The sequence below is a fragment of the Mustela erminea genome, chromosome 1, assembly GCF_009829155.1.
Source record: "Mustela erminea isolate mMusErm1 chromosome 1, mMusErm1.Pri, whole genome shotgun sequence".
Lineage (NCBI taxonomy): Eukaryota > Metazoa > Chordata > Mammalia > Carnivora > Mustelidae > Mustela > Mustela erminea.
This window is the reverse complement of record NC_045614.1, coordinates 218,123,138-218,249,158: the sequence shown is the minus strand read 5'-3', so window position 1 is coordinate 218,249,158 and position 126,021 is coordinate 218,123,138. Positions and strand designations below refer to the sequence as shown.

The 126,021-nt window shown below is 59.7% G+C and overlaps 2 protein-coding genes across 4 annotated transcripts; one reads left to right on the top strand and one right to left on the bottom strand.

Annotated features, from left to right (window-relative positions):
• Positions 1 to 22,538: 22,538 nt before the first annotated feature.
• On the bottom strand, positions 22,539 to 102,689 carry AGPAT3 (1-acylglycerol-3-phosphate O-acyltransferase 3). 3 transcript variants are annotated; one of them, XM_032356486.1, is made up of 9 exons: positions 102,527 to 102,687; positions 39,081 to 39,307; positions 32,879 to 33,048; positions 32,119 to 32,280; positions 31,094 to 31,247; positions 30,416 to 30,518; positions 27,788 to 27,863; positions 23,520 to 23,718; positions 22,539 to 22,994 (listed from the first exon to the last, which is right to left on the bottom strand). In XM_032356486.1, the coding sequence occupies exons 2-9, from the start codon at positions 39,256 to 39,258 to the stop codon at positions 22,906 to 22,908; spliced, it is 1,131 nt and encodes a 376-aa protein (XP_032212377.1). In that variant the 5' UTR covers positions 39,259 to 39,307; positions 102,527 to 102,687; the 3' UTR covers positions 22,539 to 22,905. The 3 variants fall into 3 exon arrangements, with proteins under 3 accessions (XP_032212377.1, XP_032212387.1, XP_032212395.1); XM_032356496.1 differs by lacking the exon at positions 102,527 to 102,687 and adding an exon at positions 45,054 to 45,276; XM_032356504.1 differs by lacking the exons at positions 22,539 to 22,994; positions 23,520 to 23,718 and adding an exon at positions 27,448 to 27,658 and having other exon boundaries at positions 102,527 to 102,689.
• Positions 63,318 to 68,130, top strand: LOC116598151. The gene is given in 4 exon segments (XM_032356474.1): positions 63,318 to 65,985; positions 65,987 to 66,085; positions 66,317 to 66,475; positions 66,477 to 68,130. Coding segments are annotated over 4 exon segments (2,061 nt in total). The 5' UTR covers positions 63,318 to 64,323; the 3' UTR covers positions 66,618 to 68,130.
• Positions 102,690 to 126,021: the final 23,332 nt, after the last annotated feature.

Below are 126,021 nucleotides of genomic sequence, written 5' to 3'. Positions count from 1 at the left end.
CAGGGCATGGCCCTGATGTGGCCAGGAGCCATACATAGGTTGCCAACCCCTGCCCTAAAATAGGGTCGATGCTACACCAATCTTAAAACAGTGCAAGGCAAAGCCTTGACAAGATGTGCAAGACAGACAGCACTCAGATTTGAATCTTGACAAGCTGGTGGACACTTTGGACATTCCTCAGATCCAACCTAACAAAAAGCCTAAAACTAAGCCTACACAAAGTGAAGGTGATAAAGATAGTAGTTGAACTGCCAGCAAGAACAGAAGTCCAGACTCTTCTGTAGAAGATGATCCATGGTCTCTACGACTCGTGATTCACCAATGCCCAACGTATGCTAAAAAATTACTACGCCTCAAAACCAGAAAGTGTAAACCGTAATTGAGAAACAACGCCGTCAGTAGAAACCAGCCTCTGGATGGCCCAGATACTGTCTTCACAGAGTAAGACTATAAAGCTCCCGCAGTAAACTCAAAGCATTAAGGAGAAGTACGCACCTAATGAATAAAGACGGGGACACACAGCAGAGTAAGAGACGTATCAGAATAATTGAATGGAACATCTGGAACTCAAAAGCTGAAATGAGAATTTCACCCCATCGGCTTAGCAACAGGTTGGAGAGGAGACGCCACATCAGTAGACACCAGGGAAAAACCAAATAAGGTGACTGTGACCTATCACTTCATGTCTACTCAAGTAGCCAAAATAAACAAACACTTTTTAAATGTTCAGTTTTGTTTTTTTGTTTTTTGTGTTTTTTGAAAGAACACATATGAGTGTCAGAGGGCAGGGCAGCGAGAGGGAGAGAGAGAAATCTCAAGCCGACTCCTTACTGAGCTCGGATCCCAACTCGGGGCTCGATCCAATGACCTGAGATCGTGACCTGAGCCCAAGTCAGGAGTCGGACACTTCACTGCCAGAGCCACCCAGGCACCTCCGAAATAAAAATGTTTTAAAACCTGCCAATACCAAGTGTAGACTCGCAGGGCAGACCTCCACACGGCTGCCTGTCCTCCTGGAGACATAACTCAGAGACTCGGGGAACCCAGACACTAAGGAGTCTCCCTGATGACCACACACACCATGTCCTGGCCACATGCCTGGCTCTGGCTTGGAAGAAGCCTTTTTTTTTCTCTTGTTCTACAGTTCTAGGAAGTACTTTTTTTTTTTTAAGGAAGTACTTTTTTTGAAGTACAGTTGACACACAATGTTACATTAGTTTCCAATGTACAAAGTAACAATTCTGTCCTTGGGGCTGGGCTCCCGGCAGTGCAGCTACCACCAGTCACCACTCAGCCACAGTGTCATTGACATATTCCCCATGCTGTGCCTTTATTCCCCAGAATTACTCCATAACCGGAGCACCTCCCACTCCCCTCCCCCCATTCTGCCCATCCCCCCCACACCTCCTCCCTGTGGAGAACAGTAGGGAGGTTCCTTGAAAAGTAAACATAGAATGACCATAGGATCTGATAATCCCACTAGGTATTTGCCCAAAGAAAGTGAAAACACGAGTTTGAAAAGATAGGTGCACCCCAACGTTTATTTTAGCAATATTGACAATATGCGAGATATGGAAGTTTCCTTTCTGGAGGGGAGGGAGGGAAGGGCGAAGCTCTCCTGCTCCCCTGCAGCCCGCCTCCGGCCGGGGAGCCGTCTGGGCCCCTCCTGGGCTCTTTTCCTTCCAGCAGACCTATCAGAACTTTTTTATCACATGGGAATTTAGAAAATGCTGGAATTCAGCACAAATACTGGTTTAGCAATTCCTTTTAATAATGGCAAGCATGATGCTATTTCTATTAATCAATGTCTGTTCTTTCTCTAGATCTTTGTCTCCTGAGACAGCATTTGCTTTTTTTAAAGGTTGCGGGAACTTGGGCCCAAATGGTCTTTCCTGGTAGCCCATTGCACCGTCTCTAAGCTCCAAAGAGCCTGTTACATAATGTACGGGGGGATATTGCAGGCGTAGTGGCTACGGGGAAGGTCCACAGCATTTGCTCTGTCCTACCGCTCAGTCCCCTCCACAGAGATGGGCCAAAGGAACAGCCAGCCAGCAGTGTTCGTAGCAGGCTGATATGTAATAGCCACAGACGGGAAATGACCCAGATGTCCCCTGATGGGTGACCAGTTAAACACACAGCCACCCCATAGGACACTACACAGCAATCAGAAGGAACACGCTGCTGGCAGGTGCATGTGGGTGGGCTCGAGAGAACGGGGCTGGATGAAGAAATCCCGCCGCCAAACGTCACATGCTCTGTGACTCTGTTACAGAATACTCTTGAAATGACAAAATCACAAAGCTGGAAAACAACGGGTTCAGAAGAGGGTGTGGGGTAAGCAGGGAAAGGGGCTGGGGACGGATCGTGCTGCATCATCTGGGCTACGTGAATGTCACCGTCCCCATCGAGGCGGGCACTGGAGCTCTGCCACCTGTCACCTCTGGGGAGAAAACCTACAATTTTTACAATTACAATTGCAACTTACAATTGCACTCAAAATAAAAGTTTAATTAAAAACCTAACTGATGGGCGCCTGGGTGGCTCAGTGGATTAAGCCGCTGCCTTCGGCTCAGGTCATGATCTCAGGGTCCTGGGATCGAGTCCCGCATTGGGCTCTCTGCTCGGCAGGGAGCCTGCTTCTCTCTCTCTCTCTCTCTCTCTCTGCCTGCCTCTCTGCCTACTTGTGATCTCTCTCTGTCAAATAAATAAATAAAATCTTAAAAAAAAAAATGTAACTGATGGGGCGCCTGGGTGGCTCAATGGGTTAAAGCCTCTGCCTTCGGCTCAGGTCATGATCTCAGGGTCCCGGGATTGGGATCGAGCCCTGCATTGGGCTCTCCGCTCAGCAGGGAGCCTGCTTCCCCCACCCCCACCCCGCTCTTTCTCTCTCTCTCTCAAAGTAAAATAAATAAACATCTTTAAAAAACAAAACTCAATTGACTTTAAAATACTAATACGCGAGTCTCCACAAATAACCCACAGGGGAGCCGTGTGATGCTGTAAACGGTTCGCCGCACGCCCACTCCTCTGTGGTGGGGCTTCGCGCACTGACGGGGTGAGGAGCTTCTCCTGGGGCCGGGCTGCGCTGGGCAGGCAGTCTGGTCCCCGCCGCTGGGTCGCAGGTTTCTCTGCACACACCGAGCTGTCTAGGAATTAGATCCCTGGTTGGGCAAATAGTCCACCATCCACCAAAGAAAAGAAGATGTAGGAACAATTCAGCAGACGAAAAATCCACCTCGTGAGCAAACGAAGAAATGTCATGCAGACGTTTTTTCCTCCTAAACTAACAAACCCCTGGTGTGGGGTGGGGGCGGAGGCTGTTGGTGAGGGTAAAACCAACAGCCTGGCGTGCTTCGGGGGAGGCTCATAGACTCCCCAAGGCCACCTCACTATAAAGCCGTGATCAGGGCCCACCCTTTGACCTTGCAGCTGCCCTTCTGGCTCTCTTTAAGGAAAAAGTCTCTCCCCAGCCCGGGGGGATAGAACACCTGCTATTACCATCCAGTTAACACGGGGCGCTGGGGGGACGGTGGGTAAAAGGGCAGAGCTGGGGTGCACCAGGGCCCCCGCCCCTCCAGGCCACAGCCGCTGTCCTTGTGCATCGCTGGCACAAAGAACGCCCTCCCCACGTCCGTGTGCGCGGACCTCTTCCCTGGTTTGCCTCTGCATCATGTGACTCAAATAATTAGGGATAATGAAGCCAGACCTGGCACTGAGGATGACATTTCCGGACGTTCTGCTCAGTGCTCCTATGTTTAGCTCGGTTGCCTTCTCTCCTGGCTTCCTGGCAGCCTGGCTTCCCGCTTTCTCCTTTCAAGCTGCGGTTATCCCCTGAGAGGCTTGTCTGGCACCTGTGTCCTGCTCAGTGGGGACGGGAGGCAGGGGTGAGAGGGGCCACCTTGCTGGAGACTCTCGTCATTCTGGCTATTCTCACGCCCGGGGGCTATCCCCTGTGCTGGGGGCAGAAGCCAGCTGTAGCCTGGCTTAGCCAAGGCTGGCACCTCCCGTGACAGCCCCCGGCATGTTTAATGTCGGGCTGCGGGGGCAGGAGGGGCAGTGGGAGGCAAGTGCGGGTTCAGGGCTCGCCTCCAGAGGCACCAGAACCCAGCTGGAATCGCTGGGCCCGGCGGCGTCAGCTAGCCCAGATTTCTGTGTGTCTTTTCTCACCGGGCCGCACAGCGTAACACTGCCCAGTCACAGGGGGGCACCCAGACCCTAGCAGACAGGTTGAGGGGCCCCAGACCATATGTCCACAGTTCAGTCTCATCCGTGGCAGCTGGATGGCCTGGTTGCTGGTAGGGTCACCCCTCCAGGACCGGCTGGGGGCCCCGCATTCCTGCCCCAGGCCCGGGACCTTCTCCGAGGCCCAGAGCGGGAAGTGCCAGGAAGTCGCCACCACCATCAGGGCCTCCCTCGAGTGGGCGGACAACGGCACAAACCTCCCTTTCTCAAAGCACCCTCTGCACGGTTCCTGAGGGGCCCAGAGAGACGGCAGGACCAGTGACAGCCACTGCCTCTCCACGTCCTGCCCTTCCTCACCCTCCCCGCCCCATCCCCCCTCTCTCTGGGGCCACCAGCAAGTAAGTCACCAGCCCCCGGCTCCTGAGTGCCCCCGGATGCAGCCGGTCGGTAGGACAAGGTCCGGCTCTACACACACCTGCCCTGCAACCACCCCGTGAGGGGCACCCACGGCCACCCCCAGGTCTCAAACAGGGGCTTCCATGGCCTGATTACCAAGAATCAATGATTCGTTTGCTTTTTGAAAAAGTGAGATTCAATTTAATTCAATAAGATTCAATTTAATTAACATAGAGTGTACGGTGAGTTTCAGAGGTGGAGCTCTGTGGTCCATCAGGCGCGTGCAGCACCCAGGGCCATTCCCTCTGTGCCCTCGCCCACACACTAACTGCCCCAGATACTCTGCCCCAGAACTTGCCCGACTCGGAGAGTCACACGTACCAGACGCTTCATTGCGGACATTGAGGGCTTCATTGTTAGTAACAGAAAACCCAGCTTTTCCCCCCTCAGCTTTTAAATGAATTTGGAGGACTGCATCCCTGAATGGCTGTTGTGTGCCCAGCCCAGCTCTGGTCGGCCCCAAGGCCTCCCTCCAGGGGATCGGCCGGCTGTTCCTGGCAGACCTGGCCAGAGCTCCAGATGGCTTTAGAGCCGGCTGACAGGGTGTCCTGTTGGTGGGTGGCTCACCCTGCCCGGTTGTTCTCCCTGTGCCTCTTGCTCTCAGGCCCAAGGGCTTCTTCCCGGAGGCTCGGCAGTCCCCACAGACCCCGGAGCCCTCCCCGTGCCCTCCTGCTTCTTCCTTTGCCGAGATCTCTCAGACCCACACGACCAGGGGAGAGGGCGAGGGCAAGGAGGCAGGACGATGTCCTGGCGATCCCAGCCCGAGCTCTTGTGCCTTTCTGGCTTCGGGGTGCAGTAAGGAGCTCCTTGGTTATTTAAGGGGCATTCCCATGTCCCATGGCGAGGGACACAGGGAGAAAGGCTGCCCTTGCTAACAGGAGGAACAGTCTAGTCCAAGGCAGAACCAGGACAAAAAGCAACGGTATTCAAGGCTGAACACTGATGAGTAAAGTACTCGTGGGGGAGACCTTTCCAACCCAGCCACAGGGCACCTCTTCCCGGCAAGGGGACGCGAAGCAGCGCTGACTGTCCACTGAGCCCCCACGAGAGCCTCAGAGACTTTCCAAACTGAAAGAATAATCCAGCCACATCTTCCAATCGTAACGCAACAATACCAGAAATTGATACCAAAATAAGGACACCCAACAGCCTTTCTACTTGGAATCTACAAATTTTCTCAACAGCTCTTGGGTCAAAGGGCAACTACCGGCCAGAAGGTACAATTCGCCGGCACCAAGACAGCGAGAGCACAGTGCTGCGGGCCCCTGGCTCACACCTTGTGGCAAACACGCGGCCTCAGATGCAAACATGCCAACGTATTTCCAAGGGAGAGCAAAAAGCGAATGCGGCACTGGCGTGGAAGGTTGGAAAACGAAACGCAAATCAATGGCAGGAGAGCAGACATCACCGGTGGGGAGCCAGAGCCCGGGACGCGTCGCCGGCACAGCGGGACTGGAGGACATGGGGAGAAGGTGCGAATGCGCTGAGCGCAACCACAGAAACGAGGACGAGTGGCTGCAAGTGACTGACTCATCTGTACTGATTTAATTTAAACAACTATTTGTTTAAAATAAATCTTAAAGTGAAATTTAATTTTCTAGGGAAAAAATGGAGTCCGGAAAATAAAGTCTAAACAGGTAATTTCCAAATCTTAGAGAAAGTTGTTAAAGCTCTTCCTTCCCCCAAAACAGCCCCTAACTCCGACGACTTCCCAGGGAAAGTCCACCCTCTCTAACCTACTCCCGAGCGGAGAAAAAGAGAAAGGGGGCTCTGGGGGGCTCCATCGGTGAAATGCCTGCCTTCGGCTCAGGTCATGATCTCAGGGTCCTGGGATCGAGTCCCGCGTCGGGCTCTCTGCTCCGCGGGGAGCCTGCTTCTCCCTCCCTCTGCCTGCCTCTCTGCCTGCTTGTGCGCGCGCTCTCTCTCTGTCTCAAATAAATAAAATCTTTTTTAAAAAAAAAAAAAAGAAAGAAAAAGGGGGAAAACTTACAACTCTTTTACATTAAGGACGTCTAGTATTAAAGCAAAACCTGATAGAGACTGCACAGAGAAAGAAATCCAGCAACCAAAATAACTTACAAGTATCAGTACGAGAGTCTTGAACTATGAGCGAGTAGAACCCGTCGGCGTGTGAAGACTAGCGTGTTAGCAGACAGACTCTGCTGCCAAAGCAAACCGGCAAGTTCATGTTAGACAGTCTGCTCACGCGGCGCATCAGGGGGAGAGATGGAAGAGAAAATGCTATGATCGTCTCTGGGAATTCAGAAAAGGCATTTGCCAAACTCAACAATCATTCTTGATTTTTAAAAAATGCTTAATGAAATGACAACGATGGGTTCTTCCTCCGTACGTCAACATATGTAACGTTATAGTCGTATCATATCAGCCCAGGGGCAGTTCCATGCTTAACACCGAGGCTCTGGAGTTACTCCCTTAAAGGCAGAAACAAGACAGAGATCTTCGCATCACCAAGGCTGGGGAGGTGGGTGGACAGAGGGAGAAGCAGGCTCCCCGCTGACCAAGGAACCTGATGCGGGACTCGATCCTGGGACCCTGGGATCATGAACTGAGCCAAAGGCAGAGGCTGAACCAACTGAGCCATCCAGGTGCCCAAAGCATCCATTTTAAATAAGCACAAGTAATAAGAGAATTTAACAGGTTACCTATAATATTAATATTACTCCACATTAATTAATTAGTACCCTTCGTCTACGTCTACAGTGATTGATAATGCGTGTGTGTGTGTGTGTGTGTGTGTGTGTGAGTGCGGGTGCGCATGTGCATAAATACAAAAGATATGGGGGAGAGAACCCCATAAAGACAACAACAAAAAGAGAAAATGCTGGGGAATACATGTAGCAAGTAATGTGTAAAGCACGTATGGGGAGAACCTTCAAAGTCCCCAAAGTCAGTTTGCCCAGGTGAAAGCATGAGCCATGCTCTGGGCTGGGTGTGGACGGTCAACCCTCCCCACGCTGGATTTTAAGTTTAATGCAATCCTTACAATCATTACTATCAACAGGCTAAGTTTTCCTCTGCCTAGAATGGCTCATTTCAGGAATGATATCAGAAATAAAGAAAGTGTAGCCAGGAAAATTCTGGGAAGGAGGAGTCATGCTGACACTCTACGAGGCAGCTCTCGCCGAGAGCTGAACAACTAACTTGGGGTCGTGCGGACAGTGTCCTGCCCGCAGGGCAGCAGAACGACATCACAGGTGAGAAACAGACCTGAGTACATGTGGGAATTTAGCGTGTGATCAGGTTCGAACTTCAAGTCGAAGGTGAACGGGGACCTAAATGAAAGTCTTTGGGAAGTATTAGGAGAGCCCAGGACTGAGACGTTGAATAAAGAAGTAGAAGTTTTTTCCTGTTCTTTCTCAGCTGTTTTTGGGAGTAGGGCTGCATTAGTTCAACGAGACTAGACCTTTCTGCCCATTTATCCCCACCAACGCCCCGGCTCCCCGCATAGCAGGACGCTTCTGTTTCAGCACAGCGACGTACCCACCGGATCAAGTAGTGTTTCCCTGTGCTTGGGGGTTTACACGTGTGTAGCTCATTGAATCCCAGCTTATCCCCCACTTTACTGCTGTGGATCTCCTTATCAAACGGAATCTCATCTCATAGGGCGTTGGTGAGGCTTAGCAGATATTTGAAAACAAGTCAACACGAAGACAGGCATTGAATACATTCTGTTGGGACAACTCAGTATCTAACTGGAAGAAGATCCCGTTAAATCCACGCTCCTAACTCTGCCCCAGGATACGGCCCAGGGAGATCAAACATTTGCATGTAGAAAGCAAAGCCATGAAATTACTAGAAGAAAATACGGTGAACTCCTCTACCCCTGGAGTGGAGAAGGCCTTCCTATGATATGTCAAAATCCAGAGACCAAAGCATAAAGGAAGGACAAGTCTGACCATAAAAATAGAAACATATGCCAGGAGAAAAACATCATAAACAAAGTCAAAAAATAAACAGGTAAAAAAGGGGGGGGGAGTATACATTACAAAGAATGAAATCTTTGTAATAAACAATATATAAAGAGTTACTGCAAATCAAGAAGAAAAAAACCAACCCAATAAGAATAGGTAAAGACATGAGCCCCCCACCTCCGACTTCAGGTCAGATGCCAATAACAATCAGCAGGTCCCAGGGTTTCCTCCACTTCCAACCACCCGCTACAAATCAGGGCTCCCACGACCCCTTCTCTGGTCGGACTAATCTGCTAGAGCGACTCACAGATCTCAAGGAAACACATTTGTGGGCTCATCATATACTAAAGGATGTGATAAAGGGTGCAGGTGAACATCCAGATGGAGAGGTATATGGGGCGGGGCGGGGAGGGTCCAGAACACAGGAGCTTCTGTCCCGTGGAATTGGGGTTCATCACCCTCTCTGTGGGGACCTGTGCAAGTTGCAGTGTGCCGCCGCTGAGCGCATGCGTATCCCTGGGGGAGGGGGGAGGAGACACCTGCAGACAGGCCGGATGTTGGGGCTTCTCCCTGTGTCCGGGGCTATCGGGTGAGTGTGTTAAGTACTCAGAGAAATGAAATGGGCTGTTGAACCCCTCCTGTCATTTGAGAACGCTCCTGGGAAAGAGGTGACTGTTCTCATCGGAACTTTATGCGGAGATATCCGAACTAAACAGAACCAGCCGAGTCTGAGGGTCTTTACAATTCAGAGGTGCCTTCAGGACTTTCTTAAAACCAGGAAGGCCCTTTCCCTGGAGGTTGGGCCCCTGTGTCCCTGGGGGACGAGGCCTGAGGCTTGGTGACCATGGGAAGGGCTGCAAGCTGAGTCTTCTCAGGCCACAGTCCCTTGCACTTGGGGGTCCTGGGCCGTGGAAGCCCCTTGACTCCCTTGCGAGCCTGTTTGCTCTGGCCTCGGTTCTGCCCCCGGAGGTCCAGCCCTGCGGGGCGGGGCGGGGAGGGGGGGTGCTGTAGCACCTTCCGGAGTCAGCCGGCAGACTCCCCCACGCTGGCCTGGCCAGGGCCTCCCGGGGGGCGCAGGAAAGCGCACACATTCCCATCCCCCGAGAGCCCGCGCTGTTTGCAGGACCACGTGCAGGCCGCTGAGAGGCAGGTGGCCGGCTCCGGGGCCAGACGGTGGACGTGACCTTGTCAGCCCGCTGAGCCAGGTTGGAGTGGACTCCTGTCGCAGGAGAACACGACCCCTACTCATCTAGGCCTCCGTTCCCAGAGTCTGCTGCGCGCTGCCCCAGCTGGACACGCAGACCCCCGAGGGTGGGCGTGGCTGGGAGCGGGTGGAGGCCCCGCCCACCCGGGGGTCGAGGCCCTGCGCCAGGCACTGGGGTGCCCACAGCTTTCCTTCTGCGCGGGTCGCAGCGACGTCCTGCGTCCTGCGGGAGAGCCGACCCCGCGCAGCTGGGGCAGCCGCGGAGCCGGAGAGCTCTCCTCCTGGGAGCTGTGGCCCCAAGTCCGCTCAGCGTCCCGCACTCCGGGGCCCTTCGGGGTTGCAGGAGCCCCGTCCCGCAGTCCGAGCTGAGGCCGGCGCTCGCGGGGAGCCCGCTGGAGAACTGGGGGCGAGACGCGCCCCGCGTGGGTTACTGATGAGCAGAAAATGGGCAAACAGCGACCTGGGCCTTCCCAGCCGCAGCATTCGTGGTGATGCCAAAGGCCCAGTGCAGACCCAGCCTGCGACAAAGCGCCCCGCGCGGGGGAGGGGCAGACTGAAGGAGAAGCTGACTCGAGGCCTCCCTGAGCCTTCCAGAGAGATCTTGGGGATCGATCCTCCCAATGCAGAGCCGTGGTCATGCATTTTTAAGTGGCCATTAGTTGGGGCCATCTTCTAAGTGGGTTAGGTGGCCTTGGAGTCTCTGGCTGCGGGGCAGGAAGGCCCTGGGGTGGCGGGAGGTGGTTAGACCTCCACCGAGGATGGCCTCCAGGCGGATCCCCAGGTCCCCGCCAAGAACAGGACACTCTGCTTGCCTCACTCTGATACACGTCCCCAAATGACTTCTCAGGCCGGGCTGGGGAGACTAGCCTGAGCGTCTCCATGAGCGGCGCTCACAGCCTGGCGCCCTTGGGCCCCTAAACAGGATTTGACCTGGGGCCCCAAATGAACTGATCTCACTCCCTACACACTTGTGAATCTTAATTCTGCAATATTAAAGTAAATTTTTAAAGTAAATTCTGCAAATTTAAAGTAAAGTAAATTTTAAAGATGCTACCGGTTGCTTCGTCTTGGGGTCCTCAAATTCCCCTTATTTTAATAGAATTTTAATTACAAGATGTTTCTCAGATGCGAACGAAAATGGCTTCAGCTGGTGAAGAGTTCCAGGCCCAACACTGACAGGTGTGCCCTCGGCCGTCTCGGAGCCTGTCGCTGGGGCCTGTGTCACCCGGCAGCCGCTGTGCTGGAAGTCACACCCAGGACCTGGCTGTAAGCGTGAGGGTCTCCCGGTTTGCCCACGAGTAAGGGGTTTCGGGATGTGGGGACTCCAGGGCTAACACAGAGACGGTTTCGGGAAAACTGGATGATTGTTCACCTTAATCGAAAGGGAAACAGGGGCACCCGAGTGGCTCAGTGGGTTAAGCCTCTGCCTTCAGCTTGGGTCATGATCTCAGGGTCCTGGGATCGAGCCCTGCATCGGGAAGCGATGGGAGCCTGCTTCCTCCTCTCCCTCTGCCCGCCAGTCCTCCTGCTCGTGCTCTCTCTCTTTCTCTCTTTCTCTGAAAAATAAATAAATAAAACCTTAGGGGAAAAAATCGAAAGGGAAGGAGAGCTGCAATGGGCAGGCGACCTGTGCTAAGGACAAGCCCTAATTAGAATCAAACGGGACCTGAGACTCAGGGCGGTGGTGAAGTTTACTAGCCAAGCCTGAGGGTCTTGAACTCCTCAGCCCCCCGACCTGGGGGCCAACAGGCGCAGCCTCCCTCCCCCCATAAGGGAAAGCACCCCTCTTCCCTGGAGAGCCACAGAGACCTTCAGCTGGTCAGACGTCCCACGAGGCCCCCCATCCCACTGGCCTCCACGCTCACAGAACTGCATCCTCCACCGAGGGTCCTGGGATTTTGGAGTGACGCTTCAGAGAGCTTAAAGGCATGTGAAAGCAGCCCCTGTGTGCTTCTGGCTCCCGGTAGCTGCCGCGGGCCTTGCCATGGAGCAGCATGCGTGATCGGAACCGGCGCTCCCGGGCGAGGTACGACAAAGCCACTGGGCGGCACAGTTGGGCAGGAGTGTGTCACACGAGGGCAGCGGGGCAGCTGCGATCAAGCAGGGACAGGCTGGAGACCCACAGACGGAGGTCCACACCTTCCATCACCTGTGCCGCCCTCATGCCCGCCCCCCAGCACACACCTTGGCCTCATGGCGTGCCCGGCACACCTGTCCGCGGAAAGAGCCTCACTGGTCTGATTCACAAGAGGCTCCACTTCATAGGGTGGTGCCAGCCACGGTTCCCCGGCGTTGTACCCCAGCCTGATCCATGTGTCTCCCCAGAGGCCCCTGGGGTGAGGAGGTCCTCCCGTGGGCAGGGCTGGAGGGGACAGATATGGGGGAGAGCCGCGTGCATGGTTGGGCTTACTGGTCACGTGTCTGGAAGCAGCAACACCGGAAGACTTTGGAGGAAAGGAGTGGCAGGACGTCTTTGGGGACGTGAATTGCTCTAGGGGGTGGGGAAATGCAAATCAGAACCACAGTGAGACCCCACCTCACTCCACTCAGAACGGCTGAAAGTAACCAGTCAGGAAACGACAGGTGCTGGCGAGGATGCGGAGAAAGGGGAGCCTCCTGCACGGCTGGCGGGAACGCAAGCTGGTGCCGCCGCTCTGGAAAACAGCACGGAGGGTCCCCAGAAAGTTGAGAATAGAGCTGCCCTACGACCCAGCCATCGCACTACTGGGTATTTACAAACATAGTGATCCAAAGGGGCACGTGCACCCGAATGTTTATAGCAGCGATGTCCACAATAGCCAAACTATGGAAAGAACCTAGATGTCCATCAGCAGATGAATGGATCAAGAAGATGTGGTATATATACACAATGGAATACTATGCAGCCATCAAAAGAAATGAAATCTTGCCATTTGCGACAACATGGATGGAACTAGAGCGTATCATGCTTAGCGAAATAAGTCAGTCAGAGAAAGACAATATCATATGATCTCCGTGATATGAGGAAGTGGAGATGCAACATGGGGGGTTTGGCAGGGTAGGGAGCGAAAAAACGAAACAAGATGGGATCAGGAGGGAAACAAACCATCAGAGACTCTTAATCTCACAAAACAAACTGAGGGTTGCCAAGGGGAGGGGGGTAGGAAGGATGGGGTGTCTGGGGACTGGACATTGGAGAGGGCGTGTGCTAGGGTGAGTGCTGTGAAGTGTGTAAGCCTGACAATTCACACACCTGTACCCCTGGGGCAAATAATACATTATATGTTAATTTTTGAAAAAGAAGAAAGAAAAAAAAATTCCTTAAGAGAATTCTTATGAAGCGATAAGAAAAAGGCCACAGTGGGAAGCAGAGGGAATCAACAGAGCATCTCCCAGAGGGGACACCAACACTCACATGCACCTGTCACCCTCCTGTTCCCTAGAGCAGACAGGGAGGCGAGGGCTGAAGCCACGTCCGCGCTCAGTTTGGACATGGGAACGGAGCACCCATTTGGGGAAACAGAGGTAGGATCTGCGAGGGCCCAAACCCCCGCCCTAAGCTCCCACACAGAGCAGTTCGGATACAAGGTTCCCAGCTGCATGGCCCAGGGCGGCCGACGGCCGGTAGGACCAGGGAGGGACTCCGCCACCATCACACCGAGAAACTATACGGCCGCAGGATGACATGCAGCTCCCTGTGTGAGTCCCACCGCGACTCCGGATCAGCCTGGGCGGCGGGACGACCGGTCCATGTGCCTCCGTGTGCTTCCGTGTATCCCGGGACACGATCCAGGAGGATGGCCTGAGGCTGCTGGGTGCCGGGCTGACTGGGGAAACCTAGGCTCAGGCTGTCCTCCTGGGTTGTGAAGACACTGAGCTAATGCCCAGAAGTGCCCAGAACGGCACGGGGCAAGCGAGTCTCCGCTGTCACTGCCCTTCAGGATAAACTCACCCGTGGAGGAAGGAGGGAGAGACGCGGGCGCGTCGCGTGGCAGGGCAGGGCGTGTGAGGCTGCAGTGGCCTTGGGGACGGGCCCTACGGGTTTCTCTTACTATTTTTGTTTGAGACTTTATTCATTTGGGAGAGATGCACAGATAGAGACAGAGAGCAGGGGGAGAGGCAGAGGGAGAGGGAGAAGCAGGCTGCCCACCGAGCCGGGAGCCCGACGTGGGGCTCGATCCCAGGACCCGGAGACCATGACCCGAGCGGAAGGCAGATGCCATTCGAGCCCCAGCCGCCCCCTCACTAGCTGGACATCGCTGTGACGGCTCCAGGTGCCGGAGTCCGTGGTCGCTCACGTGGTGCTGCTTTTCACTTTTTCCTTCTGATGTTCCTCTCGGAGCTCCTTTCCAGCACCATCCCTGCCGCCCCACCCTGGCCTGGCCCTCTGGTCTTTAGGGGGACAGAACCCTCCCCTGTGGGGGGACGGCCCAGGTCGAGTGTGCTGTCTGGGGACTTGGGTTTCGCCACGACATTCCCCGCCCTCCCCTGTGCCGTGAACTTCCTAAGCCTGTTCTGGCAGCTTCCGTGCGGGTCACCTTCCCTCCGTCCTCCGGTCCCCAGCTCGGAGTCCTGTGCACGGACCACACCACGGGGCACTCAGCGGGACAGCGGGGGCAGAGCGCCCTGGGCCTTGTCCCCCCTGCCCCTCGGTGCCGGCCTGGGAGACCTTACAGAAGGCTCCCGGGCATCGGGGACCCGTCCAGACGCCGCGCTGAGACGCTGCCAGACACAAGCTCAAGGCCGCGTGTCCGGGATGACCCAGCTCCTGCGGAAATGCTCAGGGCTGCACGGAGACTTACTGTGGTGCCGCCGAAACCTGGGGTAGGCAGAGGGGGCCCCGGAGCCCCTCTCGGACCAGTTCCCGAGAACACTCTGTGTGTGTGTGTGTGTGTGTGTGTGAGAGAGAGAGAGAGAGAGAGAGAGAGAGGGATAGGGAGGGAGGGACATGGAGTGTGTGAACAGGAGAACAACTGTCCTTCCGGGAGGCTGCGGCATTGTACGGATGATAACCTGCTCGGGCAGAGTCTGGACAGTCAGGTAAGGACTGGAGTTTACACTGCCTGCAGGTCCTGCTCGGGCTTTCCCAGGCATGTTTTAAAACGACCCCTCAGGGGCCTCTGGGGGACTCCGCTGGATGAGCATCCGAATCTTGGTTGCAGCGCAGGTCGTGTCTCAGGGTCGGAGGATCGAGTCCCGTGCGGGGGCTCCGCGCTCAGGGGGGCCTGCTGGAGATTCCCTCTCCCTCTGCCCCTCCCCCGCCCCAGCCACTGGTTTCCTGGTGGGTAAGAGGTGCTGGTCCTCTGCTGTCTGCCTCCTGCCCATGCGTGACCTGTGACGGAGGAGAGCCCTCCCCTGGCTCATCTAGCATCTTCAGCAGGGCTCTGTTTAAGGAATAAACCTGTGGCTCCACTTCCTTCGTGAGGCTGGACTGAAAGCGCCCGTCCAGACGGTGGCCCGTGGGTCTCAGGTCCCCAAAGGCTGTTGAGGTCAGGGTCTGTGCTGCTCCTTCCACAGATCATAATTCAACAGACCAACTGCAGCCTCGTAACACACTTGCGATTCTAAACGCTTCTCTGCTCTTCGAGACGCCCTCCGTCCACCGCCCGGAACCGGCCCCTCGAGGACCCAGGAGCGGCTGTGCCTCCCACCCTCGGGGCTCCCGCTCTCTCTTCCGGTCCCCCTGGGAGCGCAGGCCGGACCCCGCGGGCGCCTTGCTCCCAGAGCGCCAAGGCCTCTGCCCTAGGGGCCCAGAGCTTGCTTTTCCTCTGGGGGGTGGCAGGTAGCCAAGCCAGGTAGCCTGGTGGCACGGACCCCCCACCCCGGCCCACACGCCGCCATCTGTGCCTCTCCTCTGCACGCCTGCCCCGGAGAGTCTCTGCCTCTGTTCCAGGGAGGCGGGGCTCAGGTCACCCTGGGGCTCCCCACTCCCATGGCAGTGCTCCAGGACCAGCCTTCACAGCCTCAGCTGCCGGCCAGCTCTGCGGCTCTCCAGCAGGGGCCCCAGCCGGCTGCTCCTCCATCTGCCGCACCCCCTCCACCGGCCTGCCCTGTCCTGCGGGGAGCCCCCTGGTTGACTCTCTCCTGCTGGGAAGGGGCTGGAACCGCAGCAGCCAGGGGGCCTCCTGCATGGCCGACTCCCTGCTTCTCTCCAAGCTGGGGGATGTGGGACAGTGACCGGCTAGGCCGGGCGGCCTCAGCAGGTGCGCAGCACACAGGACCCAGGACCTGCTTGACGGCTGTCACCCGAGGTCCCTCTCCCATCCCTGGCTTCCCACAGCCCAAGATGGACATCCCGGCTCGGCTGTGCTCTGAGGAATAGGCGGCCTCTGCCCTTGGACTCTTTGCGCATGGGGTGGGAATGGGGAGCGGCAGGGGTGCGGCGCATTCGGCTCACCTGTATTCCCTCTGTGACAGGAGCCCCTTTGGGATTCTCCCAGGCTGAGACCAAGCCATGATCTGTTTCCGTGGTTGTAAACAGAGGAAGAAACGCCTGCGCCAAGCCCCTGGAAAGGGGGATCCCAAAAGTTGAAGCAGGGGATGCCTGGTGGCTCAGGCCATGCCCTCGGGTCCGGGGGTCGAGAACGCTTGCCAGGCCTCAGCCAGGGGTCTGCTTGTCTGTCCCTCATGGCTGAAGTCCCTCACCAGGACACCTTGTGTTGGAGGGCGGTGCGTGCGGCTAGGGTCCCCAGAGGCTCTCTGGTCCCGCACAGTGGTTGAGAGCCCGGTCAGGCGAGGTGCGCTCCGGCCCTGCAGCTCCCAGGAGTCCTTACAGGTCTCTGGGCCCGGTGTATGCGCTCCCCGCCCCCCCTCCCGTGATAGAAGGAGAATCCCTCCCCCGTGATGCCCCCGAGGGGCCCTTGGATCTTCAGTGGTTTCGCAAACAGCCGGGAGCAGTCTCCTCACCCCCAACTCCAGTCTCGGTGTAAGGTCACTTAGCACGTGCTTGTCTGTAAGGACCCTCCCCCGACCCCCCCCCCCCCCCCCGCACACAGCAGCCAGCTCCGAGTGCTCTGGGACCTCAGGGAGCCCCTCCCGTGCCCGGCTAGGGCCTCCCCTGCCACACTCATCCCTCGGGAAGGCCGTGTGCAGGCCTTACTGGACCCCACAGGTATGATCTGAGGGGGTCAGGCCCCCTCCAGACTGTGGAGGGGATCCCTTCAACCACCTGCCAGATTCTCCCGGGGGCAGAGCTGAAAATGCCCCCACCCCCGGTCGTCCCACCTTCCAGACGCCCCGTGCATTCCTTCTGCCCGCTCTCCCCAAAACTCGCTCCTCCTGGGGTGTTCCCACTGCTGCGGGGCTCTGCCCTGGAGTAGGCGGGGCTGGAGCCGGACCTGATGACGTCTCCCACTTCCTCGGAGACGCCCAGGACCACTGGGGCTCTTCCCTGGGTTTTTAGCCTCTAGGAAGCACTTTTGTCAAGAGGAGCTTCTCTTTCCGGAAGCTCCCTGCTGTGCGGGTTACCTGGACTGCTCGGCGGTCCCCGGCGCTCCGTGAAACATGAGGAGACGTGAGAAGATTTCCAGAGCATAAAGTTGTGATTTCCTACCATTTCCTCGTGGGATTGCCCTTACAGAAGCAGCCCTGCTTCCTCTTACAGCCTGGGGTGTGTGCTGGTGTGTGGACATGTGTGCACCCTAGTGTGTCCATGCACACAGAGGTGCATGAGCAAACACACGCGTGTACCTGTGTCTGCGTGTGCTGGTGTGCTGCACATGTGTGTGTGTGTGTGTACATACACCCCCCCCCCAGCTTCTTACATCAGGGGGCCAGGAGCTGGTGCCAATGAATGGGGTCTCCCCCGCAGAGCCAAAGCAGAGGTGGGGTGTGTCCCCAGAGCAGGTGCGCCTCCTGATGAAGCATGGCCCACCCCCGGGTGGCCCAGATGTGTGTAAAACTCTGTGGAGTCTGAGGGTGCCTTCCACAACTGCCCGTCTCTGCCTGTGGACAGTCGTGCTGCACCAGGACCCAGCACATGAGCCCAGCTGCGTGTGTAGGGGATGAGGGTCTGGCCCAAGCCTGCCATTCCCAAGCACCAAGAGTATGGGGCCCTCGGGTTTTGTCTCCTGGGAAAAGAGCACTCCCTCTCCCCAGATCCCACCGCGCGCACGCGCGTGTGTGTGTGTGTGAGAATGTGTGTGTTGGCACACATGTGCTCTGAGGACCAATGTTTTTACTTTTTAGAGGTTTATTGATTATTTGAGAGAGAGCAAGCATGCGAGGCGGGGGCAGAGAGAGAATCTCCAGCACGCTCCCCGCTGAGCGTGGTGCCCAACGCGGGGCTCCATCTCACGGCCTTGAGCTCATGACCTGAGCCGACACCTAGAGTGGGAGGCTCAACCGACCGAGCCCCCCAAGCGCCCCTCTGAGGACAACATTTTTAAAAACGAGTCTAGACGTGGGACTTGAGGGAGAGCCCCTCTGAGCTGGTCTCAGGTGCCCTGAGCAGAACGTGGACGTGGCCCTGTCCCTGCCGCCACGGCCACATGGGAGCAGAGCAGGAGGCACATCATGGGCAGCTGCTCCCTGAGCACAGGTGACACCAGGGTTCTTTCAGCTCGATTTATTTTCACAAGACAGAAGTGAGAGCCTGGGCAGCTCTCGGTTCTAACAAGAGTTCTTTTCTTTATAAAGAAGAAAAATTGTTCCTTGATTTTCTCCACAGAATGAATTTGTTGTTACAAAAAAATAATTTTTAATATATACATGCCTACTTTGGAAAACCTTTTTGTTCTTGATGGCTTTTAAGACCCATGTTTAGGCCGAGGGCCGCTGGGCACGTCCCCCGCTGATTCTCCCCTTGCCCTTGCCGGATGGCCTCTCTCCTTTCCGATTTCCCCTTCCTAAAGCATCTTACATGAAATGGAGAAGCCTGGGAAGCGTGACCTGCAGGAGGCCCCCCGAGGGGGCAGTCCCTGTGGGCGGGTGGCTTGGCGTCCCCCGCTTCCTGGGGGGAACGTGGGCACGCTGGAGACAACGTTTACCCTGTGGATGTTTCCTCCCTCTCGGCGACAGCAGCAATGTTAAGAGACACACATGGCACCTGCAGCATTTTATCTAGAAAGTTCCACCGTCAGGGCAGGTGCAGACACGCCCATGTACAAAGCAATCGCCACAGAGTGTGGCGGACACAGCCGGTTGTTCAGAACGCAGACTGGTAAAGTTTCAGGTAGCTTGCCCATCCCCACCCCACCCCCACAGGCTCCCATAGGCCAAAAATACCTCTATCCTGGACTACATAAAGCTTGTGAGTAGCAAAACTTGTAAAAATGAAGTGTACAAAAGGAAACACCCATATAATACATTTGCACCCTGTAGAGAATTCATCACTCTTTGAAACTGGCCAACAGGCAGGCAGGACCCATCCGTCAGTTCGGGAAAAGAGCCCCGACGTCCATCACACGCACCGAGCTGGGGGTCCGCGTGGTTTTCCAAAGAGAGAGGCTCATTCACAGTTACAGTACTTGGCGACCGTCTCTGTGGCTCAGAAGCCAGTGGCATTTCCCGGCATCTAGGTGAGTCGCATTTGATTGTCACAACGTACGAATCTCACGGGTCTGAGACAATACATACAGGCGGACCAGAGGCATTTCTTCGTGGCCTCAGGTAGCTCAGTTTAACTTAACACGGCTTAGTGCATTTCAGGGCCTTATCGTTCGACGTCGGTCCCGTCACTTTTGAAACAGGAAGTTAAGAAACCGAAAAGTTGATGAGAAAAGAAAACTCCAGGAGGACGTGTCATTACAGAGCTTAAAAATGTTAAGCAATGCCATGGTCTTTGAAAAGAATATTTGGCTGCTGACCGGGCTGGCTGGTGTCCACTTCTCTGGCCATCTCCTAGCCCTAAAAGTCTCTTGTCCTTAACGTCCCTGTGCAGCTCATGGGGATGCCACCAATTTCACGGAATTGGACGGCAGCAAATGCTCATGTTAAGACTGAGTTCATGTGTGTCCACCCCTTGGCCAAGCAGAACACAGCGTGTCATCTTCTACCCGCTCCCCTTCCCTGCACTGGGGTGTCCCGGCCCTGACAGATGAGGGTGTAGAACCCACCCCGGGGCCCCGGGCGCTCACAGAGGCTCTCTTTCCAGCAGGAGCTCACTCGCTGGAGAAAGGAGCGGGCACCTGGGCCACGGACACGCCATGTCCAGAGAGGAAGCGGGCAGGCACGCCAGGCTCACTGCTGTCCCGCCAAGCCTGGTTAGACTGGGGGAGTGTTAGAAGCCACGGGATGCCACGGGACACCGAGCGCTGCATGCAGGGGTCGCTGAGAACCTGGAAGCGTGAGCTGACGCGCACGGTTGGACAGCTCGGCTGAGGATGAGCAGGCCGGAAAAATTCTGCGTGGCTTGTCCTGTCAGTGCCCCAGCGGAGGAAGCGACATGGAGTGTGACGGCCCCGAGATCGCCCCGAACGCGCGCCCCACTCTTGGCTCAGCTCAATGGTGATGCTAACTAAACGCGGGGAAGGAAAGGTTCCCGTGCCTTGGAGGGGGTGTAGGAGGGGCGGACGAGGGGAGACTCTGGGGGGATCGGGGACGGCACGTGCGTTGTTTACAACTAAGTGTAGTTTACATTGTTGGTTTATGTTGCTGTTTGTGGTTTGTACATTCGGAACGCCTCTCTTCTGCTAGACTCTGTGCTTCTCAAGGACAGGGACTGTGGGGACACCTCAAGGAGGGCTGTGCTGCCACCAAGCACAGGATGGCCAGGGTCACTTCTTGCTTTGGATGAACTGCAAACGAGGACATGCTTTCTGACCGGCTCAGCCCTTCCCCAGCACCTCCTGGCCCGCCGGCAGTGGGGACGGTCACTTACACGGCCCTGTCGGAGTCCCCCAGTGCTGGTAGCAGCCACAGGCAGCTTTGAAGTCCCTGGAACTCCCCAGAGGGAGATACACAGGCTGGGGCCTCCCCCGCAGGGAGCCAAGAGATGAGCCACCAGCAGCCCCCAGGCTCTGAGCTCAGCCTATGGGGTGCCGGCAGGGGATGCCAGGGCCTGGTGCCTGAGTGCACCCCAACCACGGCCAGCCCGCACGGTCCAAACACTCGGCCTTAATTTGGACATTGACTTCAGCAACAGAGAAGGCTCCATTGTGGGGCGTGAGGAGGAAAGAAAAGCACTGTTCTGATTGATTTAAAAAAATTAAAGGAGTTCCCCTCTCCCTTTCCCTTCTGCGGTGGATGAAAAGCAACCTACCCCCCTCCGAGAACAAACAAAATCCCCAAGCATTCATGGTGTAGACTTTATTGCTCTCGAGGTCTTGGCACTGAGTGCGCAAGCTCATCTGTTAGATGGGGAGGGACTCGCTGAGATTTCACGCCCACTGGCCCTGGTCTCCGTGCTGGCGGGACTCTGCGCGGCGCGCTCAGCGACCCCGGCGGGCTCACCGGGCGCGCTGCAACCCCGAGGGCAGAGAACTCATCGAGAGCTGGGGGTTAACGGGTGGGAGATCTAAATCTGCGTCTTGCAGGTGACGCGTCTGGGCTCGGGGACATCCCAGGGGCTGGGGAGTTACTGACACACACAGATGGCCGTGCTGCGGAAGGGCAAGCAGCCCAAGGCAGGCCCTCCCTGCAGTGCGGGGTCTCAGCTGGGAAGGAGGGGAGCTGTGCTTGAACACAGGGGGGCTGTCCTGCCTCTGCCTCGGGGGGGCTGAGCCCCACCACGCCCTTCACCCCGGCGACCACCCAGAATCCAACAGCGTCCCCCTAGAGAGCAGGTGCTGTCTCCAGAAACCCTCCGGAAACACACTTAAGTACTCGCCCAGCTTCGTTTCTGTCGTTCCCATGCCTCTTTCCTCCACCCCCTCTCCTAGAAAATTCCACCTGCCTCTCTCGGGAATGCTGGTTCCAGGCCACCCGAGCCGACACCGCCAGTGCTCCTTCCCTTGCTAAACCGGGCGAGGGAGTGTTGACTTGGAAACCACACACCTGAGGCTTAGGAAGGAAGTCCGGCGCAGGCCGGGCGGGCAGCAGCGGGATGCTTGAGCTGAGCCCGGGGAGCCGGCTGCTGGGGGCCCCCCACGCTCCTCCTTCTAGCAGCCCAGCGGCCCTAGCCCCACGGCTCCATCTGCGGAACACGCATCTCCCCGGGGCCACGGACCCACGACAGGTCACGGGGAGACACCCCATGGCGGGGGCGGGGCAGCTGAGGGTGAGCAGTACCCCCAAGCCCCCGGGGTGACGCCGGCCACACGGGAGCAGGCCACCCCTGGGACCGGGGCCTGCTTGGGGAAGGGAGGCAGGCAGAGTGCGGGCGAGGCTCCCCACGGCTGCTTCTCATCGGGGAGCCGAGCCGCCGATGGGCCAACTGTAAAAATAAAACCTCCCGAAGACGACGAGCTCCACGTGAGCAGTCTGCAGCCAGAAGAGGTTCGCTGGTGGCCGCCCTTTACACCAGCATCCAAGGGCCCCGTGGGGTGCAGGGGTGCAGCCCCTGGAGGCCGCATGGGGAAAGAGGGATGGGGGCTCCAGCCACTGGGGGAAGGGGCCCCTAAACTATAAAACAGACGCAAGGTACCCGCGCACGGGGTTAGGGAGGAGACGGGAAAGCAGGGGTCTGACCGTGAAATGGGGCTACCCGTCCATCCGACACGCGGTGTGCTCGGCCCCCGGAGCGCTCTGCACACCCAGCTCACGGGCGAGCGCGGAGCAGAGGCGCTGGGCGCTCCGGGGGCCTGGGACCTCCATGTCCCCCCTTCCGGGAGGACAGGGAAAGTTCGCTGAGGGGAGGGGAGGCGGCGAAGGGCCCGGGTGAGTTCCCGAAATAACCGATCAAAACGAAATGGGATCTAAGTTTAAGCAGAGAAAGCGTCCAAAGGCCCCCTCTGGCAGCAGAATCTCTCGAGATGACATCGGGGTGGGACCCGTGACCCAGGCGTGGCTGCCCCCCACCCCCACACACACGCGGCCCCTGCGCCAGGCTCGTGGTGGACTCGGCCCCACGCAGGGTGCAGCCAGAGTCTTCCTCTGCAGGGGCCTCCGACGGCTTCGCTCTTGCCTCAAGGTTTCCTGGTCAATATTAGTCACCAGTTATTAAGAAAAATCGTTTCTAAGGGTCTTTTGTTCCGATCTGTGTGTGTTGTTCTGTGTCTAATCGAGTTAATGGACACCACCATCAGGTTACGTGTGCACCATCACTGCCGGTAATTACTCCTTTTTCTTAAATTCCTGGTTTCCGTAGCTAGAGCCTTTTTCTATTTCAGTTACTCCTATTAGTCGGCGGACTCCAAAGGACGCTTTAAGACAGGAGAAAGGCAAGGTTAGACCGGCCGCTTGGCCGTCCAGTCGGAAAACCTGACGGTGGGGTAGGGCAGTCCCGACCTTTCGCCTCTGACCTTCCGTGGGGTCGGCAAGCCAGCCCTCTCCCTGCTCCCTCCCCACTCCCACACGGGGCCAGCCTGGTCTGGGGGGCACAGGGGGTGGGCCTGGTGGGGGAGAGCCCGAGTGCCCGACCATCGACTAAGGCTCCAGGGACATCCTGAAGTCCCAGAACTGTGTGCAGGGCTGTAAAGTAATGGCCTTGTCCTCAGAGACCCCCAGACCATCTCGCAGACCCAGGAGCCTGACCCCAGCAGCAGCACACGATGCCACGAGAGCAGGTAGGTAGGCAGATGGCCCTGGGACGCACGACCCTGTGGCGTAGCAGACAGGCTGGAAAGACTCCGGGGGGACCCCGCTCCCGATGGGCCGGCCACCTCGACGGCTCCCAGGCTCCAGCACAGAAGACCCCCAGCCCGAGCCGCGTCCTGCACATCCGTTACCTGCCCCGACAAACCCCAGGAACGTCAGGATCAGGAGGGGCGAGCCACTCGCAAAGACGCCCAAGACACAACTGAAGAGAGGAGACAGGAGGACGGTGGCCCAGGACAGGAAGTTCAGGAGTGTCCAGGGCCGGCGCGGGGGCTTGAACTGCTGTCCTGGGAACGTGCCCTTCTGGTTGTACATCTCTTGCAAGGCGTCCTGGAAGAGTCGGGAGATGGAGCTGCCACCGGCTCAGCCCCACGTCTACACCTGGGAGTGGCGGAAGGATCCTGCCCGCGGGTGCTGGGAGGGTCCGGGAGGGGAGCTCAGCTCGCCCCCTGCCCTGAAGACGGACTCGCCACAGTGCCCACGTGGGCCGTGGCTTCTTCCAGGCAGCAGCTCCGTCCCCTTCAGAGCTGGGACGCAGGCCAGGAAGCGTAGCTGGTACGCATGCTGCGTCCACCCAGGGCACACGGGCTCGTGCATGCTCGGTCTGGCTCACTGAGAGGACACACAGGGCCCGGCCGGCTGAGCGGCTCTCGCGGCTCTCCGAGCTCACGTCCTCCGCTTCTCCCGACTCCCCACGGACCCCCCTCCCCCCTCCCCTTGCAGGGCTCTGCTGGAACAGACAGGATCTCAGCCACCAGCCTCCAGACCCCCCAGCCGCATCCAGCCTGTGCCCCCTCCCTGAAGCCTGCCAGGCACTCGGCCACCGTAGCCCAGACTCACGTGGCCAGGGAAGAGCAGCCCTGGAGTGAGGACCCCATCCCGCTGCCCTCCCCGCCCGACTGCCCGCCACTCCCTGACTGTGCAGCAGGACAGAGGGCAAGAGGCGGGGAGGCCCGGGAACCCCCCCCCGGCCCCCCCCCCGGTCCGCTCCCACATCTGCGGAACAGGGAACCGCGCGGCGCGACCTCTGTGGTCCGGTTCCAGGTCACGCCTGTGCCCACGGGAGCTGTCGATGCCTCTGGGAAGCTGTCACATCCGCTCAAAGCACTGGGTCTGGCCACAGCTGGGTCTGCACCTTTCCTGGGCCTGAGCACGAGCCCCATGTTGGGGGTAGACTTTACTTAGATTAAAAAATTAAATTAAGGGGCACCTGGGTGGCTCAGTGGGTTAAATCCTCTGCCTTCGGCACAGGTCATGATCCCAGATTCATGGGATCGAGCGTCGGGCTCTCTGCTCCGCCGGGAGCCTGCTTCCCCCTCTCTCTCTGCCTGCCTCTCTGCCTGCTTGTGATCTCTGTCTGTCAAATAAATAAATAAAATTTTTTAAAAAACTAAATTAAGTTTAAAAATGTCTGGGAGGCTCAGTCGGTTAAGCGTCCAGCTCCTGGTTTCAGCTCAGGTCATGATCTCGGGGTGGTGGGATCAAGCCCCGCGTCGGGCTCCTTGCTGTGTGTGGAGGCGGCTTAGTATTCTCTCTCCCGCTGCCCCTCCCTCCCGCCCTCTAAAAATAAATACATAAATAAATAAAAATTTTAAAAAAGGTCTTTTTAAAAAAACCTGAAAGGAGTGAATTAAACCTATTTATGTCAGTGTTGACAGATATAAACACAATAGTGACTGACAAAAGAAAAAATAGAACACCTTAATGTCCTTAATGTAAATTAAACCATTAGGTGACACAAAAAACGACTAAAAGTGTTACCATGTATTTCAGTAGTATAGAAAAACATGGCAAATAATAGAAAAATATCTATGTTTTCAAAAGTCATCTATGTCAAAGCTTGTCCCTTGCTACATCTGGGTTAGATGATTCTAGAAGGTGAACCTTAGGGACAGAGATGAGGCCCCTACTCCGGCACCTCCAGAGGCTGCTGGGTCCCGGCTGGGCCCTCTGTCCTCCACCCCCGACACGCTGCAGGTGCACCCAACAGGCGTGTGCGTGGGAACACAGTCCCCACGTGGCCCGCACGCGCACCGCCGCCCGCCGTGTCGGCACACTGCGTCCACACGATCTGGTTCTGCGGATGAAACGCAGTCGGTTCACCACGACTGCACCATCGCAGATGAACACACACACGGTCCTGTTTCCCAATAACACAGTTACGTTACTTCTCCTCTTCTGTTGAGCAACACTGTTGCACACAATTGTCTATCGTAAGAGTTAAAACCCTCACAAGCTGCCTGGCTTCGGAGACGGACTGTCTTCTGCAGCCTCCTCTGCTCAAGATCTCTCTGCCTTTCTGTCTACCTACACGCGAATGCTGCATTTCTCTCCCACTAGGCTTTATTTCTCTTCTGGAGAGACTCACCTTCTTGGAAATCGTACATTCATTTTATCTGAGATTTCCAGTGCGGGGACATGGAGCTGGTGATCCTCCTCCCGTTTCCCGTGCTCCTCGGCGGGTTTACCTTTTCATTTCTGTGGATGCCGTCCCTCTTCTAACGGGACAGGCTTGTCCACCGTTTTCTACCTTGTTAGTATTTTTATTTTTATGTTCTTATTTTTATTTATTTTACTTTTATTTTGTTAGTATTTTTAAAGGAAAAGCATTTGGTACAGTTGATAACACGCTTTTGTAGCTTTGCTTTCTGTTCAAATGATGAATGCTATGTTTATATTATGTTCTTTGTTCTAGTCTCTCTGGGTTTACTCTATTTTTAACACGTGTATGCATACGTGCATGTCAGTGTGTGTGTGTGTGACTATTAGGATAAAACGTGTGTAAGGCGTTTATAAGAGGCCCCGGCGCATAGTAAGGTGTGTTTAATGTCAACTTCACAGTCACTCCCTCGTGGGAACGACTTCCCTTCTCTCCGGTTATTCTAAGATCTCACGGTCTTTCGTGTTCCGCAACTTCTGATAAGTAGGGGGATGGACTTCTCTTTATTTCCCTTGTTCCAGACCTGTGTTTCTGGAACCCAACGGATGCCAGGAGCTCACCGTTGTCATCTCTGACACCTGCCCTCCACCACTCTTGTCCCTTTCTGAACCTGCCATAGTCACAGAGCGGACCTCTCGGCCTGTGCTCGGCGTCTGCTAAACCTCCTTTCCTGTCCGTGCTTCTGCTGTGCTGCCTTCTGAGTCATCTCCTCCAAGTCTTCCAGGTCACTCTCCCTTCTGCTGTCATTTAACCTACTAACTCACACTTCACCGTCAGTGACTCGGTTTTTGCTGCCTGTAAATTCTACCTGGTTCTTCTCAAATCTTTTTCTCCGTGGGCGTTACTCTTTTCGGGTCCTTCTTCGTGCTCAGTCACTTCAAACAAACTGATTTTAGTCTCTGCGGATCCGCTGGCGAACGTCCTCCGTTCTGTGTCCGTGCGGCGCTGCACACGTGCTCTGGTTCTGTGCTCGTCTCCCATGGGATTTCACCCACGGAAACCTGTGTTTACCTGCATTTCTCCAGCTCTCTGTGTGCTTTTCTCGGGAACTCTGGAGTGGTTTGTCTAGAACCACTTGTTGACATTTTGGCTCTGCTCTCCCTGAACTATGTCGCTGGGATAAATTCAAATCCCAAACCCCTCTGAGCACCGACCTGTGATCACGAGTTATCAGGGAGACCTCGTTGAGACCAAGAGGAGAAAGGGGAACGTCGAAGTCTTTCCCCTGTGCGGGCAGGTAGGTTTCTTTTAATTCACTGTGCGAGGGCGAAACTCTCAAAAGTTTCTGCCTGGAACGAGCTCAACCTTACCTTCTGTTTCCGGGCGGGCATTCAAACCCAAGACTCCAGGGTAAGGGTGAGGGGACCAGCAAACGCCATCGCAGGGGTGGGGCGTCCCCAAGTTCACAGGCTTACACCGGGCTTTCAGCTCTCCCTTCTTTTTGGACCCTTAGAGATGTCCCTTATTTTCTTAAAAGCTCACCTGTGCCTTTAAAAGGGAACCTGTTATATGTGGAAAGGATCTTGTCTCTCTCTAAGCGCCCCCAATGCTGAAGATGAAGATACCGTGTCCTGTGTGTTCGTGTGTGTAAAACAAGCTGGTGTGAAGTTTCAGGAGAAGGATCTGTGCTTGGCACACGGACCTCCTCACGTCACCTACACTGTGCCTCTTGCATAAATCACACACACACTATGTGCAGGCTGTAGATCTATCCACTTTTACGAGAAAACGCGAAACCAGTGTGATAGTGTGGCAGCCACAGTTGTACGGCATCCTTCCTACTTTTCTCTAGTGTGCTGAGTTCTCACAAGTCAAGAAACATGCAAGATGCTGGAAAGAAGGTGGGAAGTGGTTGAGAGCCGCATGTTCTCCCTCTCCAGACGCCCCGCCTGCCCCGTGAGCCGCCCGCTGAAACCTCTTCCCGAGACCCCCGGGAAGAGGAGAGCCGCATGCCTTTACCTTCTCCTGGTACAGTTTATGAAGCCACTGGGCCGCTTCCTTCTCATCCAGTGGGATTTCTTCCAGAGGAAACCTCCTGTTTGGGGAAGAAGATTGAAAGCCAAGTGGCTTCCCCGTGGGAGGGCATCAAACAGGAGAGGGGGGTCGTCGCTGGCCCCACCTTTCCTGGTCGTGCCTCACTCTCAAGTTCCAAGGCCACAAAGACAGCAAAGACATCCACCCCGGGCACAGAGGAACGGACCCCTGCAGGACCACGGGGGCCACAGAGGGGGGTGCTTGTGAGCACTGTCAGGGAGCAGATCACGCCCCCATCTCCACGGAGAAGGGTGCACATTTGTGAGCTGCAACAGCAGTTTTGGTCTTTCTTAATAGTTCATTCTTAGGAAATAATCTGACAGTGTCTTCCATCAGGCCAAGAGGATTGTGTATTTCACCAATGAGATCTACTTGCTCCGAATATGAAAAGCAAGAGAGATTCAGAACTTTAATCTGAACTCACAAACAGCTGACTCCAGAGAAGACACAATTTATTTATAACCCTAATCACCAGGGGATTACCGGCCCAGGAGCGCAGGTGTCTTCCTGGGGGACAAGCAGGGCAAGGGCGGGAAGGGCTGTCCACCGCAGCCGCAGTCCCTGAGGCCGCCGGCAGGGGGCGCGGGGGGACATGCGTGAGAAGGAATGACCTTGGCGGTGTGCTTCCCGCAGGGCCGCCCACCCCTGGGATGCAGGCGGGTGCCACTCTCACGCAGCCTCTGGAGAGTGCTGGACGCCCACGGGGAGTGAGGGAAAGGCGGAACCCTCTACACAAAAGTGCTCCAACTCCCGGACCCACGGGTGAGGAGACCGAGTCTGGAAGGGTGGGCTGCTGAGGGACGCCGCCCACGGGCTTCCCACCCACCCACCTGGCCACACCGCTCTGGTTCTGGTCTGTGTCCCGTCCTGGCCACACCCAGGCTCTAGTGTCAGTCAGCGACGCGCAGTACAAAGTGTATAAATTAAGAATTTAAAAGCACGATACAAAACTAAACTATGAGGGTGCCTGGGTGGCTCAGTGGGTTAAAGCCTCTGCCTTCAGCTCAGGTCATGATCCCAGGGTCCTGGGATTGAGTCCCGCATCGGGCTCTCTGCTCTGCAGGGAGCCTGCTTCCCCCACTCTCTCTCTCTGCCTGTCTCTCTGCCTACTTGTGATCTCTCTGTCAAATAAATGAATAAAATCTTAAAAAAAAAAAAAAAAAAAAAAAAGTCAGCTCCCGGAGCGGACTCGAGTCCCTTGAAGGATGCTGACCCCAGTCGAACTCGGGGAGGCTCAGGCCAACACCCCCGGATGCCCCTGGCCTTGTCCCCAGCACAACTTCACCAGCAGGGGAATAGGAAAAGGACTCCAAAGAGGAAACTTCCAGAGCCCAAGAAAACTTTGGCTTGTTTGAGGACAAGCATGTTCCAGACTCACTGGATATTGCTTTCCTGCAAATTTCCCAAATGGTAAGTATCACAGAACAGCACATGGACGCTTTTAGACATTCTAAGAACATGTCTGTTAAAATAAGGTTAGGTAAAGTGTAGTTTCAGGCTTTCTGCGACAAAGGGGGAAATGAACAGAAGGCTCAGGTCTTCTCCTGCCGGAGGTGACGGTCCCTTAGAGGGGCAGTGCTACCGGTGGGGTGGCCGTGAGCATGGGCCTGGAGCCGGATCAGGAGGGCTCCCCCAACCCTGCCACCTGCTGGCTAGGACCTGGGCCACCCTGCCCCCCAAACACCCCAGGACCAGGAAGGGTGAGCACAGAGGCCACCACAGCTGTCACTGTCCTGGACCACAGCAGGTGCTCTCATCCAAACCACAGCGAGAGCTGGAGGCTGCCAGGACCAGTAAGTCCCAGGAAAGCTGCCTGGTCCCTGCTGGTTCCAGAGACCTAAGGGCAAGGACGCCGGCTCTGTACCTCCTCTGAGCCAATCCACTGCAAGCCGCAGGAGAAAAAGCCCCCTGGCTTATCCTTAACATTCACAAAATTACTCCTGCATTGGGGGTGTGAAACTGCTTTAGATGGGGTCACATGAGGGGGGCCTCTGAGAGCTCTGGGGGCCAGGCTGAGTGGGGCGGAGACCCAGTCAGAGCTGGTGGGTGACAGACCAGGGGAGCTGACCCCGCACGTGGTTTAGGCACACGCCGGCGGGTCCTGCCTTCCTGCACACGGTGAAGGAACCTGGAGAGGCGGGGCTGGCAAGTTCAACTGAGCTGATCCAGACCAGAGGGGGACCTGGAGGGCCCGCCCACCATTATGCTTTGAGCTGAGGCCAAAGTCAAAACCCCCACTATTAAGAACCCCAGGCGCAGGGCTGGGACAGCTTCCCCAGCTCCCACTTCTGCCTGTGGGAATCTGAGTCGTGGTCCAAGCTGGAGCCAAGCCCCTTTTAAAGGGCCTCTGTGCTCCCTGCGGCAAGAGAGGCTGCCCCACCCTCGGGGCTTCCAGAACATTCTGCCTTCACCCCGCACCCACCCCTTCACCTTGTAGGAGAGCTAGTGTTTGTGTCTGTCCCCACATGTGCAGTCCTGGGGCGCAGGCTGTCTCCAGGCTGCACGGGGAGGGCCCGGTGCCAAGGGCTGGGGACGCGGGGAGGGGCGGCTCACCTCACACACATGTCGGCCTCGTACTTCTTCCCGTAGAGGATTCCTAGCAAAGACGGGTTCTTATTTCCACGGAAGTTCAGCGTGACGTCGTAGACTGCGGCAACTGCAGGGATGGGGGCGTGAGACCGAGGCCTGCGCCCGCACCTGCACCCATGCCCACACCCATGCCCGCACCCATGCCCGCACCTGCACCCTGCTCAGCCCTGCACCCGGCTCGGCCCCGCACCTGCACACGACTCAGCCCCGCACCCCGCTGGGCCCCACAGGCTCCTCTCTGCATACGTGGGGGCGCTCAGTACTGCATTTACTGACATCTGTTTTCAGATTTAGGGTCTGACTGCTGTTTGTTCCCCATGTTCTATGTCCTATCTTTGATCTTGCCCCCTTTGGCACTCATTAGATAGATAGTATTTTCCCCTTTAGAATAAGGTTTTCACTCACATCACTTTTTCACTCCGTTTACCTGTCACCTGTACCATCAACCAGCCTTCCATCGCCTCAGAGACGCCAGGGCCAGCCGACATACGGTCACTGTGCTCACTGGCTCCCCGCCCCAGCCCCTGCTGCCCTCTCTCTACACGGCCCGGCTGTCCCTTGCGTAGCTTTGGACACATGACTTCCCGGTCTCGCTGCCCGCAGAGCCCAGAGCACGCACGGCCGCCTCCGGCTGGTCCTCACCTGTCCCTCGCAGGCACTGGACCGCCGTGGTGAAGCCCTTGGTGCGAGGCAGCAGGTGGTACTTGAGCACGGGGAGCCCCTTGGACAGGGCCACCTCCATGCTGACGCGGTGCTTCTTCTCCGTGAAGCGTGTGCCCTCGCAGTACAGGAGGAACTGCCACATGAGAGCGGACAAGGTCACCCCAGGCGACGGGCTCACAGAGCACGTGCTGCTCAATTCGCAGCGAGGACGGAGCACTCCAGGGACCGGTGGGGCATCATGTACAACGTGACTTTATTTAGGGTGTGACCCACGCTCCGGCCACGCACCGCCCCTCGCAGAACAGCTGAGCCGTGACCCTGATTCTCGAGGACCGAGAAAGACCACTTTCTGGAAGGAACGCAAACAGGAAGATGCCCGGGCAGCAGCCTCCTCACCAGGGGGCGGAAAATCGGAAGTCTCTTATCCCTCTGCCTCCCCGGGGGGATTAGAAATGCCACTAAGTAGCCAGTTTTCAAAGGCCTCCTGCCAGAGACCAGTAGCTCAGAAAGGGAAACAATGTTCAAACCGACAGACTGCCATTGTTTCTGATGGGGGGGGGCGGTCTCAGACTCCTGGAAAGGGCTGGAAACACAGGCGGAAGCCCCCGCCCCAGGGGCCTGAGGGGTGCTTGTTCTGAAGGGCAGGCTAAGTCTTCTTTGAAGTACAAGTTGATCCCCAGAACCAGAGGGTCCCTGGGGTCTGCTCTGCAGCCTGGCTCCCCAGAAGCCCCCCCTCCACCCAGCCAGGAGCCAGGCAGGTGTCCCAGGGCAGCGGATGCAGGAAGGGAGGCTCGCTCCCTCTCCAGGTGCCTTCAGTGGGGCTCTGGGTCTGCACTGGGGCAGAGAGAAGCGGGTGAGCTGGGAGGGGCCCCCCAGCCTGCAAGCTCAGAGGGGGAGGGGCCTGGCCCCCTGTGACCTTGCTCCTGGGGTCAGGTCAGGTTCTCATGGGCTGCAGCGCATGCGCATCGCAGAGGTTGTGCGGGTCGGGAGGCCAGAGCACTCACCCACATGTACTCGGGGTAGTCGGACAAGCGCTTCAGCCCCTCGATGACGGTGTCCCGGTCCTCCTCCCATTTCCGCTTGCAGAACACGATCTCCAGGAAGTACCACGTCCAGCCGATGAGCGGCACGTAAAGCAGCTCCCTCTTTGCGAGGACTTTGGAACTCTGGAGGGAGGGGGCAGGTGGTGAGAGTCCAGACCCTCGTAGGCTCCCCTGGGACCGGCTTGGTGTTTGGTGACTTTGCCGTCAATGAGGCGGCCCTGCTCTGAACGTGCCCGCTGATTTCCACATGACCCCAAGGGGCAGGCATGCCGTCCGACAGACAAGGAAACTGAGGCACAGGCCTGGCGGAGGGAGGGGTTGCCCGCTCTGGCCGCGAGGACTGGGGCTCCCCGAGGGTGACCTTGGATGACCCATATGGCTGCTTTGTCTGCAGCGCCTGCTCGGCCGGCCTCAGGCGGCCCTGCTGTTTCCCTGCAACTGCTCGGCTGGCCAAGGGAGCTCTGGGCTCTCGATACGCAAGGTTCGTGGGAAGCAGAGCAATAAGCCTGAGCTCAGGACAAGCCCTGGAGAGCTGAGGGCTGACCTGACCTGACCTCAGACTCTGGGCTCAGAGGACTCAGGGGCTACACTGGAAGGGAAGAAAACCCCAGACCCCATGTCACTCACCCCCAAAATCCCCCGGGATTTTGGACCCCTCGCACCTCCCCAGGTCCCCCGTGTGGCTCACCCCCAGCACCTCCCAGGACCCCGCACTGCTCACCCCCAGCACGCCAAAGCGCTCACACATGGTCCACCCGCAGAGGAAGTCAATTTCGAAGTTGTGGTTGAGGATGATGACCACGTGCTCCTTGCCGAAACGGTCGACCGTGGCCTGGTCCGTGAACAGCGTGCATTCCGTACAGGACCACCACTCCAGCAGCATGACCAGCTCTGCGGACACAGGGGAGCGGGGTCAGCAGGTGCGGGGGGCTGGGCTCGGCTCCACGCCCCCCGCTGCAGGAGGGGCCGGCCAAGCCCGTGCTCAGGGCGCTTTACAGGACGTTCATCCAGGGTGGGGCTTCCGGCTACCAGTGAGTTTTGATGGCTCATATTTCATAAATTGAATTTTCCAAAGTTATGATGATCTCTTCTAAGCCCAAGTCCTGGAGAACACAAACGGAAAGCAGAAGTGGAGGAAAACCGTCGTCTTAGATGGACGCCTTCCCGTCCCATTATGATTCCCACAGTCACATTCTATCCACAGAATGGGAGGTCAGGGGTGGGTGCACACACACAGCCAGCCCCAGCGGTGTAGCAGCGTGGCAGTGCCCACCGTGGCCAGGCGTGCCCAGAAAGGTGACCCCACAGACCGGGAAGCCTGACCTTCGGGCTCAGGATCACCGCAGGGAAGCCCCGTTGTTTTTGTGCTGGACCAGTCTACCCATCTTCTGATGGGACTGGCCCTCAGGGATGGAGGCCGGGACCTGGAGAGCGGGCTCCATGCCTGACTACCTGGGCCTCAGTTTCCCCATTTACGGAAAGGAGGAAATAGTGCTTCCTTACAGGGCCTCTGGACTGCCCAGGCCACAGCTTGTGACGTTAACATCCCAGAACTAGAGGACTGGGGCGGGTCTCTCTTTCCCGACGGGCACCCCCACCAGCCCAGGCCGAGGACCCACCCAGGCCCACGTGAGGGCCGCCTGGGCTCTGTCCCCGACATGCTGCGGATCAGGGCTCCCACCTTTCTTGTCTGCGAGATGGCAGGGGGACAGAAGGTCTGCCCCTCGATGATCCCTTGACACTCACCAGCCCCTTCCACCCGGGGGAAGGCAGGTCAGCAGAAAAGACCACCTGTCTGAGGCAAACTTGGCACCGATGACTCTGCGAGCCTTGAATGATTCTATCCCACGTTCTTGAGCCTGGAGAAAGGCTCGGGCGTGGGAGACAATCGCTCCTAATGGACACGTGTCCCCCAGGCCCCGAGAAGATGCTCGGTACCAGCAGTCATCAGGATGGGACCAAACCACGGCGGGACACCCCTCCCTGCTCCTTGGGAGGGCCGTCCCTGGACTCAGATGGGGGAGACGGCACACCGCCCGTCTCACCACTGGGCACCACTGGGCCCCTCACCGCCCGGCACCACTGGGCACGCACGGCGGGATGGCTGCTGGGCACTTTCTCGGTACTGGGAGTCCACATGGAGCTTCTGGACGACCCAGCGATTCTACCCCAGATCCCAGTGGGGACCCATGTGGCCCAGAGCCGTGTGTCAGCCAAACGGAAGAAACCACCCCAGTGCCCACAGAGTGATGCACGGCTGGGTGACACCGTCGGCCACACTGCACCATGTGACCCAGCCACGACCTGGGCGGGCCCGGAAAACAGTGTGCTCGGGGAGAGGCCGTCCTGAAGGACTGACCTGTGGGGACCGTGTACTGTGAAGGGGTGAACTTACTCTCAGGAAAGCTGTTGAAACGAAGAGGAAGAAAAGCAGAGGCCGCAAGGCCGCTTGTGCGTGTGGAAGCGCCGACGGGGTCCCCGGCCACCTGCCCCAGCGAGACACGGAGACACGGAGACACGGAGACACGGAGACACGGAGACACGGAGACACGGCCGGCAAGCAGCCCCGCTCCCGCTCCCCCCGCCCCCACTCTGGCTCTGGTTTAATCCGAAGGCAGCAGCCGGGGCAGGGCCTGGGCAAAGTCACAGGGTCACAGGGGACCGTCGGGGAGGCTGTTGCTCTGAAAGCGATTTGTGGGGAATGGGCCAAGGTGTTTCCCATGACTCTAGTACGAACACTTGTGACGCACCCTCTTAACACGCCCTCAGCGCACAATCCTGTGCCATTCCGCTGGGCACAGGGCTGGACGGCATCACAAACCCTGTGGCCCTCCAGGTGTGGCCCATTTCAGGTCCCTCTCAGACGCAGAACAGGGCGGGACATGTCCTGGGACCGGCTCCCCCACACGACGTCCTGAGGTCGGCGTGGTCCCATGAGGCAGCAGGCCCCGTGTAAAGGCAGGATACTGCCTGCTGCAGGCTCGGACCGCGCAGTCTCTACGGGTTCATCCGCTGCCGGACAGGTGTCCCCACCGCGGGCCCTTGGGAACAATGCTGCCACGGACAAGGGGAAGTTCTGCTTCCTTACCCCTTGTCTGAGAGGCCCCAGTAGGGCCTTGGCCTCCTGACCCAGGGCCGCCAGGGGCAGGGGTACAGGCTGGCTCAGCAGCCCCTCGCCCACTGTGCAGCCCCACCTGGAAGCCGGACGTCTCGGCTCCCACCCCACAGGCGCTCCAGGGCCCGTCGGCTCGCGGGCAATGCTGCGTGGACGCGGGCTGTCCCAGCTGTCCTGTGTCCCACCGAGGTGCCTGGAGACCACACATGGAGGGAGGGACAGACAGACACCCTAGATCCTACAGACATTGTCACGAGGATGAGCCCGAGGGTCACCTGTGGGGAAGCTTGGTCTGCGCTCGTAGAGGGGAGGACGGGCCGGGGTGGCCCTGCCCATCTCACCAGAACACCGGCAGCCTCTCTGTCGGTGGAGTGCGGTGACAGGCGGCCACCGACCTGTCTTCCGTGCCTGGGGTCTCGGCCCGGCGGGGGGACATTCTGAACTGGGGCTTTGGCGGGCTCCCGGGCCCAGCACTCATTTTCCCGTGGGGCTTCCTTCGCTCCGAACGAGCCAGTGCTCGCTCGCAGCCTCTCACCCGCCGCCCGCCGCCGCCCGCAGACGCCCCTCGTTGACTCGGTCTGGACAGTGCGGCTGCGAGGGAGGCGACGCTCTTTCCCCGCCCGGAGGTTCGGCGCGGCCGGGTCAGTGGGAGCCCGAGGCCGGACGGGGGTCACACTGGGGACGTACTCAGGGCGCCAGCAGGGGCGGAGGGGGCAGGCCAGACCTCACAGCGTGAGAGCAGAAGCACGTGTCCCTCTAGACACAGGACGCAGGCTCAGGGTCACTGAGACGATGCTGTGATTGCCGCCTCACGGCCATCTGGGGGACGTCCTGGCCGGAGGGGACGCCTGTGCAGCACCCCCGCTCCAGCGGGCCCCCGGGGGCTCCCGCAGCCTCGTGCTCAGCAAGGCCGGCGCTGCTCGGGCTCGGGGCTGCTCCCCGCACGGGGGCCGTGCTCCGGGCTGCTCGCCGACCGCACGTGCTTTTCCATGCTTTCGCCCAGTTCGTTGTCTTTTTTACAAAAATGGATTTGTCTTTGCTTTTTTAACCCCTCTTCCTCCAAGAGCTCCCCCGTCGGGCTGGTGCGTGTTTCCCACCAGCTGTCGTCGGTGGCGTCTGACGGTCGCTGCCCCGGCCACCCGGAAGGAGAAGCGGGACCAGAGGGGCTGGAACGCTCGCTCGCCCCCCCACCCCCGCACCAGGCCTCCCCGGCTTCTGCCTCACAGGCCGGCTCGGTCGTCACTCGACGGGCTCACGTGGACGGAGCTGCTCCCGCTTCCCCGACGGCTGTCCTCCAGGCACCTCAGACCCTGCCTTGATGACGCAGCTTCTGTTCTGCCTGAAGAACGTTCTCGGGGCAGGAACGTCGGGACCGCGTCCGTGGGCCGTGAGCGCCGCCACTCTGGGCCGGCGTCGGACTGCTCCCATGTCACCCTCGCTTGAAGGACCGCGGTCGGTCCATCTGTCCGTCCCACCAGCACTCGGGCTGTCCTGTCTGGGCACGTCTCACCTGCTCTTTGTCTCCGCAGTCTGTGGCCTCGTCGGGCGGGTCTGAGCGTGCGTGTCGCCTGCTTTCCCTGCTGGGGACCCGCTGTCCTCTGGGCGTCACGGCACCACCACCTCGTCCCCCAGGGGGACTCTCCCCGTGCCACCTACCACATCCCCTCCGCAGACCTGGCCGTTCCCCCTTCCTCCTTCCAGCCCCGCGTCACCCCCCTCCGGGGTCTCGGCCGCACACTCGCGTCCGCTGTGCCCGGCCTGTGCCACGTCATGTTCATCCACGTTCAGCAGCTACAGTTCTGCCTTAGCGAAGTGTTACTTGATTCTCCTTGTTGGTGTCCGGCAGTCTTTCGTCTATGTCTCCCTCGTGTCCCCGTCCTCCGGCTACGCCTCTCGCCTGTCCCCGTCCTCCGACTATGTCTTCGCTTTGTCTTCATCCATGAGAGTCTCTGAGCCGAACGTGGGAGGCGTCGCCCCCAGATCTGCAGACCCCAGACCCCGCTGCTAACCTGCTCCCCCCAGCCACGGCTCCGGGTCTGGGTTTCGATCCGGTCCCCCGCCCCGCAACTGGTCCAGCCGGGCCCTGGAAGTCAAGCTCAAGGTTCTGTGCCAGTGCCCGGCTCTTTGCTGGGGGAAGGGGCAGGGCTGGGAGGCCCCCGTTACGAGCTGTGCCCCCAGCCAGGCGCTAACCAGTCGGCCTCACCCAGGACCGAGCCGGCTGGAGTGCTTTCCCCTTACGACCCTGCTGCACGTGGAGGCCACGGTTTAGTTTTTGTTAATGAGTGTTGGCGCTTTTGGTGAGGTTCCATCTGACTCGGCTGTACTCATGAGTGGAACCGGGTTCCCACACGACAGGAGATTCATTCTCCTGCCCCCACCCCCACAGAATCCTCTTTTACCTGAAACAGAAACCAGACCCTGGGAACTGAAGCTACTGAGCCTGAGAGACAAGCTAAAGCCCCGGGCCAGCTCGCCGCTCTCGGCCGAGGTGGCGGGAGTCACGGTGTCCGGCCTCCACGGCCAGCCTCCTGTCTGCACCCCCGAAGCTGGGAGGTAAGAGAGCCCCGTTTCCCGTAGGCCCTGGAATGGGTGTGGTTTTCTCTTTATGGTAAGGGAAGCATGGTCTTGTGCTAAGAAATGTAAACAGCACCAAGTCAGACACAATCATAAGTAACCGTAAATAATGAAAAGAATAAGAACCAAACAGGGAGTAAATCAGTGAAAGTAAAACGTAAAAAAGTGAGAAGTAGAAGTTCTTGTTTCTCCACTCCCCGGGACTTTCAGTTTCCTGGCGACCCCTGGGGACCTCCGGGCACGACCGGCCACAGACGGGTGCACGCGTTGTCCGCAGAGAAAACAGGAGTGTGCCGCGCACTCTGTTGTGCACCTTGTCTTTCCCTTAGGAACATATTTGTGGACGGTTCTGGGTCGGGACGGAGAGGCCCTGGCTCGTCCCGGCTGCGGGGCCGCTGTCCCCTCACTGGACTTGGTCTCCGCTAAGGGGCACCACGGCGGCTGCTGGCTTTGTGCTAACGTGGAAGTGACAGAATGAGAATGTCCGTGCAGATAGGTACGTCCGCGGGTGACCGTCCAGGGACACTCTCGCTCCGTAGAATGACGGTTGACAGGGACAGAGGGCTCTGGTGCGGGGAGCCGCTGGCAGGGGCTCCTCCTACAATGGCCCCGGTGCCCTGCGGACACACCATAGCACGACACTTGAGCTCTGGTGACAGCGGGCTTTGCTGCCAGCGTCCCTGTCCACCCGGCAGGTGGAGACCAATGTCATGTGCACACACACACCCGGGGCGCATCGGCCACAGACACGCACGTCTACACACGTATGCAAAGGTGGGCGAGTCCTTGTCATTCACAGACAGACGCTCATGTGCGCACAGAGCGGATGGGCGCCTGCCGCTGCCTTGTGGTGCTCTGGCCCCGGCTGGCCTGTGGGCTGCTTTATGTCTGTCCTCAAACTCCCGAAATACCGAAAATATATACCCTCAAAATCCCGAAACATGCCAAACCACATGAAACCGCGTCCTCCGGGCTCCAGGCGGCCGACGGTCGGAACATCACCAGGCTCAACCCAGCGGACAGCCTGGGGTTAGGCACCTAGCGGCACGTGTGCCGGCCACTCCCGACGAGCCCCTCTGGTCCGGGGTGCGGGGAGGGGGCGGGGGATCCCCTGCTGGACCCTGCCTGCCGGTCACGCCCATCCCCCGGGGCCGGCAGGGGCTGGTTCCTGGGACACAAAGGCCATCCTCCCCCACCGGCGACCCTCCCCCGCCCCGTGCGCAGCGACACTCACGGCTCCACAGCGAGTAGGCGAGGCGGCAGTTGAGCCGGCGGTAGAGCTGCTTGTTGACGGGCCAGAGGACCAGCGTGCACAGCTGGACGAAGTTGATGACCAGCCCGCTGACCACGAACACGAACCCGATGAGCAGGTGCACCGCGAACTGGGTCTTCAGGTAGGCGAGCAGGCCCATGGCCGCTGCTCAGGAGCGGGCGCAGGGTCCTTCACTGAGAACAGCCGTCCTGGGGGGACAGGGGCAGCGGTCAGCACGGGGCGGGGCGGGCGCCCGGGGCCCCGGCGGCCGCACGCGGACGGTCCTCCGCGGGGCTCGCGGCACAGCCCGCCCGCAGCTCACCCGCGTCACACTCCGCAGTCCTCCTGGGAGTGACACGCAGGTCACGCCTGCGTCACACACGCTCAGACCACACGCAAACACACAGCCCCGGGCACACAAGGAAGGAAGAAAAGTCTAAAATTAATGCCCCCAAATATTACTGGTGACCGATCACCTCTAGGAAAAAATATACAGATCGTTATTATTTTAGCCTTTTTGAGCATCATTTAAAAGACAAAACTGCCCATGAACTCCACGGAAGCAGACGCACAATCTGCTATTCCACTCCCAAGCCGTGGCGGCCCTGGAAGCCGACAGCCTCTGACTGGGCTCTAACACCGCGCGGTGACTCAGCCAGGGCCCCTAACCGGTTTCTCTCTCCTTCTCACGTGCCTGCGTGTCTTACCTCCTCGGGTGATGCCCGAGGCTCAGCTCACATTTCTCAGTTGCGCCTGTCCCCTGAGCTGCCCCGTCACACCCCTGGTGGCAGAGAGCCAAGCAGGGAGCTGAGATCCCAGCTCAGGGCCGCCGGAGGCCGGCGCACCTGCAGACCTGGTCCCGGGAGGGGCGCCCACACTCGCTGCGGCATGGGGCGTGGAGCTGGCTGAGACGGGCTCCCTGACTCTCTGGGGCGGGGCTTGCTTCACTTCACAAGCTGAGCACCCTGGGGGCACCCCTGCCCCCTCCGGGGACCACACCGACTGTGCTAGAAACACAAAGCTATGACTTCCGAGACTGAGCTGCAAAACAGTTTTTGCCCAGTCCCTGGGCTTCGCAGGGTCACTCTGGGGGGAGCCAGCTGCTAGGGCTGGAGGACGGTTGAGCCGCAGGTCCTGGACATGAAAGCTGGGTGTCCAGGCCTGGTCAGGCGTTTGGGGGCCCACAGCCCCGCGAGCAGGCCTGACCCACCAGCCCGTAGCGGCTTTAGTACCAATCCCGAGACCCGGAGTAAGGACGGGCAGTGTTTGTCTCACGCCAGCGCTGGGACGGTTTGTTATTAACTCAGCAGCCCACGGTCACGATAACTGGCCCTCTGGACGTAAAGGACAGAAAACACACATGGGACAGCAAAGATACTTCCTCCTGCGTTGTCGGGGACACCGTAAACACCGCCCTCCGAGCAAACAGAAGCACGACAGCTGACTTGACGCGGTCCCACTGCGAGTAGCAGGAGGACCAGATTCCACCGCGGGCGGGGACGCGGCGTCCACACTCCCTCCGGGCAGGGACGCTTCTAGAAAGCAGAGTCCCGAACGCACCTGACGACACCCTCCCTCCGCGAACGACAGGAAACGGCGCCACCCGGCCCAGCGTCGCTGCCCGTCCCCGCAGCTCACAGGCACGCGGCACACACTCTGCTCGCACCGCCTGCCACACGGGCCAGAACCACCAGGGTCCCCAGAAGCCAGTGCGAAAGTTGCTGTATCAGCCATGATCCTCTTAAAAGCAGATCCCCCAGGTCCCGGCCGGCCACTGATTCCATCCGTAGGGCACGAGGTCCAGGTCCCACAAGGTACAGCTCACCCCCGCTCAGACGCACTCACTGGCACGCAGCGGGAAAGCCACGGCCATGGTCAAGGCCATGGTCATGTCAGGATGCTTCCCATCACCCCTGCCCAGGCAGCGCCCAGCCCCTGGCAAGGCCACCGGGCTCTGGCACCGCAGATCCGGCTTCCTCTCCTCTAGGCTCACATGAGCAGAAGCACACGGGACCTGACGTGCGGCTCGGCACGTGTGTCCACCACCGTTCAGCCTGAACGCGGAGCGACCTTCCACGGGGCACGTCCCGTCTGCCAACCCACCTGCCGACGGCTTCCGGCCCTGTGCAGGCTTTGCCGACCGTGCAGGTCCGAGCACTGGTCTCTGTGTGAACATAGGCTCTCACCCGGGGATCTGTTTCAGCCCCGAGGTGAGAGTAGCCGGTCCTGGGCGCCTGAGCCTGATCTACGGGTCGGTCGCCAGGACGCTGCCGAGCTGCACCCGCCCAGACACACGTCGCTCACACCCTTGCCACCAACAGCGCGTCCTCCTGTCGGGAGTGAGATGCCTGCGGCCCGGCTGGCTTCCCAGCCCCAGGCCCCGGGACTCATCTTCCCTGACGATGGCTGATGGACGTGGCCTGGCGCTGGTCTTGGACCGGGGTGTCGTTCCGATGGCTGGCCTCCTTTACGACTCACATTCATGACCTGTCCTGTCCTCCCGCGGTCACTGTGGGGGTGGGGGTCCCGCCTGCTGTCTGCCAGGCTCCGGGACCTGAGGGTGAGCCCGACCCTGGGCTCTCCTGAGACCGGCATCGTCTGACCTGCCTGCTCTGCCCTGCTGCTGGTCACCTGCCTGGGCTGTCAGTCTTTGGCCCAGACGAACCAGAAGTGGGGTCCAAGCACGACTTCATCACTCCGTGTGGGCCAGACTCCGCCCTAAGGAACATCAGCCACGGCAGTTCAGGGCTCCTCCCTGACGCCCACCTCACAAGAGCACCCCGTGTCGACCCTCTGCTTGGATGCTGCCAGGCTCGGCCCGCATGCTCCCGGCCTTGGTGGGCACAGCAGGAGTGTGGCAGGGGGGCGGGTCTCGGGGTGCGGGGCATGCTTGCAAACGTCTTGCCTCTCACCAGACCAGTTCGGGTCGGGCTCTGTGTGTCTGTGCGCACACCGGCGCACCGTCAAGTTTTACTTTTCATACAGAGCCCGTTCTGCTGCACGCAGCCCATGGGGCTGAAGCCTGCAGTGCCCGCCGGCTGCCGCCACCGCCCCCATCTGTGTCAGAGACACGCAGGTCAGCTGTAAAGTCAGGGAAGACGCTTCGTTCTACCCCCTGCGGTCCCCTGCGGGACCTCATCCTGACGTCGTCAACGAGGCTCTGGCCTCCGACTTGCTAACAGGAATCCCTGTGAACACCCAAGCTCGCATGTCCGCCCAGCTCCGTCCTTGGTGACGCTCCAACCCCATCAATCACGCCGTCTGCATGTCATCTCTCGTCTCTGCCCCTTACGACCACACGCAGGGGCTCCTGGGGCTGCTGCGCAATGTCAGAAGCTCAGGGATGCCCCGGGATCAGGACCCACTGCACTGGGGCGTGTACATCCGGACTTCTCCGGATGGTGCTGCCCTGTGCCCATGTGGATGTCCCTTGTGGCTGTTTCCTGACGGCACACGACACTTCCGTGGGACAGTGCCCGTGCAGGCCAATCCCAGGGGTCACGGTATCACACAGCAGTCTCCACTTGCATCTTCGGGATGGCCGGGAGGTTATAGTAAACCCTAGAAGGTGGGTTCCTGGCGTCTAAACCTGCCTCCACATTACAGGGGAGGAAACTGAGGCCCAGAGCCTTCAAGACCGGCTGCTCAGGACAGGGAAGCCAGAGCCGAGCCCCTGGCCGAGCCCCCGGCCACACGTGTGCGTCTGACACACGGACAGGAGAAAAGCCCACAGCGCAGTCCATTGTGCTGCCCAGGCAGCACCCGGAAGAGCCCCCTGCACCCCGGCCTTGGAAGACACCAGCTGCTCACAAGGGCCTGTCCCCATCATGTAGCACTTTCTCATCAATGCTCAGAGGCCGTTGCTGAACAGTGAGGAAGGCTGGGCCTGTCTCCATGCATCAGGGAACAGTCAGATTGCTCGAGAAGCCGGCATCTGCTCAACTAGATCCGGATGGTGAGGTGGCTGCCTCCTTGGTGTGTGGCCCTGGACAAGCTTCTCGAGGCAGGGATGTGCTGTGTGCTCAGCCTCTCAAAGTGGGGGTATGGGGTGTGCCACCCCTCAGGGCTAGAAGGCACAGGACTGACGGCTGGCCAGTCAGAGAGGGGCAGTGAGTGCTCGCTGGGCCGGGCTGAGCTAAAGCTGTTCACAGAGCAGCAACACAGCCCCATGTGTTTCCCCGGCCATGGCAGGGATACAGGCCCGGGTCTCTGCAGAAGCCAGCCAGCCTTCTGGTGGGGCCAGACCCTGCTCCCTGCCCTAGCGCCCCGCCCCCCAAGAAGTGGAACCCTGTCCCTCCTGGGGCTCTCAATGCTGATCGCGAGCCTGTGGTCCCTGCCGCTGAGCTGTCTGTGGCTCAGGGCATGAGAGAGGCCTGGCCCCTCAGACCCCATGGGGCACCTCTCATTGTGGCTGAACTGGGTCCCCCAAAAGGTATGTTGGGGTCCTAACCGCCAGCTCCTGAGACAGCGGCCGTACCTGGAGGTGTCTGAAGAGCTGATGGTGTTACATGAGGCCATCGGGTCCTGACGCCGTCTGCCCGGAGTCCTCAGGAGAGAGACTGGGACACAGCCTCCCACGAGGGAGCCCACGAAGCACAGGCCGAGACGTGGTCGGCGAACAGGTCCCTCCTCCGCGGCCCCTCAGGGAACCGAGCCCGGCCCACCCTTGATCTCGGACGCCAGTCCCGGCCGGGGAACGGCTGCTGCGGAAGCCGCCGGGCGTGAGGCGCTCTGGCCAGATGGTCCCGCGCCGCGCCAGCCGCTGCCCCCGCAGAAGCTCTTACAAAGACTCGGGCCTTGTTCCGGTCCCGGAATTCGGGAAGAGTGCGGACCAGCTCCCGTCCTGCTGTCTGCTTGGCACTGCCGCCCAGGGCCCCCCGAGCTCCAGGGCAGACCCGTCCCCAGATGCCCACAGACCCTCTCTCCTGGCACTCATGCCTCTGTCCCTCTGCTTCAAGAACTAGCCAGTCTGGGGGTCTGACCTGCAGACAGCCTCCCAGGCCCCCTCCCCGTCTTGGTGGAAACCCCCATATTTCCAACAAAGCATTTGCACGGGAACAGAAACTGAGGTCACCCATCTGCCACCCTCTACACCGTCAGGGTGACGGCCAGTAACCGTGCACGGAGGGGCTGCCTTTGGTGCCTCTGCCCCTCTCTCCCGCAGCGTCCACGTCACGGTGGGAAAGCAGCAGGGGACCCTTCGATGGCGTCCGGTGGCCCCAAGGCCACGTCTCCTGCACGGCTCCGCGCTGGTCTCTGCAGGTGACCTGTGGCCCCCCCTGAGAGCCCAGGACCAGCTACCGTCACGAGTCGGCCACTCCAACCGCTGCCTACTCTGAGCCGAGCTCCCAGCCCGTGGCCTCACATGGCCTGTCCGAGGACTCTCTGAGCGTGAGTGTAACCACGGCCAGACGGGGGCTGGTGACGGCAAAAGACGCTCAATACACCAGAAACGCATTGTTCTTGACGCTCCGGGCGCGTGCTCCCCGCCACAGGCTGCGGACCGCTGCGCTCCATGCAGATGTCGGCTGTCCACACCCGAAGCCTGTTGTGTGGCCGAGCCAAGAGGTGGCCGCTAGCTTCCTGCCATCCCTCCCCGTCCGCCTTGCTGACCCGTGTGGCATACAGAATGGCCCTGGCCTGCTCGGAGGCAGAAGAGGAAGGCCTGCTGGTTGCACTAGGGCTTTACCGGGCCTGAGCCCCGGTGCTGAGTGTGCGTGCGGAGCCCCGAGGCCACACCGTGTGAACCAGACAGACTGCCGGAAACCAGGAAGGAGGCGGAGGGCATTTTCCCGAATATTCCTAAACTACCTCCGCAGGTAGTTTACTTCCTAAACTACCACCAACGCAGGTGGGAACACGAACCGTCTGAAACACAGCCCAGAACCAGGACCAGGCCTCCTGCCTCCGGAGCCACCAGCCCGGGCGGCCCAGAAGCAAACACGCCTCACTCACACTAGGACGCCCGGCTCCCCCGGGCTCCCGCTGTAGACGCGGCCTGGACGAGGGTGTCTGGGTGGTTCCCCGGCCCGCGGCCAATCTGATGTGAGCGGGGGGCCCCAGGGGCGCTGGCGGCAGACATCCTGCTGACGGCGGCACGGCAGGACGGAGCCAGCCTGCGGCCTGGGGGGAAGCACCTCCGAGGGCGCCCGCTGCGGGGAGTGGTGGGCACACCCCGCGGCCCCGTGATGACATCACGGATGAGAACACAATGCGGCCACTGCTGTCTACCTGGAGGTCACCACAGTGACAAGGGAAAGGAGTGTCTCCCGTCCACTTGTTACTTGTTACTGAACTAGGCCGAGAAGCAGCAAAGGTATTTTGACGCGTCCTGCTACAATTTCAGACTAGACAGACACGATCGTATCGTTGAGGCTTTAAGGGGCTACTTTTAGTGCCTGAGCAAGTCCACGTACAGAGACCGGTCACCTTTTCCTCCTGTCGGCCGAAAAACAGGATGTATTTCTTGGCTAATAATCCTCTGTGGCCAGTTCTACCTCATCCACATGGGGAACCACCGAGGGAGGGAATTCTTCTAAGAGGAGGCGCAGAATCACGGCTCTCTGCGCATGACAGATATGGATCCTGTAGACCCTGGAGAAGCTGCCGGAACCAAAGCAGGACCGTGACCAGGAACGGGTCGGTGGAGAGAGGAAATGCTGCGGACAGAGATCTGCATTCTCGGAACGTCTGGTAGCGAGTTCTAACAGATGTCACCCAAGGCACCAAGATGACAGAAAGGCATGGTTGTTTCTGACTTGGTGGTTCCAGGACCCTGGCCCCTGGGGGTCATCTGAGACCCTGAGGCAACCTAGGAAGCCAGGCGCTAACAACAGGGGCTCCCAGCCGCTGGCAGCTCCGCAGTTTTATTTCTTGGTGTCCCAGGTCGCTCCACGGTCTCACCAGCCGGCAGAACCAGAAAAGTCGAAGTCCAGGCAGGACTCCGGACGACCCTAAAGCCGGTGGGGAGCCCGCTCATCGTCTAACACTCCATGATGGCCCCGGGCCGTGTCCAGGCAGCCCAGTGGGCACACGTCCATGGGAACGCACACACGCAGACGGCCCGGCAGAAGACAAGCCCCGAGGATGCTGGCAGTGGAAGTGACAAGACGCCCAGGGACGGCGGAGAAAGAGACAGAGCCCGACAAGGAAAGCTCCGTGTAGCCGGAAAGGTGGGAAGTGGAGCTAAACACACGGAATACTCGGTGTGACAGATGCCGGCCGTCGGCCTCCCGTGCGCGCCCCCTCACAAGGCCACCCACGGAGGTGGGGTCTGCTCCCTGGCTCTGGCGCCCAGGCTAGCCTTGGGGCTCCCCCCACAGCCGAGGCCTCACAGCCTCCCCACTGAGTGAGGGCGGATGGTGGAAGGCGGGCCCCACGGCTGCGGATCCCCAGCACTGGGCGGGGCCAGCCGACCGCACCCCCACCAATGACCCCAGCGGAGACGGGCAGTGGGACTGCCCCCGGGCCCAGGGTGCGGAGCCACGGAATCACGGGCCAATAAGCTGGCGGCCACTCCGAGGGCTACATCCAGGCGGTTTCTTAGCGATGCATGGATGCCACGCGAACCATTCTTTCTAAGCTCATTTATAAACACTGAAGCCGAATCAAAATACCAACAGGTCCCCCCACCCCTGCCGGGAGCCAGACAGCAGATCCCGCAGCTCGGGGGGGAAAGCAAACAGGAAGGAGAAGCCGAGGAACCCGCGAGAGCGAGCAGGGAGGAGCCTGCAGGGGACCCAGCGAGCACACAGCCTCCACGCGCAGGGCCCGAAGGCGGGCAGACCCGGAGGCCCACGCACCCCACAGCCAGCGGCTGGCCTCGCGTGTGGACAGCCCGGCTCACGCAGGCACCGATGTCCTGCTGTGCTTGTACTCGGGCCCGTCTGTCTTTTCATTGCATGCGACGCTGTTACAATGGACAGAACACAAAAGTGACTTAAAGCCATTACCGGGCTCATGAGAATCTTAGCATCATGTAACTTCTCAACCAGTGGGTAAAAATGACCCAATTAAACGACATATGAAAACCCCCCTTGGGGCCCACGTGTACCACGCAGCCTCTGTGGGCTCCCCCCACTGCACGACGCCAGGTGGGAATCGAACCCCCAGAGGGCACCCTAGCCCCAGATCTAAGCCCTAAAGGAACCCATCTTTGACAGGCTGGTCTGGGGATGGTGGAGGGGCCCTGTTCAGGCGGGGCATGTGGGAGGAGTCCACGGGAACTTTCAGGAAGGTGCCTGGCTTTGTAAGCTCAGGGGTCCCTCCGGCAATGCCCTCTGCCCTCTGGCCTCTTTGAGCGAGGAAGAGTGTCCTGGGGCAGCAGCCTCCTCGGGAGCCAGAAGACTCACAGTGTGGGCAGCAGGAGGAAGCCCCCGGTCCTCCGAGGCCCGAGCCTGTATGGGCAGCTCCGTGCCGCGAGAGGCAGAGAGGACAGACTGGCAGGGTTTAAGTCCCGCCAGTGATTTAAGGATTTAAGTGACCGCCACGTCCGTCACTGCGACTCGTGCCGGTCTGCAGGGGCTGTGTCGCTGCTCCGTCCCGGCTCGCTACGGACGGTGCATGCTGCCTGTGCGCATCTGTGACCAGCACGGCTTCTTCATCTCGAGCCTCTCACACCCCATCATGCAGTGTCCGTGCAAAGGTTCCTGGAAGGACAATGCGACCAGAACCTCTGGATGTGTGTCCACCCAATGGTCACCACCGAGAGCCTCAAACCCTGGCCTGACCCGGACGGGCTGCAGGTCTCTGGGGAGCAGGTTCACAAAGCTCGCAGGAGAAGCGGCTTGGGGCTCAGATGAAAGGGAGCCACCAATGTCCCTGCAGGCACGGAGATCCTCCGGGCAGGAGGTTTCCAGAAGAGCCACATGGATCAAAGGGACCCAGGCCCCCAGGCCACCCCCCAGTGTGGTGAGAGGTGTCCCAGCGGCCGTCTGAGAAGGCGATAGGAGCCCCAGACCAAGGACAAGGACAGTAGGGCTGTCACTACCCCAGTGGTGGCGGCCGGGCCTGTTCCCGTGGCGTCCGTGGGAGCCTGGCACGTAGGGGAGCCTGGAGCCGAGCGTGCACCGCGGGTGCAGAGAGGGCGGCTACCGAAGGACCTGGGGCGCCCCACCCCGCCCGCCCGCCCACTGCAGCTCTGCAAGCTCCAGCCACCCCCGTCCCTCTGTGGTGGTTTGGCTTGTTCTGCCGGCTAGAGCAGTGATGCCGGCTGCGAGCCGGGAGGGGCGGAGAAGCTCCCACAGCCAAGCCTGGTGACGGCACAAGAGACTGTGACAGGTCCCCGGCCTGCGGGACGCCACAGTGCTCCTCACACCAAGGTGGTCGGCGGCGCCGGCGCAGAATTTTCTCCAGGGGGACAGGTTGTCAGCTGAGTTCCCGAACACGCATGCACGCGCACACACAGGGCTCCTGGAGACACGCGTGTACATGTGCACACGCGCTTTCATGCATGCACAACCACAGTGCTGTCGCGCACACGTTCTTGTACACGCATGTGTGCATGTGTACGACACTCCTTGTGCAGGAACACGTGTGCACAGCCTCTCACAACACACAACACACACACATGCAAGTCCATGCTCTCGCACACACATGTTCACGCACACGTGCACACCCACGTGTTTGCACGCGCTCACACGTACAGAAACAGTCATAGCAACGCTGACTTGTAATCTCGTGACCACGAACCGCCCGTTATAACAATGGCATTTCACTCAGAGAAAGACAAGGGTTTGCCTGGAATTACTCAGGAGCTCGGTTGTTAATGCACTTTCCTACGAGTACAGCACATCTCACAAGGCAAACACTTATACGGGGGCTCTGGTTTTCCCTGGGTTGCAAAGAGCTCATCACTCCTGCCCTTACGACAAGACGAAAGCCAGACGAACGGCACATTCACGGCTTTCTTGGCCCCACCAGGGACTGGAGGTCACAGGACAGCCAACTGACAGGAAACCTAAGGCAAGTACGGACATGATCTCTCGGTTCCCTGAGGGTTCCCTGGGGCAGACGTGGGTTTCGGAAGAGGAACTCAGCTGGAAAAGCAGACCTGGCGAGGCCCGGGACAGCATGAGGTCCCAGAGCTGCGGGGGGTGGGAGGGTGGGAGGGGCCTGCCTTTCTCTGTGACCTCGTCGCGTTCCTGGCAGATGGCACAGGGATGCCTGGGCAGAGTCCTGGGAAAGCTCTTCCAGTACGAACTCCAGAACACATGGGCATTCATGAGCATTTACTACCTAAGAACGCAAACCTTAAAGGATGAACAAACCATTGACAAAGATGAAAAAAGATGTCACATTAGCCAGGAAAGAGTCACCGTGTTTAAAAACTAGATTTAAGAGAGGCAGGGATTCTGAATGAGATCAGCGAAGTGGGTTTCAAATGATCACCCTCCGCTCCCCTCACAGCTGTGGGAGAGCCCGCGGGTCCCTTCCATCCCGGGGCACAGGCGCGGTTTGGAGAAGGGTCCCTGTCGCTCAGCAGCGGCCCCCACTTGAGCTTCCTGTCTGCATGTAAACCCAGAATGTCTCCGATCCGCATGTCCTGCAGCGGTCTCCAAAACCATCTCTGACACCTACAAAACCCGCGAAGTAGAAGGTGGCATGAAGATGTCCTCTGCCAAGTCCAGCATCCTGCCTTGCGGGGCGGCAGTGGCCACGGAGAGCAGGAGGCGCACAGAGCGACATGCCCAGAGCTCGCGTGGCCGGCACCAGGAGCCGCACCCTGCCCTCTCCTACTCCCCTGCCCTCACCGTCCCCCAGACAGCAAAGCGGGAAGGGTCCATGCCTGGGGGGCTCGCACACCACCTGCTCCAGCCCCTGGCTGCCCTGCCCCCACTGAGTCTCGGGGACTGTGCTCGCAAGGACGCGAGCCAAGCTTGTGCTTGACGTGGGCAATGAGGTTCCACGCCCCCCACGAGTGCTGGGAGCGGGCCTGGGCTCAGCTTCCCCGACAGCCAGGGAACCCCGAGAGACGCAGATGCCGTTCCCCTTTGTGCCACGCCCCCAGGAGAACGTCCCCGTGCAAGATCGGGTTTCCAGGACAAACTGGGAGCTGCATGGGGTCCGGGGACATCTTATGGGCAGTCACACCCTGTGGCCCTACTGGCCCTCCCACCACTCCTAAGTAGGCATGGAAACTGAATTCTAGAGTTTTCTCCCTTGCTCTCTCTGAACACAGCCTCTTTCCCACGCGTTCTTTTCTTCTGCTTTCCCGGGACCCCAACCGTTGACAGCCAACCTGACTCGTCCCCCAACTTCTCCGTAGAGGCAGCCAAGGCCCACAGCAGCACCCGTTCTTGCGTGCATCCCAAATGACCGGTGCCTCCTGGGGCCAGTCCCCTCCCCATGACCCTGCAGAGGGAGGCTGGAGGCTGCAGGCATGGGAGCCAGAGAGGTTTCAACCCCAGGACGGGACAGCTACAGGGCCGGGAGGAAGGTCTCTAACTGTCCCCCTGCCCTGGGGGGCCAGCCCCTCACCAGGCTCCTTCCAATCCTCCTGAACCGCTGCAAGAGCCGTTTTCCTACATGCACAGAGGGGCCCCGATCCTACTTCTTCACAGAGAGAGCGCAGAGGGCACTCCGGGTCTGGGACCCATCACCGAGCAATGGCTCTCAGCGGCAGCAACCCCCACTGGGGAACCACAGCTCCCCGCTCTCCCCAGCTCCTTCCCACTATACTAGTCACTCTACATCGTAACACCTGCAGCCACGAGCCTGCTGACGGGACCAGGAGACACTGGGCATGCCCGCCAGAAATCCCGTGTCAGCACTGCAGACAGCACCACCGCACACCCCCCCCCCCACGTCACGGGGGACATTCTGGGAAGAACCCGTGGGTCACGAGCCGTAGAGCGCCACAGACTTTCCCCAGAACCTGATGCTTCTGCACAGTCCAAAATGTGGCCACTTTACAAATTTCGCAGTATTTTGATCCTGGAACCAAGAAAAGTCAACTTGGATTCCGTGATCCTTCTGCTTCTCCCGGACCCTCCCCGTCCCCACACAGCTCTGCTGAAGCGAGCGACAGTGTTGCTGAGACTCGGGCCACTCACAGTTTTCACCTTCTCGCGGCTGTCCCAACCTCCGCCAGCACCTCTCTAAGTGGATCCTTTATCTACTCCTCCTCCCTCCGAACCCCGTTTCTTCCCTCCCAGAACCAGAGAGACACAAAGAATGAAGACAGAAACTACAGTGGCCTTGAAGCAGGCAGTTCTCGGAAAATGTGACTCCTGTTCATCCTCTGTGAAAAGATCACCTGAGGGTACAGTCCAGCAAGAAAAGGAATCTAACAGAGAAAGAACTCACCCGGTTATACAGTGACGGGAAACGTCAGGATAACCACCCTGTGGGTGTGGCCCAGAAGGAGACTCTGCTCCAAACCAGATGAGTTCCCACTCTTCTGAGAAGAATTTGTTCAACAAAGAATATGCTTAAGGGGGCACCTGGGTGGCTCAGTCAGTGAAGCCTCTGCCTTTGGCTCAGGTCATGATCTCACGGTCCCAGGATCGAGCCCCGCGTGGGGCTCCCTGCTCAGTGGGGAGCCTGCTTCTCCCTCTCCCTCTGCCCCTCCCCGACCCGGCTTGCTCTTTCTCACGCACGTGCTCTCTCAGTCTCAACTAAAATCTTTGAAAATACATGATTAAGGGAAGATTTTTGGTATTGAACGAGGAATATGTTTCCTTTCTCAAATATAAAAAGCAAAACAATTGATATTTTCAAGCAACAGAAAATGCTGTTCTGCAAAACTGATCCGAACGTAGATCACGCTAACGTGGGGCATGAGTTTCTACTGCTGGTTTCACAGGGGACTTGGTTTTCCTCTTCCAAGCTGCAAAGACTCATTGACGGTAACGGAAAGTCTAGAGCAGGGCCTGCACAGGGCTGCCTCTCTGTGAACACCGGCCGGAGACCTGAGCAGCAGTGCACACAGGGGAGAGGTGAGAGCTCACGTTCCTGGAAACCAGGGTATATTACTATTCTAGAGAAATAAAAATATAAAAACATTCCAACACCTGGGCTAATGTTGATTATGAAATATCAACTTTAAAGATGAACACAGATGTCATAAAAGTGACTTTTGTCACTTAGTCAACACTGACCTGGAGAAAGCTCGGCTAACGTGCCAGCTGCCAGGAAGGTCCCCCTTACCTGCCACATCTTCCCACTGGCAGGAGGAGCTGGAAGCAAGCACATTGGGCCTGGGGCTCAGGAAACCGTCCTTGTCCCCGGTCTGTGGCCTCCACATGTGACGTGATCATTCTGAATCTCAATTTCTTCTTCAAAACTGAGGCTGACATAACCTTTCTTACCAGGACCACAGGGTGGCTCTGTTCGACACATCTTGAAAAATCTCCAAGTTATAGGGTCCCTCCCTATTTTGCGAACACACCGATGTCTAAAAGGTCTTTGCTAAGACAACTTTCAGTGGGTGTTCGGGTTCCCAAGCCAGCAAACCTGGGTGCCATTTTCTGCATAACTGATACTCGAATAATTCTGAGCATCTGTAAAACAATTCAGACAGTAATGCCGAGAAATGCCTCGCTACAAGAGGGTCTCCCGGTCCGTTAGTTTGGGAAATCCCGCATCCCACAGGCCCCATTCCATGCTGGGACACTGATCCACGCCCAGAAGCCCCACAGGGAAGACACGGCCCGACCCGTCGCCTTCCCGAACTGTGTTCAGTGACACTGGTATCTCTGACTTGTAAGTTCACAAATTCAGACCCACTTTCCCTCGGGGAGGCAACGTCAGTGAGATTTTAACTCTCCGCACGCACACACATCTAGTTAGAAGCCACTACCTTTAAAATCAGCCACCATGACCATTTCAAAGGGAGGCTTTGGCACTGGTTTTTCTTCCCGGAAAGAACCCAGGGCGGTAACCAGACTTCAGCCACGGGAACGGGGAACTTTTCAACAAAGCAGCTTGGGGAGCTGCTTGTGGTGGGGGACCCGCGGGTGCCAGCAGTGCCCTGGGAGGGCGAGCGCCCCAGGCCTTTGCCAAACGTCATCTTCCTCTGCAGACAAGCTGCCAAAATGTGATTCTCCGACGAGGGTTGTGCTTAGTGGAGGAATTTTTACTCTAAAAATGAGGAGAATGCCTCAGCCACCGTGTCCAATGGCATTTAGGCCAATGCCCTCGTGAGATCGTTGAGACCCGAGGGGAGAGCCGCACAGCTCTCTCCGATTCCTCCCCGGAGGCCGCGGGGCTCCCGGACCACCCGCCGGCGCTCAACCTCCCGCACGCGACGCCCCTCCTCGGGAGAGCGAAGGCGCCAAGTGGGTTTTACCAGGTTGTGCCTCGTGACATGCATCCGCAGGAGCTCTGATACCATTCCACAGCTTAATGGAGCCCCAACAAGTCCACGTGCATTTCGTAGCGAGGCTTGGGAAGCTGCGGTGTCTGAAGGCAGGTGTGCAGCGACAAGGCCTGAACAGAACGGCCGCCAGGAAGGGACGGCAGGTGCGTGTCGGGAGCGGGAGCCCACATGCCCCCAGCCCTCACCGTGGGTCCTGGAGGTCCTGCATCCAAATGTGACAGACCCGCATACCCCACCCGCCGGCCCGGGGCTCTGCGCCAAGTCTTCTGGGGCCCCACCGCTCCCCACCCTTCCGCACTCCAGCTCGGGGCGGCGACAGCCACTCCCCTGGCCACACTCTGGCCCCTACCGGCCCTCTGGCTCCTGATGGGCTCAGCCCTGGGCCCACGGAGAAGCCTGGTCTGGACCAAGTCCTCCCCTGCAAAAGGGAAGCCCATGAGAAGGCCTCGTCCTGGACCCGGGGATGGTGAGGGGAGGGGCCGCGCAGCAGAGCCAAGCGGAGAACGCGGGTTTCCAATGGCGTCTTGGGGCGAGAGTTACAGTGTCTGCAGCGCAGACTCCCCACCGGAAGCCACGAGCCATCTCCTGGAGGTGCTTCCCTGTGCACGGGCCAGAGGCCTCCCGGACAGAAGGGCGGCCCCTCTCCTGGACCTCCCCTGGGCCGTGGGGGCGGCCACGCTGGGGAAGCTGCCTGCCACATGGCCAAGCGCTGGCCAGTCTGCAGCGGCACCCCCAGTTCCAAATGTGGGGGACAAGGACAGGACAAGGGCGACCAGTCTCCTCCAGACAGGTCACAATGAGCCGCAGAAGTGTCCTTCGGTCTGGACTTCTATCCACACGCGTGGGCACCTAGCGGGGCGGGTGGTTGGTGTGCCGGTAGGTCAAGCCTGACGCCCCACGTGGCCCGCGGGCGGCCAGAGTCACACAGCTGCCTCCCCACTCCTGACCTGCACTCCCCATCCACTACGGGGGTGCGGGGGGTAGGGGGACTTCTGCTCCTGCACACCGGGCTGGCCGTCCCCCTGCTCTCCAAAGCGTCCTGAAGTTTGTGCCAAGGGTTGGTGATGGCTCCTCCCGGGGAGCTCCACGGGGCCCGGAGAAACACCTCACCCTCCCTGAGGCCCAGAACTCCTCTCATAAGGGATGAAAGTCCTTCTGTCCTCCCTGAGCTCATTCTTCCCCTAAATCACGCATGTGTTTGTCTCTCTGTAAGTTCTGTGATGTTCACTTAAGAGCTAAATTGCAAACTCCCGTGGGCAGAAATTCATCCCAGAACAGTGCAGAGTCTGGGAGGAAGGAGCTCGCAGCTCCCGGGGGCAGGAGAGGGCCGCCAGGCCTGAGGACACGTCATGCCCCGTCTGTGGCCCAGCTCCCTCCTCCTCCTGCGACACGGGAGAGGTGTTAATCGGATCCCGAGGAGAGGAAGCCTCCGGAGAGAAGGCCCGCGCGGACGGCCTGCGCACTGAAGGAAACAGAACTAACGGGGACAGAACCTTCACGAGAGCCTCTGTCCCCTCACCGCAAATCAGCCCCCTCTCAGCTCTGAGCTGTGAAGCTGGCCCCGGGCCCGGGCTTCTGAGTTTTCCCAGAGCCACCAGGTGGGAGAAACGCCGGTTCGTGAGGCTCAGGCCATCACCTGGTGCGGCTGGTGTAGACGGTCTCGTGCAGACCGGGGGGACACGGTACCCACTTTACAGATGGGAACGGGTGGCCTGGAGCCTGCGCCCCCTCCGCTGTCACACCCCCACGTGGGTCGGGCTGGAGAAGCCCAGGCTCGTGTGCTCCACACCAGCAAGAAACTGTGTGCACGCGGGTCCTGACGGCCAGAAAGGGTCGCTGCTGATTCACCGTAAACCAGCTGGACACGTACAGGCACAACAGGGTCCCTCCGCTGGGAACGAGCGCCTTCTGCTTCCTTCACAGACGCCTGTACATCCCCGACACCTCCGCGCAGGGGCGGGGTGGTAAGAGGTGAGGGGGCGGTGAGGGCGGGCAGGGGCAAACTCTGCTCCACGTCAGGCGCCGCTCCTCCCCCGAAGCCTCCCCCCAGCACCTGCTGGTGACAGGTGTGTCCCCTGGAGCCGCCTTCTCCAGGAACCTCCCAAACAGAGGAGCATTCCCTGGAGGGCGGACACCCCGCCTGGCGAGGTGGGGATCACGCGGGCCGAGCTCAGCACACAACGTCCCTGCCGACCGCAAGGCCCCCGTCCCCAGCAGGGACGTCTGTGTCACATGGGGCACAGGAAAGAGGAGGGCACAAGCGCGGCAGCCCCGGCGCTGGGATGGCCCAGTGCCCACCAGCGGACTCACCAGTAGAAGTAGTAGGTCAGGGCCACGGCCAGCAGGGCGGCACAGAGCCCCGAGAAAAGGCAGGTGGAGTGGCCGGACAGCATCTTCGGGCCGGGACGTGCGCGAGAAGACCGGCGGCCTGAGCGGCTGTCAGCCTCCGGCCAGCAGGCAAGCAGGACAGGTGACGTCCAGAGCAGCGCTGCCTGAGTCCGACAAGACCGTCTGCTCGGCGGAAAGGGGCACACGCTTCCGGGGTGCCGCCTTCCGATGCAGCAGAGACCAGCTCGGACGGAAACAGGCTTCCCTGAGGCAGCCCCAACAGGTCAGTGTCCCTCCTCCCGCCGCGGGCCGGCCGGGCGCCCACTAATCCAATAAGCTGCTTTGCTGGGAGCTGTAAACAGGCCACATCACGGGGCGGGCACCTGACCCGGGGACCGCAGACCCCCCAGTGCACACCCCGTCTCTCCCCGACCTCTCAGAAGCCAGCAATAGCACGGCGACCCCAACACCGCGTGGCCGCGGCAGGGCCAGGGGGTCGGCTAGTGGGGTGGGGCCCAGGCTTGGCCGTGGCGCATCCAAGTGGTGGCCGGACAGCCTGTCCTTCGGGCCAAGACGCAGGCCCATGGGTCCCAGCTGTGACACACAAGGGCTCCAGTACCGCACGTACAACACCCGGGTCCCAGCTCCAGCCCTTGCTCTCCGGTAAAGGACCGTGGGGGAGAGTTGCACGTTGTCGTCTTGGGGAACACAGTGCTGGAGAAACTGAGGCCGTGAGCCACGGTGGGGGTGTATCCGTCGCCCCAGTCTCCCTGCCCGAGCCCGCTGAGGTGCGATCAGGTGACCCAGGACAGAAGGGCCATCAGCACCGGAGGGAGATGTGAGCAGGAGAGCACCCTGAGGGCCCCTCTGGCCGGCACACCTCCCGTCGGGGCTGTCTCGGGACAGAGTGAAGTTGCTGCTTGGGGATCCTGCACGACACCCGACCCAGGAGACGGCCCCGAGCTCCTGTTCCACCTGGCACGCCGGCAAGGCCTGACCCAGCCCCAGGGCCCCGCAAGAAGTCTGCAGCGTGGGCGCGTCCCAGGGGACCCCGAGGAGGTGGTCCTGGTGGCCTCTGGACAGGCGATCACAAGGCTCCTTCTAGATGCTTCCGTCATCTGGCTTCTGGCCCGAGAAGCATCAGGAGAGAATGCAGTCACCCGCCCTCCGCTCTGTCCGCGGGCAGGGGCTCCGGGGGGTCGCCGTGAGCGCCGTGCTGCTGGCCTCGGCTTTCCGAAGTCCTACTCCCCACAGTGGCCGGAGGAGCTGCTGGCCAAGGAGGACCAGCTCCACAGTGTCTGTCTCTGTCTTCCCCGGAGACGGCGGTACTGCTGGAGGGGCCGAGAGCCCGGGCAGCAATCCTGCCCCAGCCAGGCGTCCGGACGGCTGCCTTTCTAACGAACCACGAAGAGAAGACCGTCCTCTTGCAGAGGGCCACCCTGCGGGGCGCCTGTGTTGGTGACGTGTGCAGACCCCAGCCCAGGAGCTTGTGAAGCCCCATGGTCAAGCCGGGGTCCCCTGGCATGTCCTGCGAGGTGGCACTTGGAACTGATCTTTGCCCAGGGTCTTCCCACATGCAGACGCCTGTGCAGACTGTCTGAGGCCAGGCTAGCTGTGTCCTCCCGGGAGCGCCTTTCTGGGGGCCGCTGGCTCCCGTCCGTACTCCAGCCCCCTCCTCCGTTGCCAGAAGGACATGTCGACACCGGTCCCCACCCACCCCAGCTGCCTCTGCCAGCCCCCCAGCACCCCTGCCCAATCCCAGGCCCTTGTCCTGTCCTGTCCCCAGGCTCCTGTGATGTTCACAGTGTAGGTCGTGGGTTCCCGGACACCCCGCACAGCTGCAGGGGCCCTGGCGAGAGGGCGAGCAGCACAGCCTGGACTCTGATCACAGCCGAGCCTCAGTTTCCCCTACCGTGAGGCATGAGCGACAGTTGCTCTGAGGGGGGACGGACATTACGAGACGAGCACAAGGAAGCACTGGGTCCTCCCTGGCCCCCTTCCTGGGGACAGCAAAGGCCACAGAGACAAAGAGAATCACCCAAGATTTCTCTCCGGGCTCCGAGCCAAACCAGAGCAAAGCCTCAAACCTGTGCCCGGTTATGCCCACGGCAGGGGACGCTGGACGAGAACCGATCTTACCACGCTCTTTACATTATTTGTGTGAAGTCGAGAACGTTTCGATCTTGGCTGCATTTGTTTTGAAGTAACGATGTCCCTGCGGCTGTGTTTCTACCGGAGGGAGCCCCCACCGGGCAGGCTCCTGACCCCTGAGCCCGGCCGCAGCGGCCCAGGCCGAGGGCCGCCCCCTGCTCCCGCCAGACGCGCGGCTCCCACTCCGCACGCCGCGTCGTCAAAGGCACAGGGAACCAGAGCAGACGGGGACATATTGCACAGGAAAACGTCACAGGAACATGGCCTCTGGGTTATTTCCCGGGGCCTGAAAATGAGTGACTTCTACCTAAATAGTAGAAGACCAGAGACGGTGCTGATAGAAATTCTTTGCAGGGTCCTCGGAGCAGCAACATAAAAGGCATCTTTCAAAGCGATTTGATGCTGTTTCTTCCGACTGAAGAGCGTCTCCCCAGGGGACTTCCCGCTCCCACCTCTGACTGGGGGGTCTCACGGTGACACCGGTGCGTCTTGCTTACCAAGCGGACGTTATCACCACCAGAGACACGGGCCAACGTGCGGCGACGAATGTGTCGTGGCAACTACTGTAGAGCTCCAAAGACAAGTTCTCCGTTTTCCCTGCGGACCCCCACGTCCTGTGGGGAGCCCCGTGATGACGACGGGTCCCCTAACGAGGGGCAGACACTCAACTGTCCCGGGAAGCGAGGTGCTGACAAACGCCCAGATATAAAGGAAGAGTCACCCGCCAGAAAGTTCATGGCGTGCCACCACGGCGTGACAGGGGCAGGGGCGCGTGAGGGCAGGGGGTGCAGAGAAAGTCCCCGTGGGCCACGGGCTTCGTTGGCCGCCAGTACCCCCAGGGTCTACAGAGTGAACAGCGTCTCTCCAGCCTCCAGGGGAGGGACCCCGGGCTCCCTGCTCCCTCGGCCCGTCGCTCGGCCTTAGGAGACCCCGTCCCCAGCCTCTTCCCCTGCTCACCTGCACAGAGCTCCGACCGCCCCAGCTAGCCTGGCCCCGCAGACACGCCTGCCCTGACACCCGCTTCTCCTGCAGTCCTGGCCCTCGGGGTGGACCCCCCCACACCATCCCCGAGTCAGGGGCCGATGACCAGAGTCGAGGGGGAGGGCTCGTTAACACCGCCCTGCAAGAGAGGGGAAGCAGACACACCACGTGGGCCACGCCCGGACATGCGGGTGGGAGGCTCCGGGGGCCTTGTCCACGCGCAGGCAGCCACGTGGAGACACACCGGAGACAGGACACGGTGAGCGGTCATGTGGGTGACGCCAAGGCCACGCGAAGTGCCGGAGGCAACATCCAAATTACACATTTAACGTCACAACGGCTCTGCTCTCAGGGAGCACCGCCAGCTCCAAGTCCCCAGATAACAGGCAGCCCCAGCCTCTGAAGCTAGACGTGGCCGACGTGGCCTCCGAACGGGTTGCTGACCCAGGGGGCCAGTTCCAGCCCAGGCCCCCAGGGGCAAACCCAGCCCCTCCCCAGGGGCGTGTCCCAGAACTCCTCCGACGTCTCCGGGCCTCGGACGCTTGCGACATCCCAGCCCATCCCTGTTCCGCACGGTTCCCCAGAGACACTGGGACTCCGACCGAGGGGCTGGGGAACTCGCCGCTACCCCGCTACTGCGGGGCGGGGCAGCTGGCAGGGACGGAGCCTCGGGAGAGGAGACGCGCTGGGAGCTGTTGCTCGGCGGCGAGCCTCTGGCTGCTGGACTCAGAGACGCACGTGTCCTAGCAGCGAGACGCTCGCCCCACAGTCTCCCTGCACCTACGAGGTTAACGAGACGCGGCCCGCCCACTGGGGACGCCCGTGTCGCAGCCTGTTTATCCAGATTCAGCTCAGCCTCAGGACTGGGGAGAGTCTCCAGGGGCCACACGCAGCAGGACGAGCAGCACGGAGGGAAGGGTCTGAAGCCTCCCTAACCCTCCCGGGAAGCCTCCCTGGGCCCCTTGGGTGGGCAGGGGCAGGACCCACACCTTGTCCTAGGCCCGGGGCCTCCCCTACTGACCACTTGGATGCGGAGCTCCTGGCGCTTGTCAGGGCCCTTCTCTGCATAGGTGAGGAGCTTCCCGAACGCCTCCGTGGGTCCCAGGAAGGAGCAGGGAGGGACAGGGAGAGGCCAGAGCCCAGGGGAGGTGACCTCCCGTCTGGCACGTCTAGGCTGCTCCGAGGACACGCTGAGGGTGTGCCCCGCGCTACAGGGACCTGGCCACCAAGCAGGACGCACCTGTGGGAGGCAGGCGGGTCGGACTGACCCCCCCGGCAGCGGCGCCGGCTCGCCCAGTCAGGGAGGAACAGAAACCAAGCCGCTCCGGGAAGGCTCGCTGCTCGGACTCACTCTGGGTAAACGAGACGGTGCTGGAGGCTGCAGGGCTGAGGCCGGCGCTCTCAAGGACGGCTGACACGATGCCCTTCCAAGCCACACCGGGACGCGCGGAGAACACGGGTTACCATGCAAACCAAACACGGATAAACAGCCTGAGGTATGAGCTCAGGAAAACCAGCGGCCAAATCTCAAGTGCCTTGAAGCATCTTCGGAAACTCTCAGCGCCAGACGTTGTGTGGCTCGTCATGACCACACGGCACAGCGCAGGCTGGTCCCGACCACTGCACACCGTGGGGGGGACGTCACAGCAGCAGGTGTCTGGGGACAATGCTGCCACCCCGGGGCAGGGCCTCACATGCTCAGGGGGCTGGAGATGACCGGCCACTCTCAGACACGAGGCCCACCTGCCACGCCTCCCACGGACAGGTGACCCGGCTCTCCGGCCTGCGGCCACCTCGGGAACCATGCAGCAGGGTAACGGGACACACTCTCATTCTTCAAGACTCCACACCTGGGACTGGCTGGCACCCGTGTGTCGCACCTGCAGCTGCTGCCCGGGGGTGGACAGGAGGAGGACGTGCGCCATCCAAGTCGGGCGGCCCGGCGGCGTGTCCGGAGCTGACCCTCCAGCACACATACCCTGCCCCCCTGCCCCAGGAAGCCTGACGCTGTGGCCAGGTCCCAGTGCCACCCGAGTGATGCTTGTCCCCAAACACACTCCCACCTGGAAAGCGCTCAGTAAATTCTGTAAGTGTAACACAATGTCCAACCTGAGCTCTGGACAGCAAATTCACTTCAATCAGCTGGTTCCTCATCATTTCAACGAAAAACCATGATTCAAAGTTCTACCGAGGCTTCCAGCCAAGCGTCTGGCGTGTGGACAGCAGGAGTTCCTGCTCCCAGGCAGGGGTGTATCTGACCCCCCAGAGGCCCCCACCCTGCTCTTCCCATGTCTCCACGAGAGCCATGGCACAGCCAGTGCTCGGCCAGAAGGCAGCCCCAGAGCACAGAACCGGAAAACGTGCCTGCAACAGAGATTGCCTGGGCGGGGGGCTCCGTCTGGCCCCTGACCGGCTGGTTGGTCTGACGCGCAGACAGCACGTGGCACCCGGGAGCAGGTAGACAGAGCCCTGCTGTACTCGGTGACAGTGGCAGTGAGAACATGGTTGCGGTGAGGACCCCTGCTGTTCCTCACAGCAGCATGCCTCGTGGGGGGTGTCTCCGGGGTGGGGACAGGAGGAAAAGCTGGGCTGCACCCCCCCAAACACAGCATGGCCAGGAGTTGGACAGGTGCAGAGCGAGCCGTGCCCCCCCCCCGGCTTGCTCTGGGCCGCCGGCTGCAGGTCCAGGAGGGGCTGCTGCCCAGGGGAGTGCGGGAGGCTGCCGTGCCACGTGCCCAGTGGCGGACCCCTAGTCTCCTGCGTGAGCTCCTGCGTGTCCTGCCCCTGCGCACGCGTACCCTCAGACAGGTGCGTGTCCTGCCCCTCGCGCACGCATACTCTCAGGTGCGTGTCCTGCCCTTGCGCACGTGCACTCTCAGACAGGTGCGCTTTGCTGCAGTCCTGTGTCCCTCCCAGGAGTGTGGAGCCGCCAGCAGAACGCTGCAGAGGCCCTGGGGGGTCACCAGCCGCAGGGTCTGAATCCGAGCCATCCCCTCTCCTGCGAAGGGCCTTCCTCTCTCCTTCAGGAAGCGCCCACGAGCTGGACGGCTGCCCGCCCGTCCCCGACAGGAGCCTGAGTTCCAGAGCCACAGTCAAGAGCTCTAACAGCTGGAGTTGGTGGCCCCACGCGGGCGACCACTGTCTCACCCGCTGCGACACGCACACGGTCCCCGGCCATCCTGGCCGCCCCATGTGCATGGCTGATGCAAAGTCCCACAGCAGGAAAGAGCAGCGCCAGGACTCTCACCCAGGCCGTCTACCTGCCAAACCACCGCTCCCCTGAGCAGGAGATGGATCCTGAGCAAGCAGGACGCCCAGCTGGGCGGAAACGCCCACTCTCTTGTCCCATGGGAAGGCAGGTTCCCCTGATGGCTGACCCAGGGCCTCCAGCTCACCAAGGGAACAGTGGAGGTGCGCCCGCAGGGACACTGCTCCAAGGCCCGTTCTCCAGCCAGCTTCCCAAATCAGGTCTGCACACGGGAAAAACACGGAAGACCCGCCCTTCAGTCTGGGACGCGGGGATCTCACAGCCACCCCCAGGTGCCCAGTTCTCCTGCTCAAAGAAGACGTTCAAAGTAAAAACACCCCGGCTTTTGAGCCCTAATGAGATTTTGTAAATTCATTGGGAGTACACATTCTTGCTCTAAAAACGTGAAACGGTGCCGAAGCAGGGCAGGGAACGAAAGGTCAGCCACCGCCCTCAGGATGCCCAGGCTGACCGCTGCTCCGTCTGCGGCTGCTGACACTGGCACACGCCGGACACTGAGTGGTTTTCCCACTCCGAGCCACCTGCCAGGGACTGAAGGTCTGTGCCCGCCAAGTTCACGTGCTGGAACCTGATCCCCGAGGGACAGCATTAGGAGGCGGGGCCTCTGGAGGTGGCTAGAGGTCACGAGAGGGGACCCCCCACGCTGGGACCAGCGCCCTTAGGGAAGAGACCCCGAGAGCGCCCTTACCCTTCCCCCACATGAGGACCCAGCGAGAAGCCACCAGCTGTGAAGCAGGAGGGGGTCTCCCTGATCCCGAATCTGCCGGCACCTCCATCCTGGTCTCCTGGCCTCGCAAAGCAGGAGACCTACAGGTGCGCTGTCACCCAGCCTGCGGGATCCTGAAGGGGGGGCTCTGGCGCCACTGGCACCGTCTGCTGTGTGCCCAGAGTCTGCCAGCATGGCGGGTCACGGCACAGATCACGGTGTAACAGCTGGCAGAGGACAGGGACTTGCCGCTGCCCAGGTCCGCAGCGGCTGGTGCGCTACCCCTAGGCCCCTGCTGGGCACCCTGAGGCCCACAGCCGCGGCAAGTGCGACTCCGGCCCCTCTGCTTCAGCAGCCCTGCTCGGGACGCTGAGATGCAGCAGGGAACTGGGGAAAGAAAGCTAACACCTTTATTATTTAAAACAAGTAGGTTAATTGTTAATTTTATAATCTGTACAAGGGTTATCACAGCCCGGCCTGGTCTGCCAAGTCCAGCAGCGCCCACCACCTAGTCCGTCCATAGGCCCCACGCCTGGATTGACACAAAATGTGCCCACAGATGCCGTCTGACTCGAACACACCAGCTGTGGACATGCAGACTGGGGCACAGCGCAAGGACCCTGGTGGTCCCTGCCAACCCCACCACCACCACACGCCATCACAACCACCTCCGCCCGCACGGAGCTCAGGGTCTTTCTGGGGAGCGTCCTGATGGGGTCAGCTCCCCTCACCCACCTTGCCAGGACACAAGACGATCAGGAACCTTCTCCGGGGCAGCAGGCACGTTCCTGCTGACCTGTGCTTAGAAAACGTCCTCCCGCACCCGTGCACCAGACACAGCCCACGTACAGCTCCGTGATCCCATCGCTGGGGCTGACGGGCCCTCCAGCTCCCTCCTGACCGGCGGCCCTCAGCCCACGCCGGCGTTTGCGGGTCTGCTGCCCCAGGCTGTGAAGATGTCCGGGAGATGGCACCTGGCCCTCCTGTCCCCTCCCAGTGCTGCCGGTCGCCACCATCCCTGCAGCCCTCAGTGGTCCTGCGCCCACCCCTCCTTCCTGGGACTGGCCTGTGGGGCGCCCGTGCTCTGACCCTCCTGCCAAGGGCCGGGGGGGCTGCGGTTGCCCACGCCAGCGGGCACGCCTGTCTGGCGCCGGGGTTTTGGATCGAGAAGCTGCATGCTACCGCCGGCCGGCGGCAATCTTACTCTGTCCCTCCATCTCTGGACACTGGACTCGCCTCTGCAACCCCCAACCCTGTCCCCAGAGAGGGTAAGGAGGGGCCACCATGAGCCCCTCACCCCTGGCCAGGGTCGTGTCATGGCGGCAGCTGCGCCTGGCTTGGACGCCCCAAACAGCCTCCCTGACGGGTTGTTCCAAACGGATCCGGAGACCAGCGTCCTCTGGAGAGATGTGCGGCTCTGGCTGCCACGTGCCCGGCCAGGTGTCAGACCTCCCTTGGGACCCTGACCTCCATGGGGCATCCATGCTGCTCTGCAGAGTCCCCAGGCAGCTGCCCCGCTGGCTGCCGGAGGGTTGGGTCTCCACAGGCCCAGGACGCCCCTCGGGGCTCCAGCTGTGTTGCAATGTTGGGGATGCGGGCTCAGAAGGACGGCCCGCCAAGGCCCAGTGGTTCTCGACGGCCAGAGGCTGTATCCTTCTCGCCCACTTGGCTCCCCTCAGCAGCAGGACACCTGCATGAGCCCCCGGTTTCTGGCAGGGGCTGGCCGTCCGGTCCGGTCTACCCCTCCCCACCCGCGGGACCCCCGGCCTCAGCCCTCCCGGGGGACACGGTCCGTTCCGGGGCCCTGGGGCTCTCTGTGGCAGTCTGGCCTCCCTCTGTTGCTTTGGTTTCTTTGGGAGGCGTCCGACGGCCGCCAATGGAGTGTCTGGGCGCCCGCATCCTCTCTAACGCGCCCCCTCCTGGGACCCCCTCCTGCTGGCACTCCAGCAGCAGCGCATTTGGGAGGAGACGGGTGTTAGCGCTCAGGCTCACTTGGGGCCACTGCTGGTGCCGCTGTACAGACAAGCCGTGGAGGTGTCCCTGCAAAACAGGGAGCTCGAAGGGCTTGTTCCTGACGGCTTCAGGCGGACTCCTCTGGACACGCTGGCAAGTACAAGTCGCCGGCGGTCGGATTGCGGAGGGGAAGGGACAGCGTGGGGAGGGAAGGAACAGAAGGTGTCGAGGCTCTGCTCCTAGTGCCTGGGCACCGGGAGCGCTCACTCCACAGACAGGCCGGAGCTGGGAGCTGGGGCGCTGCCGGGCGGAGCGTGGGGCGGTGACACGGACAACAGCTCCTCCATCGAGGGGACCCCAGGGCAGGTGCACGCTGACTGCCACAGCCGGCCCCAGCACCCCTGGGTCCCTGCTCTGCTGCCTCCGCCCCCGCCTTCCCAAGGACCCGCCCATGGCTCTGTGGCCCCGCCCATGCAGGGAGCAGGTGGCAACGGTCCTTGAACGTCGGGTTGCGAAATGGACAGATCGATGGAAGGGACCAGGCAACTTAATTCAGGAGCAAATGTTTCTGCCTCCCGCCTCCTGTGCCCGGCTGGGTCCTGGGCCAGAGCCTCTGCACCCCGGGCTGGGCTGTCCATCCGCCTGCCCCCGCCTCGCGTGCGACTGCTGTCCGAGCTCCGGGCCAGCTCCCGACACACCCACCTGGTCCCAGTCCATTTCCCCTCGCAGAGACTCGCCCCAGGAAGACCACAGACACTGCTTCCCTCCTGACCGTCCGGGTACTTCTCTTGCAGCAAAGCCCTCCCCCCCACCACCTAAGAACTCACTGGCCCCGTTTGTCTCTGTGCACACATGGTCCCTGCGCCGGTGCCCGTCCCCTGACAGACGGCAGCAGAGCCCCGTCTCAGGCATCCCCAAAAGGGTCATGCCCCTGGCCATCCCCCAGAGCCACCTGTGCCCCCCAGAGCCACGGGTTCCTGTCCTGCATGTGGGAACCTGTTGGTTAAAGAAACAGCTTGCCCAGCCGAGGAAAGCAGGACTCATAGCTGATCAGCCCTCTCTCCATCGGGAGCACGTAAGAACTCCCCAGATCTCACAACCGGTGGAGAGGGGAGTAAAGACACAGGGGGTCACAGGGTAGCCCTCCGCGGGCCGGCCGAGGCGGGGATGTGAGCCGCGCACGCGGGGACTTTACACATTCTCGCAGCTGCATTGAGTTACTGATGTATTTAACCCAACGGCACCAAAATCGCATCCTTTCACTGTACGGCATTAACGAGGTGAGCTGGGCGCCTGGGGTCTCCGTCAGTGAAGCGTCTGCTGTGGGTGGGGTGATGGTCCCGGGGTCCTGGGATCGAGTCCCACATCGGAGTCCCTGCTCAGCAGAGAGCCTGCTTCTCCCTCTCCCCCTGCCGCTCCCCTGCTAGTGCTCTCTCTCTCTCAAATAAATAAATAAAATCTTAAAGAAAAAAACAGGCGCAGAGGACCCACTCATGCTGCTTTTCCCGCAGGTCCATGGACACCGGGCACTAACTCCCACTGCCCGACGCAGCCACTCCCTTCCAGGGCCTCAACAGCCGTGTGTGGCCGTGGCCTCGGACATTGGACCCCCTGGACCGTCGGGCTCTGCCGGAGGTTACTCAAGTGACTCAGGCACACAACAGCCTCGGGCCCCCGAGCAGGGAGACCGTACAGACCCAGAACGCACAGATTCCAGTGAGGAGTTCCGAGCCCCGTAGACGGCCCTGGGACAGGTCCAAACACCATCTTATTGACCCAGAGGTTTCGCCTTCGCTTTGGGGCACAGGGTGAGGATGCACGAGCCATGAGGGCTCTCCTGCAGGCGGAGCAAACGTGGGGGCTCCCTGGAAAGTGACCCAGCCCCGGCCTGCTCTCCTGGGAACGCAGACGGTGCAGGCCGGCAGACGGTGGGGCCCCACATGCCCAGCCCGGCCGGCAGCTGCACGGGGCCTCCCGCTCACCCGGGAAGGTGGAAGGTTCTGCTGGAGAGACAGCGGCACGCCCTGCCCTTACCTGGGGTTCCCTGGGCCAGGCGAGCTGGGCAGTCCCTTGAAAGCAACCGAGGGCACAGGACCTGCTGGCTTTTATCCTGCCCTCAGCTCCTCCCCGTAGGAGCGGCGAGGAGGCGGGCTCTCCGGAGGTGTCCTTTTCACCCTTGACCTAAACCCTCTGCAACCAGGAGGCAGAAACAACCAGCAGTGTGGCCCGGGGCCACCGCCACCCACGTCCAGCTGCACCGGTCCTGGTCAGGGCTGGTGAGCGACGGGGAAACAGCCCTGGCAGAGACGGAGGTGGTGGCCCTTCTCCTCTTTATTTCCACAGAGGCCGAAAGCCAGGACCCGACATGCCCCCTGCCCTGAGAAACAGAAATGCAAGTCACCACTGGTAGAGCCACCCCTGTGTGGGGGGCAGAGGGTGGCGGGAGACCCAAGGAGACGGGACAGGACGCGCCTTCTAACAATCGGGTCAGAGGTTCTGGAATACAGGCCCATCTGCAACACGATGGGAAGCGGGGGACTGCCCACCCAGAGGCCACCGTCCCTCGCTCAGTACCAACAGGGCAGACATCCTGTCAGGCAGGCCACTGCCTCCCAAGCAGGGAAGGTCCCAGTCCCCTGTGACCGGAGCAGCAGTGTCCAGCCTGGGAGACGAAAGCCACTAGGAAGTGGCCCAGACATGCCCTTCTCCTTCCTGCCTGGAATGCAGATGAAAGGGCCGGGGGGAAGCAGCCTTCCTGAGACCAGCAAGCCGTAGTCGGGGGCAGAAGCTGCAGGCAGAGGAGGAGGTCAGAGGGAGCCTGGCCCCTGCGGTCCACGGAGCTGCTGCCCGGCCTAACCCCAGGCTTGCTGGTAACGGGAGAGAACCGGCTCCTCATAGACACGGAACCCTGCGGCACGTGTGTCCTGTGTCAGTGAAAACTGTCCTGAGCTGTGTAGCTCCCGCCCCAGTCCACAACATAGATGCACCCAGTCCCAAGTCCCGTCCTTGGCAGCAAGAGGATGAGGTTCACCCTGGAACAGGTCCCAGAGGGGAGCTTCTCTCCACAGAGAGCCCAGGGCGCCGTGCCCCATCCCGCCTCAAAGCTCTGTGCTCTCCTGGCCCCCGTCTCCTTGCGCCAGTGGAAGGCCACCAGGCTCCCTGCCGGCTTTCTCGGGAATGCACCCCTGCATGCTGGGAGGCCGAGCGGGGGTCCCTCCCCGAACAGGGCCCGGCTCAGAGGACCCTGAGTCCCAAGCCATGGGCCACGGTGACAAGGGACAGGCTCCTCCATGTACAGCCCCCGAGGGCTGCACTCACCCTCCCGCACCCCGCAGCCCCTTCCCCCACACAGAGGGCTCTGCTCCCGGGACAGAGCACTTAGTGACGCCTTGTGACGCCTTATAACGCCCTGCGGCACGGCTGCGTATTCTTACTTTGAAACCAACACACCCCACACCGTGCACCTACCGCAGAGCTGAAACACGTGCTAATCTGATCTTTGTGTCTGAAGAAAGCTCTGTGTGTGTGTCCATAGGTGTGCACGTGTGTGGTGGGAGTATGTGAGTGTGGACACACGTGTGTGTGCATGTGGGTGCACACGTGTGAGTATGTACCCATATATGTGCGTCTCCATGTGCACGTGTGTGGGTGTGTGCTGTGTGTACTCATTTGTCCACACACCTGTGTGCGCATCTCCATGTGCACGCACATGGGTTCACTGTGTGTACTGTGCACATGTGCACGTGTGGTGTGCACAGGAGTGTGTCACGTGTGATTACGGGTGTGTGTAGGTGTGGCGCGTGTACCGTGGGCACATCCAGGAGGCACAGGAAGTGGGCGCGGCAGCTCCCCTTCCTCCTGGATCTTCCCCAGAGCTCAGGACATCCCAGCTCCTGCTGACACCTCTGAAGCCGGGGCCACCCCCATGTCCGTCTGTCCCCAGGAAAGGGGGCTCTGGCACAGCCTCCTGCCTTTGGCCTCAGGTCACACAGTGTCCAACTGGCCCCAGCCTGCAGCGACACGTGCCACCTGCCCGTGCCCATCACCCCGAGCCTTGTGCCAGACTGCAGCTGTCCACACCACGTCGTGGGGAGGTCAAGCCTAAACACCCCACTGGCCACAGTGGCGCCCTGTGGACAAGTGAATCAGGGCCGGCCGCATGGCCGCTCACTGCCATAGAAGTGCCGCTGTGTGCCCACTGGGCTCACACGGACCCACCTGCCGGGCTCCCCCACCTCGGCCTCCCACTCCTCCTCCTCCTCCCTGTCTTCCCAGCACCAGAGGCGCACGCGACCCAGCCTCGGCCGTCCCTCAGCCGGCCGCTAGGACCTGTCGACTATGCCGTGCTGGGCAGTCGGGCGCGGGCACGCCCACTGTGGCCCCCACGGACTGGCCCCTCCGCCCTCCCTGCAGCCAGGGGCACCCCCAGGAGTCCAGGGATGACAGTCCTGATTCCTTCCACATGCGCACGCGCGCGCCACACACACCACACACGTGCCTCCCGCACACGCCGGTCACACGTGCCAGCACGCACCTGCACTCAGACCCCGGCCGTCCCCTGCAATCCGCCAGGTTCTCCCCGCACCGGGAAGATCGCGGAAATTTTGTTCACTCCCATCACCTCCCCGACCACCTACTATAACACAGCCCTCACGTGTGTCGGGGTCACAGCCCCCACAGCCTGTGTCCTCCCAGACCCTCTGCTCTGAGCGTCACCTCTGCCCAGAGGGGCACCTGGCACATGACAGACCCTCCGCCCAAGTAAGCAGATTATTACATGAGACCCAGCTACCTGATGGCGGGACAGGGTGGCCTGTCCTCTTCCCAGCCATCTGGAGGCCTGACCTCCTGGGGTCGCTTCCCGGAGGGTCCTTGGCAAGTCCACGGCCGTGGTGATCCAGGTCCCCTCACCAACAGACCACACCGGACACCTTGGCTCCAAACCCCGAGATCAACAGAAACTTTCCAGCAAAGTCTCTTCACTTCAAAGCTCTCTGGGTCTTCAGTCTTAAGAGGCACAGTTCTTTACAAGCAGTTTGAGCTCCGCAAAAGCCAGCACACGCCACAGGCTGTGTGTCCTTACCACGTGCGGCACTGAGTCACCCAGCAGAGAGAGCTCCCCAGCGCTTCCTGGACGTCTTACTGGAACCAACAGTCAAAGCCTCCCGCCACCCGAGGGTCCCTCTCCTGCCACTGACGTCACCGCATTAAGGGGTTTAATCTACAAAAGGGGAAATCACCATCGACAGAATTTAGCCCAAATAAAGAAGCCTACGTTCTCTCATAAACCTTTACAAAACAGCGGTGCAACCCAGGGAGATCTGGGTGTCCTGCGCCCGCGCGTGCTGCAGGTTGGCCATGAGCTCCACGTCCCCGCGGCGTGTCCTCCAGCACGCTCGTCCCATGTGCGGGCCCGGCCCACCCCGACACTGGTGACGCAGTGATGAACACGGCCCCGGAACACTTAGCTCCGAGAAGCAGGGGGAGTAATCACCGATCACCAACGGGCCCGCCATCATCCCCCGGTGTCTCGTGACCACTGAAAACAGCGGGTCGAGGGCAGGAATAAGGCTTCTGAACTGGCTCGTTGCTGAGACGAAGCCCAACGCATCCTCAAGTTCTTGGCATCCCTGTGCTGAGGCGAGCCTGCCGCAGAGCCCGGGTCCCGCACTCATGCAGGGGAGCTCGTGCACGCGAGCGCCGAGGCATCCACGGTGCAGCTGCCTGCCAGGGGAAGGCTCCCCGCGCTCGGGGGTGCTGGTGGGGGGCGTGGTGAGAAGGCGATCGGCGTGGACTCAGCACACCCGCCGGGCCATCTGCGGTCACAGCCACGTAACGGGATGCACACGTGTGGCCGTGCATCCTGGGAGAGGCGGGCTCGCCAGGGATGAGTGCCCGGGAAATGAGGGTCAGAAAACACTGTGCACCAAAGTCCTCGCTCTCAGGTCTGTACACAATTGAGGAAGAAAGTAGGGACACCGATGAGCCTGAGCGAGGCCAGCCGCACGTCCTGACGCAGCAAGCACGTCACGGCAACAGTGGGGAGACCGAGCCGACCGACGTCAGCTCAGCGCAACGCAGTAGAGCGAGGGCGAGGGTGAGGGTGGCGGTGACGGCGGCGCGGGATGTCCGTGCGTCTCCGCGGTCACGACAAGGACGAACGGCAGGGGAGCCCAGCATCCGCGAGATGTGGAGACAGACGCGCCCAGACACGGAGTCACAGAAAAGACAGGAACTCAAGGCCGCGGAAAGGACGCCCAGACAAGCACCCGCACGGGAAGGCCGCCGTCACGAAGCAAGAGAGTCAGGCGGGCCCGAGGCGGGAGGTCCCGGAGAGACGGGCAGGGGTCGTGCCCGAGCCACCAGGAAGGATGAGCGCACACAGGACGGGCAGCCAGGAGGTGGAAGCGCACCTTCCCGGCACTCAGGTCAGCACCAGCAAAACCAGAAACAAAACCAGACAGAAAACCCAGGAAAGCGAAAAACAGGGACCACAGACAAAAAGATGTGTGTTTTATGCGCGTGCCCACATTTTATCTGTACTCTCGAGATACAACCCAAATAACAACAGGACTGACCCAAACACGTGGGGACAGGACGAGGCCAAATGCTGGAGGGGACGGTCCTCACGGTGGCTCACGAAATGAGAGCCGCCTCCGCTGCACGGAGAGAGACACCTCAGCCCAAGCCATCCAGCGGGGCTGGGAATAACGAATCTGAATGCAAAACATTAAACTCGGATTCAGAATCGTAGCGCTGGACCGCAGACGGTCAGACCGGGGAGATGAAGCGGGACGGAGCAGGGGGATTTACGGGGCGCCGAACTCCGACTCCTCACGAAGCTCCTGCGGTCTCGTCCCCGTGCACCCAGCAGCCCACAGCACTTTCCATAAAGCAGAAGTCCCAGGGGTGTGGGAGAACGAGTCCCAGCACGCTGATGCCGGGACGCGCGCACCCGGCTCTTCCAGTCGGGGGAAGGACAGCGGTCGAGGGACCCGTGAGGCAGCAGGCGGCGGGTCTGAGGCTGCGGCGCCGATCCTGCCCCGGGTGAGATCCTGCCCCTGGTGACGAGCGCCACGCCTCCGTTCACCTGCCCGCGGGACACGCCCATATCGAGCAACAAAGAAATAATCGACAAATGCAAAATCGTATTTGAAGTACAGACCATATTTGCTAGAAACTACTAACAAGATCAGGAAACATGGCCTTTCCCCAGACAGGGACCACCCGCCTCTCAGACGATCCTCTCCTGGGGACGTAGAAACCAAAACCACACGATTTCTAAAAAGCACGATGAAAGTGGCACCGTACTTAGAAGAAAAGTGATCACTTTAGATATTTGTCTTTAGGAACAAAGGCATGAAAACAAGAGAACCAAGCTTCTAACTGGAAAAGCTAAAAAGAGAATTAGGAAGTCAGGAAGGAATTAATAAAAGTAAAAGCAAACGGAGTTTAAAAATTGTAATGTATAACTAAACTTGAAAGAAAATCAATAAAACAGTTAAGTCACCCAGAGCAATAAAAACCGAGAAAAAGCAGAATAAAAAAAAAACATAAAATAAGAAAACAGGGAACAACCATCAAAAGAAAACATTTTTTTTTTATTCATGGAAATAGTTGCACATGTCTGTGCAAAGAAATCTGAAAGCCTAGATGAAATGGATATTTTCTAGAAGGAAAAATTTACCCAAAAAGTGACCACGAAAAAGAAACTTTAAGCAGACCTATTTTTTTCTAAAGATTTATTTATTTATTTGAGAGAGGGAGGGAGGGAGGGTGCAAGCAGGAGGGTAGAGAGAGGGAGAATCCCCAGCAGACCCCCCACTAAGCTCAGAACCTGAGATGCACTTGGTCTCACGGACCTAAGACCGTGACCTGAGCTGAAACCAGGACTCAGACACTTAACCCACGGAGCCACCCAAGTACCCCAGAGCAGATCTATTTTTATAGAATGAAAAGAAAATGTCGGCTCCTTCCCACAAAGGATGGCATACTCACATGATTTTGGAAGGGGATTCTAGTGCTCGCTTCGGCAGCACATATACTAAAATTGGAAGGGGATTCTACCAACCCTCGCAGAGCAGATTATCTTCATAAAACTTAACCTTTCCCAGAACGTAGAGGAAGATGGAAAAAGTCCAAGTGCCTCTTATGAAGACGGCACGGCACTGACCGCACATGGGAGCAGGAACGCAGCAGAAGGAAGCCCGTCCATGTCGATGGCTCCCATGTGTGTTGAGAGGAGCCTGCGGTCCCCGAGCCTCCAGCAGGGGACACGGAAGGCCCCTGTCTTTCCAGGATGTCTCGAGGAAGCACAATGGTCTTTATATTTCAACCCAACGACAGAGACTGAACTCCGAAGCAGGGACTCCGGCTGTCTCCTCCGCTGCCAGACATAAAAGAGACTCGTAAACATACAAACCTGTGTCACTCTCCGCACTCCCTGGGGTCGGTTGTGGACGACGTAGCTTTTCCTCATACAAAAGATGATTTATGTTAGTATGTAATCGGCGTATTGTTTCTACTTAAATGGCCTATTAAATAAATACTTTTAAATATTCTCGGGGTTAGTTTCTAAAGCAGCCTACATGGACAGTAGGATTTCTTGACCATGGCACTGCTGAGATTCCAGAAGCCAGCCCGGGCACGGCAGGCTCTCTGCCAGCATCCCTGCCTGCCCACTGCTTGTCAGGAACGGTGCCCTGCACCGCAGCTGTGCTAACCAAAAACATCTCCTGATGTGCCCGAGTGTCCCCCTGCTGGTGATGGGCCAATCACCCCCAGCTGAGACCCACAATAGATAGGACTCACGTAGATGCCCAAAAATCTCTCTGCGGCCCTCGGTAAGTCAAAGGTGTAAAGAGAACAAATGTTTGAGAACCACTGCTCTTTGCTTACAAATATGAGTACAAAAATGGGTTAAAAAATTATTAGCAAACCAAATCTAATAGCGTGTTAAAAAGACACTACATCAGGACCAAGTGGGGTTTGGTCTGTGAATGCAAGGATGGTTTGATATCAGGAACTCTATCCATAAAATTCTTTCTCTTCAACAAGAATGGTAACAAAATCCAACCTCACTTCCAGACAAAAACACTCAATAAAGTAAGAGTCAATTTGAAATATCCTATGTACACATCACGTGTTTCCCGGCATGCTGATACTCTCTCCACTCCAAAGCCAGCACCTGACGCAGTGGAGAAACACGTAGCAGCATCCAGCCAACGCCAGGAACGCAACGCGTGGGCCAGGTGCGTGGATGTGGACAGGATGCTCACTACGGATGCACAGCAGCAAACCAGTTCTCACCACAACAGCACGAAAGCACAGAAACCATCGTGACCAAATCTGGTTTAGATCAGGACTCAGGAATGGCTTGCTCTAGAAAACCAGGGACCCTAACTATTTACAATAAGAAGGAAAGGAAGAAACAAAGTGAGTATTCCATGAGCTGGACATGCTCCTGGGCCCTGGCACCCTTGCTTCCACATCTGGGGCTGCAGAGGGAAGCCTGGCCACCCAGTCTTGGTGCCCGAGCATCTGTGGGCACGCCTCCTGAGTTCAGTTCACGTGGAGGTGAGCAAGAGAGGCGCTCAGGCAATGCCAGGAGCCACACCTGAGAAGGTGGCTTGTGTGACCCCTGGGCCACAAGTGATACTTCTCCTGGGCACCCTGCCCTCTCTCCTTCTGTCTCAACTAGAAACCGTAAGGTAAAGCTGAACCACTGGCCAGACCTGCCGGTGTTCCCAGACTGCAGTTCTATTCAGCAAGGGGCAGGAGCGGCCTGGCAGAGAGTGCCCCCCCACACGGCGGCCCGGCAGTCAGCGGAGTCACCCAGAAGCCCCAGCCCCATTCGGTCTGTGTGCACTGCCCTTCCCACGCAGGAAGGAATACAGCTCCACTAATGAACACCGTGAGCCCATGTATACGTGCACGTGAGTGTGCACACCCTTCCTTATGTGTGTTCCAGCAGGAGGAATACAGCATGGAATGTTCCAGAAAACAGACACCTGCTCCGTGGAAAGGAAATCGCCCAGGTCACTGTCCATCTACAGCCTCCCGTCATCTTTGCAACTTACCAACAGCACCAGCCACAACGGATGCGGAGCGCCTGAGCCAAAGCTGTGGGCGGTGGGGTCTACGGTCAAGGGGCTGGGGGGGGGGCGTGGACACTGCAGAGCTCTGAGGCCCATCGTCCCCCTCCACGGACCCCCAACCAGCCCCTCAACGCGGGAACGAGCGCCACGAGGCTTCTGGCACCTCCAGTCCGGAAAGCTCTGGCTCTAATACACAGATAATGGGGTGACTGTGCTCGGAAACGGTAACACAGCCATTCCCTGCAGCATGTGGGCACGTGTGCAGGTCCGTGTACACACGTGCTCCTGAACCTGCACGAACAAGGAAGTCTTCAAAATGAAGCCAAGTCGTGTGGCATAAAAACCTCCGGACCAAGTTACAATCATCGGCGCCGACGCAGGTTATGACCTAGAAATGTGTTTTTGAAAACTCTGCGCGCAGGTATGTCTTTATGTGTATTTTGACCAGTTCTGGAAGGATCAACCACCACCAGGAAAAAGAGAGGGAATCTCGATTATTTCTTAGGTTCGGTTCTGTGTTCCATTTTCACAAGCATGCATTATTTTATAATTAAAATTAAAATGTTAAGGGAAAAAATTATCTTGCTTGCTTGTTAAATTCTAACCTTTTGCCCCATGCAGTGGTAACAATGGTGGACCCAATTACCCTGAGCACTGATAAGATTTGTTTTTTCAGGAGAAAAGCTTCCCTTACAGGATAGCTGCCTTCCCGAGACACAACCCGGCCGGGCAAAGTCTGGGCCCTTTGCTTGGCCCCTCATACCGCCTGCAGGGTCCAGAGAACTCCTCGCGCAGCAGGAACCACACCCTGAGCCCCAGATGCCCGGAGCCGCAGGGGCCCTGTCCTTCCACGCCGCTGGCTTTCTTGGACAGCCGTCTGCGGGCTCAGCTAGGAAGGCGCCTCCCCGCCTTACTGCCTTGGGTGAGGTTCACAGGACACACAGGCCACAGCGGGTTGGAGGGACTGGTGAGGCCCTTCGCCCTCTCTGGGGCACCCGTCGCGCTCCGCGGTGGACCAGCGCCCCGCGGCGGCCTGGCGTCTACAGCCCTGGCTCTGGACAGATGGCACATCGGTGGCCTTTACTCCTCAGTTCTCTGATGACGGAGCAAGTGGCATGTCTGCTTCCCTGTGGTTACTGGGTATTGGGACATCGTTAGAGGGGCCAGCCAGGTCACAGATGAATGCGATGCTTTATTTTGACCCTGAGGGTTATCAGTGTGGATGGGGACATGGCGGTCGCCGTTACACTCCGCCTGTTCTGTCTGTTTGGTTTTACTCGGCCCTTCCCGTCTGTGGAACTTAGGAAACCAACAGAAGAACGGAGGGAAAATAAAGTCAGAAGAAAGTGAGAGGGAGACAAACCATGAGAAACTCTTAATCTCGGGAGATAAACAGGGTTGCTGGGGGGGCGGGGGGCGGGTGGGTGGCCGGGGGACGGGCATTCAGGAGGGCGCGTGATGGGACGAGAAGCGGGTGTTGTACGCAGCTGGTGACTCCCTGACCTCCACCCCTGAGACTTAAAAAAAGACCAAAAGAAGTGGCACCGTCGTGCGTATACACGGAGCCAAACGACTCGGAGGTAGGAACCTTAATTGAATCCTCCGGGACGCTCGGTCGTAAATCCGATCCGGGAAGGGCCCCGCAGCTGCGACCAGTCGGGCAAAGCCCCGCGCTGCCAGCCCACACTCCTCCTCCGCGCCCTCCTGCCGGCCCTCAAGAGCGACTTTGCAGTCCCCGTCCCCAGAAATGAGGGAGATGAAACCGATTCCCAACTTCGACCCCCCCACATCCCATGTTGCCAGGACAGGTCTGGCTGATGGCCGGTGAGCCTTGGCCGCTGTCCCCCAGCAACAAGCCATCATCAGGGACACACGCCTGCCGTGCACGAGGCACCGCGCTTCCCGGACCGAAACGCTGCACGCGGGGGTCCCGCACCACTGGCCGGAGCCCCGAGGAGGGAGAGAAGCTCCCGGCCTGAGGGAAGGACCCCGTGGCCAGACCGTAACCCGAGGGAAGGCACCGGGAGCGGCTCAGGAGGTCGCGGTGTGGTTTGGTTTCCTTCTGTGGACACCAGGAGCTCGCGACACATTCGCAGTCAGCCCGCAGCTCTGTCAGCAAATCGGTGGTGGGGAGTCACGAAAGGCAGATGACCTGTTGTCGATGCGGAGCGCAGGGGACGAGCTGCTCAGAGCAGCGGTTAGCGGAGCGCCCCGTCTAGTGCGGCGCTGGGCCGAGAGGGGGCCGTCGGGGATACACGCTCTACGGAGACCGTCGACAGAGTGACTTGTGTTCAACACCTGAGGTGAGGCCCGGTCAGCGTGCGCTGCAGCATCTGTATTTTGTACGAGCCGCGACTCCCAGCGTGGAAAGTATGAGGCCGGCCCGGGCTCCATCAACCCCGCTCAAACCCTAAAGGCTGCTTTTACCAAACGGCGGCTGCCAGCACTGTTTGCTGTCATTACCACTGAGGCGGTCAACTCCCCGCCCGCAATGTCCGGGCCCCGTCTCTGCGGAAAGTTCTCGCAAAGGCAGCGGAGGCCCTGTGCTCACGGCTCGACTGACAGGAAGGGAACTGGTCACTCGTCACCCAGTGGTCGCGGAGCCCAGGAAGGAGCCAGGGCACAGGAGGGAGCCCAAGAGGAAGGTCCCCCGAGCTGGGAGTTGGGACGTGAAGGATGGGACAGAGGCTCGGGTCGCGGGGGCCGCCCTGACGCTGTCCTCAGACCCAGACGAGCCAGCGCCACCAGACCGGGCGCTCTCCACCAGCGCCGCTGCTTATCACTGGGGCTGCTTATCCCGGGGGGAGGCCCACAGGAGCAGACCGGCCCAGGCCAACACGGGCTCCCCTCCCGGCCAACATGCCCCCTGGCCTCCAGGTCGCCCGCCCACCCCTGGACGCCGAAGACACACGACCACCCCCGTCTCTGGACAAACAGCCTCCTGGCCTCTCGGGTCTGCTACCGAAGTCCGGGTCTGGCTCTGCGAGGGACAGCGGCTCCTACACCCCGATGCAAGGTCCTGGGCCGGGCCCTGCTCTCAGCGTGGCCCCATTTCTCACTCCGTGCAGCCCTCCCAGGAAGGAACAGAGGGGGAAAGCCGTTACCAGGTCCCCAACATCACTGGATTTGGGACCAACAGAGACTTGTCACAGGAAACCTGAGGGTATATGCCTCCTCAAGAAAATCAGCCGACGATGCAGTGAGGCCTGCCTGGGCCCCCCACGGTTCCCCTCGTGCCGCCAAGGCCGGACCGGCAGGTGTGTGCTCGCAGGTGGGCGCCCACGTCTGCCAGCCAGAGCCCGCTCCAGAGCCCGGGTGGACCCACTCCAGCGCTACTGTGGGGAACGGGGTCACGGCACCCTCGCACACACACGTGCACACACGTACCCACGTGCACACACGTACACACACACATGCACACACACACCCGCACCTCCGTCTCCTGACTCACCGAGGCCCGGGGCAGCAGAGCCAGCGGGACAATCATCCTCACGGTCTCCGGGGTGAAGGTCTACAAGTGAGAGGTACAAACACGACTCCTTACGCAGGACGGGAAACCCCCCGCCGGCCAGAGCACCTGCCGTCGGCGCCACATGGAACGGAGCAAACCCAGAGCAGCCGAGGGCCGCGCGAGCACACGGCACGGACTCAGGCCCAACCGGGAATGCAGCCTATTCGGGGCCTCTAGAGGGCCGGACCTCCCTCCCCGCTGCCTGGGATGGAGACCCAACAGTCAGCTCGGGAATGAGCAAACCCACAGAGACCCGGAGGTCACAAGCCAGGAAAGACCAAAGCAATTTCCCTGTCCCTTGCAGGTACGGGGACAGCCGAAGGTGGCCGCCGCCGTGGAGTGGAGCAGAAGAGCCTCCAGCCTCCGGCTCCCCCAAATGCGGAGTCCCACTCGCGGCACCGCTGCCGACCCCACGGGCGCAGCCCCTCTCTGGCCCCACGCTGGCCCGGGACACACAAAGCGAAAAGCACAGGCTTACGGGCTCATCATGGCTCTTGTTTCCATTGGTTTTAAACCGTGGCAAAACCTACACAAATTTCACATCTTCCCCATGTCTAAGTGTCCAGGTCAGTGGTGCTCGGTACGTCCACACCGCTGCGCCACGGTCCCCACCGTCCACGTGCAGGGCTCCTTCCACCTCCCCGGACAGGAGCTCTGTCCTCAGGAAACGCGGACGCCCCCTCCCCAGCCGCCCCACCGTGTCCCTGGGGCTCTCAGCGCTCCGGGGACGGCGTGTCCATGCACGGACGCAGGCTTCGTCCTCCGTGTCCGGTTCCCGTCACCGAGCATGACATCGTCAAGGCTCGCCCGCACCGTAGCGTGGTCAGAATGGCATTCCCAAGGCTGAACAACATTCCATGCTGCGCGGAGACCGTACTTCTCCTGCAGACCTTACAGCTTCACACTCAGGCCTGTGATCCACTCTGAGTTCATTTGTCCAAATGGGATGAAAGAGGGCGCAGACTTGTTTCTACATTTGGGGGGTCCCAGAGTCCTGGCTCTGCCCCCATTGGGTCACGTTGGCACTTTCATTGGAAATCAGCAGACTAGGAAGCTGTGGGTTTGCTTCTGGAATCTTCTCTGTCCCGCTGATCTTCAGGTGTACGGCTCGGTCAGTTCCACGATGTCCGTAACGCTCAAGCAGGGGAGAAAGTCTCAAAATGGGTCGTCTTTTGTCTCTTCAAAATCATTCTGGCCCTTCTAGGTCACTGGATTTGTGTCTGACTTTTAGAATAGGCTTGGAGGGACGCCCGGGTGGCTCAGTGGGTTAAGCCTCTGCCTTTGGCTCAAGTCATGGTTTCGGGGTCCTGGGATCGAGCCCCGCATCGGGCTCTCTGCTCAGCAGGGAGCCTGCTTCCCTCTCTCTCTCTCTCTGCCTGTCTCTCTGCCTACTTGTGATCTCTGTCTGTCAAATAAATAAATAAAAATCTTTTAAAAATATAGAATAGGGCTTGAAAATTTCTACAAAAACCCTCACCAGGATTTTGATTGTGATTGCACTGAATCTACAGGTCAATTTTGGTAGAATTAACATTTCAATAACGTTGGCCTCCTGGCCAGTAACAGATGATGGGTCTTCTTGTTTAGTCTTTAATTTCTCAGCAAATTTTTTGCTTATATCTATCCCTAAGAATTTCATATTTTTGAAGCTCTTATAAATGGTGTTTTATTACAGTTTGAGTTGTTCGATGCTAGTATACAGAAATAATATTAATTTTGAGAGACTGAACTTGTACCCTGTAAATTCACTAAATGCACCTATTCTAGTAGCTTTTTTAATAGATTTTTAAAGGATTTTCCACATAAGCCATCATGCCGCCTGTGAATAAAGACAACTTTACTTCTTTTCGATTTTGTACATCCTTTATCTGTTTTTCTTGCCATACTTTTCTAGCATAATGTTGAGCAGAAGTGGTGAGAGAGACACCCCTGCCTTTCTCCCAATATGAGAAGGAAAACCCTCGTCTCCCACCATTATGCGCAGTATGAGCTGCAGGTTTGCGCAGATACCCTCCCTCAGACTTCGATGCCTACTTGTTAGCCTGCTGAGAGCTTGTGGGGTTTCTTAGCATAAATGAGTATTAAAGTTTGTCAAAGGCTTTTTTTTTTCCTTATTAGGATAGTTACATGGTTTTCTTTTTATTAGTCTGTTAATACAGCGAATTACAGGAATTCATTTTAAATGTTAAACCAACCTTGCATTCCTGGGGAAACTCACCCTTGGTCACGATGCAGTGCCCGTCTCACATGTTGTTGGATTTGACTTGTTAAGATGTTCCAACTCATTCTGTTCCTGAGGGATACTGGTCCGCAGTGTTTGCATTACATACCAGGGCAATGCCGGCCTCATGGAGTGGGCTGAGAAGTACTCACCCTCTTCCAGTGACCGGGAGACCTTGTGCAGCATTAATATTATTTCTTCCTTCAGTGTCTAATAGAATTCAATGAGGACCAAGTGTTTTCTCTGTTGACGGACTTTTATATATAAATTCAATTTTTCAATAGATACAAGGTTATGTGGGTCATCTACTTGACCTGAGTGCCTTTTAGTGATTTGCATCTTTCCAGGGATTTGCCCATTTCATCCATGTTCCAAAATTTCCCCACACAAAGCTTTTCAGAATATTCCCTGGCCATCATTATAGCACCTATGAGATACGTAGTGATTTCTCATCTCTCATTTCCGATTTTGGTAATTTTCTTCTCTCTCTTTTCTGATCAGTCTAATTGGAGTTTATCAAATTTAATGATCGCTTCAAAGAACCAACTTTGGGGGTTTCTCTCCTATTGTTTTCTATTTCATGGATTTCAGCTCTTTGCTATCTCTTTCCTGTATTTGCTTTTTCTTAAGGTTGAAGCTTAAATCATTGACTTGAGGACTGTTTTATGTTCTAATATATTTAATGCTATAAATCTCCCTCTGAGCACAGTTTTACCTGCACCCCACAAATTCTGATACAGGATGTGTCAACTTTCACTAAGTTCAAAACAGTGCCTAGTTTCCTTCGTGATCTCTTTGAACTGGGAATAACTATGCTTATTTTGTTCCCAAATATTTCGGGATTTTTCCAGATATCGCTGAGACTTGTTCTATCGTCCAGAACATGGTCTGTCTCAGTGGACATTCTGCACGTGAGTTCCAATGGTGCCGCAAGCTGGGGTGCTGGTCTACAGACACAAGCAACACAAGCAGGGGAGCAGCACGGTTCAAGTCTTCTACATCTTCACTGATGTTACGTCTACTTGTCCTATCAGTTATTGGGACCGGATTGCTGAAGTCTCCAACAGTAACAGATCTGTATGTCTCCTTTCAGTAGATCATTTTGTGCCACTTGTATTTTGAGGCTCTGTTATTAAGTGCATACCTATTCAATAGGATATGCTTTCTTGATGAGCCTCCTGCCTTTACCAGGATAACGTGTCATTCTTATTCCTGGAAATACTTCTGATCCTGAAATCTAACTTATGCGACTCAACCATCTTTAGACCAGTATTTGTGCAATACATGCCTTTCCAACGCTTTCCTTTAAACCACGTCTTTAGGGACGCCTGGGTGGCTCAGTCGGTTAAGCACCCAACTCTTGGTTTTGGCTCAGGTGGTGATCTCAGAGTACTGTGTTGGGCTCCCTGCTCAGCGGGCCATCTGCTTCTCCCTCTCCCTCTGCCCTTCCCACCCCCACTTGTGCCTACGCTTGCGCAATCTCTCAAATAAATAAATAAATAACGTTTTTAAAAATAAACTGTGTTTTATATTTAATGCAAATAGATTTTTCATTGAATCTTTTTGATCTGACAACCTCTGGCAAAATGTCCCTTTTTTGGAGTTTTCAGGCCATTCGCATTTGATGAGACTGGCAGCATGGTTGGGTTTAAATCCATCATCTTTCTATTTGTCCAAATTTCTTGGCTTCATTTTTTTTTTTTTTTTTTTTTTTTTACTGTCTTCTTCTGGACTCGTGGTTTTTTAAACAACTCAATTTGATCTTTACTACAGCTTGTTACCAGCCTTCCCCGCTGTTTTGTAGGGGCTGTCCCAGGGTTTAGAGCAAACGCTCACTACATCACTGCCAGCCTTCCAATAGTATTTTAACACTTCACATTCATTTGAAGAACTTTATAACAGTTTCCATTTTGCTCCTCCTGGACTTTGTGCTACATTGTTGCAGACCCTTTTTGCTTCCACTGACATTGGGAACTCTACAAATGTCATTATTATCTTCAAACGGTAAATCATCTGTTTGTTTTTTAACACGAGGGGACACATGGCTTTTCTACTTGTGTGCACTTCTCCGCCCCGGTCCTTCAGATCCAGATTTCCGGCTCCTCCCTGAAGAAGGCCCGTCACAGTCCCAGGGAGAGTCCTCTGGAGAGACATTCTTGCAGCTTTTAGACTCCAAAAGGTCTTTCTTTTGTCTCCACTTCAGATCGATATTCTGTTGTCTGTAGGACTATAGCTCGAAGACTTCCTCCGCTCAGGATTTGGAGGAGGCTCCCTCTTTGGGATCGCGCGGCTTCTGATGGGAAGTGAGTTCTCGTTTTGTCTTCATTCCTCCGTGCATTGTAGGGTTTTGCCTCTGGCTTTTCTAGGATTTTTCTACTGTTAAAATTTCCAGAAAGTTGATTACGATGTGCCCTTGTGTGGTTTTCTTCCTGTTTCTTCTGCCTGGAGTTTGCTAATCTTCCTGGAAATGAGCTTTCGTCAGATGCAGAGAATTCTAACTACTATTTTCTTCAAATATCTCCCACCACACACACCTCTTCTCTAAATTCAACTTCACATGCGCTTCCACCCCATATGGTCCCCCTCCCGACTCTGTTCCTTTTTTCCATCCCTGCTGTTTTCCGGGTTTCACTGGAGGAAGCTTCTAGGGTTCTCTCTTCACAAATACCGATCTTGTCTCTATCAAGCCTGACCTAGTCTGAAGCCCGTCCAGCGCGTTTTCTGGAAGACTCGGTGGGTCTTTCCCAAACCTTCTGCTTTCTCCTTGTTCACGGTTTTCCTGCGTCACCGACACATGGCGTGCTTCTGTAACTGACATTTCCACACCCTCGCTGCTGACCCCACCGTCTGGACGCGTGCGGCCCCCCGGGTCTCTGTCTCATTGTTGACTTCTCTCCTCTCCAGGGTTACTTGCAGGGCAAGTGATTTTTGATCGGCGCCAGACGTCTCAGACTTGCTGTTGTCAGAGCCCGTTTTTGCCGCGAACGTCCTGGTGAGGCTCTTCTCGGGGACGCAGTTCAATCACTCAGAATCAGTTGGGCGCTTCAAGGCTCACCATCAGCTTTCTCAGCTGGGTCCTGAGCCGGCTGCATCCGGGCGAAGGCAATGAGTTTGGAGGACTCTACCCCACACCCTTTGGACTGTGAGGCCTTCCCACGTGTCTGGTGAGAACACAGACTTCATTCCCTGGGTCAACCACAAGAACCTACTTACTCCGGCGCCTTCTGCCCTCATCTTGGTGGTACCTGCACACACACGCATGGACCAACACTCACCCAATGATCAGGAAGACCCCCTGGAGGTCCTCTCTAGAGCTCTGTCCCCACATAATCCCCTCAACTCCACTGTTTCCCCCACAAACTCTAGCCTCGGTGGAAACCCTTTGACGCCAAATTGTCTCCAGCTGGTCCTGGGCTCCCGCCCCTGGGCTCAGCTGGACACTGTGGGCAAGAGTTCGGGAGGCCAGGGGCCCCCTCCCGGGGACAACTGCCCCGTGCCCAGCTGTACAGCCTCTGACACCTACAGCCTGGCACAACCTGTTGGCTTTCCTGCTGTTTCAGGCAGGATCTGAAACCCAGTCCCTGTCTCCCCGTCTTGGCTACAAGTCGGGGATGAAACCTTGTAATCTTTTTTTTTGAAACCTTGTATTTTTAATTCAATTTCCCACTGATCCCAAGTGCATGACTCTGGTGGACTTGAACAGTGTATCCCATCGGAGCCGCATGGAGCTGTCAGCCTAAAGCAGGGCTTCCGTCACCAGGACGGCCCGACCACCACGCAGCTCACTACAGCCAGCCCTCGGAAGGAACAAAAGCATTTACCTCTCTCTCCGGCCTCAGCTCTCGCCCTCTCAGTGGAAGCATCTCATCAGAAGCCCGTCCGCTATTTCAGGAGGAACACTGGGGTTGCGCGCTGCTCGCGGGAACCGGGAACCGCGAGCCTGCGGCCAATCAGCCTAAAGAGAAGCCTGGGCCGGAAGACAGGCCGAGCGCTGAAAACAGCTGGACCCACTCAAGGCCCTTCGCCTCGGTCCACGATCGCTTCCCGATTTATTCAGTGAGGTCAGGGCATCCCGGACGTCCCGCCCCGAGTAGCTCACCACCCAAGGTCACCTTCCTCCGGACACCGCGCTGGGGCTGAGGCAGACGCTCGGGGGCCAGGAGGTGTCTGAGAAGTCTCCAGACCAGCGGCTGAAGCTCCGGGACGTGGGGCAGCTGGGGCGCTGCTCCGCGTGGGGGGCGCAGGAGCCGCAGCGCAGGGGAAGGCGTGTCCTGGGGCACTGGCGGGGCCTCGCTGCAGGGGCAGAGGGACCCCCCTCCTCCTCACCCCTTCCCAGCATTCACAAAGCCAAGAGCCCAGTCCCGGACTCGTCAGAGGCGGGCATGTGATTTGAAAATATTTTCTCCTCGTCCGTGGGTCGTCTCTTTGCTTTCTTGATGGCGTCCTGTGAAGCACAAAGGTTTTTCATTTTGATCTTAAAAGCAGCCCCAGAAAAGACAGATTACCTTCAAGAAGAGGGAGCCTGGCAATGGCTTCTTAGCGTACAGAGGATGGCAAAGGCTGGTGCTCAGACCCCCACGGTGCAAGAAGGCCCCCCACGACCCGAGAAGCCCCCGGAGGAGCAGGGAAGCCTTTCAGGGACACAGAAGCAGGAAGCATCGGACGGAAGGCGTCGCTAACACACACCTGCTTCGAGCAGGAGAAGTGTTCTTATGTGGAAAACCGGAGGCGCAGAACGGAATAAAAAGCCAAGAAAGTGGCAAATACGTCTACAAACCTGAACCAAGAAGTAACACAGCAGAGTGTCTGGTGAGGTTAAAAAATCACTAAACACACAACACGTGGGTCGGGAAGGGGCACGCGCCGAGTCCCTGGACCAGCCCCCAGAATAAAGAACGGCATAACGTTGGATAACGGACAGCTACGGATGTTCTAATTTCCGGGAAAACCATCAAAAGCAGAGTCTGTAACTTCCAAACTGCTAGAGGGCATAAAAATTAAAAGATCAGTAATTACCTTTAAAAAAAAAAAAAAAAAGCAGGAGGGAGAAGGAAGGATGGGGGAGACACAGCACAGATGAGACAGTGAGCACGACGCAAGGGCGCAGGGCGCCGGGGGCTCCGTGGGTTAGAGCCGCTGCCCTCGGCTCGGGTCATGCTCTCAGGGTCCCGGGATCGAGCCCCGCATCGGGCTCTCTGCTCCGCCGGGAGCCTGCTTCCCTCTCTCTCTGCCTGCCTCTCTGCCTACTTGTGATCTCTCTCTGTCAAATAAAATAAAATCTTTTTTAAAAAATGCGAGGTGACAGACTGACACTCTGTGCATCAGTAATCACATTTAAAGGAGCCTAGATAAAGGTGCCAGTTAAAAAAAATGTTTTTTGATTCATCATCAGACTCTGAAAAAACAAATGCCAAACTTCAATTTAAAAGAACTTTAATCATATGCTACTTCCGAGGCACATCTATGACACGAAGAGACAGAAAGGTTAAAAGCAGGAGGAGCGCGGAGGCACGTGCTAAGCTGCGGTCGCTGGTTCCGTGTGTGATTTCAGAGCAGCGTAAAGCCCAGAGCATCACAGCGGGAAAGGCCACGTCTTCGTCATCGTGGCAGACACTCCAGCCACGAGGAAGATACAGTAATTCAGAAACCGTCTCGCTAATAACACAGCCCCCGAGCACACAAAGCGAGCGGGTGTCAGCGCAAGGATAAGGTGAATCCGCGGAGGCGACGGGAACTGTTCCCCAACAGAGCGGGGACATCTAAGCAAGAAACCAACAAGGGCGAGACTCATACGCGTGTTCTGGGAAGGGCCAGACCAGAAACACCAACAGCCTCTACCACAACCGCTCAACTCTGTCCTCCTGCAAAGCAGCCACGAATGACACGGAAACCAATGAGTGACCCTGGGATCCCATAAAACTGTATTTATAGAAACAGGGGCCAGGTGCCTGGGTGGCTCAGTTGGTTAAATGCCCGCCTTCGGCTCAGGTCATGATCCCAAGGTCCTGGGATTGAGCCCTGCGTCAGGCTCCCTGCTCAGCACAAACCCTGCTTCTCCTTCTCCTTCTGCCCCTCCCGCTGTTCCTGCTCTCTCTCTCTCTTCAATAAATAAAATCCTAAAGAAGGAGGAGGAGGAAAGAAGCAGGTGTCAAGCCAGATTTGGCCACTGGGCTTTGGTTTGCCAACCTGACATAGGTTTGAATGCCGGGATGCATAAACTCTATGCATCTATACAGTATACAGAACATGCCTCCACCAACGGCAGAACATCATCTTTTCAAGGACACAGAGGACATTTCCAAAACTGAACCAGATGCTGGGCCATAAAGCAAGTCTCAAAAAATTTCCAAAGACAAGCACCAGTCAGAGCATAATCTTTGACCACAGTTCCCTGAAGCTAAAAATAATAATAATTTCATTTATTTTTTAAAGATTTTACTTATTTGACAGATAGAGATCACAAGTAGGCAGAGAGGCAGGCAGAGGGGAGGGAGGAAGCAGGCTCCCCGCTGAGCAGAGAGCCGGATATGGGGCTCGATCCCAGGACCCTGAGATCATGACCTGAGCCGAAGGCAGAGGCTTAACCCACTGAGCCCCCAGGAGCCCCAAAATAATAATAATTTTAAAAAGGCGGCAAAAAGATGTTTGGAAAATCTCCATATATTTAGAAATGCAAAACAGTTATCAATGGTGAAAAAAATTACGTATCTAAAAACCCACGGAGTGGAACAGTAACAAAGGGTTTCCTGTTACAACTTATAAAGGCTTAAACGGTCCAGATCATCAATCATCAGGGAAGGGTGACACCTAAGTGCGACAGGAAATTCTAAGAGGTTGAAAACAAATGAGACATATTACGACTCACAAAGTTAGAGAAACAAAAAGCACAGGAAAAAGGAAATAATTTAAAAAGCAGAAATGAATGAACTAAAAACTGTACGGAAAGCCGGGAAGTTGGCTCTTGGAAAGGATCGATGAAATTGACAGAGTTTTGACAAGAGGGACAAGTCCGAGACAGAGACGCACGAATAATGCTGGGGAAAGAGCCCAGTGCTGCGGGGTTTCTGAGACCCGGGGGGCTTGAGGAGCAGCCATAGGGGAACAGACTTTCAACGAAGCCGGAAGGACAAAGTCCTGGGAAGAGTAATTGGCAAGAAGCTTAAGGAGACGCAGAAAACCCAAACAGCCACAGGCAGGACGGTCACCTCTGCACGCGGCGGCCGGGCGGCGGCTGCGGAAGGGGACGACATGTCTCCATCCAAACCAGTGGCACCAGACAGCAGCCCGTGAGCCTGGGAGAGACACGGGGCAGGATGTTCGTGACTCTGCAGGTGCCCGGCAGTTGGAGGCCTCTGCTCCTGCCCGGAGGCCACCCACCGGGGACGTTGGCACCCCCGTACCAGACTCTGGTGTCCTGGGTGGTGAAGGGGACAGGGGAGGGGACGGCAGATGTGGGAACGAAAGAGACGGTGACACGGTCAGCGCAGCGGGGTGTCCACGGTCCAGGTGGGACCTCAGCCGGGGGCAGTGACCACACAGGTCACGTGGCCACACAGGCTCGCTTAGACCGGGAAGCGCAGGTGCTTCTCCCAGAGGGGCAGCGAGAATGCAGCGGCGGCCGGAGGGGCCGGGGTCCCGCCCCACGGTGTGTTCTCCAGCTGGAAGCGTAATTGCTAACGAAGGCCACGACCTACATCGCCTGCCCTCAAACGTTCCCATGACAGAGAGAGGGAAAGGACAGGGTGGGGGAGGGGACGAGGGACGGAGGGGTCACCGGCTGCACCTGGGGCCTGGTCCCCAGCCCTGGAGACTATTTGGGGAGGTTCATGAAGGCTCTGATCAGGGTCACAGATGCCTGGGGACAGTGGTGACCAATGGGTCAGAGGTGCCTCTTCTAGGAAACAGAGCTAAAGGCTGCTGGGGGGAAGTCCCCAGGACCCAGCTGGCCCTCCTGCAGGTGGCTTGCAGAGACTCCAGAACCAGGCCGGCGGGGTCCCAGGGACCTCCGGCCATCACCTTGCGGCCTGCTGGCCGTGCTGTCCTGGGGCCTTCTGCCCGGGGAAGCCCAGGACTCCAGGGTCCCAGCACCTGCAGGAGGCAGAGCCACCAGCCAGGAGGGAAGAAGATACGCCCTCCTTTGTGTCAGGGCTGCCCAGCCCAGTGCAAGTCAGGGCTTCTCCCCGTAGACCCCAACTCAGCGGGGGCGGCTGGCTCTTCACGCCTCTGGGGCCTTGGTGCGGGTGTGGCTCCCGGGGCCAGCATCAGCCCCTGGCTGGCCCCACGGCCACTCGGTGTCTGCTCCCGTGGCACAGAGACACACGGTCTGTGCGACAAGGGAGAGCCTGTGTGCAGGGCCCAGGCCTAGGAGGCAGCTTGGCGGCCAGCCTGCCGTCCCCAAGGCCCCAAGGCTGGAGGTGACAGGACAGGAGGAGCTGGGGGCAGCTTCCCGCAGCCCAGCCCGAGCGCGGGCGGAGGCAGCTTGGACCACCGCACACCTGTGGCCGGAGAAACCAGCTGGCCCTCCGCGAGGGAGGTGCCCACAAAGAACATTCCAGGAGCGTAGCCGCCCACGAGATGCGCCCGGGAAGACGCCGTCTGCCTTGTCAACCCAGCGCAACCGCGGGGAGGCGTGAGGCTCCCGCCCCGGCCTCTCTCAGGCACACCTGCCACAGGCAAGCACGGCCCGCTCGTAGTGTAGACGCGCCCCAGCATTTCCACAGTGGAAGACAGACACAGCCTTTAAAATTCTGGGTGTGGACTCACTCCACGGTCCCCGTCCACACGGTGAGGGAGCCGCTACAGGACACTTCACTAAGAGGAGTGAACCCGCCGGGCCATTGGTATCGGCCAGACCCGCTACGAGCAGTTCCCACGAACAGGCTTGCATGAGGACGCACGGGGTCCGGCGGGCGGACACACACGAGGCTCGCCCCCCTCGCTCTGGGGCTGCGGGTCTCAGAGACGAGGGGCTGCCCGCCCCCACCCCGTGAAGCTCCCGGGAACAGGACCAGCACCGTCTAGCGGGAACAGGACGTGTGCCACAGAGGCAAGGCCCTTCAGTGTCACATTCTCCCGCGGCCACATTAAAAAAGTCACAAGAAACAGACAAAAATCATGTAGTCATAGTTTATTTAACCCAAATAGTCCCAAATAGTGTTATTTCAACCTCTGATCAACATAAAAGAACATGACAGAGACATTTCACATCCCCTTTTTTTTGTGCTCAGTCTTCGAGTAGATGCACCTTTCACAGTGAGAACACATGGAAATCAGAGTGGGCCGTCTCCAGCGTGACCCCGTGGGATGTGACACCCCCGTGGGACGTGGCCCCCGTGGGACGTGGCTCCCAGGGGACGTGGCCTCAGGCACTGTCTCAGGCCGCGCGAGGTCACCTATGACGCACTCTTAGGACTGTCTTCCGCCCACTTCCCTTTTCCACGTACATGGTTTTTAGAAGCTTTTAGTTTCACTAGTTCTCTCGCTTCAACTGTCTGTGATAGGTTCTTTCCTCGACTGGTGCGTAGGCTCAGGGGGTTCAATGTTTTATGTGTTTTCTTTTCCTAGTCTTTTCCTAATTTAAAAAAAAGCCAACTCATTCTTGGAAATACAATATAATCACAAGCTACGGAATTAGATAAAATCATTAAACACTTCCGGTCTCCTTTGTTCTTCTATAAAACTTGGGGAAGAGAAAACAGATCTCTTACTGGAAACAAAGGCCTAATAAACAACAAAGAATAAAGGACGAGTAATTGTCATCGGTCCCTTTTCAAGTTCCTTCTTTTCCTAAAACTGTTCCTGTTTAGGCTGGGCGTCCCGCCGCTGGCCACGGCCTGGACCCTGCGAGGTGCCACCGCCGAGGGAGCGTGTCCGCAGGGATGCGGCATTCGGTGACTTCCGTGGGAGGTGGGGCGCAAGGAGGTGAACCTAGGCCGGGTCCCACGTGGACACCAGGCTCGGCCGTAGCCTGTCTGACCCCAGAGGGTCCTCGGCGCCCACCAGCACGGACACCGGCGCTGAGGGAGCAGGGACACGCGCTGTCCAGGATTACGCTCCCGCATGAGCTCAGAGGCTGGGGCCACGCGCCGCCCGCCCCAGCAGCGTGCGCCCCGCACGTCAGGTCTTGCCCAGAACGCGCCTCGCTGTACACGGCCGAACGGTCCCTCCTAATCCACCCAAATCCCGGCAGTAATCAGGGCTTTACAAGAGCTCCTGGCAAATAAAGATAGCTCACGCTTACGGGTGGAATCGCGTCCTCCCTGGATTCACACGCGGAGGGCCTGCCCCCCAGGGCCTCAGAAGGATCCACATCCGGAGACAGGGTCAGAGCAGAGTCGCTTGTGAAGATGAGGTCACCAGGGTGGGCCGTGGTCTCAGGACACAGAGACACACTTGTGGGAAGGGCACCACGTGGACAGAAATGGGGAAGACGGTCACCAGCCACACAAGGACAGACGCCGGGACACAACCTCCCTCCCGGCCCCCAGAGAAAACCAACCCCACAAACGTCTTGGTTTTGGACTTCAGCCTCCAGAACTGTGACCAAACACTGCTGTCACTTGAGCCACTCAGACACACAGCTCCAGGGACCAGCTGACCTACGTGACAGACCACCGCACTCACCGGCTGACCTACGTGACAGACCACCGCACCAGCCCCGGAAACAGCCTTTCCAGTGTCCCACAGGTCACACCCAACATGGGTGGGTGGCCGCCACCCGCTCCCCATGTCTGCACATGAGGGAGGCCTGGTGCCTCTTGCTCCCACGGCCTGCTGCCCCCGTTCCCGGGTGCAGGTACGGGCGGGAATCAAAGCCCCAGGGCTCCGTGAACTGTCCTGCCCGCTGCATGACTGCATATTTCGAGGTTCATCTTCAAAAGGCCACAGCATAGGTGTGACCCCCACACACCCACAACAAGCAAACTTGTGACAAAAGGGAACCATGCACACGGCGAGAGAGGCCGTGTCCAGAGGCTTGGGGTCCACACGGCCCCACACAGAGCTCCCGCTCACACCCGAGAGGCAGCAGCAGAACCGCGCGCGCGCAGAGGCACAGGTGCCCTACCTGTCCCCTCCCAGCAGCCATGCAGCTGCCCCAAGGGAGCTCGTCCGCACGCAGGCCAGGCTACTACGGTCTGGCCACTGGCTTTCCGGGGGAAGAGACGCTGCTCTGGGATGTGCTGAGCCATGAAATGATTCAGCAGCAGGGAAAATCCAAAGTTGGCACGGTCACGTCGCCCTGCTCTGGGGTGACATGCAGACACCCCGTTTTGGTGCGGGCTGGCAGAACAGCTCTGCCGTGCTCCAGAGACCTGCCAGGCCCGGGCGAGACACTCCGTGGTAAAGCCACCACAGTCCCCAGCCACGGACAAAAGCCACCCTCATCCCCTACTCCACGGGGGGCAAAGCAGGGAGAAGCCGGCGCCGGGGGACAGACACACTGGGGTGCTGGTGACCCCGCCTGGCTGGAACGCGCCCGTGTGGAGCTCAGGCCTGGCTTCTAGGTTCTACTTTCGCTCTCCCTTCCTGACGAGGCACCTTCCACGTGCTCCGGTCCAGGGGCAGCCCAGCCACGACTACGGCACGACGCCCCGGGTGGCGCTGCTTCTCCAACACACGTGTGGTGCGACGCAGGCACATGTCTTCCCGAAGCGCTCGGCAGCGCGTGCCCGCGGCACAGCCCGTGGGGTCAAGGCCAGCCCTCACCGTCTTCACCAGCGACAAGGGCAAACGGCCCAGGTCAGCGGCCCGGGGTGAGCTAAAGACGGGGCCACAGAGACCGTGTGCAGGGAGTGGCTGGTGTTAGAAGCACGTGTGTGCGCGTCCTGCCTCGGACGCGGGGTCGGGAGCCACTGCGAGCACAGGAGCAGAGCACAGAAGGGGCGGCCTCGGGCTACGGGAGTGAGTCCGCGGCGGCGACCCCGGCGGCCTGCCTGGAGGGGGTTGGCAGCAGGGGTTCCCCAGTGAGTGGCTGGGGGCGGGCGAGGTACACAGAGGAAAGTGGATCCCGGCAGGGCCTGGGGGACGGAGGGAGGGCTGTGTGTGCGGAATGGGCAGGGACAGGCCCACTAAGCCCCCCACGCGTGTGGAAAGTGCGGGGCTGAGAACCAGAGCCCGGCGGGGGGGTCTCCACACAGCGCGAAGACAGCCTCAGACGAGCCTGGAAATAACCCCGTTCTAGGTGCCGAACGGGTTTTCCTCTCGTCTCGAATCCAGGCCCCAAACCCACACGAGCGATCCGTTCCACCCGTGGACGTCGGCGTCGTCTGTCTTAAAACGCCAGCTGTCCCCATGGGCACCACGTCCCACGTGCAGACGGCAGCCCTCAGCCGGCCAACAGCCCCCCGCCCCCCGGACCATAGCCGTCCACTGGGGACTCTGCTGGCTCTCGGACAGCAGAGATCACCTCAGCCGCGTGGACGGCACAAAGCCGGTCACCGAGGACAAATTCTGTCACATTTTGCAGCTGCGTCTGAAACGCGTCACAGCGCTTGACAAGGGTGAGCTGGGGGGCAGGGGTCGTCTCGGCTTAGACCGCGGAGAGCACAGGGTCTTCCCGGGTGGTCTCCGTCGTCAGGCGCACCGACGTCTGCCACGTTCTCTCCCGTCCCACTGTTGGCAAACCTTCCCCTTGGTCAGCGACACCTTTAGAAGTCCCTGTTTGAGTCCAGAAAATAAACCCGGGGTGCCTGGGGGCCTCCGTCGGTTGAGTGTCCGGCTCCTGGTTTGGGCTCAGGTCAGGGTCTCAGGGTCCTGAGCTCGAACCCACTGTCAGGCTCCCCAGGGAGCCTGCCTGACCCCCCAGCTCTGGTTCTGATTCTCTGCCTGCTGCTCCCCCAGAGGCGCACTCCCTCTCCCTCTCTCTCGAATAAATAAATAAGTCTTTGAAAAGAAAGAAAAATTGACCTCACACAGTGCCCCCAGATCAGTCCCACTCCGGGGCTCCGGGCAGCAGCCGAGCCTCTCCAGGGAGATTTGCAGGAACCCACAGACGCAGCCCCCCAGAACTATCCAAATGTGCACACAAGACGGCAGAGAAGCGGTGGGACTCAACCCTCCGGAAACGCAGACTTCGGTGTCATCACTACTGTTGGTTGGTGCTGTTCGTGGCCGTGTGCGGAGTGTTCGGCAGTAACAGAGGACACCGAAGTCCACGCAAGCAACAGATACTGAGCGAGAAAGCGGCAGATTTGGAAGGAACCAGAGAATGTTCTTTTTTAAAGATTTGCTTATTGGAGCGAGAGAGAGCGTGTGCACACGTCACATTAGTGGGGGGAGGCAGGGGAGGGCGGAGGGAGAAAGACGATCCCCGCAGACTCCGCACCCAGCACAGAGCCAGACGGGGGGCTCGACCTCACGACCCCGAGATCACGACCTGAGCCGAAACCAGGAGTCGGGCGCCTGACCGACCAAATCACCCAGATGCCCCGAAGAGAATGACAAGTTCCAGGAGCTGGTGCCGCAGCAGACGAGGCGGGGACAAAGGCAGAGCTGGGGCCTGAAGAAACCGCCCAGGAGGCAGCACAAAATGACAGAGAGAAGCAGCTCGAGCAAGGACGAAGGGGCTGGAGGCTGGGGGTTCGTCGGGCAGCACGCGACGAACCAACAGCTGGAATTTCTCCCAAATTCTGGAAGGACACAATGCTTTATGTCCAGGAAGCAGGATGAGTGAGAAAAAAGCCCCGCGGGGCGGCTGGCGGGGCCGGAGGGAGGGAGCACGGAGCGGCGGGGGAGAACCGGACACGGGCACGGGAGGCCGGCGGGCGGGACGGCCAGCTCCCCGGGGCGGCCGCTGCGTCAGCCAGGGCACGGCGACGCGACACCATCCAAGTGTCAGAAACGGCCGGGCACTCAGCACCACACACACCGCGGCCTCTGCCCACAGCAGCCAGAGCCAAGGTCAGTAACACAAAGGTGACCTGAAATCGCCGCGCGCAGAAGCGAAAGCCCTTCTGCTTCACTCGTGGGTGTCATTCCCGGGTCACAGGAGAACCAGGACCCTGGAAAGTGCTCAGACTGCACAGGGACAGGACCGCAGCCCAAACACACGGCACACGGCACAGCAGAGCGGAGACGGGGGGAGCCTGAAGTCTGAGGACAGAAATCAAGAAGCTATGCTCGGAGAAGGAATAAAGAATTGTGAAAATAACGAGACAACTCAGTAACCTGGAAAGAGACACTGGATGATCCCCAAGGAGCGCGTCAGACAGGAAGGCACAGCACCCGGGGAACAGAGCCGCCACACCTGGGCTCCTCACCAACCGCAGGACAGGACCAGAGAGAAACCTGGGCTACGAGCAGGCAAGAAAACAGAAAAGCGAAAGTAGCTTTAAAAATGAAAGGGAACTTCACGTCCCATAGAGATCTGAAAACCGAGAAAATACCAGGACCTTTGCACCAAGAAGCGGAGAACATGAATGAAACAAACCACGTTCAGACGGGATTGGAAACTGACGGATCCAGGGCTCGTGAAGACACAGAACCAGGACGTCACCACGGGTCCACACAGACGCCCTGCTGGGACCAGAAGCGACATAAAACACACACGATCTCCGTCTCACGGAAGCTCCACCACGCAGCACGGAGAGAGGCCACACCACCCGACTCACATCAGGAGACGGGCATCGTCCAGACGCCAGAGCTTGTGGGGACAGGGTCTGATCAAGGACGATTATGAGCCAAAGCCACTTCGGACACAGGAGCAGACAATCCCCCACAAATTAGCACAAACCGACCCAACGCAGTAACATAGCAAGAAATAACAGAGCCCGGCCACGCCGGGATATCGCCAGGGAGGCAGGGAAGGACCCACGTACGTCACCGAGTTAACAGACAAATGGAAAAACCGTGTGTGATCAATACATGCGGAAAAAAGGGCTTCGTAAAACATTTTCAGCAAAATATTCTTAGAAACAAGACAACTGGGGCGCCTGGGGGGCTCAGTGGGTTAAGCCGCTGCCTTCGGCTCGGGTCATGATCTCAGGGTCCTGGGATCGAGTCCCACATCGGGCTCTCTGCTCAGCGGGGAGCCGGCTTCCTCCTCTCTCTCTGCCTGTCTCTCTGCCTGCTGGTGATCTCTGTCAAATTAATTAATTAATTAAAAAAAAAGAAAGAAAATCCTAAACGTCTACAAATAAATGACAGGAACTGGAGACTGGTAAGGAGCCCAGCGACCAAAGTGATACCCAAAACCAAATACATTTCTCCTCAAAGCTGAGAAGGAGTTAAAAAATAAATTTTCAGTAAAAAATATAACTTAAAAACATCACTTAGAAAAGCAACATTAGTCGTTAAGGCAGGCTGAGGGCCATGGGGGAGCCAGCCGGGAGGCCAGGGGTGGCCTGCAGTGACAGAGCCGCAGGCCAGAGCCCCAGCAGGAAGACCAGCCCCTGCCGCGGGAAAGTCGTCCCGGCTCCTCTCCACGGACCGTGCCCTTCCCATCGAAGTCCGGGCGGCTTCCCACAGGCCTCAGAGGCCGGCTTTAAGCCCTAACCCAGAGTCACGAGCGGCAGGGATGGCCAGCTGCTCCCGGGGCCCCGCGGGGAGGCCGAGCAGACGCAGCGACCAGAGGACGGAGAACCAGACGGAAGGCGCCCGGACAGGCGGCCGCAGTGCCGCCAGGTGGGCAGGGAAGGAGGGCCGCGCTGAGGGCGGTGTGGACAAGCGGGGCTCCTGGGGGGACGGAAGAGCACCGGGCTCCCCGCTTCTCACCCACAGAGTCAGCTCCGGGGGAGGCAGGGCCTCCGGGTGGAGGGCACACCTCAGGCTTCCACAAGACAGTGCGGGAGCTCGCAGGAGTGCCCCAGGGTGGGGAAGGAGAAAGCCCCCCACCCCCCGCCCCGCAAATGGAACGGTGGGCGGAGCCCCAGGAGAGCCCGCCTTTCTGCTCATCCTAAGGGAGAAGCCTGAGGCACGTGAGCCCACGAGAAAACAGGAGGTGCAGGACCCCAGGTAAGGCACAGGTAAGGTCTGCAGGGAAGGACCTCAGAGGGGAACGCGGGGGTCTGCGCAGGGAGGAGCTCAGCGGCATCTAGCAGGAAATGCAAACAAGGTCACGACCGGACAGGACATGGTGCGTCCGTCCGTCTGCCAGAGCTCACGACAGCATCAAGGGCTCGAGAGCAGGAGGGTCCCCGTCCCGCGGCTGGTGGTTGCGCAGCGTGGGGCATGCATGGGGGAAACAGCCAGGACCGCGGGGAGGGCTCCGGTGCCAGAGCCTCGCCTCCTGGTGGCTGCACTGCAGCTGCAGGGGGGTCGGCGGACACGGGTCGGGGTCAAGAGTGCCATCTGACCTCGGGGCACTTTCTGTAAACATCTTTCGCCAAATGTCTCCACACAGACCTGAGGAGGGCCCCCCACACGCGGTGTAGACGCTCGGAGCTCCGTGCTTCCCGGACACGGATTCTGGGTGCCGTCTTCTCCCCATCTGTGGGCCGTTAGAGAACCCCCACCCTGTTTCCAGCAGCCGCGCCTGCAATGGACGATATTTGGGGGTTTCACCGGCACGTGAAGCCTTGGATTTCCGTTACCCGGCGCTTTTGCTTCTCGTGCATTTTGTCCTCGATTCATGAGCTCAGTTACTTTATGTCAAAAATTAAACCAATGTCTTAGACCAGATGTCATAAGAATTGCGGCCTGTGAGCTGAATTCGGGCGGCAACATTTTTTATCCGGCGTGCACTTTGTTAGAAATAAATAACTGCATATAAAACCCCAGATTCCTGCCTCATCCTAGCAGAGCAAAAATCTGCTTCCGCTAGTCCGGCATCTCCCTGGCCATGTCAGCTGGGGGTCATGCTGCCTGGGGGTCAATGGCCAGGGGCGAGGGGGTCAGCGCTGGGGGTCCAGCGAGCACGCCCAAGAGAAGAGGCCTCGGCCGTCACTCCTGGCCCGGCCCCTCTGTCTCACACCCGCCTTTCCCCGGCTCACCTTGCTGCCTGGCCTGACAGACTCTGTATTCACAACTTCATGAATTGTATTTACCGAAAAAGAAATGTTTCTACCCAAGAACTCCCGCACTATAAGGAAAAGCAGTGAGGGGCACACAGCTGTCAGAGCCCCAGGAAAACGCCGCACTCGCCCAGGCCAGGGTGACCTGCGCCTGTCACTGTGTTTTCGAACATGTTTCCTTCGACCTGGGTTATAACAGCCCCTTGACTCACACCTGAAAATAGTGACTAACGTGTGCCAATGTGCGTGTGCTCGGACCTCCACAACCATCCGGAAGGCCCTGGTTCTTTCCTAGCCCCGGACGCTGCGTTGCCGGGTCCCAGCTCACCGCCGGGCCGGCAGAGGAGACCCGCAGTAGCCACACGGCTTTTTCTAAAACAAAAACAAACACGACCCCGCCAGGCATTGTCAACACTGGAGGATTGCTCACCGCGGCCGTCCACTTCTGTGGAAGTCACCGAACGCTGCCTGAGAGGCAGTCATGGGGCCCGGACTCTCGGATCCCCTCGAGGGAGAACCTGCCGGACCGCAGCAATGGGCCCTCCATGGGGGGCTGGGCCTGAGGGACCCCGGGCTCCCGGGTGGGGTCAGTCGCGGCTGGAGGACCCCGGCGAGACTTTCTCAGAGCGGCAGGAGGAGAGGTCCTCCCTTGCCAGGCCTCCGCCATCCGGTCCCCTCTCCCCGCATCAGAGCAGCATGCTGGCCCCAGGCCCCAGCGCCCCCCTGTGCCCCTCAGTCCCCACAGCCTCGCTCCCAGCCAACCTCCTGCACCTCTTTTTGGCACCTGCTTTCTGCACCCCCCAAACCAATGCACTCCCCACGTAAGAACGGCCTTCTGGCTCATTTTGGCAAAAACAGCTTCGCCAGGTAGACCAGCTGACGGACCTCACGAACATGGGGTTACGTCTCTTCTAGGAAAAGGCACGTTCATTCGACAGCTCTCGTCAGACTTGGACAGTGGTCTCCAGTCGAAACCAGTCCACGGGACGCGGACCAACACCGGTGCACTCCCCACGCGACCCAGCACAGCCCTTCATCTCGCTGCCACCAAGCGCACAAGGCAGCGGAGCTCGCACGGATTTGCATGACCTGACCTTCCCCGTGCAACAGCGTATCTAGCATGTATCTGTTCCCACCCTCTCAGATGGGGATTTCTGGTCCCCGGTCCACTGAGGGCAGCCTCCCAGAAGTAAGAACGGTTTTAAATGACTACTTACATGACGCCAACCACTTAGTTTCAGATATGTACATTTTTCACACTGAGTTTTCTGAGCATCAAAGTGCTCTGGGTTCCAGAAGCCAGCTGAGCGGCCTCAGCAAGCCCTTCCCCCGCTCAGTGTCTCCATCTGTGTAACGGGGCGAGGCCGCGGTCCTCATAGGGCTTTTCCCAGAAGCAAACAACCTGATCTGCTCGTGAAACCCCTCACAGAGTGGCCATCATTGTAGCTGCTGTCACAGGACCATCTGCAAAGCCTCAGTGAGGAGGCAGGGGACACTTTTAAAGACCGCGTACGATTATAAAGTCTTCAGGTCAGCCAACAACACGAGGAAGGAAAAGGCTCCAGAGCTGAGCAGACCCAGCAGGCGCCCGCCACCCAGGCACCCAAGTCGCCACGGAGCACCACGTCCGGCTGAAGGTACTTCCTTGCAGCGTGCGGCTTTTTACTACTGGTCGCGGCAGGATTCATTACCGTGGTTCGCTATTACTGATCTCACCCCCCACCCACTTTCAGAAAGGAATCGAGAAGGTCCACATTAATAATGCATGGCCTCCCCGAGTCGCCTGGGGACAGGCCTCTTGGCCACTGGCACGCTGCTCCCACCACGCGCCCAGCCTCGGTGCTGAGTCCTACGGAAGAATGCCGCCTGTCACACATCCATCTGCCCACACCAGCAACCAGGACGTGCCCTACCTGCGACCCCTCCAGCTATGCTCGGGAAGGGACAGCGATCAGACCACAGCGTCCATCCTGCAGAGGAACGGGGGCCGGCCTCCCACAACCCCTCCCGCCACCTCCCCAACGGTCACACAGATGCCCTCCCAAGATGACCACCTCTCAGACTTTGCTCCACAAAGATAATCCAAACACAGCAAATCCTGATAACTAAAAGGAAGGCTGGCCAAGGACGAACCCCTCACATGTTGGCAGTAACCGGCAATTAACGTTAAGATCATTCTGAAGCAGTTTTTAGGAAGGACAGGTTAAGTCACACACATTTTTGCTTTACAACTCAAAACAACTCACTTAAAGCCTCAGACATTCTTGGGTTAACCAAAGTAAAACCCATGAAATTTCTGAGAAATTGCTTTACAAAGTTCAGCGCAACCTTACTGTAGCAGCAATTTCTCAGTAAGACTGAGCAACTGAAGTTCTTACCTTCTACAAGTCACTTAAAAGGAAACAGACAGATGTAGCCACTCAGGTTCTTTGCTCTATAAATATTAATCAGCCACAACTTCTACCACTAAACTCTCAGTTCTGACAAGGCCGGAGAGAGAGGAGAGGCCTGGCGGTGGACGCTTCGGCTTTTGCCAGACTTTGACGGGGACGGGGGGCCGCCGCTACCGGGTGAGGGGCTCCTGGGCTACCCCTTAAGCATGCCCTCGCGCGTCTCCCGAGTAAAGTCAGGCTGGAAGTCAACAGAAGGTGTGCAATTCAAGTTAACCAGACAAGTTAAGCAGACCCCTCCCCAGCACCACACACACAAAAAAAAAAAAAAGAAAGAAAAACAAAACAAAACAAAAACAATAAATCTGGCTCTTCTCAACACAACTTCTGTGTTTTATTTTCCCTGTTTACGAGGATTTCAGTATCTCCCTCCTCCCTCTGATCTGACCCCAGATGAAAATGTCCGGACTTTTAGCACATGGTGGGGTCTCAGAAGATGGGAGCCTCCGGTTCTCAGCCGGAATCTGGCCCACCGCTCTGTGACCTAACCTACAGCAGGCAGCCAGACCTCTGTTCTCCCAGGGCGCTCTTTCCCAAGTTTGCAGCATGATCAGAGGGAACACAGGCCATGGCTACGCATCAGGGTGAACTCAGTTAACATGGGAAGCAGGAGTAAAAACGGACACACCAGATCACCTTGGTGGATGCACACTTTCTACCTTTCAAAACACAACACCTGCTTTGTCTGTTTCCTGGGCGCTGGCCCCACAGACCTGTGTTTGGGTGGGCGGTGGGGGTGCCACTCGAGCAGGCGCTGAGCCCACCATGGGGGCCAGCCCAGGCCCGAGGGCACCGGCTGAAGGATCCTTCCTGTGCCTTCCCTGACCATCGTACAACCCTGTCTCTCCCCTGCTCTCCTACATGCCTCAGTTTACTGCAAAGTCACAAACCTCTTGGTAGAGATTTCCCAGCTGCCCTCCCCCCGCCCCCGCCGCGGGTGGCATGAATAGCAAACTCTGGCCGAACATGGCCACTATGCATGCACAGTGCACCAAGGTGGTTACCTTCCAGGGCCAAGAAGAGGTCCTTCCTATCCTGACTGTCAACCCCACGTAGCCTCCCTTTCAAACAATGTAATCATGGAGATCCCTCCAGGTGACAGAAGTGGATACAGAAGTGAGCCGTAACAATCTGATTGTAAAACCTTGAGGGGGGGCGCGTTGTCATGATGCTCCAGTGGGGGGAGGGGCAACAGGAAGTGATCAAATTAAAGAATGTTCAGAACCTCACTGAGAACCCCTATGAAGCTTTGCAACAGGGAAACGTGGACCAGTAACCCCTAAAGGAGTCTGGGCCTGCAGGGGGGCAACCGGGAGCATGCGGGAAAGGGACCTTTGGGTGTGGCCCCCACAGGGGCGCCGGGAGCACCAGCCCAGCAGCGGTGGACTTGGGCTGCCTGGGACCGCAGCTGTGGACTTGGGCTGCCTGGGATGACTGTCACTTCTTCGGGGGGCGGCTGCTTCGCATCCCAGACTCTCCGAAGGCCAGCGGTCCTCATTTCTCCTTCTGTTAAGATCATATTTCCTACAAAAAGGAACCTACCTGCTCAAGTGTTCCCTTAGACAAGACTGTTAATATTGTGCTTAAAAAAAAAAAAAAAAAAGCCCAGGAAGCCGTTTATAACAGCGTTTCCCTACTGCGCTGAACTTCTCCAAGTTAAAAAAAAAAAAAAAACCTTCAAGGCAGCTCCGAGTGCTAATAATAACCCTCCTTTCCGGGGTCCTGCGCTGGGCCGCGGGGGCGAGGGGGGCTCGGCCGCGGAGAGCGCTGCGATCACCGACGGACCCCGTCCCTCCAAGAGCGGTGGAAATTCACAGTCGGCCTTGGTCCAAACGCCAAAGTCAAATCCGAAAACTCGGCGCCCGCCGCCCCCCACGCGCCCCACCGGCAGCCCCCTCCTCCCTCGGACCGGCAAAAAGTGAAACTAAGCCTGGGCCGCGACCTGAGCGGTCAGGGGCGAAGCGCGGGGTCCCCGGCGCCCCCAGGCCAGGCAGGGGGCCCGTCGCGTCCGCGGGGTGGGGGGTATTGAGGGGAGCAGAGGGGACCCCACAGCAGAGTCCGCGGCGGGAGGGTCGTGCCCTCCCTCGGTCCCGGCCCCGGCCCCTCCAGGGGCGCCCCCTCCCCCGGCGGCGCCCCCTCCTCCCCGCACCCCAGGCCCCCTCCCCTGGAGGCTGCGGCGGCCTGAGCGGCGCGGACGGGGAGGTGTCCTGGGCCTCGGCCCGGACCGGGCACCGGGGAGGCTGGGGGGTGCGGGAGGACCCGGGCCCGCGGACCACCCCCAGCGCCCCCCACCCGGGTCCTCCCGCAGGCCCCGCGCCGGGCGGAGCGCAGCCGGCCCACTGCGGCGCGGGGCCAGCGGGGCCCGGGCCGGCCTCGGGTGGGGGCCGACCTCGGGCGGAGGAGCGACCTCGGGCGGCGGGGGGCGGGGAAGGGGGGAAGCGACCTCGGGCGGCAGGAGGGGGGCCCGACCTCGGCGGGGGCCGCGCCGCTCACCTGCAGCCGCCGCCACCTGCTCGTCGCGCGCGCGGCCTCGGCGTCGCCTCCGCGGCCACTCCGGCCGCTGCGCTCCGGCCCTGGGCGCGCCCGGCCCTGCGTCGGGCCTCAGCGAGTGCGGCGCCCGCCGCCCCCGGCCCCCATCCCGCCCCGCCCGGCCCGCCGCCCTCCGCCCTCGGCCGCGCCGCCCCGCCACTTCCTGTGCGCGGCGATCCCACAGTTCCGCCGGCGCGCGGGGAGGGGGGGACACGCGGGGGGGACACGCGGGGACACGCGGGGGGGCGCGCGGGGGGGCGCGGGGGGTCCGGGGGGACACGCGGGGGGGACTCGGGGGGACACGTGGGGGATGGGGGCACGTGGGGGGTGCCCGGGACAACGGGGGTCCTGGCCGGGGGAGGTGGGGACACGTGGGGGCGCCGGTGGAGAAGGGGCCCTGGCAGAGGTCGCGGAACGGACGCGCGTGAATCCGGGGCGGGGACCGGAGCCGCTGGGGCACGTGGGTTGCGGGACCAGCCAGACAGGTCAGGGGGCGGGACTGACGCGGGGAGGGGATGGGGGACGCGGTCGGTGGGGGGCGGGGAGACAGCACCGTGGGTCCAGCGACCCTCGAGCCCCCCCATCTCCCCCGCGTCCCCCCACCCCCGCGGGCACTGGCTCGTTTCCGGGCGTGAGCTCCTCCCCTAGTCCGGGTCACAGCTGGGGGGGGGGTTGCCGCCGCCGCAGGGGGTGGATCGCGCGTCACCGGCACCGGGGACGTCCCGGGTCCTGAGAGCCTGGGCTCTGCGGGAGGATAGATTTCAGACCCACGTGCGGCGCCCTTTGACTTATTTATAGTTGGCACCGGGCTGGCAACGTTGTATCGATTTGACCGTGAAGGAAGCTTCCCGGAACTTGGGGGGGGGCGGTCGCCTGGAACCCGCCTCGCTGGTGTGCCGGCTCCCGGGTCACTGACCCCTCTCCCCACTTGCCTGAGGAGCGCCTGAGCTGAACGGGGTTGCCTGAATTCCCCGGGAGCACCAGCTGGTGGCTGGAGCCTGGAAACCACCCCAGGGAGCGCAGGCAGGCCAGGGGACGTCACCAGGGTCCTTTCCCCACCCGGTGCTGGCCGGACCCGCTGTCTGCTCAGGTCCTCCGGTCAAGCCAGACCTCCTGAACTCGGACTGGTTTCACTGGAAACGATTTAAAACTGCAGACGCTCTTACAGTCAGCTGCCTCTTACTTTAAACGTCCTCCCATTATTTCAGAAAACACTTGGGCTAAAATAAACTAAAATACACATCCATGCACCTGTTCCACTCACAACTCCCTTATCCCTGAGAAAGAGGTTGGGGTTTGCAGTGGTGGTGGAAACGCCCCTGGTGAAACCCGGCAGCCCGTGCCGCCTCTCCTGGCAGTCGGTCCTACAGGTAAATTCCCACGGGTGCCTGCGGACCCGCACAGAAGCCTGTTCTGACCTACGGCCCATAATTAACAAAACTCTGAAGACAACGTATAGACACCTAGTTCCAGCATATTCGTTTAATAATATTTTCAATTTAGAACATTAAGAAATTAACGTGGTGGGTCTGCACAGGCTGATAGTACACAATCTCCAAGATCTGTTCAATTAGAACAGACAGCGAGTAAAGCGAGTAAAACGGCGGGGCCGGGCGGACACCAGGTTCCCCTCCTGTACTGAGAAGCAGCCCGTGCATCTGTGCGTCCAGAAAACCTCTGGACGGATAAACGTGAGGTGCTCGTGGCTGTGATGGACTGGGTGGGGGTAGGCAACTTTATGGTTTCTAGGTAGTAACATGTAAATCTATCGGATCCACACATTTTATAAATCCTTCTGAAAAAGGAATGAAATGTACCTCTTCCTTTAGACACTTGGAGGCCACTTAATAGTTACGTTGAACCTTTCGATCAGTTCAAAATACCGTATTTGTCTCAGCGGAGTGAAGCATCATCAATGTAATCTAATCTATATTCAGATGGAATCTGTGATCATTCCCATCTAAGCCGGCAGGAATTTGCGTCTGGAAAAGCTCAGCGGAGCCCAGGAGCACAGCAAACATTTAAACAGAACTTGGAAGTTAGCCAGCCAGCCCTTAGCTCCGTACTGGGCCCTGGGCAGAGCCCGTGCTCCGGTGGCTGGGACACGTGGTCCGTGCTAAGATGTCCCGAGTTGATGACCCGTGTGTGTCATTTCACCTGCTTCTCCAAACGGCCAGGGGCAGGACGGCACCAGCATCTGCTTCCCATTGGAGAGACTGAGTCTCGGGTCTCAGCTGTCTGCAGCAGAGCGGCAGCCTGGCCCCGACCTTGACTCCGCCGCAGTGTGGGCTTCCACGTGGCCCCCAGAACGACGGTTTCTGTGTTGGGAGAAGGACGCGGGGCCCCAGCCGCCTAAGTTAAACTGAGGAAAGGACAAGTCTTCCCCAGAGCGTTAGCGGGCACACACATGGCCAGAGGGCCTTCCTGCGTGGCTAAGGAGAGGGCGGTGCTGTCTGAGCGCCCTCCGCAGTGCGAGGGAGGTGCCGGGAGAGAGCGCCCCATTCCGTACTCGCTCTCCATCTCCGAACCAACACGCTTGGCCCCATTTCACAGGTAAGTAAACTGCCCCCAGGAGGCGGTCCTGAGATCAAAGGGCAGATGCTGCCTGGAACCAGTCTTTCCAGTTTGGAGATTCTCTTAGGTCAAGCCCTGCCCAAGGCGTGCTCAGTGCTCAAGGGCACGGAGGGGCACTGTGGGCTCCAGATGGCTCCTGGCTAAGGAGGGCTTCCCAGGGCAGTCATGTTGTTGTCACTCCCCAGGGAACTGAGAGCCAAGGCTGGGAGCTCAGCCTTTGACCTTGGTCAAGGACATGACCCATTTGGGTCTTCATTCCCTTTCCTATAAAGCAAGGAGGCTCCCACCCCAGACTTCCCTGATCCCCGGGAGAGTGCCAGGAGAGCCGTGGCTGGGGGGCTAACTCAGGCATTTCTGAAAGTCTAAAGTTTATATTTATCAAAAATGTAAACACTTACCAAAAGTAAAGATAGTGACTTTCCTAGAAATTATCTCCAGCACACTAGCCCTAGCCTCAAACGGATAGATTGTCTTAAATTAATACATAACAGGAAAACAAGGGTTACACATGCCAGTTTTACAGAGACAAATTATTGTCATTGTTGTTGATTTAAGTGAGCTCCACACTGGGCATGGACCCCAACACAGGGCTTGAACTCACAACCCAAGATCCAGACCTGAACTGAGATTAGGAAGTCAGACGCTTAACCGGCAGAGCCACCCAGGAGGTCCGTAGGAGACAAATTATTTTAAAAATGGGCTTCTCGGGGTGCCTGGGGGGCTCAGTGGGTTAAGCCTCTGCCTTCAGCTCAGGTCATGATCTCAGGGTCCTAGGATCGAGCCCCGCATCGGACTCTCTGCTCATTGGGGAGCCTGCTTCCCCCTCTCTCTCTGCCTGCCTCTCTGCCTGCTTGTGATCTCTGCCTGTCAAATAAATAAATAAAATCTTTTTAAAAAAATGGGCTTCTCCAGAGGCAAGCACCGTAAAAGGGAATTTCCATGGCAGAGAGGCTGGGGACCCCAGTGTGCACTATGACCCCTCCCCAAAGTGGCTGTCATGACTGTTGAGAAACGGCGTGCAGCCCGGAGGTCCAGTCACACGAGACGTCTAGTGTCAGTGCAGAATGTTAGTGGAGGCCCGCCCTAGGTGGGGGCAGCCTGGCCGGAGCAGCCTGGAGGTCAGAGTCAAGGTCACAGGAGTTGGGAAAGCCAGTGCCTTGCGAGGACAGACCTTGGGCAAACATGTTGCCCATGGGGAGGCCCTTGGTGCAGTGATAAAGCCCCAGGTTTGAATCCGGGCTCATCGTAGCTATGAAGGTGGGTGTCCCACTCCGCCACGTGGGGATAAAAGTGACCGAGATGTGTGCATCGAGGACCTGTGACCTGAGGGCAGGGCCTGTTCTGATGAGAGCTGCCCAGCGGGGGCCGCGGACTGTCCACAGCATCGCTTAGTGAGTCTGGATAGTCGCGGCGCAGAGAGGGAAGGCAGCTGGGCCAGAGGCGGGCAGGGAGCAAAGGCAGCCCAGCGCGTGGGAGCGGGTGGGGTCCCGCCGGAGGGGGTGGGGTACCCCAGTGCGTCCGCCAGGGCCTGGTGCCTCCAACGGGCGCTCTGGGCTCCGAGGCTTGGGCAGCTGCGTGGAGGTCTGAGACTGGCTGCCCAGTCCTGGCCCTCTTTATCTTCTGCAGGCATCACCACGCTCCTCGAGTCCCGTGCGCCCTAGACCGGGAGGCCCACCTGCTGACACAGACGGGCACCTACAGGAGGCCTCCCCGCCCCTCAGAAACGCTGCCTGACCAGGGCACGCCCCGCCCCGGAGGCTGCAGCCACTCTGCAGGCAAGGAGGGGGCGTGCTCTTGTGCACGTGCAGATCCTGCCCCGAAGGCCCCCAGGTCTCTAACGTGGTAAGGCGGCCCAGGCTCCTGCCCTGGGCTCACTCTGTCCACAGGGTGGGTGGGCACGAAACACACAGTAAGTGTGATCTCGCCCAAAGAAAGCTCTCCCTCCCACCCGCACTGCGACTCACAAAAACTGTCCTTTTCTGCTTTGCATCGAATCAGCTTCCAGATTGTTCTCTGGCATTCGGGAAGAAAAAGAAAAAAAAAGTACATGCTATTTACTGGTTGAAACACAGCATTTCTGGTGCCAGTGGGGGAGCCTGGACCAGCTCACAGACTGACCGCACCTCCTGATTCCTGCGGACTGGGAAGGGGAGCCAGCGTGCACTGCGCCGTGGACCCCAGGAAACACTTCCAGAATAAGCCGGCCAGTGTGTCAGCACGGAAGGAACAGAACCTCCAGCGGTCATCTCCTGCCTTAGGCACGGGCACAGAGGATGACACGGTGTGATGGGGAGAAAATGCTCTAGAAACCCACACACTCGGAGTAACAGAGGAAGGGCTGTTTCTGGAAGAAGGGGCCTGGGGCAGATCCCCCGGACCGCACTTTGCTGGCTCCGGGAGGGACTGGCCTGCACGGCGGCGGGGGCATTAAGCACAAGCGCACGGGGGACAGAGGGACGTGACAGGGACGGCTGTGGATGCGAACGCTGCAGTCGGAAGCGAGTGTGCACACTGCCGTGTCCTCGGGGCCGGGCCGAGCTTGGGGGTGGAGGCCGGGCTGGCAGGTGTCCCCTGCCCTGTGCAACGGAATGACTTTGAGCGTCTGGACCCAGAACTGGTGGGAGCGGTCGTCCCTGACACAGGGACCCTTGGACTTGCTGTCACCGGGCTGGTTCAGTGGTGGACGGGGGCAGGGCTCTGGCCTGGCTCAGCCGATCGTCTCCCTGTTCTGAGCCTCTGCTCCCTGTGCAGTCCTGGGGGCATGATGTGCCCCCCACCTGCCACACGAGGCCTGCGGGAGGACCGGCTGAAGGCGCGTGGGGAAAGCCACGCTGGAGGTTTCTCTGACGTCCCTCCCGGGGGCCCTCCCCGCCTGCTGCCTCCCAGTGTCCCCGCAGCATCCCTCAGTGTCCTCGTGGCCCCTGTCGCTGTCTGACCTCACCAGCTTGTTTCCACCCTGGAACCGCCCAGGGCCTGGGCCCGGGTGCTTTGTGAGAACAGTGTCCCACCCAGCCCCGCGGCCCCTGGCCCCTGGACACCGTTGGCAGGAATGGCCAGACCCGCTTTCACACCCAGAGACTCAGCTGCCCCCAGGCCATCCCTGCCTAGAGATGCTGGAGGGTCCCCAGGGACAAGCCGTCTCCTCGACGCCCACAGGGAAGGAGTCTGAGGGGCCGCACGGGCACAGCCCCAAAGGGCACCCAGCTCAAATCACAGTCCCCTTCCATCGGGAGGCTAGGAGTCCAAGGTCACCGTGTGGGCAGCACCGGCTCCTGCCGAGGCCTCTTTCCCAGACGTGCGGATGCCGCCTCCTCCCGCGACCTCACATGGTCGTCCCCCGGGTGTGTGTCTGTCCTGTCTCCTCTTCTTTTTAAGATTTTATTTACTTATTTGACAGACAGAGACCACAAGCAGGCAGAGAGGCAGGCAGAGAGAGGGGGAAGCAGGCTCCCCGCGGAGCAGGGAGCCCAGTTTAGGGCTCGACCCCAGGACCCCAAGACCATGACCCGAGCCGAAGGCAGAGGCTTCACCCGCTGAGCCCCCCGGGCGCCCCCATCTCCTCTCCTTACAAGGACACCAGTTCGGCTACCTTGGGCCACCTAGTGACCTCCTGAAAGACCCCTCCCCAAATACAGGACATTTAACACATGTCGATTACAAACCTTAACATGAATTTGGGGGTGACAGTCCCCAAACGCTCAGCCCATACATACATAGTCTCTCTCCTTACGTTTATTTTTTGCAATAAACGTGTGTTACTTACATGACGCTGGAAAGCGTTCTGAAGTGCTGTGAGTCTTACCCATTCAAGGGTGCCGGGCAGGAGAGCTGTGAGCGCAGCTGGGGACAGTGCAGCGGGCTGTCACAGGCTCTCACGGGCTCTCAGGGATCTCGGGGAGGGACGGAGCTGCCCTCGGGTCAGGGGGCGCCTCTGCTCTGCTCCTTGTGTCCCTGCCTGCCCCCTCAGCCGCGGCTCGGCCGGGACTCCCAGCTTTGGGGAACACGTTCTAAAGGGGACCTGGAAGGTCTCTTTCCGGCAGGAAAGAGAAGCAAGAGCAAAAGTCACGGCCGACCCGGAATCTTCCTCAGGACGGAGTCTCGGCACCTGCGACCCAGCAATCAGAGCTGGGGCCGGGAAGAGCGAGGGAGCCGTGGCAGGATGCCGGTGGCGGGGACAGGAGCCAGCACCTGCGGCCGCCCTCCGCGGGCCACGCTGTTCTTACAGCTCTGTGACCCAGGGATCGCCGTCCCGCCGCCGAGGGAGGAAACTGAGGCACAAAGAAGCTTAGTAACTTGCCCGAGGTCACATAGCCTGGGAGTATGAAGTCCCAGTCCCTCCGGCCGGAGAGCGTCTTTGCCCGACTCCTTGGGAGGAACTTGAGTAAAGTAGGAGGTGCGGACCCTCCATCCCTTGGCAGATAAGACGTCCCCCGGACGCTGGCCAGGCACTTGTCATTCACGGGGAATTTGGGCAGAAAGCCGCTGCAGAGCTGGGGGCAGGAGCAGGCCCCCAACAGGTGGGAGGGTGGCCTGGCCATCTGCACCCCCGGGGCTCGCAGCTGCGACTCTGACTCTTTCCTGGGGCGTCGGCACAAAGCCTACTTGGGGCGCAGGGCCGACCCACCTCTGACCCTCTCTCCTGGCCACATAGAGGTTTCTGGCCCTTTCTGCAGCACCCCAGACCCCCCAGCACGACCAGATCCCTGCCGACTCCCACCTTCACAGCTCGTGACCTCGGCCCGTGTGACCTCTGGAGCACCACGGGGCCCAGAATTCCCGGTGCAAAGTTGTCTTCCGGGTGAAATGAGAGGTTAGGTGCGACAAAACACCACGGTCCCTACCGAGAGACCTGAGCACACACCGTGCCCCTGCCCCGCCCTCTCTGCCTTGGTGGGTCCCCGCGCCCTCCTCAAATAGAGGTGGACTGGCTGTCTGCAAAGGAAGCTCCCTCATGGGGCCCCACCAGCCCCGGGCGCGCACCAGGGCCCCGTGGGTCCCACTCCAACCACAGACGACCCGGAATCACAGTCCCACGCACAGACTAGCCGGTGGGCGGCTGAAAGCTGGGCCTTCCTGCAGCAAAGCCACAGTCCTTGCTTCTGCAGCCCGGGTCAGGGACGCATTGTGGTCTCAAGGACAGGTGTGCCCTGTTGAAGACCGGGTTTGAATTTGTAAGATCTCCCTGTGCCTCGGGGAGTGCGAAGTGCCCACGAGGTGGGACTCTTAAGCCCACGGCGGGGGACACACTCAACCCCCACTCTGACCCCTGCCTGACTCCCGGGGGGATCTGCTCAGCGGCCGCCTTCTTCCCGCCGCTTTCCCCTCACTCAGCCCTTCCTGGGCTTTCGCGATCAGCTTCGACCGTCCTTATTTACGAAAGCACCGGCTGAACAGACACTTCTCTGAGGAAGACATCCAGATGGCCACCGGACACACGAAAAGCGGCTCAAAGTCCCTCGTTCTCAGGGAAATGGGGATCCAGACCGTAGCGACGTACAACCTCACACCTGTCAGGACGGCTGAAATCACACACACACACACTTACACACACACACACACACACACACACAGCTCCTGCAGAAGGTGCAAGAAACAGGCCCAGAACCAAAGCCGTAGGCACTGTCTGGTCACGGTCAAGGTGGGTCCTAGACCCTCACGGACCAGCACAACCCCCGTAGCTGCCATGCTAGGCGCAGGTGACGCCCGGGGTCCCCCGCAGCTCCCAGCCCTGCCCGTGCCTCCCCCGTGCCCATCTCACAGGTGGGAGGCCGACAAGCACGTTCCCGAGCCCAGAGCCGAGAGCCGGGCTGGAGGCTCATGGGAGGCGCGTGCTCTCTGAGGTGCCGGCAAGACACACCCACGAGGGGCGCCTGGGGGGCTCAGTGGGTTAAGCCGCTGCCTTCGGCTCAGGTCATGATCTCAGGGTCCTGGGATCGAGTCCCGCATCGGGCTCTCTGCTCAGCAGGGAGCCTGCTTCCTCCTCTCTCTCTGCCTGCCTCTCTGCCTACTTGTGATCTCTCTCTGTCAAATAAATAAATAAAATCTTAAAAAAAAAAAAAAGAAAGAAAGAAACACCCACGAGTCCCGCTGTCTGGGCTGAGAGTCCCGGGCGGCCACTGGCCGCCTGACTGTGCACACGCCACAGTGGGCTTCGGAGGCCCACGGGATCCTTCCCGCCCCTTCACCAGCCCCACGCTGCCGGCCGGCACCGCACCCCAGGCCACCTTGAGTGTCCTCCTGTCTCTGCACACGGGCTCTCGGGCACTCATGACCCGCCACCCGGAGGAAACACGTCCCTTGCCATGCCCTCCGGTCCACGTGGGCCCTCGGTCACCAGCTGCTGTGGCTGCATGGCCACCCGTGACCGTGGGAAGGCAGGGAGCCTGTGCCCACCGCCTGCTGAGCTGCCCGGGCTTCGTGTGTACGTCCCGAGCTCCACGGCCCCCGTGGTCAAGCCAAGTTCTCTTGGAGGCCAAGTCCTCTCTTGGAGGTCTGGGGACTGTGGGGGTCTGTGTCCAGACCACGGGGAGGACTTCAAGGGTGTGGGACAGAGGAGGCCGGCTGTCTCTCCTGAGCACCTCCCCACAGCTGACACGGCTCCAAGGGACACCCAGTCACTGTGGGTCCCCTTCCCCCACTGTCTCTTCAGGCCAGAGGACAGCAGCTTAGAGCCCCGTGCCCTGCACACAGCCAGACGAAGAAGGAGGCAGTGCGAGCAGCTGGGTCTGCTGGGAACTTCTCTAAAGATAAGCTTCCCCCGGCTGATGCTGGCCCTCGAGGTGCGCCAGAGGCTGTCCCGGTCTGAGGGCCACAGAGCATGGAGCGGCCCCAGGACTCCGGGATGGCCTGGGCAGCCCGCTCAACACACGTCTGAGATCAGCACAGGCCCTTCCTTCTGTTCACGTGGTAGATCCCGGGCTCTCCCCCTGCATGGCGCCTCCCACCGGCCCCCTGTCCCCTCCCGGTGGCCAGCGCTCCCACCTGGTTTCTGTAAAGGCCATCAGGTCCCCCTGTGCCGTGCACTCTGATAGCCAGTGTCCCCCCTGCGCTGCCGCCGCCCATGAAGAGAGCTGGCTGTGTCTGCGGACCTCAACAGTGACCCCACGGCCTGCCGGGGGGGAAGCCCTCAGCCCGGGCACCGCAGCTCCTCCCCGTCATGCCGGAGGCCCCGGAAGGTGAAAGCTGGGGGAGGCTTGAGCCCCAGGTTTATCCGGGAGTTTCCATCCCAGCAGCTGAGGGAGGGAAGAGACAGGCCAGGGGGGTGGGGAGTGGGGGTGGCGGGGAGTGACAGGCAAAGGGGAAGGGGCCGGGGGTAGGAGGGACAGGGGACGGGGACAAACAGGTGGGCACAAGGGCTGGGGGACGGGGAGACAGGAAGGGCCGGGGGCAGGGGCAGGAAGAACGTGGGGTGCAGCCCACGCTGGGCGCTCTGTCTCAGCTCCTGGCCGCCTCCGTGAAGCGGGGAGCAGAGGAATTTGCTCCCCGGGCTCCTCCCTGTCCCCCCAAGCCGCAGGGGTCACCTCAGCCACAGGCAACCGTCCGTCCACGGGGGGCGAGCCACGAGGCAGCCATCCCGAGGGCGGGGGGAGGTGGTGGCGTCCGCACATCCAGGAGTCCATGCGTCCTGGCCACGCTCCGCCTCAGACTTTAGCCCCCAGAGCAGGAGGGCGGATGTCCGCTGTCCGGCCGGCGGTGGGATTCGGGTGGGCGGCCCAGGCACACGTCTGTGGAGCCCTCCGTCCTCCGCCCCGGCAGCCCCGCGGGTCCTGCGCCCCGGCTCTGCCCCAGCCGCGCAGCCCGCCTTCCCTCCGCAGCGGCGCGTGGCGACGCCCCCACGGCCGGTCCCTCCCGACTCCTCTGAGCTCCTGCGTCCTGGGCGGCTCCCGGGAGCTGGACCCTCGTGGGCTTTGCGGGCCCCCGGCCGGGCTTGTCCCCCCCCATCACCGGACAGTGCCGCAGGTGCGGGTTAATAGAGAACAGCGGCAGAGGGAATCCTGGGGCTGCTCAAGGCCTATTTTCAAGCAACTTAGAAGCAATCGTCCCCCAGAGACTGAACTGCTGATTATAAATAATAACGATGTGTTTACTAAGACGATCAACACCATTACACCGGTCCGAGCTTCCGCTGGTGTCTGAAGTAAGAAACCCACGTTCTCCAGAAGCCCGCGGAGCTCAGAGCCGCTGCGGCTCCCCGCTGACCCGCCCGGCTCACGAGCTCTTCCCACGCCTGGGCCCTGTCTCCTCCGCCCTCCCGGCTGGGCCCCCTGGAACGAACGTGCGCCCCTCTGACCCTGCACAGACGCGTCCGGCACCCCGCCTGCATCCTCGCTAGGCCCCTGTCCTGGGCTCCAATCCCGGCTCTGCCGCTTTCAGCTGTGTGACCTTAGGCAGGTTTCTTAACCTTGCTGTGCCTCCGTTTCCCCATGTCAAGGACCACCCCTGGGAGTGTCGGGAGGGCCGGTAGGTATCAGCTCACGGGCCCTGGCGGGCTGCGGGGTGCGGGTGCTAGACACAGCGTCGTGGCAGGCTCGTGGCGGGGGCGGGCGGGGTCAGACCATCACCTGACCAGCTCCCCTGCCTCCTCCTTTAGGGAAGGCTGGGGATTAATCTTTAGGATTAGAACTACTTGTGCAGTTACCTGTTAGCTCCAGAGGCAGTCACCCTAGGACGGTGACCGAGGACCTGCCCCGGGCACGGAGCGTCAGGAAGGCGGTTTCCCGAGCTCACCCCAGACCTGCCAAATCATCACCTGGGGGACGGGCCCCGAGATCTGGGTCCTAACAAGGAGTCCCCCGGGGGACTCAGACACACGCTGAGTCTGAGGACGCTGCTAGAGGGGCTTGTCTTTAAAAATCAATCGAATAAATCCACCAACCCAGGCCGCAGGGGCGCCCGAGGACAGGAACCTTCTCTTCCCGCACCGAACACGGTCCTGTATTTCTTACCCCGAGGGCGCACTCAGCCCTGCTCGGACGCCGAGCCCCAACCCACCCGGGGTGCATGTACGTCCAGGGGACGTCACCGCCAAGTATAGACAAGGTGGGGGGCAGGGGGCAGACACGGCAAAGGGGGTTCTCCCGCAGGCAGGGAGGCCAGATGTCCAAGGTCGAGACACTGGCGGCCGTAGTCTCCCCTGGGGATGCCTGGAGGTGATTCGGCCCAGGCCCCCTCCTAGCTCCTGGGGTTGCCCGCAATCCGTGGCCTTCCTCGGCCGATTGTTCAGACTCTCGGGCCCCATTGCCGAGCGCAACCCTCACACCGCCCCACGGAGAAGGGCTCCCGCTCCCAGCCCAAGGTCAAGCCCCGCGTGCCGCCCCCCGGCCTCACCCACGCACGGGGCCCAGAGCGTGCCGCCCTCCGTCCCCTCTCGGCTGTCCTGGGAGTAGGTCACCGCACACGCACCCCCCTTGTGGGGCCACCTCCTGACTCAGGGCGCACCTGCCCCCGGCTCCTGCCCCGGGGCCTCCCGCAGCCCACGGGGAGAGGGCGCCGTCCCTGCGGGCAGACGCGTCTCCTTCCATCGGGGAGTCTGATAGGAAGATGGGGTTGGTTCTCTAGGACTCCGAACCCAAACCGTTTACTCACTGCCTTTGGCAAAATAAAATCATAGCAAATAAAGTCATATTTGCTCTCGACAACATCATTGTCTTTAAAGGGACAGATGCCGCTTGTGGAATCCAGTACGGAAGGAATTCGCCCACGTCCCCCCTCGGCGGTGCCCCACCCGGCGGTGCCCCACCCGGCGCCACGAGGAAGCATCTGGTAAAGGAAGAACAGGGCTCTGCGCTCGCGGCCTGGGAGCGCGGCAGGAGGAGCGGCGGGAGGGAGCGCCTGCCTCGTGCTGGCCGTTCCTAACGCCCGCTGGACGTGAGCTCGGCTGGGCTGCCCTGGGACGGGGTCAGGACCGTGGCCCGTGGAGGGGGAGGGGCCGAGCTGCTCTGCTTCCCCAGGGTCTGTTTCAGGAGGGAAGAGGCCGGGTTCGCAGGCTCCCGGGGAGGGGCGCTCCCTTAGCTAGGCCGAGGCACCCCTCACTGTTCCGGGTTCCCCACACCTGCGGACCACGTGGCCCTGCCTCCCGCCCAGGGCCATCCCAAGGGACCGAAGCCTTGGCCCCACCGTGGGAGGCCTCGCAGGGCCCGGCCCATCTGCGGGCACCTAGCACGCCCACCTCAAGGCCAAGGTCGACATGGCCCAGGTAGGCCTCCGCTTTGTGCCGGCGGGGCCAACACCCCACCCAAGACGACCCAGGGCAGGGTCAGCGCTTGGCCTCGATGGGTCCCCGGGGCACCAGGGGGAAAACCGCAGGCAGCGCCCGGGATGGGTGAAGGCAAAGCCTCAGACAGGGAGGGAGCTTCGAGGGCAGGGGCTGGGCCTGCCGGGCTTCCAGGAGCTTCATGTGACACGCAGAGCAGAGAGGGGTCCCGGGGCTCCCGGCCCACCTGAGCGAGGCTCATCGCTCACGGAGCAGGAGGCCTCAGGAGCCCGCAGCCGACGCGGGGAGGAAGGTCTCCACAGGGCCCGTTCTGCCGGGATGTGTTTATGTCTACACGGCCGGCCTCCGACTTCCTCAGCTGTTTCCAGGGAGGGCCCTCTGTGTAAATCCTGGCAGCCTTGGGTAAGGACAGGTTTATGGGATACGCTCATCTGGTCCCTCTCCATTCCCAGGAGTGTTTGGGGGATGGGGACAGGCTCCGGATGTAGCCAGAAAAACCACTTCCACGAGACAAACCACCTGAGCTACGAGTTTCCTGGGGTCGCTGGACAAACGCACGCACACGGGCAGACCAGAACCACGAGGCCTGTCCTCCAGCATTCCGACGCCAGATGTCCCCGATCAAGACCACATGGGACCCTGCCTGTTCTGAAGGCTCTGGGGGAGACCTGTTCTGCCTCGTCCAGCTCTGGGGGATCCCAGGTCCCTGGCTGTGTCACAGCGGACCACGCTGTGTCTCCATCGTCACGTGGTTCCTCTCTGTGTCTCCACTCGGCCTCCACGTAAGGACGCAGCTGCTGGGTTAGGACCCGCCCCGCTGTGGCCTGAAATCATCTTAACTCATTCTGTCCGCGATGACCCAGTCTCCAAACAAGGTCCCATGTGCGGGAACTGGGGGTCGGGGCTCTGATGTGTTTGGAGGCCACAACTCAACCTAAAACACCCGGCAAATCACAGACTCAGCCCCTGCCTGGGCTTGATCAAATGATGCAGGTTCGGTGAGCAGAGACGGCCTGCGAGTGCCAGCCGGACCGCGCACACGACCGCACACACCTTGGGGACCAGAGGGACACAGCAGCGGCCGCACGGGCCAGGCCGTCCATGAGGCCCTCAGTCTTCAACCCTGAATCTCGCAGGAAGCGTCCGCTTGCTCCCGCAGGTCGCTGGGCTCCCGGATCCAAGGAAAGCTCACGGATTTAGCCAGAATTCCCTTCTCCAAACAGCATGATCCCGCGGGAAGGCACACAGGGCGACAAGCAGAGGAGCCTGGCCGGCCGGGTGACCGCCCCTGGGCAGCCCCCTCCTGTGTTTACAGGGGCGGGGCGGAGGGCAGTGACTCCACATTAAACCACTTTAAACATCAATTTATGATACTTGACGTTTCGCAAGATCTCCCAGGCCCACGGTCGAATGCAAGGACGACTAGAACACGGGCTGGGCCGTGTGCCGACACCTCCGGGGAGGCCCCAAGCTGCCGGCCGCCACATATTCTGCTCATCTCCAGGGGTCCGGGGGGCGTGGGGCCTGGGATGGGGCCACGAAGGGACCGGAGGTGGCTCTGGGACCCGGGGGGCAGGGACACGGATGCGGAGGGGCCTGAGTGGGCAGCTGGGGTACGTGTGCCGTCACCAACCCAGAAGCTCCCTGATCCGTGGTTTTTCTTTCTTTCTTTTTTTTTAAAAAAGATGTTACTTATTTATTTGACAGAGAGAGAGAGAGCACAAGCAGGGGGAGCAGCAGGCTCCCCGCTGAGCAGGGACTCGATCCCAGGACCCCGGGACCATGACCTGAGCCGAAGGCAGACGCTTCACCGACGGAACCCCCCAGGTGCTCTTGTTTTTAACTTTTTAGGAGAAGAATCCATTTCTGTATTAATTACTCGGGTAATTAAAAAATCAGTTTTGTTTTTAAAGCCACAGCATTTTCAACAGCACAAGAAACTGAGAAACACAAAACCAAGAAGGAGGGCGGCGAGATGCGCCCGTAGCGGAGTTCCTGTGAGAGCGGCGTGAGGAACCGCGTGGGAGGGTCGGGCGTGGGTGCGGCCGCTTCCCGGCCGCCGAGGGAGAAAGGCTGCGCGGGTCGGGCTCTCCGTGCTCCAGGGAAACGCGCTCCCCCAAGGAGGAAACCAACGCTTTTCTTCGGAGCTGAAGCAGCGAGCACTGATCGCCGGCGTCCTGGGGGCAGGTGACGGGGCTGTGGCCGCTTCTCCCTCGGCCCGGCCCGCTGTGACGGCAGGAGGCTCGGGACGCGACCGCCAGGGTGGGCGCGGCTGAGGCCCCGTCCCCGCACGGGCAGCGGGACGCGCGCCTCAGGTAGGGTCGCTGGGGTAGACGCTCTCAGGTTGTCCCCATGGCATCCCGCTTCACGCGGGAGGAAACCAAGACTCAGAAAGTTCACGTAACTTCTATGACCTCGGGCGCGTGAGTGGCGAGACCAGGATCCCCTGAACCCAGGGTTCGGGAGGTTTTCCCACGAACGCACCTGCACACCCCAAGGACCTCCTCCCCGCCCCGGGCGCTCGGGACCTTCGGGACCTCCGGGGCCCCCGCACTGCAGGGCACAAGGAGCGTGTGCGCTCACAGGGGGCCTGCCCCAGAAGGCTCCCGTGACGACAGGAGGGACCCCTGAAGGGGCAAACCCACGCCGGCAGCTTCTCCCATCCCAGGGGTGGGTCCCAGAGGGGGCTCTTCCCCCCAGGGCGGCACCGCCATGCCTTGTCCCCCTGCCCCTCCCCACCTCGGCCTCGCCGCCAGGAGTAGGGGACGCGGCAAATAAACGCGGAGGCCCGCGGGGGCGTGAGCGGACGGCTTCTCGGAGCCCAGGGACAGGGTGGATGGTGTGAAAGAACCACGGGGGACATTTGCCACGTGACTCACGTCGAGGCGTGCGGGTCACTGGCGCCCGAGCACTCACAGGGCCAAGCTAACGTCCTCTCCCTCCGGCCCTCGGTCCTCGGCCCCCCGGGCGCCCCCCACCCCGCCCCCGTGTGCCGGCTTGTCCCGCACAAGTCACGCGAGCGACACCGCACGAGGCATAGCGTCCGGGAGGTCCATGCGCGTCCTTCTCAGGGCCAAGCGCTCGTCCCCGGTGTGGCCGGAGCCCAGCGGGCTGTTCCATCGGTCCGTCCGCAGACACGGAGGTCGTTTCCACCTTTTGGGCACCGAGAACGGGGCTGTAGAGCCCGGGCATGGAGAGCTTCTGCCTGGACACCTGTGTCCAGGTCTCTGGGGCACGTGGCAGGGATGGCGTGGCCAGTCATCTGGTGGCTCCGTGTCTGCCTTGTTGGGAAGCTGCAGCAGGTGCCCCGTACCAGCCCCCCAGGAACAGAACTTTCTTGTAAACACGGGCCTCACCTTCTCGCGGGGCCCGCACCCCTGACTCGGGAGACCAGTCCTTCCCAGAGCGGGACCATAGTTTATAAGGTCACCCTGCCTGTGACCCCAGGTAGCGACCTGGAGCCAGCTGGTGCCCTGGGTTCCCCATGTGTGCGTGTCTGTCCTGAGGACGACCGCACTCCCAACCAAACCTGCTCTCATGTTTGCTCGGGGTTGACCTCCCCCAGCACCCCCACAACCCCAGCCGCCTGCTGATGTACCGTGACAGTGATTCAGGCCACGGGTCCTGGTGGAGGTACGTGGCAGCCTGTTCTAGAAGGAAAACCTCCGCAGACTCCACAGGCCGGGGCTGGTTCTCCCCATACTAGAGGTCACTGTCCCCAGGGTCCTGTTGTCGCCAGGAGCCGTCTCCACCCAGCGAGAAAGACGTTACGCAGTTCCTGGAATAAAACCCGCCCCGTGCTCGAGCTCATGAGTGCTCACGTGTTCCTGTGTGTGCACGTTTTCGTGCTCCTGTGTGTGCACACACGTTTCCATGTGTGCATGTGCGTTTCCGTATGTGCATGTGTGTCCCTGTGTGTGCACACGTGTTTCCGTGTGTGCTCCTGTGTGTGCACATGTATTTTTGCGTGTGCACTGTATTTCTGGGTGCACACGTTTCTGTGTGCGCGCACAGGTGTGTGCGTTCGTGTGCGTACATATATCTGTGAATCCCAGTGCCCTTGACGGAAAGGCAAGTGAAACCCACCCAACAACAGTAGCGGTAGTTCCAGAACAACTGGGATCTCCCCCACGGAGAGCGCACAGACCGCTGCTCTCAGGGCCCCGGGGAACGGCCCAGGAGCCTTCTCCTCTGTAACTCCCTGTTGGGGTGTTGGGTCTCATCCCGGGATGCTCTCCCTCAGGCCAGCCCGCCCCATCCCCGCTGGTGCTGAGTTTGGATCCCGGGACAGGGGGCTCTGTTCCTGGGGCTGACTCCACCCCTGGGCCAGCAGCCAGCACCGCAGGGTGAAGGCAGCCCCCCCATCCGGTGTCGCACGCGGGCTCGTCGGGGCCTTGCACTGCTGCCTGAGGGCTGGGGGCGCTGTGCGCATCTCTCCTCGAGCTGCATTGTGGGCTCGGAGGTCCGGGGACAGGAGCCCCTCACGGTTCCAGCCACTCGGGTGCGGTCCCTGCTTTCCCGGGGACCGGAGCTCCCTGCTCTTCCTGTGGCACAGCACACTGTCCCACTGGGCCCCACATACGGCTTGATTTTTGAACCCACGACGAGTCAAGCAATAATTTCATAATGGAAATATTTTTTTGTTAATAAGACTAATACCAGATTATTAAAAAAATCCTGCCGAAGATACACGAAAGCTGACACCAGTGACTAGTTACAGAGACGGATTTTATTTGTAATTCCCAGTAACGATGCGATTTCAGGAGAGCTGAGCGCACTGGCTTTGCCCAGAGGCCAGAGCAGTGGAGTCCCAAGGGACGAGGAGGGGGACGGAGGAGGGGCCGCCAGGCTGGGCCTCTGCTCCCTCTGCAGGGCTCCATGCAAAGGAACGGCCTTCAGGTCCTCCAGGAAGGGGCCTGGCCTGCAGGACACCCGTACACGACATCTCAGCGCGACAGTTACAGATGGGAGCCCCCTCAGTGATGCTCCGAGGAGGGAGGGCGGGGGCTCTCCGGGCAGGAACCCACAGGGGCCGGGTGGTCCTGGGGTGTGGCCCAGGCTGCTGGGGTGTGAGCCGGGGCTGGCCACGTCCCTCGGTGCAGGGGACCAAGCGGAGCTGCGCAGAGCCCCCGCTGCTCTCAATTCCAACCCAGGAACTCGGGGGTGCGTGCAGTAACACGTCTCCCCGTAATAAACCCCGACACATAACCGCTGTTCGCATGTTGGTGGCTCTGAGCCTTCGGAGCGCTCAGATGCTAATTCACACGTACTGCGTCTTTCACATCAATAGCGTCATCCTGTGCCTGTCCCTTTGCTCGTCTGACAACACAGTGTGGACCGCTCTCACGGCCACGCCTCTCCCCGGGGAGAGAGACTCCCTCACGTGACATCCCGCAACACGGACCAGTTACTGGGACCAGAGATCAGCCGGCCTGCTGTCCTGCCGGCCGCTGCACACAGTGACCCTCTAGCCTGAGAGAACAGAATCTTACAAGGACGGGTCGGCCTTCCTCTGGAAGGTGGACACCAGGCATCGCTCCTTCTCCGTCCGCAGGAGCCCCAGGAAGGCTGGCTTAGGCCATGGGGGAGCCGGGCCCCTGGCGCAGGCAGGTGGCCTGGGGAGCACTGAGCGGGCAGGACCATCTGACATGGGCCCAAGAGGCTCCTGGGCGGAGGGGTCAGGGCCGCACCCCTGCCCCGCTGAGACGCACCATCATTAGCTTTGGCCCCAGGCAGGTGGTCCCGGCCAGGCTGCCGCCCGGAGGGCACGGGGCAGACGGCATCTGGACTGAGGTCTGGGTGTTTGGGAGGAGCGGCTCTGACCCAGGGAGCCCACGAGAGGGACCCTTCGGCATCCAGGGACAGTGTCCATGGACACACACTGTGGTCTGGAGGCCAAGCATCACTTCGGAGGCCGATGGACCTGAGTCCTGAGCCGAAGGGTACAGCTCGGCAGGGTGGGGCAGTCACCCCCAGAGTGTGAGGCACGTGGTCCAGCCGTACGTGCCAAGGTGGGCCTGGAGCTGGGGACAGGACCAACCTCGAGGGCCTGAGGGAACACCCAGGATCCTACACGGGTCAGAGAGGAGGACCTGTGACCTCACAAAGGAGGTCCAGACTTCCTCTTGACACCAATGGGGCGGGGGTGCCCCGAGTGGGTGAAGCACACGCACCTGCCCACGCGCACCTGCCCACGCGCACCTGCCCACGCGCACCTGCCCACGCGCACCTGCCCACGCGCACCTGCCCACGCGCACCTGCCCACACCTTCGAGCACTTACCTCTTGCTCCCATTGGCTGTTTCCAGAAAAAGAACTTTCAGGTCGAGGAACAAGGACACTGGACGCCAGACGCCTACTTCGAGATCGCTCTCCGGAAGCACGAACTCATGCAGAGGCAGGCAGAGGCCCAGCTGCACGCCCTCAGTCCCCCGAACGCCTAACCCGATGTGGGGGGCAGTTCCTGGCCATGCTGTCTGGTGAGGGGGGAGGCTGGACCGCTGCTCTCAGAGGGCCACCAGCCCTGAGCCACAAATGTCCCTGATGGTGCAGATGTCACCTTCCCGTTCAGCAGAAGCACCGGTCTAGGCCGGTGGGGTCTCTAGGACGCAGGCATTTCAGGGCGGGCGCTGGCTGGAGTTCATCACCCCGTATCAGAGCACCGCCGGGGACCCGAGTCCCCTCATCTCCTGGGGGCACACGGCAGGCTGGGCCCCGCACGGAGCTTGGGGCTGGGGTCCCAGGCCTGAGTTCTGTGCGACTCTGGCCGTGGCGGGCTGCATGGTGGCCCCAGAGACCCATACGCATGTCTGAACCCAAACCTGACTGTGGCCTTCGTTGGGAAAGGGTCTGTGCAGGACCCCAAACCCAGTGACAGGTGTCGTGAGGAGACACCAGAGAAGACGCAGACACAGAGGGACAGCCGTGTGAGCACGGGGGTCATGCCAGGAGCGCCCGCAGCCCGGAGCTGGACACGGTGACCTCAGGGTGCCCCGCTGACACCTCAGGCTTCAGCGTCTGGCCCCCCGGAGCCGGGAGGACACATTTTTCTGCTGTTTCGTGCCCCCATCCCATGGGGACTTGTCATGGTCGTCCCAGGAGGCTCACCGGCCAGGCAAGTGGCTTAGCCTTCCTCGGCGAGGGCAGAGCACCGGCCCCTCACAGGGCTGGGCAGAAGCCGGTTGAGCCCTGCACCTGCCGCACTGAAGATGCTCCACCCGTGGCAGCCGCCCACCCCCACCCCTGCCAGCACCTCCTCGTGGCCGCCACAGGCCTGTGTCCACGGAAAGCCAACCTAGCTTGGAAAGAATCCCACCGCTCTCAATCCCACGGCCCTCCTGCCGCCTCGTACACGGGGTGTGGACAGCAGAATCTGGAGTTGGACCCCCAGGTTCCCGTCCTGGGGCGCACAGCCCTCCTCCCCGGGTTGGTGCAGCTGGAAGGTTCTGAGGACGTGGTTAAGGTCCGAACCATTGACCTCACGTCGGGGAGATGATGGGAGCCTCCTGGCCCAGGCTCAGGGCCTTCCCCACCCGGGTCCGGAGGTGGAGCAGAGGAAGCAGAGCTCTGGGGAGGCGGGGACAGATCTGCGGGGCTCTGAAGAGGGCGGGGCCGCCGGGGGGGACCCGGAGGGACCACGCCAGCAGGAAGCTGAGTTCTGCCCACAACCAGGACAGCTGTCGGGAGACCTGCCTGCGGACGGGCACACCACCAGCCCCTCACTGTCAGCTCGGGGAGACCCTGGGCAGGGGCTGGCGGGGTCCCAAGGCCTGAGGTCACTGTGCTCCTGCCCACAGCGGGCAGTCACGTGTGGGGTCCGCCCGCTGCCAGCTTCTGTGCAGACCTTCGAACCATGCAAGGCCTAGCCCTGCGTGGGTGCCCTCTCCCCCTGCAGCCCCTTCCTGCACTCCAGCCTCGCACAGACCCGTGGAGGAGCCCCCTGCCCATCCCCGAAAGCCTTGCCGTGTGAGAGACAACCTTCCCGTTCCTTCCCGGTGCACATGCGACACCACTAGTGGCCACATCAGCACGGAATCCGGGGAGGTCCCTCTGGCCTCTGAGGAGGCACCACAGCACCAGCATTCCCAGCAGGCACACTGAGCAGCCATCCAGAACCTTCTCCGTGGCCAGTTCCGGCCAGCCACAGCGGACGGGCTACGGGCCGCCCAGAGCCACCTGCCATGAGCCTGGCCCAGAGGCAAAGTAGCGGCTGCCTGTGCTGTGCATCCCTCAGGTCACCTCGACCCATGAGGCAGGGCCGACGCCACCGCTCTCCTGTCCCTCCGTGGAGCAGGAGTGGAGCGCGGCCAGCCCGAAGCAAGGGTCACAACCCCCGGGGCAGGGAGCGGCTCCGTGAGGCCGTGGGAGCTGTCCCTGCGGGACGCCGGCTATGCACGCCGCTGGGACCTCCCAGAGGTTAGAGACCCACGCTCCAGGGCAGGCAGGCGCGGTCCCCAAGGAGCAGCCTGCCGGCTCCAGGCCTCCGCCCCTCGACCGCGGACTGGGACCAAACAGCACCTCCCTCGGCAGCTGCCCTCAGGAGGAAGGAGCTGATCAGGTCGAGAGCTCACCAGGGGCTCGCACACTCGCCCGGCACCCTCCCTCCGGCCGGCGCTCCGGCCCCGGAGGGCTTTCTCAGAACGCCCCTTGGCTTACCGACCCAGGCGAAGCCCCCCAGCACCGCCAGGCCCCGGAGCCCGGTCTCGCCCCGGTCGCTCCTCCCGACCCACCGGCCCCTGGCTTGTCCTTGTCGTCTCGTGTCTCCGAGTGTGATGAGGCCCAGGGGTGCCAAGGTCCAGTCCAGCTCCAGTGAGCTCAGAGTCTGGGGACCCAGCATCAGCTGGTAAGAGGAAATGAGACGTCGCGGGCACCTTCCTCCGGCCTCGGAGCGCGGACGGCTCCTCTGACCTTCCACACCGCCCTCTCCAGGAGGTTCTCTCCCTTTCCGTCCTGGAGGCCGCGCTGGCCGGCCGCTCCATCTGGCCCCAGACTCCCCACCGGGCTGGCCACGGCCTCCCGTGGACAGAACGAACGCCCCTACCCTGCGGGCCTGGGCTTGGCCGTGAGACGTGCCCGTGGAACGTGGGGGAAGTGCCAGCCAGCGGGTTCTGAGCTGAGACAGCCGAGTCTCCGCCCCCGATGGTGACGACGTGGTCTGGGGGGGCCGCTGCCCCTCGGCCTGGGTCTGGAATGAACACACGTGGGGCAGAGCCGAGCCCTGAGCCCACAGATCCCAGCCAATGTCAGCCATTTCTGCAGAACATTTTCTTTTGCAGACGCACGCAGCGGGGACAGACCAGTAAGGACAAGATCAATGCGCTTTGCCCCTCAGGGAAGCAGTGCGTATGGAGAAGGGGGGCGGCCTCTCTGCTCCAGACAGGCTCCGCGGGGCGACGGCACCCCAGGTGACACCTCCACACGAACCCTCTAGGCTAGCCTTGCCTGTCACCGCCTGCAACCTACAGGGCTGCAAAGGATGTGGCCAAGTGGCAGGGACGTGGGTAGGAGAGGAAGGTGACAGCCATGGTCAAGACTAACTTTCCCGGGGCCAGACACGACTGTCTAAAGACCTCTGGGCTAACGGACCCGCTCTGCACAGCGCCCAGCCCCGGGGCTACAGCAGTGAGCAAAGACTGCAGACCCGAGCCCCGGCCGGAGGAGCCGAGCCTCCCCGGGAAGGAGAGTCGGCTGAGAAACACATACGCAAGTAACATAAAACATCACATAGCGATTAGCTTTCCAGAGAGCAGTGTGCCCTGGGGAGGGGGCGCGTCCTGGTGAGTTCAAGGAGCAGCAACGGGGCCGGCCAGCGTGGTGGCCCAGGTGAGGTCGCAGGCGTGCAGGGCCTCGTGGGTCAGGAAGAGCCTCTGGCCTTTACAGGGAGGAGCCAGGAGCTGCTGGAAGGTTCTGAGCTGCAGAACGATCTGGGTTAAATCTCTGAAGACACACCCCAGCACACCCCCAGCTGAGGGTCCCCTAAGTCCGTCCCTGTCATCAGTCATTCCTTTCGCACGTGAAAGGCTGTGGGCCGGCTGAGCGCAGGAGGACACACGATGCGTGAATCTACGCACATCGGAAGTCTGGAACATTTGATCCGCAGAAACAGCAGTTCGGGGGTCTCCTGGGGGGCTGCTGGTGCGGGGGAAGGACAGGGAGTTCCACAGCTGAGACGTAGGAGGGTCCTTTTTTATTCCTTGAAAATTTCCCCCTTTATTTCTCTATTTCGTCCGTTACCACCTCCAAATACGACCGTGTTTTTTAGTAGCATGAAAAGATACGGGATCTTCACACGTTTAACCCTTTCAAACACAAGTCGGGCGCTGACAAGGTGTGCTGCTTGTGCGCAGAAGCGTTTGTTCTGCAGATGGTGGAAACGTAAGACGGAGAGCGGGCGCCTACACGTCTCCGTGAAGACATGAAACCCTGGAATTGTACACATTGAACTGACAATCATGTGGCCAATAAAGCCATCTTTATTTTTTGGTTATTTTAAAAAGACTTTATTTATTTATTTGTTTGTTTGTTTGTTTATTCGAGAGAGACAGACAGTTGGCACAATCAGGGGAAGGGGCAGAGAGAGAGGGAGAAGCAGACTCCCCACTGAGCAGGGAACCTGACAATCTGGGGCTCGATCCCAGCACCCCAGGATCATGACTAAGCTGAAGGCAGATGTT

Bases quoted from the DNA above. Each gene is read 5' to 3' on its own strand.
- AGPAT3 (XM_032356486.1), bottom strand. From the start codon at position 39,258: ATGGGCCTGCTCGCCTACCTGAAGACCCAGTTCGCGGTGCACCTGCTC. The intron at 30,519-31,093 runs GTGAGGACCAGC...CCATCCCTGCAG, and splicing joins CCAGTGCCTGCGAGGGACAG to TTGCCGCAGTCTACGACGTC. The intron at 23,719-27,787 runs GTAAAGGCATGC...CGACTCTTCCAG, and splicing joins ATAAACTGTACCAGGAGAAG to GACGCCTTGCAAGAGATGTA.